The 135,793-nt window shown below is 38.5% G+C and overlaps 3 protein-coding genes, 1 long non-coding RNA gene and 1 pseudogene across 8 annotated transcripts; 2 read left to right on the top strand and 3 right to left on the bottom strand.

The window, feature by feature from the left end:
• Positions 1-16,972: 16,972 nt before the first annotated feature.
• On the bottom strand, positions 16,973-39,024 carry LOC122741011. Its single transcript, XR_006354802.1, has 2 exons — positions 37,959-39,024; positions 16,973-18,465 (listed from the first exon to the last, which is right to left on the bottom strand). It is a non-coding gene; the product is annotated as an uncharacterized LOC122741011 (long non-coding RNA).
• A 309-nt stretch (positions 39,025-39,333) lies between these two features.
• LSM14B (LSM family member 14B) lies at positions 39,334-53,272 on the top strand. 3 transcript variants are annotated; one of them, XM_043984011.1, is made up of 10 exons: positions 39,334-39,638; positions 43,144-43,307; positions 44,022-44,157; positions 45,066-45,182; positions 47,911-48,075; positions 48,272-48,349; positions 48,569-48,730; positions 49,834-49,984; positions 51,205-51,378; positions 51,946-53,272. In XM_043984011.1, the coding sequence occupies exons 1-9, from the start codon at positions 39,512-39,514 to the stop codon at positions 51,374-51,376; spliced, it is 1,272 nt and encodes a 423-aa protein (XP_043839946.1). In that variant the 5' UTR covers positions 39,334-39,511; the 3' UTR covers positions 51,377-51,378; positions 51,946-53,272. The 3 variants fall into 3 exon arrangements, with proteins under 3 accessions (XP_043839946.1, XP_043839945.1, XP_043839947.1); XM_043984010.1 differs by having other exon boundaries at positions 39,343-39,638; positions 51,205-51,392; XM_043984012.1 differs by having other exon boundaries at positions 39,480-39,638; positions 44,075-44,157; positions 51,205-51,392.
• Positions 53,273-56,365: 3,093 nt separating this feature from the next.
• Positions 56,366-69,229, bottom strand: PSMA7 (proteasome 20S subunit alpha 7). Of its 2 annotated transcripts, none has more exons than XM_043985082.1 (7): positions 69,132-69,229; positions 64,206-64,332; positions 61,956-62,080; positions 61,001-61,123; positions 58,677-58,796; positions 57,971-58,033; positions 56,366-56,817 (listed from the first exon to the last, which is right to left on the bottom strand). In XM_043985082.1, exons 1-7 carry the CDS (start codon positions 69,135-69,137, stop codon positions 56,725-56,727), a joined length of 657 nt encoding a protein of 218 aa, XP_043841017.1. In that variant the 5' UTR covers positions 69,138-69,229; the 3' UTR covers positions 56,366-56,724. The 2 variants fall into 2 exon arrangements, with proteins under 2 accessions (XP_043841017.1, XP_043841015.1); XM_043985080.1 differs by lacking the exon at positions 69,132-69,229 and adding an exon at positions 68,804-69,125.
• Positions 69,230-69,531: 302 nt separating this feature from the next.
• Positions 69,532-123,087, top strand: SS18L1 (SS18L1 subunit of BAF chromatin remodeling complex). Of its 2 annotated transcripts, XM_043984459.1 has the most exons (11): positions 69,532-69,685; positions 90,445-90,521; positions 92,296-92,380; positions 96,367-96,511; positions 99,045-99,242; positions 99,897-100,061; positions 100,887-100,988; positions 102,954-103,046; positions 108,282-108,401; positions 116,199-116,326; positions 119,125-123,087. In XM_043984459.1, exons 1-11 carry the CDS (start codon positions 69,617-69,619, stop codon positions 119,149-119,151), a joined length of 1,209 nt encoding a protein of 402 aa, XP_043840394.1. In that variant the 5' UTR covers positions 69,532-69,616; the 3' UTR covers positions 119,152-123,087. The 2 variants fall into 2 exon arrangements, with proteins under 2 accessions (XP_043840394.1, XP_043840395.1); XM_043984460.1 differs by lacking the exons at positions 90,445-90,521; positions 92,296-92,380.
• Positions 92,806-95,004, bottom strand: LOC122742307 (annotated as a pseudogene).
• Positions 123,088-135,793: the final 12,706 nt, after the last annotated feature.

Raw genomic sequence — 135,793 nt, 5'->3', positions numbered from 1 at the left:
CCCACCCCGTTCCTCCTCGCCCGCCCCCCAAACACACACACCCCTTTCCCTTCCTCGGAAGGGGAAACACCCTCAAGAGGTGGAGAGATTTGGGGGGAGGCGCGGGGAGTCCTTTTCGGAAGAGTCATCCCGGCTGCACCGCCTCCCGGCTTGTTTGTGTGGGGCTCCCCCGAGCCGGGCTGAGGAGGAGCCTAAGCCTGGAGCAGGTTGAAGGAAGGAGGGAGGAAAGAGGGAGAGATTGGGGGGGGGGGGGGGGCAACGAGCCTTCGCGCCAGCGCCTCAGCGGCCATGGGAGGCTTCGCTACGCTGGGGAGAAGACTCGGGGCAAGCAAGAATCCTTTACTCCCCCGTTCCAGGGGAAAGGGGGTGAGAGTGAGGTCTTCCTCCCCCCGCCCGGGAGAGCTGTTGTTCGCGGCCAGCCGGGGATCCCAGTCCTATAATTGTCACCAGAGTTGCGCATCCTTGGGACGGGAAGGATGCGGAATGAGGCTTTGAGAAGGCAATGTGTATTGCTCCCTTGGCCGCAGAAGGAAATGAATATACCTGACGGCGGAGCAGGCCAAACTTGAACTATCTTCGGGTTAACTTGATCGGAAGTGACATCTGAAGGGATCATAAAGCTTGACTTACTCGAACCCCAGGGGTTTACTGTAGGATTGGTTTTAAATCATTCTTTACACGTATGAAAACTGTAATTGTCCCACATGTGTGCCTCCTATGCATACCCATGCGGAAGTGATAATTCAGAGTGATTTCTTCACTTAAAAGACGCAGGTATTACTGAGTAGTGTAACCAGCCTACCACCTATTTATATCACTTAGTTACATACCAACTCACTCATATGTATTAATGGGGACATTTCATGGATAAAACCTTTTTAACCTTGGCTTGTCACCCTCTCCACCACAGACCTGTGCTAAAAAGAACGAGTTGTACTGTATTCCCTTACCTCTTGGTGGAGATGCGACTAGCAACCGGAAATGCAGGGGAGAAACTGGAGATGGAAAAATCGTCTCTAAAGTGAATAATCTAGTCAAATAATCACCTTGATTAATAATCTTTTAAAACGGGGGGGGGGATTTTAACGAACTGCAAAAGCATCAGATCTTTAGTTGTATGTCTTAGAAGAATGACAAAGTAGCTTAGAGGGAAACAATGGTAATTACATGGTAACTTCTAGTTTTATTAGACCACAATAGGAGGAATGTGTCCTGCTTCTAAAGGGGGGCTAAAAGGGGCTGTTGGGCAGGCAAGCTTTGTGGGTGGTGGTTTCTTTTTGTCTAAATATGGAAGGTCAAATAGTTGCTAAACGCTTCCCGTCTAGTTTTTAAATGATGGTGATAACATTAAAAAGTTTGTTGTGCATTTGTTCTTTTCTCAGTGTTACTGTAATATAGTTTCTCAAACTAGAATTATAAATCAATGTTTTAATGCTTTGTTGGGGGTGGAGAGGCGTTGGTAAAAAGTGTTATTTCCTTTATTTAAAATGTGGCAGTTTGCCACCCCCCCAAAACCCACCAAATACTTTATTCTAGACTGTGGTTTCTTTGCTAAAGCTGTTATTTGGAATAAACAATTTCAATGATCAGTAATTGTTTGAGTCTTATTTTTCTTATTTTGCTACTTTGCATGCATACATTTGAAGTATGATATATGATTCTGTTCTACATGTAGACATTTTACTGCACCGTGTTCACTCACAAAAGCAGCTGTTTGAATTTTCAGACATCTCCAAATGTTCATGGACATTCTAGATAAATTTCCTACCCTGTAGCCATTGTTCTTATTAATCCGTCTCATCTTCTAAGTATGTACTTGTACATATATTTCTAAAGTAAAATGGATTTCTCTAAATCCCCTGAACACTTTGAGTTAGTCCTACCTTTTGAAATGCCTTGGGGAAGGCCTTGGGAGGCCCTTCTTTTGATGAATTACTTATCTATCCTTTAAAGTCCAACTAAAATTTCACCACTTCCATGAAGATTTGTAACAATGTTTTTAAAATTACATAACATTTTATTTTACATTTCACTAATGCACTTGTGTAATAATGTGTATTATGGAGATTTCTGTCGGGTTCTTGTACTTCTGAGCTATAAGCTTCATTGGGGCTGAAATTTCCTATTTAAATTTATCTCCAATTACTGTCCTGGTGCAGAACACTGTGCTTTAATAAATATGGGTAAATTTAATTGAAAGGTCACTGGTGGGAATTGAAAACAGGTTTTTAAAGTACCTGTTGTATGGTCAAGGAGAGTCACTAACCCAGAGCATTTGGAAGTGTTTGTTGTTTTGTTTTGTTTTGAATGTATAGAAGGATATCTCCTGAGTTGTGGAGTGCTAAATTTAAAGCATTTTTTAAATGCTTTAACCTTTCAGTACCAGGAATGCTCAGTACTATGATCCTGCCAAGACACAGCCTTCTTATGCATACTAATTATATCTAATAATTTTCATCTGCCTAATAAAATGGGGAGTCGAGTACATCTTCACCCTTTCCCATAGTGTTTCAGTTAATAAAATTGATCCAATGAACCTTTATATAACATTTAGTCCTGATTGATAGTGTTTTTGTCAAACTTTCTTTACAATGTTCCAAATGTGACATCACTGGTCAACCTATGATAAATGGTAGATATTGCACATTTTAATATATTATCAGGCAAGAAATAAAATTTCAGATATAAGGAAAAAAACATTGGACTCCCAAGTTCACTCACAAGACAAATTATCTAAATTAACTTCCAATATATTCTAAGCACCTCCTGGCTATGCCCCATAAGAGGCCTTCATGGGGAAGATGGGAAAGTTGTTTCTTTGTTTTTACAAAAACTAGTGACATGGAATTACTGTCAATGGGAGATGGTACTTTTTTTTTCTTCAAGGAACACTAGTGGGGGCAGCTAGGTGGCCCAGTGGATGAAGCACTGGCCCTGGATTCAGGAGGACCTGAGTTCAAATCCAGCCCCAGACACTTGACACTTACTAGCTGTGTGACCCTGGGCAAGTCACTTAACCCCCATTGCCCCAGAAAAAAAAAAAAAAGAAAAGAAACACTAGTATTCTAGACCAAGTTTCTGTTTGGAAATTGCCTCAAGCTACATTTTTTGGCAATGTAATCTGCTCATATCTAAATCAGTCTCAGTAAATAAATAAATAGATGTGATGTAGAAAATTATTTTTAAATTGGTTTGCATAAGAAAAGGAACAGTTATCTACCCAAAATAGTATATTTTCTAGGTCTTAAATCTTATTCCTAAATTTAATAAGTAAAAAAAAACTAAAACAGCAAGGGAAAATATAAAGGACCTTTATCAGTATCCATGAACAGCTATAAACATTTGACACCACTAAGCAATTACTGTTGTTTGTCCATTTTTGAAGAGGACCAGTGACATCATGGGTGATAATTTGTTCACGAATAGGATTTAAATGATGCAGAGTTGCACAAAGTTATCAGCCTCTTTTTTCCTGGGTCATAGAAATCAAGTGACAAGACAAAGGTCAAGAAGACTGGTGATGGCCCGAGATATAGTGAATGAGCCACCTTCATGACCATTGGAAAAAAAATGTGTCCTCATCTATCCATTCCACTGGGGAAAGTCTTCACATGCTTGGAGTAGACATTCCCCAAATTCATCAATGGGCTTGAGGCCTGTCATTTACCCTCAATCTAGTTTAACCCTTCTATAGGGATAAGTGTGACTGCTGGGCACGTCATGGCTTCTCGGAGCCACAAGTGAGAGTTGAGTGAGTCAAGTGGACACCAAAGGTAGATGAGCAGCCCTGGAAAAGGCTTGGCAAGCCCTCACATCAGAGGTTCTAGTCGTCCCTGAACACCCCATGAAGTAAGGTAGGGAAGGACATGAGAATTTTTTTAAGAAATGAGGCAGCTATATTTAGAGACTTGAAGTAAATAAATTCCATGTGGAGAAAAAACTAATAAACCAAATTTAGGATAAATAAAATATTACATTAGAATGACTTTACATTGTGAAATAATAGACCAAGCCTGAAGTGCCTAAAGATAGGTCAGCTTCCTAAACAATCTGATATGATGGCATCAGTCCCTTACTCAAGAGACTTGTCAACTTTTTTGGATACTTCTCTACCTAACAGATAGGGTAGACCCTACCCTAACATACTTTACAAATAGAAATATCAGTCACAAACCTCTTGTTTCATAAAAATTTGGATTAAATTTGCCCTTCTTCTGTCTTACAGCATATCTCTCATTTTCCACGACCTTTCAAATATTATTGATATTGACTTGAAAAAAATTTTAATAAGACAAAAATAAGTAAAATTAAAACAAAAACAAACCAAACTGGATTCAGGCGGACCTGAGTTCAAATCCAGCCTCAGACACTTGACACTGGGCAAGTCACTACCCTCATTACCCTGGGAAAGAAAAAAAAAAGAAGACATTGACTTGGCAATCAAATCAGTCACATCTTTTAGTAGCTAAGGATATAGTTCATCTGGGCCCATTGATAATGAGCTCAAAAACAACTAGGTGCACTCTTACTCTCTTCTTACATATTTTAGATAACAACTTAGAACTTGGTCAGTTAGGAACTGAAGATGCCAAAGATCATCCATTGTATCCTGGGCTACAGCCAGGTCATCTTGACTTTTGTCAGCTGGACTGCTGATGACTTCATACCACTCTGCCTTACTTAAATCCAACATATACAAGTCAAGATATCGTCCCATGATGTCATTGGTCCTCTTTGAAAAGGATGAACAACAACATATATCAACTATTAATCATCTTTTCTGAATATTTTATTTTTTCCTGAGTATATGTAAAAACAATTTGCAACCCTAATTTTTTTTTTAATTTTGAGTTCCAAATTATTTTCCTTTTCACTCCCTGCCTTACACCTCCCAGAAATGGTAAGCAACTTGATATAGGTTATATACATGTGCAATCATACAAAACAGGGGCGGCTAGGTAGGGCAGTGGATAAAGCACCGGCCCTGGATTCAGGAGTACCTGAGTTCAAATCCGGCCTCAGACACTTAATACTTACTAGCTGTGTGACCCTGGGCAAGTCACTTAACCCCCGTTGCCCCACAAAAAAAAAAAAAAAGAGTAGACTATGTGCCAAGCACAAGGAATACAATTTTAAAAAAATCATACAAAACATATTTCCATATGTCATGTTGCGAAAGAAAACAAAGACAAAAAAACCATGAAAAAATAAAATGAAAAATAGTATGCTTTGATATGCATTCAGATTCCATCAGTTTTTTTGTTTGTTTGTTTGTTTTGGTGAGGCAATTGGGGTTAAGTGACTTGCCCAGGGTCACACAGCTAGTAAGTATCAAGTGTCTGAGGCCGGATTTGAACTCAGGTCCTTCTGAATCCAGGGCTGGTACTCTATCCACTGTGCCACCTAGCTGCCCCTCCATCAGTTATTTTTCTGGAGGTAAATAGCATTTTTCATCATGAGTTCTTTAGAATTCACTTGGATCATGGTAGTCTTGAGAATAGTATTAGCCATTTTTTGTTCCATTCTTTCCAGTTCAATGCCTTTCTCCTTGACAGAGAAAACAGAAATAAAATAAAAATTGAGAAATTCTGCCTTCTTTCTGTTGCAGGTACCATCAAACCATTCACTGAGAGCAGTAGTCTTTTTTCTCTCTTTGATAATTACCTTTTTCTCCTAATATAACATTTTTTTGAAATCTTTTTGTTGTCCTAACTTTCTTAGTCTTTAACTTCAACTCATCCTGAGTTTTACCACTCAACACTATTCTTATGGTACCCTGTCAATCAATTAATAAATCAATAGGCATTTATTAAGTGCCTACTATGTGCCAGGCACTGTGCTGAACAATGGGGATATGAAGCATAAAGCAAAAATACCCCCTACCATAAAGGGAGAAGAGGAAGAGAAGGAGAATTCTAATAGGGGACACAAAATGTATAAATCAGTAAATACAAAATAAGTTCATACTAGATAAAACTTAACCTTAGAGGAAATAGCACTAGCAACTGGGAAGAACTGGCGATGTCTTCTGCAAAAGGTGGTGCTTTTGAGGTCTTAAAAGAAGCTGGGCATTTCTATTAATCTTTCATGTATGTCTTTTTAAAATAAAAGTTGATTGATAAGTTCCTGTTGAATCTACATTGGTTTCTTCAAACAATGTCCCATTTTACTCTTCTTTCAAATTGTCTTTGTGTCTTTAGAATTTTAATCTTGAGATCTTCCCTTATCTCTTGGACTAAAGTTCTCTGTAGAATTGTAGCCCAAGAGATCTTACCTATCCTTCCTCTGAGTGCTTTAAAATCTTTTCTTCTGAAATCTAAGGGTATGATAGAACAACTACATTCTGTCTTTCCTCTCTTCTATCACAAACTCTTTGAAGGGAATAATCTCTTCCCCACAAGGTTCCCATCATTTCCACTCCAGCAATTAGTCCCTTCCTGTTAATAAGAACAAATCTAAATAGAATTTCTCTTGTTGGTTGTACAACCTTAGTGGTTCTCAAACATTCTGATCTTAGGACCCCTTTACACTCTTAAAAATTATTGTGGGTACCCAAAAGAGTTTTTACATAAGTTATATCTATTTATATTTACCATATAATAAATTAAAATGCCTTAGTAAAATTATGAAAATTATTTTGACCTTGTAGACTTCCTGAAAGCATCTCTGAGCCCCCGGAAGAGTACCTAGACTACATTTTTGAGAACATTTGAGAACCTTTTGAAGAATGAAATTATTAAGATGAATCAAGGAATAATTAGTTGTGCTTTTGGCAGAAGAGCTGAAGGCAATGTTGGGTCTGCAAGTCATAAAGAGGCCTCAGACATTTACTAGCTGTATGACCCTGGGCAAGTCACTTAACATCTATTTGCCTCAGTTTCATCAACTATAAAATAAGGATAATAACAGCACTTTACCTCCCAGGATTGTGAGGATCAAATGAGATAGCATCCATAAAAAGCTGCTTAACACAGTATTTGGCTTGAAGTAGGTGCTACATAAATGCTTATTTCCTTCCCTTAATAGATGTCCAGATAATTGAGGTCTCTGATTACTTATTATACTGCTATGCCAGGTTTTTTTCTAAACTCATATCTATTGCCTTTTTCTGTCTAGATGGTCTATAGGAAAAAACAGGCCCTGGGAAGTTACTTTTTAAAATGCTGATTAAAGGTTGACCAATATGACACAAAAAAAAAGGAAATTATAAATGTTGGAGAAGATGTGGGAAAATTGGAACACTAATGCACTCTTGGTGGAGTTGTGAACTGATCCAACCATTCTGGAGAGCAATTTGGAATTATGCCCAAAGGGCTATAAAACTGCATACCCTTTGATTCAGCAATACCACTACTAGGTCTGTATCCCAAAGAGATCATAAAAAAGGGAAAAGGACCCATATGTACTTCGATAAAATAATGGAATTTGGCAGATGCCCAGGGGCCCCACCTGATTGATTTAGTATTGTTTGAATTGGATGAGAATGAGAAACTAAGTACCTATTTAAGGTTAATTAGATTGTAACCACACCTGGCTAGTTCTTAAGAAGGTATTGTTCTGGGGTGGCTAGGTGGCGCAGTAGATAAAAGCACCGGCCCTGGATTCAGGAGTACCTGAGTTCAAATCCGGCCTCAGACACTTGACACTTACTAGCTGTATGACCCTGGGCAAGTCGCTTAACCCCCATTGCCCTGCAAAAAAAAAAAAAAAAAAAGAAGGTATTGTTCTCAGAAGCTAAGGACTTTGAACTTAACTTGAGACCACCTTCAAGTCCAGTGAACCAATGGATTTGGATGATGCCTAACAATCAGCTTGAAGCAATGTGTAAGGACCACCTCTGCTGCAGACCTATAAAAAGCTTCTGCACTCAGTTTGAGGAGAATTCCTGGTTGAAGTAGGCTCCTGGTGGAGGACTTGAGGAAGAACCAGACCAGGCTGGAACTCTAGGCTAGATAGGCCTTTTCTTAACTTTCTGAACTCCACGCATTCTCCTTTTACCAATACCTAGTATGCTTTAGTAAATGCTTAATGTCCAAAGACTGGTGCTTCTAATTTAAGGCAACTACACATTAGATTTTAGACATCATAGCTGGAATTTTAGGCCCTCACACTACAAAAATATTTATAGCTGCTCTTTTTGTGGTAGCAAAGAATTGGAAATTGAGAGGATGTCCATCAGTTGGGGAATGGCTGAACAAGTTGTGGTATATGAATGTAATGGAATACTATTGTGCTATAAGAATTATGAACAGGATTATTTCAGAAAAACATGGAAAGACAAATGGACTGATGCTGAGTGAATCTAACAGAAACTTGGAGAACATTGTACACAGTAACAGCAACATTGTGTGATGATCAGCTGTGGTAGACTTGGCTCTTCTCAGCAATATAATGATCCAAGACAATTCCAAAGGACTCATGATAGAAAATGCTCTCCACATCCAGAAAAAGAACTATGGAGTCTGAATGCAGATTGAACTATACTCTTTTCCACTTTGGTTTTTTTTTCTTGAGGTTTTTCCCTTTTGTTCTGATTCTTCTTTTACAACATGACTAATGTGGAAGTATGTTTAACATGACTGTACATATATAACCTATATCAGATTGGTTGCTCTCTTGTAGAGGAGGGAGGGGAGGGAAGGAAAAAAATTTGGAACTCAAAACCTTATAAAAATGAATGTTATGGGGGGCAACTAGGTGGTGCAGTGGATAAAGCACAGGCCTTGGATTCAGGAGGACCTGAGTTCAAATCTGGCCTCAGACACTTGACACTTACTAGCTGTGTGACCCTGGGTAGTCACTTAGCCCTCGTTGCCCCTCAAAACAAACAAACAAACAAACAAACAAACAAACAAACAAACCTGAATGTTGAGAACTATCTTTACATGTAACTGGAAAAAAATACTATTAAGATTGAAAAAATGCTGATGAAATACATAAGACAAATCCAGTTAATAGATTTATATGCTAGATAAGGAGAAGCTGAGAGGCAGTATGATGAATGTTTAGAGAGCTGGCCAGACAACAAGAGGTCAAGTCCTGTCTTTGCTCCATACTTACCCTCTCAGTGGTTCTCTAATTCTAAATTCTCCAGAAGCTGCTGATGTACTGAGGGAACTCCCTTCACCATCTAAACAAAATTTAAATACATTTGCATGGTGGTTGGGGGGGTGGGGTGAGGTGGCTGTGAAGATGAAGTTGATAGTAATCATTTCCCCTCTTTCAATGGGTTTGGACCATAAATCCTCACCGCTGCCTGGTTCCTTCACAACACCTCCCCTACTTACACCTGTTGCTTCAAGCAAAACACAGAAGCATAAGAGGATCCAAGCAAACTTTTTTTGTCATTGAGTGAGAAGCTAGATATAAAAAAATAGTTATTTCCATGTAGGTAGGAAAAACAAATAGAAGCACTAATGAATGATATTCCCCAGTTGTGTGCCATCACCCAACATTCATTCTGTCCCTTACCTTTATCCTTTTGTCCCTCTTCTCCCTAGCTTATAATATCTCAATTTGCTCCCTGGTCTTTTATCTTCTAGTTGTCTTGGAATCATTCCTTTCCTTCAACAGTCATCCATTTTCTTTTGGCTCTTCTACCCTCACCCTTGCTTTCAAGCATGCTCTTTCTAAAGGTAGGTGAGCTTCTAGGTGGACTAATGTTATTTATATTTGTGCCTTCATTAGCTATACTTCTTTCCTCTAAGGACTGGAACAACTTACAAAAAGGAGTAGAACACAATGTTACTTGTACTAGTGTTAAACATTCATCAATATACTTGTGAGAATACTCTGTCCATGTTTGGAAAGGATCCAAATTTGCCAATGATATCGTCTTTCCAATTTACTGAAAGCACAGGAAAAGTATCAGTTGGTTATGCCAAGAGAAATATTTAAAGTATGCTTTGTTGGATCAGAATTTCCCTTAACTTTACCTTGAAAATTTGTCAATCATCATTCAGTTTGCCAGACTTTTGTATTAGGCAAACAGCACCGTCATAGAAGATGAAGAAAGGATGTCTGCCTCGGTCCATGAGTGAGAACACTTAATTACTCCAAGGTTTGGATGCTATAGAAAAAAACACTGGCAGGAAAACATATTCTCCATAGGTCTGACTCCATGTTCATTATTCAAAGGTAATTATACATCCTTCTCTAAGTTTGAGGGGAAAAGATTTTGCTTAGTTTGGTAGGAAAACAGATTAATAAGGAAAATGAAAAACAAAATTGAGGCTACTGAGATACATTTTAAGTTCCTCTAATTCTCAGATCTGTTCTACATAGTTATGATTGCCAAATAATATAATAATAAATTATTATGTCTAGATTATATCCAGGGCAGCTAGGTGGCACAGTGGATAAAGCGCCAGCTCTGGATTCAGGAGGACCTGAGTTCAAATCTGGCCTCAGACACTTGACACTAGCTGTGTGAACCCGGCCAAGTCACTTAATCCTCATAGCCCCGCAAAAAATAATAATTTTTAAAATACAATATATCAAAATTTCATCAATCTTAATTATCTAAAACTTTTCCAAGAAACAGAAAGCTAAAATGTCACAAATTGCTAGTACTAAAGCTAATGTATTTTCCTCATGAGAGAGCCCCTTAGAACTTCACACACACAAAAGTTATTTCCTCTCATTTCAACCTTAACTCCAACAAGTTTGGTTATCTGGTTTATTAGACAAAAGCAGATTAAAAGCAGCTAAGTAAAAATGGAAATAGTAGCTGCTAGAATCAGGCGCATTGCCATCAGAGGAAGGTGACAGCCAAAAGCCCTTTGACTGAGAGGGAAATCTATAACAAACAGACACAAGTATTTAAAAAATTGTACATAGTACAATTTAGTATAAGAGCATACAACTCTACATACTCCAATAGCCCCTGATGGCTTTATACAACAAAATAATAATTAATGTTGTCTCCTTGCCCCTTATCAACTACAGTACACAATATATATTCCTCTCCTTTTTCCCTCCATCAAAAAGTCATTGTATCTGCCCATGACTACTCTTATTCTCTTTCAGGCCTATATCCTGTGACACACTATTTTAAGAGCTAGCTTGGTGAGTGGACTAAATAAATACTAGATTTAGAATCAGGAAGATCTGGGTTCAAATGCTACCTCTTACTAGCTCTATGACCATGGACATATCAATGCTTAGCACATAGGAAGCTCTTAACAAATGCTTGTTGACTGATTTAGCCTTTCTGAGGTTGATTTTCCTCATTAGTAATATGGGGACAATAATTCCTGCAGCACTAATTCCATAGAGTTGCTTTACAACTCAAATGAAATAACCTACATATTGTACTTTACAAACTAACTGTGATATTTGGGTAGGTGTGTGATCTCAGCTAGAAGGGAGTTTCCTCTAACAGTCCATATTGCAACCTGGCAACCTGGCCTTGCCTTCTCATCTGGTATAACTCTTGCCTATGCCTTCCTGTAAATCCTTCACAATGGGTCCCCTACCATGAGGGTTTTCCTTTATAACACTTTACAATCATTTTGTGGATTCCATTGAAGGATACCAGCTATCTTAATTTTTGATAAGTGACCAGCTATCTTCCTTTCTAGTTATGCATCTCTCTGTTGATGTGCATAATGTCAATTTTTCCTTAGTAATATATTACAGCCTACTCTTGATCACCACACACCTCAGCATTGCCCAGTGGGTAACCTAAAACTTTCAGCCTTTGAGGATTATGGAATTTCATGACTCATAGCCACACACTATGACCTGAAGAATATTGTCATCAAAATGATGGACCTAACTTTTTGTGGTAGCAAAATGCTAGAAGCAAAGTAGGTATCCATCATTTAGAGAATGACTAAACACATTTCAAAATATGAACAAAATATGACAGAATATTATAGCACTATAATAAATATTCTTTCATCTACTTGTTTTTCCTGGGTGGGTAGTTTAGTTGAACTCTTTTGATTATCTTTGGAGCTTACCTATCAGGCTCTATCTAGCTGTTCTGGGGTTTGAAGCTATTAACAAGATGTCAACTAAAAGCAGGAACACCTAGACTCTGCATTGATACTCTCTGATAATTGTGAATAATTCGATCACCTTTTTATGCTTCACTTGATATTAATAATTAGAGGGTTATAGAAGAGTTATTGCTATTATTTCTTTGAAAGAATCTTTAATATACTTGAGTCAAATACGACTTAGAGAAACACAAAAAGATTTGTATGAATTGATATAAATCATAGTAAGAAGAACCATATTTACAGTGACCACAGTAATATAAGTGAAAACAACACTAAAAGGAAGCCAAACTTAGAACTGCAATAACCAAATGTGGTCCCAGAGAACAGGGGCTAAAACACATTTCTGTCCTCTGAGTCAGGGAAAGCCATGCATATGGAATATTGCATATATACCCCGTAGGACTTGAGCCATTTTGTGGACCAGTTTTGCTTAATTGTTTCCTTTGTTACAAGGAAGAATTCAAAGGAGGAAAGAAATATATTGAGAAATGACTGTAATGTAAAAGACCAAAGCATCCAGAAAACTTGTAAAATAAAAATAAAGACGGTTCTTTGTTTCACAGAGAAACTAGAGGTCATTAAAAGCATTGTGTAATTTCCCTGAGGCAATCCAGTTACCTCTCCTCTTTTTCAACTTGTGGCCTACTTTGTTATCCATCTGGAGAATCTAAGATTCCAATCCAATCCAAGAGACATTTTAATAAGTGCCTACTATGTGACAGGCATGGTACTAAATACTAGAGATACAATTAATAAAAAGAAAGACAGTTCCTGCCCACAAGAAACTTATAGTCTAAGGGGGGACATGAAAGAACACACAAAAAGGAGTCAGGAAAGGGTGAGGGAGCACCAGTGGAGAGCCAGCATCTTGTTCCCTGGAGTTGAGACAAGACAGGGCAGCAGATGAAGAGTGGAGTGAGGCGAAAAGTTCAGTTTCTACCCTCTATGAAGGCAAAAATAGTCTTGACAATAGGCATTCTTTCACTTACTTGTTTTTGTTGAGTAGATGGCTCGGCCAAACTGTATATCAGAGCCTTGTAATAGATATTCTTTTACTTGTTTTTTCCTGGGTAGAAAGTTTAAACTTACCTAGGAGGCTCTAAAGTGTTCTGGGATTTGAAACAATTAGCAAGAAGTCAACTAAAAGCAGGAGAACTTGGCCTCTTCATTGGACACACTCCCTGATAATGACAATTTGCCTCTTTTATGCTTCACTAGATAGTAATTATTTGTTGTTGTTTGTCCTTTGTTCTCAAAGAGGACCATGACATCAGGGTGATGTCATGACTTACAGTGAATTGCATTTAAGTGAGGGAGGGCTGTGCAGTTACCAGCCTCACTCTCTCTTCCAGAGCCATTTGGGTCCAGTAGCAACATATATATCAGAATAATTAGAGATGGCCACAGATGTTTAAGGCAATTGGGGTTAAGTGACTTGCCCAGGGTCACACAGTATTTGAGGTGAAATTTGAACTCAGGTCCTCGACTCCAAGGCCAGTGCTCTATCCACTGCACCACCTAGCTAACTCATATTAATCATTACTGGGTCATAGAGGAGTTATTGCTGCTATTTCTTTGAAAGGATATTGAATGTACATGAGTCACTTTATTATAGGAGATCTTTTAAAGTGTATCATTTTGCTCTACCAAAACAAATGCTTTTTTCATAATGTATGATTAATACTGTAGGATTTTATATTATCTGTACTTCTGTCCAACATGTAACTGTAAAGATATGTTCTTTTGCAGAATATAATTTGTGAAAGCCTACCTGTCTTCTCAAGAAAGTCCTCAATGTGTGATGGTCTTGATTATTCTCATAATGATTTTGTGGAAAAAAGAAACTAGGTATATGGGCTAGCAACTATATTTTCTTGGTTGCTTTTTTCTTGGTAATAATAATGTCCATGACTTGTTAATAACTTGAGAATAAACCCCTTAAGAAACTCAAAATTATAACTTTCAATACCAAGCTCCCTATCTATCCTTGGTCTAGTCTAGCTATTTTATCTTTTATTTTCTTTGATGCCACTTCTTGTAATCACAATGGGGACTGATGTTAGAGTCCAAATGTGTTGGCTATTATTGATGGAAGAAAAATACTTTGTTTTAGAGATTTTTATAGGACTTTTCCATTTCCTTTTTCCATCTGTTGTCCTTCCAGTTTCTTCCTTAAATGCCTCTGGGATGATGTGACTTATTGTAAATTCTTTGAGGTCAGAGACTTTTTGTCTTTGTATTTGTATGCATTTAGCATGGAGCTTCACCTTTCAAAAATGCTTTACCAATGCTTACTGAATTTCATTCAATTAAATCTCAGAAAGCTCTCTGTAAACTTCTACTTCTTGTTACTGTTTCTTTCTGTTGTATGGATTAATACTGATCATAATCTTCTACCATTCTCCACCATTAAGATTTTACAAATGAATTTCTCTAACTACTGATGCTCTTACCTGCCATATATCTCCTTCTTGGCAAGGAAATCGAGTTTTTCTGTTACAGAAGGCTGTTTTGGTTTCCTTATTGTGGCAACTGATTTAGTTTAGCTAAACTTCCTTGAGATGGTCAGTGTAGATATCTGTTCTTTTGTCAATTTCCCATTTTTTGGTGTCAATTATTTTAAATGGTCAAGATGGAGTTGCCTCAGTCATGTGTCATATAATTTTGTTTTTATTTTTTCTCCCGATTTGAAATTAACACTACTTTTTTTGCTCTAATAAGTTGATAGGTGACTGTATACAGATAGCTGATACAGAAATGATTCCCAAATCAGTAACTAATCATTTCCTGCCTGTACATTAAAATTTAATCGGTTTCATTTTTATCTTGTTATTTTGAGTACAGTGCCTCTTGACCAACTTTTAACTTAATTTTTTTATTCTGAACTTAATGAACACAGAGAAGGAAGGGGCAGAGCAGGTCAAGACAATAATTATATGTACAAAGTAGAACAGGAAAAAAGTATATGTGAAATTGAGAATCTCTATTATATACAGCTTACTTTTTTTTTTTTTGCAGAGCAATGGGGGAGGGGGGGTGAGTGACTTGCCCAGGGTCACATAGCTAGTGTCAAGTGTCTGAGGCAGGATTTGAACTCAGGTACTCCTGAATCCAGGGCCAGTGCTTTATCCACTGCACCACCTAGCTGCCCCCTACAGCTTACTTTTTTTTTAAAAAGTACATAATAAATCTAATGTTACTTTCAAACTTGTCATTTTTCTCTATGAAATGACTAACTACTTGAAAAAAGTTTCATAAGAAAATCTTCATATATAATCAAAATATTTACAGCAGCACTTTTGGGGATAGCAAGAATTGGAAACAAATTAGACGTCCATCAACTTGGGAAAGGCTAAACAAATTGTGATATATAAATGTAATGGATTATTACTATGCTACAAGAAGTTATGTATGGAATGAAAATAGAGAAACATGAAGAGATCTATATCAATTGATGTAAAGAAAATGATATACACAATAACTACAACATAAGTGAAAAGAACCACATATAAAAATAATAAGTGAATGTGATAAAATTATATAGATTAGGCATGACTTAAATGTATAGATATGTGAAGACATTCCCCAAACTCAACTCTTTGTAGGGGTGGGAGGTCCGCAAATGTTACACAATTCAACAGGTTTTCAGACTTTTTCAATGTTGATCAGTTATGCTGATTATTTTTCCTCTTTCTCTCTTTTTTGTCTTTAAAAAATACTATTTGTTACATGGGGTAGCTCTCTGGGAAGGAGAGGAGGAAGGCAAGGTTTCTAGGGCTCACTGTAAAGATGTAAAAAAATAGAAAATATATTTTAAATGATAAATACTTATTTAAAATTTTTTTTCATGTTAAGATTTTTATATAATCTAGAAACCTATGGCTCCTTTCATTTCATACTGCTAAAACTTTTTTCAAAGTATCTCTCATGTGCATCTTCATTAGGGATTAAAGTATGTGTTGACTTAATCAGGGAAGTTTACCAAGTTTCTCATAATTTCTTTACCTCATTCCCTTCAATAAGTGTTGGTATATAAGCAGTAATTATCTTCATGACAGCCTTTTTATAAATGCTTATTATGAGATGGCCCAGTATACAATAAAATGATGGGTTTTGTCACCTTAAATCATGATGAAACCAACTCTGCTGACTTTTATCTCTATGAGCTATAAGCCATATTTCCATTTTGCTGCAACTTCCTATTTTCTTATAGTTTCATTTATATCAAGAATGTCAAGATTGAAATTATTCAGTTCCTACAGTAATAATAACCACTCACTGGTCACTGAACAGGGCTCTCACATTTAAAGTATGTGGGAAACAGAATTGCTTTGGTTGCTGGGGGAAAGTAGGGCAAAGGTCATCAGCTCCACCCATTCCTTTTCAGCATTGTTCCTGAGTTGTTTTGAATGGCAACTGGGGCATCAGGGAGGTGGAAAAGAATCTCCCTAGTTCCTTTACAAGTCTGCAAGATGATCTGAAAGGAACCTAGACTAATTGTATAGAGGTAGGGTAAGAATTAAAATTATTTTGGACCATAGCTTAAATAGGAGTTTGGACTAAGACACCCTGAGAACCAGTAGAGTTGTTTTTTGGGTTTTTTTTTGGTTTTTTTAGTGAGGCAATTGGGGTTAAGTGACTTGCCCAGGGTCACACAGCTAGTAAGTGTTAACTGTCTGAGGCCGTATTTGAACTCAGGTACTCCTGACTCCAGGGCTGGTGCTCTATCCACTGTGCCACCTAGCTGCCCCCATCCAGTAGAGTTTTAAAAGAAAGACTTTTTAAATGCCTAAGGGCTTCTCTAGCTAGCTGAATGGATGGCTAGGTGAAGCTGGCCAGGGTCACATCAGAAAAGAACAAAGGATAACACTAGCTAAAAACTACAAAGCTTTCTCCAATACAGTGGTTTCCGAACTGTGAAGCCACAGACCTCTTTTTTTACATGAAATAAATTATGCAAACAATTTTCTTAGATAATATTTTATTCAAGTAAAATTGGAATTTATTTCAATTTTATAACACCTAAATACAATAAAAACCAACATCTATTTATTGATAACATTCTTAACAATTTTCCCATTTTAATATATAAAATGATAACCATAATACTATTAATGTAATGTGAAGGCTTCTTTTAGATGTAAAATTTCTCAAAAATGTGCTCTCACTGATGATACTGCTGCTCCTAACTCTTCAAACATTGAAGTCAAATATTTTATCTTTATAGCAGCTACAACAGAAAACCCCATTTCATACAAATAGGCCATAATTTCAGCAAAATTTGTAAAACTGTGGTAAAGAAAAGCAATGTTTATTCACCCACAGCCAAAGCGTAAGTGTTTAAGTGATTGCCAATATATTATCATGTATCTATTAACCATTCTTGTTCAGATAGAATAAAACCAAATATATCATGTTTGTCCAAAACAAATTGTTTTCTTGTCCATTCATTTTAGAAATATCTATTTCCTTAGAGGAGTGAGAATTGCTTCTATAGAGTAGTCAGGTAATTAAAAAGCAGTTCTTAACTTTCTTCTATTTCATTTGCAGGGTAATTATATTTCAAATTGGGAAATATATCAAAAATATTTTTATAAATGTATTATACATAGCTCTAACTTTTACATTAATGCAATAACTTTATCTTTCTGTTTTAGAGTGTAAATGTTGAGGATCTTGCATTGATTTATTTTGTTTAGTCAGTTTTAAAAATATACACAAGATATAAATATTTTAGGAGGAGATTCTTATCATAAAATGAACTCACTTCATCTTTACAAGAATTATTCAGAAAAATGGCAATTTCTTCTTTTAGTTCAAATACTCTTCAAAGAACTGTGGCATAACAAAGTCAAAGTGTATGGCCATAGCATAGAATTTCTCGATGGGCTATAATCATATCATGATAAATGCCTGAAACAGTATTAACACTCAGATCCTCTTCAGAGCCCCACCTCTTTCTATTGTTTTATGCCACCTCTTCCTTTCTTTACCTTCTTTCAATTCACATTAATATTATGTGAAGGATGTATGGGGTGGTGAGGGAGGAATAGCACCTCTGGTATGAGGGCTTGTCAAGCCCTTTTCAGGGCTGAGTACCTACCTATGATTTTCATGTGTCACCCAACCCTGACCTGTAGCTCCAAAAATCTGTAGCATACCCAAAGGCCACACCACAGTAGACCATCACTGAAGATGGGCTAAACCAGGTTGAGAGGAATCGACAAGCCTCAGACTATCAGTGAGTCAGGGGAGTGTCTACTTCAAGCATATGAAGACTTTGCCTAGTGAAATGGGTAGATGAGAACAATCTGATTCAAAGGCCATGAAGGTGTCTGAAGCAGGTCCTGTGGAGCACCCAGAGCTTGGTCAGACATCAGATGCCAAGGTCATCCACTGCATCCTGGGCCATAGCTAGTCATCTTGACTTTTGTCTTGTCACTGGATATCTATGACTCTGAAAGAGAATGAGATGGATGACTTTATGCAACTCTGCCTTACTTAAATCCAAATCATTCACAAGTCAAGACATCACTCCATGATGTCATTGGTTCTTTTCAGAAACAAAGGAGAAAACAACAGTTCCATGCCTCTAATCCAATTTTTTTCCTCTTCCTGATCTCTCTCTTTTGTTTTTTGTATTTTTGCAGAGCAATGAGGGTTAAGTGACTTGCCCAGGGTCACACAGCTAGTAAGCATCAAGTGTCTGAGGCTGGATTTGAACTCAGGTCCTCCTGAATCCAGGGCTAGTGCTTTATGCACTGGGTCACCTAGCTGTCCCCTCTCTCTCTCTTGCTCACACACACACACACACACAGGCTTTACCTCCATGGCTACCTCTCAAAAGTGTTCCTCAAAAGCTATACAGTACATTCTTTATTACCCCTCCCTTCAAGACCTCCCTTTCCCAACACCCTGTAACTTCCTACATCTTCCTTCCATCTATTACCTTATTTTCCCTTCTTGATCAACTCTAATTCCAGTGTTCCTAGTTCCTTTCTTTTCTAGCTTGCTTGGAATCTTTACCTTCTGGACACCTCCCCCCACCCCTTTATGTCTATGGACTACTTCAATGCCTCTCTAATCTGATTTCCCTATGACCAATCCACCAACCTGTTTACATGTCCACCCACACTGTCCCCAGATGTACCAGGCTTGTAGGTAAAGCCCAATCCCCCTAGTTCCTGGGCATTCCCTGTCTCAAGGTCACAGAATTTTCAGCCTTCTATCACACCTGAAGACCTCCCTGTTTATGGTAATGAGAATAAGGAACATATATATACTTTTTGAAGTATAGTAGTTAGGCAAAGGTGAAGTTTGGCCACTTTAGCTTAGGTGACAGAGCCTTCCCCATGCAAGCCAAGAGATGCTAGACACAAAGATCTTGTAAAGCAGGAAGACACAGAGATTTTGCAGTAGGCTCAACAGTAAAATGAAGATTTCCTGTAAGAGGAACTCATCTCACAGGGAACCTCCATCACTACCTCCTCAGAAGCCATGGATGTTACTATTGGAAACATCCAATCATTTTGTCCATTGTTTTACACACCACGCAAAGCTCCACCCCAGGTGTCCCACAATTTGAAAAACTTTGTCCTTAGGGGAATAAGTGCCATTACAGTTAAAGACCAGCTGATAGAAACAGATAACAGTAGCATCTCAGTGAAAAAGCTACATTGCAGCTGAAGAGCAACACATGGTAAAAGAATAGCAGTCTATCAGAGATGCCATTGCATTAGCACAATGATAAAGAACAGCAGAAGGTCTAGAGTGTGGTAGATATAAGCAGCTCTGGCTTCACATGTTCTCTGGCCATGTGTGTTCTCTGGTTGTCAATAACCAACTTAATATTTTTCATTTTTTGTTTTTTGGTTGGGCAATGAGGGTTAAATGACTTGCCCAAGGTCACACAGGTAGGAAGTGTCAAGTGTCTGAGGCCAGATTTGAACTCAGGACCTCCTGACTCCAGGGCCGGTGCTCTATCCATTGCACCACCTAGCTGCCCTCCATGTGTGTTCTCTACACATGTATCTGGCCATTTGTGCTCCCTTACCACACCTATTCCCTATACATATACCCATATCTATGCATTCTTTGGTCACACAGGTTCCTTGTCCTTTCTCACCTTCCCTAGTGGTGGTGTGGTAACCTGTGGGAGACTGTATATGAGGTAAATTTCTGCCACTAATTTTCTATGCTTTCTAAAATTAAATCTCCTTTGCTTTAAACTATTGTGTCACTATAAAACACTTTTCATACACTTTTAATTTTCATAAATAAAGTAAGATCTAAACAACTGGGGGAGAAATTGCTCATGGGTAGGCCAAGTCAATATAATAAAAATTACAATCCTACATAAATAAATCTATTTATTTAGTGCCATACTGATCAAACTATCAAAACAATTTTTATAGAGCTAGAAAAAATAATAACAAAATTTATCTGGAAGAACAAAAGCTTAAGGACATAAAGTGAATCAATGAAAAGAAATGTAAAAGAAGGTAGTCTAACAGTACCAGATCTCAAACTGTATTACAAAGCAGTAATTATAAATGATTGTGTCCTCTGATTACCCTAGTAAAAGTAAAGTATCAGTAGGGGCTCATAAGCCATGGTTTTGAGTAGATTGTGACCTGCAACAGTCTCATGTTTAGGGTATATTTCTAGGAAAGTTCTGGTGGCTACCAACTTGAACAGCTACATTAATATCTATAGTCTAAAAATGTATAATTCTTGGAACTTGCTGTGAAAGGGAGAAGAAAGAAAAAATCAACAGGAGCAAGGATCATTTTGCATTTTTCTATCATAGGCTGCCATGAAACATTTCAGGTCATTCTATAAATGTCACTTGTTATTACTACTATTATTTTATAGTTTAACTTTTTTTTTTTAAGTGAGGCAATTGGGGTTAAGTGACTTGTCCAGGGTCACACAGCCTAGTAAGTGTTAAGTGTCTGAGGCCGAAATTTGAACTCAGGTACTCCTGACTCCAGGGCCAGTGCTCTATCCACTGCGCCACCTAGCTGCCCCATAGTTTAACTTCTTAATGAAGCTATAACAAACGTGACAAATTTACTATAGTTTAAACGCAAAATAGTTTCCAGACATAAGACAAAGTTACCATAATATAAAGCAAACACAAAATAGTTTTCTTTACACACATAATAGGAGGGAGAGGGGATGGTCAGGAAAGTCTTTAGGAAGGAAGTAGAATTTTAGCTCACTCTTGAGTTACTTTCTTCAGCAAACATGGAGTATGTATCTACCTTGTGCAGGACTCAGTGCTGGGCAATGGGGTCAATTTAAAAATTATATATTCCCCTGGTCATGGAACTTACAATTTAACTCAAATGGTCTTATTTGTGTCCTGGTTACCTTAAATAATGTTCACGGTCCCCTAAGATGCTTCACTTGAACATTTCTTATTTCAACGATCCCTGTTAAGATTCAGTTCTTTTAAGTAATGGAAATTATGTTTCTCAAGAGTAGTGGGTTTCTTAAAAGGTTACTAGCTACAACACATAGTAGTTGTACAATGAGAATTTGTTGATTAACTCACTTAAAAAGAATTTTCATTGTAGAAAGAGGTGAAAGGAAAGTCTTTCAATTCAATGAACATTTATTTGTCTGTATCCCTAATGCCTGGCACATAGTGTGCATACAAAGACAAAAGTACAGTGTAATGAAGGAGGCATGATTTACCCCCTACATGAGTGTTATATATGTTCCTTACTTATACATCCTTTCAAGAATGTGCAAAGACCATTTGTGTTCCCCATGTATGGTTTTCCCACATATCATTTATATAAAGATCCATTTTCCCCAATGGGTGTATATATAGTTGTCAGAGAATACATTTAAGGTCATTTGTGGGGGTGTAAGAGAGATATTCTGTGGTTACTTTATTTACATTTTTACTTAATTAAAATGTCTGTGCATCACCTGGTTGACTGGCAATAAGAAAACATTAATGGGGATACATGAGCTATGATTTGGAGGGCATTCTGACCCACAATACACTTTAGAACCTTACAATGGCTAACTAAGGGCTCAAAGTAAGGGGGAGAGGGAGGTTTACAATGCTACATGCAGTTGAACAAATTCTATAGACTGTCTATCTAGCTGCATATAATAGTCTAGATTACAGTTATTTTCCATCCACTGGGCTTTTCCTACTTCAAATAACAAAATGTACTATTCATATGAAAGAGGTTGATGCCACTCATAATTAAAAGGATATGTAGTTTGAGAGTTGATTTTTTTGTAGGCGTTTGGAGGCTCAAGCTGGAGCTGCTGACAAACAAGACCACCTTCCCATTCTCTGTCCCATAGCTCACCTCCAACCTTCATGCCCATGTCCTTCAATTCCTTGTTGTATCCTCCTGGCCAGATGCTGACCCTCCCCAACACTCCCCACTCCTGCTGAAGGAAAGCCAAAATCCCTTCTCCACAACGACCGTTGGGCCCACTTCTCTCCTACCAGTAGCGGTAGCCATTTGTGGGGTAGAACCTCCAATGCATCTTAATTCCTTGACTTTGCCACCCATCCTGCAGCTGCCCCTTGAAATCTACAGACCTCTCTATCTTCTTACATTTGCTGTCTTCCCCAGTTAGACTCTCAGCTCCTTAAGAGCAGAGACTGATTTTTTTTCTATTTGGATCCCCAGAACTTAGCACATAATAAGCACCTAAGAAATGCTGTTTCATAAATTTTTCATGGATTACACTGAACTACCCACATTCTTTCTCCCAATTCTCCTTGCAAAGAAGGACCAAACCTTAGCATTTAGGGTACAATCTATGCCTAGGAAACACACGGAAACTGAGGTAGGAGCCTGAACTTTGGGCCCCTTTCTTTCTTCCTTCCTTTCTCTTTACTGTTTGACCAACTGAAATGTAACAACAGGTAACAAACAAAAACATTAAAAACTTCTACTCCAACAATTTTTTTGTCAGAAAAGAAGGGTTAAATTGTTTTTCTTAGATAAATATTTAAATGTCTTTTCCTTAACTGATACCAGCAGAATGAAGTGGACATCTAGTTCTAATGCTTTCATCAGTTCATTGGGCCATAGAATTTAGTCACCCAAGGTTTTTGTACTTACTTGACATAAACTCCTGTGTGGAACTCTAACACCTAAAAGCCTGGCATAATTAAAACATGAATATACAGTACTCAGAGAAAAGAAACTGTTATAAATCAAAGGATTTTGATTAATTATTATCCAAGTCACTAAGTGTCCAAATATCTGAGCCCTGTGATTCATTTATACTCTACTGTGTAAAATTAATGCCATTTGTGAAAACATCAAAGAGAATAATTTGCTAAGTTAGACTCCTCAGACAAATCTGTTTTTTAATGTTCTAGGTACCTGGAAAAGATACAATTGTTATTTATGCCTAATTGCTTATCACTTCACTCCTTTAAAAATATTTATTGAGAACCTACTATGTGCCAGGACCAGGGTTTAGGTCTGCCCTAGATTAATTACACTTGTTGTTTAAGGTGCACATATCTCTACTCCTAAGTGCAAGACACCTCTAGAAAAGTTTGAAAATTACTAGATGGAAAAACTGTCTTCCTTTGTTCATGTTTTGTTCTTCTCAACAACTTTTGATCCCCAAGCATTTCATGTTCTTCCTTGTTGGGGAGGATTATATAAAAACACTGTATGTATGCTTGCTATGTATTATTTCTCATTACCCCAAGCTCTAAACTTCTCTTTTCTATTCAGAACAGTGAACTGAACTGATACAAGTACAGAGTTATGGGACTAAAAAAATCTGCATACTCAAAAAACAATGCCCAGGCATGTTGTTTTTCATCACAAAGCTTCAAACCACTTCACCAAGAAATATTAATATTTTTATTACAAAAATGTAAATATATTATATATAATTATATGGTATATAATGCAATTTGTATACAGCTTATTTTACAGAACTGTTTGCATGTTGCTCCTATATAATATTAGACTGTGAGCCCCTTAAGAACAAGGATTGTATTACTTTTCTTTGTATCCCTCATGCTTAACACAGGGCTTGGCACAGAGTGGTTGCTTAATGTTTACTGAGTGACTGTCATTGAACCTGTGTGGCCATAAATGAGACCTTAGTCACTTTTCTGAGCCTCAGTTTCCTCATCTGTAAAAGAGAAACAATATCATTTTGGCCCATGGCCCAGGGGACCTCCTCCCACAAGAGGCTCTAACCATTAGCTCACACAGACTGGGTTAGTCTTGGCGGGGGACTGACCAGAAGTAGAGTCCAGGCTGCCAAACCAGATTAAAATGTGATTGGGAAATATTTCACAAAATAAAAACACAATAAAACAGAGATAACATTGCTAAAGGGACTTTGTGGGGAGAAAAAGAAGTCAGGGAAGAACAAGAAAGCACCTCATAATTCAAGAGAGACAAAAGTCACATAAGAGAACCTGGGATAGCTTATTGATAGTGTTAGGAGTTAGTTGGGTAGAAAAAGCTTAAGCCAGTGGTTCTCAAAGTATGGTCTGTGGATACCTGGGAGTCTTTAAGATCCTTTCAGGGGTAGGGGAGGTCAAAACTATTTTATAATAATACTAATATGTTTTAATTTCTAAGGTGGTAAATATTGATACACACATATCCCATATAAACAAAGTCTCAGAGATTCTCAGTAACTGTTAAGAGTGTAAAGGGATGCTGGGGCAAAGAAGTTTAAGAACCACTATTTCTGTGCCAAAGGCTGGGGAAAGAAGGCAGTAAAAAACAGAACTTCCTATAAGAGGTTTATAGGAGTCCAATTAGAAAATTGAAGTGTTTCAATTCAACATTTCAAAACTACTGAATTTTAGAGTTGGGAGGGATATCAGCAGCTATCTTTTACAATCCATTATTTAATTGAGCAATTTATTATATGCAAGACACTATGCTGGCTTTGGGACATAAAGATAGATACCATACTGGCCCTGTTATCAAGGATCTGAGTCAATATCTCTGGCCCTCATTTTCCTCATCTTTAAAAGGACAGAGTTAGACTAATGACCTGAAAGTGCCCTTCGAGCTCACTATCTATGATCCTGCGATCTTATGATCTTAGTGGAGTGAATGACAAGTATAAAAAAGACTTCAATACATGAGAGAGTGACAAAAATACAAAGAATGGTTAAGAGAAAGTGCTATGAGAAACTGGATGAAAGGAAAGATCCCTTTTACAAGAGTGCAGGGTAAGGAGAAAGGGAGACTAGTCAGGAAAACTTCATGGAAAAGGTCGAATTTTAGCTGGTCCTTGAAGGAGGGACATCAACAAGTGGACGGGGTTGGGGGTGGGCGAGGAATTCATTACAGATGTGAAGTATGACAAGAGCAAAGGCACAGAGATACAGCAGGATAAAATAGGAGATGAAGAATGATCTAGTTAGGCTGAAATGTAGAAAACATGAAGAATACTGAAAAATAAAGGACAGGAAAGTTGGAGCCAGAATGTGGGGAATCTTGAATGCCTGAGTCAGGAGTTTATACTTCATTAGGAAATGGGAAGCCACTTGAAGGTTTCTGAGTAAAGAAGTGACATGGTGATAGTTGTTCATTAGGAAGATTACTTGGGAAATGGAATGGAGGACTTATTGAAGGAAGATAAACTATATATGGGAAAACCAGTTTGGAAACTGTTTAGGAAGGAAGAAATGAAGGCCTATTAAAAAACAAAACAAAACACGATGATTTAAACAAGAAGCCTCTAGGCTTCTAGGAAAGTAAATAACTGTTCAGGACACTTACCTAGGTGTATTATTTTAAGGAGCTTGACCTGGGACTGAATGGTGGAAGTGGGAGAGCAAGAAAAACCTTTACTGTAAGGGACTGAATCCAGAGGAATGAACCAATAAAATAAAGTATAACTAACCTGTGAAGAATGTACTAGAAATTTCCTCCTATCAGAGTCAAGTGTAATAGTGTACTTGACCTGTGCGTGCTAGTAATTCAGTGGACAGTATAGGAGAAAAGATACCTTGAAGAAATTAGAAAAGGAAGACAGACCAGAATTTCATTCTCTGATGAGGAATTCTTCCCACTTTGGACCCTTATGTAGTTACAGTAAAGTTAAAAATCATCAGTAGTAAGATGATACAATAAGGTTAAATGGAAAACTAGGTACTGATACTTGTACACATTAAAAAGTCCCTTTCAGACTCCTTTAATCCTGTTAACATTGGAGTGATGCATATATGAAAAGAAAGGGAGGAGACTCTCAAATCAATCCAGCTTCTCAGGCCCAAGGTATAAAAACTGAAGCCTTTAATGGAACATCCTGAGCAAATAATCATATAAAGAAAACTGAGTTATAGAAGTGATGGCAGGTGCTGATATTTTTAAATGACTGAGAAAGTTAATATATATTTCTCTTCCTTATGGAAACAGGCAGCCCTGACAGTTTCTAACACAAAGATAAGATCACCATTTTCATAAACAAGGAGACCAAGGATTTCAGAAACATAACTTTTACTCTTAGGCTAACCATGGCTGCTAAGAATGCCAGAATGACTTTCAATTTTTATATACACACACACACACACACACACACACACACACACACATATATATGTATGTATTTTTTTTTCCTTGAGAAAGAAATGTTAATCAGCCTCTTTCTTCTGCTTTTTATAATTACCACTGATGTTTTCTAAATATGTCATTTCCTTATTTTGGGGGTAAAAGGTTCAGAGCTGTGGGAATTTATTGTGATTTGGGGGCCCTGCCTTTGAGCTGAGATTAAAAAGCCTTAGGCCCTCAGGGGTTTTCTCTGTGTAAGAGGGGCTGGTGCCCTCAGTGGAGTGGAGAAACCCATGGGCCATAGAGAACTGGCTGGGTGGACAGTTGGGGAAAGCCCCAGCTCCCTCCGCCCTGAGAGGAGTGGCCCTGGAGATCCCAGGCTTGTCCTGACAGACCCCTCGAGCCCTGGGTGTGGTACCCATGGACACTCAAGCCCCCCCACAGCCCTAGTTTGGCCATCGGATTAGCTCCGCATGTGCGGGGGTGCAGGGAGCCTGAGGTATGAGGGGAGAGAAGGAAGATACACATACACATACACACCAGGGAGTTAGACAGAAGGACAGCTGGGAGGATACCAAAGGACTAAGAGAATGCAAAGAGGTCGGTGAGAGAAGGCTAGAGAGGCTGAGAGGTCGGTGAGAAAGGGACTCTAGAGACGCTGAGACGCTAAGTGGGGCAGACTGACGGAGCAAGTAGAGAAGACGCAGAGGGGGCGAAAAAGTGAAGGAGGCTTGGAGTTAGAAGAATGGAGCTGAGCAGTGAAAGGGAAGCAGGGGAGCTGGAGTGAAGGAGAAAAAGAGTGAAAGTTGGAGAGGATTGGAGGTAAACAGGTCCAAACAGCATACCCTCAGGCAAGAGGTGGCCCTTATTATTATTATTATTATTTTTTAAAGTGAGGTAATTGGGGTTAAGTGACTTGCCCAGGGTCACACAGCTAGTAAGTGTTAAGTGTCTGAGGCTGGATTCAAACTCAGGTACTCCTGATTCCAGGGCTGGTGCTCTATCCACTGCGCCACCTAGCTGCCCCTTGCGGCCCTTATATTAAAAGTAGTCAGGTTGTTTGCTTATCAATTTGGGAGCAGAGCAGTATGGGGGAATTTTTTAAAGGCCCTAACAGATTGGTTTAGGAAATTAATAGCAGTCAGATAGCCAGCCAGTCAAACATCTACAGATTAGGCCCCCCAGCTGGCTTAGCCTCAAGTAAGTTAAAATATTTTTACATCTGAAAGGCAACCACGAAGGGATTTATGGCCCAATTATAATTTTTCTAAACTTATAATTTTTCATATAAGTCCAGTTATATATTTTTTCAGATTAGTTATAGTTAAGTTAATTTTTTTGTTTGTTTGTTTGTTTTTTTGGGCAGGGCAATGGGGGTTAAGTGACTTGCCCAGGGTCGCACAGCTAGTAAGTGTCAAGTGTCTGAGGCCAGATTTGAACTCAGGTACTCCTGAATCCAGGGCTGGTGCTTTATCCACTGTGCCACCTAGCCGCCCCCAAGTTAATTTTTTTTTTAATAGAGCTTACCCTGATTAGATGTAACACAAGAAATTTACAGGACTTAAAGGGTACATTTTCTTCTCCATGATAGTTCACGACTCCCATTAGCTCTCAGGAGACAGAAGACAAGTGCACTTTAAAAGGTTAAGGCACTAGCAAGTTTCAAAATAATTTTAAAGGTTTCCTTTTGATTTTTAAAAATGTTTCATTATCACATGAAACTTAGCCTCTGAAATTCAAAGCTCCAACAATCCTAAAATTTCAGCTACTAGGGAGGCAGCAAAGATTCAGAAGGATAATGAAGAAAAAGAAGGTAGAAATAAAGAAGAAGAAGAGAAGCAAGGGAGGGATTAGGAAAAGTAGAAGAGATAACAAGAGAAGAAAAGGCTTCTCTATGACATTCATTGTTAGGAAGTAAGTGGCACAGTGGAAAGAACATTGGATTTGGAGACCAAAAATTCTGGATTAAAATTCCTGGTCTACCACTCATTGTAAACTGGAGTAAATCACATAATCTCTCTGGGTCACCATTTTCTCAACTATAGAAACAAGGTGGTTGTCCTAGACCATTTCCTAAATACCCTTTCAACTTTAAATCCTGTGATGCTAAAATTCTGAATTTCTGAATCCTGTGTAAGGTACAAAGTATGATAACCCAGGTAGTTAATTGTCCATAATGCCTCGGAACTGGAGGAAATGGTTTTTAATACAACAACAGGGAGTCAAGTTAGACATTAAGAAAACTTCTTGAAGGCCAGAGGGAATACACACTGGATATTCTTTTTCTCTTATGCTGCACCAGAGCCCAAAGAATGGGGTATGAGGGGAGGGGCAGAAAAAGACCCAAGGATTAACTCCTATTCTTTTTCCCTTCTGTTTTAGCATCTCCTCCTTCCCAGAAAGCCTTCTACTCTTCTCCAGTCTCATCAATGTTCATTACTATCATTAAAAGCTGTTACAAAACTCCTCTCCTCTGTTTTTTAAATATAAAGCATACCTAACTCTTCTACTGTGTTCCTTCATTACTTATATGAAGTACATCATACTCCACGTGGTACTTTGTGTTATTCTCATCCCATCATATGTCTTCAAAGAATTATAGGACTCCTCAAATCCCAGAGTTGGATGGAATGTCAAACAGCATCTAGTCTAACCCATACTTGAGTAGGAATCTCCTCTACAATATCCTCAGCAAGTAAATTATACAGTCCACTTGAAGACCTCCAGTTATCTGATCTGTAATATGAGGGGGCTGGCTAAGTGATATTTAAGGATACTCTAAGTTTTTACATCATGAAATCATGAAAACCTTTCTGGACCAGCCCATTTCACTTTGGAATTATTTAACACCAGCATTTTATATTTCCATACTTTATTTTTATACATTTCCATATCCAATATCTCAGGTGACTGTCACAAAAACAAAATGAGGTACGTAGGAGGCAGGTACTATCATCCCAATTTTGTAGGCAATATGGTATGATAGAGAGTGCACTGGGCCCAACATCAAGATGCTCTTATACTTACTAGCCATGTGATTCTGGACAAGTCATTTAACTGCTTTGTGCCTCAGTTTCCTCATCCTCAAAATGGGAATATTTGTTATAATAATCTCACAGTTATTGTGAACAAAGTGCTGTCCAGATCTTAAAGTGCACAAAAATGTTATAATCATGTTACATGTACATGTTATTTCAATTAAGGCTATAAGTTACAGAGCAGAAGCTGATCTGCACTGATAGAGAGAATGCCTTCTCTATAAGATTCTTTCCAATTTATCCTGTCTATTTCATTTGTATATGTTGTTTCCCCAATCAAAATGTGAGCTCCTTGAGAATAAGAACTGTTTTCTTTGTAATTATAGCTTAGCATACTTCCTGGAATACAGTAGGCACTTAATAAGAGATTGTTGACTTGACTTTCCTGAAGGGGAAGTTCCTTACATTAATGAAAAATTAAAGATGTCCAGTTTTTTTTAAGTATTACTATTATTTTACAGTTGAAGAACCTAAGGGACTTGCCCTGAGTTCTGTACTGCAGGTTACCTGTGGGTCTCCTGACACCTGGTCCAGAGCTCTTTTTACTAAACCAGTAATTCTGTGATTTTATGGTCTGCCTGTATTTTATCTCCAGACCAAATCTAGATTTTTCCAAATAGGATTTTCAGATTATACACTAGCTTGGTAAGCTAATTTGGTGTGGGGGTGGGGAGGTGGAAGGGCAGGAATTTGGTTAGTTCCCAGGGTAAGTATGCTTCCTGACCTGGAAAACAAAATCAAACCATCAAATCAAGTCTTGGAAAAGTCAGATTCAAGGCATCTCCACAACTCAGATTTCTCTTTAAAGTTTCCCAGCTGGCCTTAGATATAGATGGCCCTATCTTCTGGGCATTTCAACTTGTCTAAAATGTTGAATTACGATTGGTTTTGCCTTTGTTCATTTTGGGTCCTGAGAAAAGAGGAAGTGCTAAAAGGTCCTTTCTACCTGTGCAATCCTATGAAATGTGGGTTTAATATCTATGCTGTCTCTGTGTTTCTTCTTTTAGGATTGATGAGACCTAGAGAAGCAGTACAGTATACTGAAAAGAGCACTGATCTTCAGTCAGAAGATCTGAGTCCAGGTCCTGGATCCTAAACTTCCTATGTGACCCAGGTGAAGTCACTTAACTTCTCTGATCTTCAGCTTCTTCATCTGTAAAAAGGTATATCTTCCTCTTAAAATAAGGATACTTAACCTTTTTGTCTGTGTTATTGATCCTTTTAACGGTTTGGTGAAAGCTATGGACCCCTTCTGAGAATGTTTTTAAATGCATAAAATACATAGGACTACAAAGGGAAAAAATTATCTTGAAATAGTCTTTTGTGTGTGTGTGTGGTTCAATGGGGATTAAGTGACTTGCCCAGGGTCACACAGCTAGTAAGTGTCAAGTGTCTGAGGCCAGATTTGAACTCAGGTCTTCCTGAATCCAGGGCAGGTGCTTTATCCACTGCTCCACCTCAGATTTAGAACCCTTGCAAATCCTCCCTTTTATCAAGCTTTCTTACTTCTGTCAAGGTCCCACCAGTGTTCCAGTCTTCCATGTTTGGAACTTAGGCAGTAACCTCTACCACTCACTCTCCCTCGCCCTACATATTTAATCAGTGGCAAAATCCTGCCATTTCTATTTCCACCTTGTTCTCCAATCAGAGCTCTCTCTACTCATGGCATCCCCACAGTTCAGACACTCATCACCTCTCACCTAGACTACAGTAATGGAATAACTGATCTTCCTGCCTCAAGTCTCTTCCCACTCCAACCCATTCCCCACAAAGCTGCCAAAGTGATTTATTTTCCTTAAGTGCAAGTCTCATCATATTGTTCCCCAACTCCAGGGCCTCCCTATTGCCTCTAGAATAAAATATAAAATCCGATGCTTGGCTTTTAAAGCCCTTTACAACCTTTTCAGCCTTATTATACAGTATTCCGCTTTGCAAACTCTGCAATTCAACCAAATGGGGCCTTCTCTATTTCTCACAAGGCACTCCTTTTTGCCATCTTCATGTCTATAATGCATTCCTCACCTCTGCCTCACAGAATCCCTCACTTCCTTCAAGATGGAACTCAAATACTACTTTTCCACAAAGCCTTTCACAAACCCCACATGCTAATGCCTTTCTACCTAATATCTTGTATTTATTCTGTATATACTTTATTTTTATTTATATATATATATACACATACATACACACACACGCATGTTTGTCTCCCCAAATAGAATATAAGCTCCTTGAGAACAGGTATGTAAAAAATTAATTATTCACTAGCTAATCTAATCTGACAAAAAATTTATAATTGGAATTATGAAAAATTATAAGTTTATGAAAAATTATAATTGGGCTGTAAGTCCCTTCATGGTCACCATTCAAATGTATAACTATTTTTGATGACTGGGCCTAATTTGGGGCTAATCTGACTGGAGGACTAATTTGGGGACTTTTGACTATTTGGCTATCTGACTGCTATTAATTTAATGTGGGCCATTTATAAAGTTCCACCACACTGCTCCCAAATTGATAAGCAAAAGATTAAGAAGCCTCTTAACTAAATAATCAAAGCAGAGTTTATTTATGAGATACTATTTAAAATTAAGAATACAGGGAAATAAAATGTACAACCTGACTGCATTGTGGTGTGTCTCTTTCCTACCTGCTGGCCTCGCACTTTTTTAATACAATAAGGGCCTTAGCCGCCTCTTGCCTTAGGGCACTCAGGTCCTTTATTCTAACTCCAAGCCCCTTTCACTTTGTAAATCCCCCTGCTTCTAACTTCCCTCTCCTTACTGCCACCGCTGAATCCCTGTGTTTCTCTCTCACTGACCTTTTGTCTGTCTGCTCTGTCAGTCTGCCCTTCGGCCTCTCTTTTCTCTGCTCCTAGTCCTTCTTGTCTTCTCCTGCGTCCTTGTAGCCCTGTCTCTAGTCTGCCGAGCTCCAACCTTTCTAATCTTGTCAGCCAGCCTCCAGTCCTCTTCTCAGCCTCCCCCCTCCACCCCCCACCATCTCCTTGTCCGATCCCTTCCTGTCTAACTCCCAGGTCTATACCTTTTCTTCTCTCCACTCAAAACTCGGGGCTTCCTGTGCCCCCACAGACCAAGCTAATCTGCCAGCCAGGGCTGCAGCTGGTGGGGTGGGAGAGGGTGCACTCGAGCCTCACGTGCTACACCAGAGCCCAGCCTGGACAAGCCCAGGATCTCTCGGATACCTCCGCTCAGATCAGAGGGAGCTGGGGGCTTTTTCCCCCCAGCTGTCTAACCTGACATCTTGTACAGCCCACAGGACTTTTTGGCTCAGCTGAAGCAGAGGGGGAGGGGCACCAGCACCTCCCACACAGAAGAGACCCTGAGGGCCAAAGGCTTTCTAATCTCAGCCTAAAGGTAGGGTCCCCAAATCAAAATAAATTTCCACAGGTATTATTTCTTTTTTTGTACTTGGATACACAATGTATAGCAAAATACTTGGCACACTGATGCTTAATTGTTATTTATGGATTGATTACAGAATGGTAGCAAATATGTATATAAAACACTTTTATAAAGTTATATACAAACTTTTATAAAGTTATATACAAATACTACTAGTGACATAACTGGAAAAATAATATGAACATTAGGTTTATTATATATACACACAATCTAAGTAGGACTGTGGCAAGGAGCAAAGTATTTTTCCTCTGCTCTAGGTACATTGTTAAAAAGAATGAGCCCCTTCAGACAAATAAATGAGAGCTATCTAGTCATATGAAAAAATTACCTAGATCACTATTGATCAGAGAAATTCAAATTAAAACAACTCTGAGGTATCACCTCACACCTATCAGAGTGGCAACTATAACAAAAAGGGAAAATATTGGATGCTGGAGGGGATGTAGGAAAACTGGAACTAAATCTAATCCACTGTTGGTGGAATTGTGAAAAGATCCAAACATTCTGGAGAGCAATTTGGAACTATAACTAAAGGACTATAGAACCGTGCATACCCTTTGTTCCAGCAATTCTACTGCAAGGTTTATATCCCAAAGACATCCACAAAAAGAGAAAAAGACATATTTGTACAAAATATATAGCAGCTCCTTTTGTGCTGGCTAAGAATTAGAAATCAAAGGAATGCCCATCAATTGGGGAATGGCTAAACAAGCTGTGGTATATGATGGTGATGAAATATTATTTTTCTATAAGAAATGACAAGCAAGATTTCAGAAAGACCTGGAAAGCCTTGTGTGAACTGATGTATGGTGAAGTGAGTAGAACCAAGAGAATGTTGTGCAAGAGATAATACTGTTTGATGAAGAACTGTGAATGACTTGACTATTCAACAATAAAATGATCCAAGACAATCCCAAAGGACTAATGATGAAGCATACTATCCACCTCCAAAGAAAGAACTGATATTGATTGAACACAAACTGAAGCATGCTATTTTTCACTTTCATTTTTTGCTTTTATTCAAGTTTTCTTGTAAAAAATGACTAATGTGGTGATGTTTTACATAATTGCACATGTATAACCCACATCTGATTGCTTACCACCTCAGGAAGGGGGTAGAGGAGGCAGGAAGGAAAGGACAGATTGAATTTGGAACTCAAAACTTTAAATAAAAATGTTTATTATTTTAAAAAAGAATGGACCCTATCAATTGAGGTATAGCTAAAAAAAACTGCACTATATCAATAGCATGCAACATTACTGCATTATACATATAAGAAACAATGAATGTGATGAATTCAGAGAAGCATGAGAAGATATGTGAACTGATGCTAAGTATGCAGAACCTTGAGGCAGCTAGGAGACACTGGATAGAACACCAGGCTGGTAGTCATCTTTGTGAGTTCAAATCTAGCCTCAGACACTTACCCTGTTTCTCTCAGTTTCCTCATCTGTAAAATGAGCTGGAGAAGAAAATGTCAAACCAAAATGAATGAACAACATGCAGAACCTCGAAAACAATATACTCAAAATAAAAGGGAAACTGACAATTGTGTAGTTATGATCAAGTTCAGTCCAAGAGAATCTCTGGGAAAATTTATTTCCCTCCAGATGTTGCAGAGCTGGGGGATTATGGGTATAGTATATTATATATACTGTCAAACACAGTAGATGTACTAATTGATTTGGTGAATCACTTGCTTCTCTTTTTTTATTATTTCTAAAAAGGGATAGCTTTCTGGGAAGGGGAAATATATTCAAAATAAATGTAATGATGTACAAAAATATTTATAGCTGCTCTTTTTGTGATGGCAAGAAATTGGAAATTGAGGGGCTGCCCATCAATTGGGGAATGGCTGAACAAGTTGTGGTATATGAATGTAATGAAATTCTATTGTGCTGTAAGAAACGATGAGCAGAAGGAGTTCAGAGAAACCTGGAAGGACTTGCATGAACTGATGATGAGTGAGATGAGCAGAACCAGAAGAACATTGTACACAATATTATCAACATTGTGTGTTGATCAACTGTGATGGACTAGATTCTTGTCACCAATACAATGGTACAGGAGAGTTCCAGGGCACTCATGATGGAAGGGGATCTCCAAATCCAGAAAAAAAAAAAAAAAGAACTGTGGAGTATGGATGCTGATTGAACCATACTATTTCTTTTGTTTTTTGGTGCTGTTGTTTTTCTTTTTTGAGGTTTTTCCTTTTTGCTCTGATTCTTCTCTTATAACATGACTAATGCAGAAATATGTTTGATGCTATATTATATATATATAAAATCTATATCAGATTACCTGGTGTCTAGGGGAGGGGGGAGGGAGGGAGAAAAATTTGAAATTGGAAATCTTATAAAAACAAATGTTGAAAACTATCTCTACATGTAACTGGAAAATAATAAAATGCTTTTTATTTTAAAAAATGTGATGTAAAAACAAAAACCAATGTATATTTCTGAGGAATTTGGGGTCTCTCGCATTGGGTTCTCAATTGTATTGGATAAATGACTTACTAGAGAATAGAGACAGTTGTTTGCTATTCTCTTGCCCCAGATCCCTGTCTGCCCACTAAATGCACTAATTTATCTTGAAATAACTTTCTGAGAAAAGGGTGTGAGTTCCATTCCTCAGTGTGCCTGCAGGTGCTGTGCTCAAAACCTGATATTAAAAATATTTTCTACTATAATGGCTACACATCACTTTCAACCCTCTTTAGTTACAATTGCAAATATAAAACTACATTTGAATAACTGTAACTAAGATGCTCTCTTATCTATATGTAATGAAACCAAAGTCTACTGTATAACTCCACTAAGTCTAATAACAGAACCAAAAACAACCACTTTATAACTGCATAGGGAATAGATACAAAATTCTTTAGAACCCTTTCATTCCAATAAATTTATAAAAATGCTGAAATTTAGTAAAATAATTGGTTCTTTCAGATGTGACAAGTCAAATCAGAACCTGGACTATTCAGACGACTTTTAGATAATTCAATTAATTGACTTTTTATGGAATAATAGATAGAAAGGTGACACTGGAACCAGGATGATATGAGTTCAACTACTGCACTGCTTCTATGACTTTGGGCACATCACTTAACCTCTCAGTTTCTAAATAAGGACTATATGTAAAAGTCAAAGAGAAGATGCTGACTTGCATTAGCAGATTTTACTCATATGCAAGTTTCCTATATCAATGAAATGATAGGTCCAGTCCTTATCCCTAACAGGTGCAAAGCGCTGTGATAGCCACTGGCGAAAGCACCAAGACATCAGCAAAGATAATAATAGATAGTATTACAGGAAAAGTGTAGCTAGAAAACAAAGAACTATGTAAAGTTTTAGGGAAATCATTTTCCAGTTGGAGAGGAGATCAGGCAAAGTTTTCTAGAAGCAGGGACATTTTGTGGAGATTTCAAGGATGAGTTCAAAAGACAAAAATGCGGAAAGAGGCCATTCCACGCATAAGGAACAGTCTGAGCATAGGAAAACAATTCCTTAGACACAATCTGTCCCTGGCCAAAAGCCCATCATTCTTGAAATTGAAAGAGAAAAAAGGGAAATGATTGCATCAGTTTTCTAGCCAATTTCCAAAAGCTAAATCCACCTTTCAGTGGGGAAAAATTTGATTCAATGAGCATTTATCAAGTACCCAATATATACATATATATGGCTTATATTTTATTGGGTGGAGACAACATATACAAAGATAAGGCTAGAGCTAGGGAATGGACTTGCAATTTCTTCACATAGGCAATTCCTGGAAAACTCTTTTTACCAATTAAAGTTGGCACTTTCTTTTATATTCAAAGTCTCAGGGAATTACCTAGAGGACTTATAGGTTAAATGACTTAATCAGGGTCAAACAACCAGTACATGGGACAGACGAACTCAGGCCTTCCAGCTCCCACAGCCAGGAAACAAATGATAACTGGGGAGATTAGAAAAATCCTCTTTAAGAAGTGGTACTTGAGCTGAGCCTAGAAGTGAGCTGGGGATTCCAAGGGACAGAGGTGAGGAGGGAGAGCACTCTATGCATATGGAATGTCCTTTATGGGGGGAGGGAGGGTGAGAGAGAGAGATATTTTGTGTGTGTGTGTGTGTGTGTGTGTGTGTGTGTGTGTGTGTAAAATGTTAAATGAATCTGGAAGTAATTGAAAACAACTGAAGCTTCTTCACCAGTGGAGTGACAAGGTCAGACCCATACTTTAGGAAATCAGTTTTGCAGTTGTGCAGATGATAAATTGGAAAGGGGAGAGACCAGCCAAAGAGATCAATTAGGAAACTACTGCATAGTTAGTTAAGGGGAGAAGCATTGAAGAAGGTGTGAAGCAAGATGGTAGTCCTGTAATTACAGCCAAGGATAATTAGAAAAAATGTTAAGGTAGAATAGATAAGGCATCTCTTGATGGAAACCAGGGAAGGAAAAATGGAAGAATGGAAAATGACCGTGAGGTTCAGAACCGGAAGGAAGAGTGGTGGTATTCTCAACAGAATTAGGGGAGGAAGGAAAATGTAGAAATTAGATCTCTCTTTGAAAAAGAGGTAAAAAATGAAGGGCTTTTCGAATGATAAGGTGAATTTTTACCTCCACCTCAAAAGCTCCCTGTGCGAGTACTGTCTATCCATATTTTTCAGTCTCCATCTCTTCCCCTTTAATTCGACTTTTCAGGTTAACTCAGACAAAAGCAAAGTGATCTTTATTCAATATCTAGGCAAATTCTGCCCTCTAAACCTGGCAGACACTAAAAGTTAAATAAAAAATTATTACGTTACTGTGGTCAGTAAAATTTACATTTGCGGCCCGGAAAGCTGATCGGCCTAAAGAGCCCACAGCAGACGCCTCTCAGCGGACCGGTAATGTGATGTCACTCCCTCTCCTCCGCTTCCAACAGGTGGACCCGGGGCAGGTGCCAGAAGGCAGTTTCAATTTCCGAATCGTCTTCCCCTTACCTGTCACCGTCTCCCCAGCCACCAGGCGCATGCAATTAGTGCCTTCCTGCGGTATCTCGTCCTCTTTCTACCTGGTAGAAACTTCCTGGGCCGGAGCTTTGAGGTCTAGAGGGCCGAGGCCTGGAACGGATCCCCAGGGTGCGGGAAGAGCGTCGCGCGGCCCCACGCCGGCCTTTGTTTGTGTTTCAGACGTAGACGCCAGGGAAGGTGGAGCAGCCAGCAGGACACCAGGCCTGACTCATTTCCGGGGAAGACAAGTTCGGCCTCCTTGATCTACAACGCCCCAGCCTCTCCCCGCCCCCATCAGTCCCACCTCCTCTACCTACCACCCTTCATTGTCAAAGAAAGCAAACATCCAGGGAAAGCCCATCAAGAAAAGCGCTTCATCTATTGCTGTCGGTCCCAAAGCCTTTGGCTTTGAAATCCTCCGTCTCCGGCCCATGAATGTCAGAGCTGGAAGGGTCTGCCATTTACTCCATTCTTCTCGTTTCGAGAGGAAACTGAGGCCCAGAGACTAGGAAGGACTTGAGCGGATCCTACAGCCACTGCTTCAGTGGGGGCCGGAGCCCAAATCTCTGGACTCCCGGGTTAGGGCCGGAGGGAAGAAGCCGGTGGCCCGTGCTCAAACCCTACCTCCCTGATACCATCGGAGAGTGACTTACACAGCCACCCCCGCAGGCCTAGGAACAGGGAAGATGAAGGGAAGTGGCCTTCTCCCTGCCGCGCAGGCGGGCTCAGGCTCCCTCCAACGTTAGGAGGGAGAAATTAGGCGGGGAAAAGAAGACCGAGTGGGCGCTCACAGGAGCACTGCGAGGGAAGGAGAACCAGGCGGAAGACCAGGCCCCCTTTAGGGTGACCCCGCCCCGGCTACGACAGCCGCAAAAGCCTCGGCCCCAGGTGACCCCTTCCCTCCCCTCCCCTAGGGGGTGCGCAGTAATGCCAAGCCCCGCCTCCTAGCTCTCAGAATCAACAGCGACCCCAGGAAGCTAAGAGTTGGAGAATGAACTGCTCCTCCCCCTATCCCCACCCCCAGGCACGCGCCTCCTTGACTTCAGCTAAACTGCATCTACACACACCTCTTCTCTTAGTTTATTTCTCTCCGCCCACCTCCAGGACCACCATCTCGCGCGGACGCCGGGCACGTCGGGAAGGGAGGCGGAGGGTGGGTGGAGTGGAAGGCAGAAGTGTACGAACAACCAAAAGCCTTTGCTCATCGAGCCTCTCCTCGCACTCTCTGCGCAGGCGCAGGGCGTGGAGTCTCCCGATCCCACGGCCAGCCCCCGCCGCCATATTTAAAGGGCGGCCAGTGCTGCGGGTCGGTCCGCAGTGTGCGTGCGTGGGAGCGGAGCGGCGCAGCGCAGTCGGGGAGCACCCGGATGTGGCGCTCTTCTCCCTCCGCCCCCCCGCGTTCCCCCTCCCTCCCCTCCCCCCAGAGGCCCAGGCCCCACAGGCAGCGGCGGGAGGTTGAGGTAGCTGCGGCGGCTTCAGTGCTTGTGCAGTGAGGAAAGCCGAGCGGACCACGGGCCAGGCCCCGGCCCCGGCCGGCCGTGGCCATGAGTGGCTCGTCGGGTACCCCGTACCTGGGCAGTAAAATCAGCCTCATCTCCAAGGCGCAGATCCGCTATGAGGGCATCCTCTACACCATCGACACGGACAACTCCACCGTGGCCCTCGCCAAAGGTACCGGACCCAGGGCCCCCCCCCCTCCCCGAACCTCCTCCCGTCCCCGGTCCGGCCCGTGCTGGCTCTCGCCTCAGCTCGGCCTGCACCGTTCCCTTCCTGCACCCTCTCTTCCCCTCCCGGATCCTGGCCAGCGCCCCCTCCCCCAGCCCGGTCGTCGGGATCCTTCCCCCCCCCCCTCACCTCCGCCCCGAAGGGCCCATCCTACTTCAGGCCGCCGCCGCAGCTGACCCGCGTTCTCTCCGGCACCGACCCTCCTTCGAGGCCAAGAATCCACCTCTCGCCTGACCGCCCCCCCCCCGCCCCCAGCCGCAGTTCTCGCCCTTCCCCCTCCCTGCCTTTATGTGCCCCTGGGGCACAACCCTTAGCTCACTCCAAACCTTTTTTTCTCTGGAGCCTGGACGCCTCCCTTTCTGGCTGCTCTGAAGCCCCCACCCTCTCCTCCCCATCTCCCGTGTGCCTCCGATCCAGTGGGAGGTTGGGATTCAGTTCTCACTCCAGCTATCAGCTGCACCTTCAGGGGCAGGACAGACAGCCTTCCATTCCCTTTCCTCAGCTCTCACTCGGTTCTTTGATTCCCCTCTTCCTTCCCTCAGGCCCCAGATGTCTGCCCCCACCTTAGGCCCAAGCGAACTCGACCTCTATTCTTCCGTTCTAGGAGAACTACAGCTCCTCAGTTGGGTTGTACGTCTCGTAGTCGCCCCTGCTGCACCCTCTTAACCACCCTCCCACACATAGATCTACTTCGGAGGCTCTCCCCAAGGGCTCACCTGCTCTGGGATTGCACCCTTTCTCCCTCTCGCACACAGGCACATATGCCAACATAAAAGGTTTGCTGATTGTTCACGTGGGGCTTTTCTCTTCCCATCGCTTGGGGATATCTTTTTATGCTTTTCCAGCAGGCCCTCATGGCTCTGTGCCCAAAAGAGAAAGTGATGGTAGTTGGGAGAAGAACGTCTTTGTGTCTTTATCTTATTGCCTTTCCTAGCTAGCTTTCTTTTAAACCTCTGGTTTGGACCAAAAGTGCTTTGGAAGTGCTGGTTGACACCAGACCTTCCCATTACTCTCTTTGCTTCCCCCTTCTACATCCCCAGCCCACTTACTTAATTTGTGGATTTCCCTGTCCTGCTGCAGCAGTACGCTGGCACATACACACAATGGGCTCAGCACTTCCATGGACTGGAGCCTCATTGTAGTATATCTAGCCTTCTAGATCTCTGGCCTGCTGAGCCTAGACAATAAAAACCTAGGGGTCTTCGGGTAAGAGGGGTGGATGGGGGTGCTGGCCCAGCCTTCAGTTTCGGCATTAGTTCTTTAAATAGGAGTGTTGATACCTCCCCCCCCCCCCAAGCTTGTCTACGTTTTGTAGAGCTCTTTCTCCCAGAACAATGAAGTTGCTTAGTGGGGTGGTATGAAGGAAGCCTTTATATAGCTCTTTAGGTTTGTAAAAGGACATCTATAGGCCATCTCATTTTAGTCTAAGGAATGGGGGGGTGGAAGGGGGGGGTTTCTGCTACTCCCATTTTGCCTACATAAAAACTGTGGCTGAGAGAGGTTACGTGACTTGCTCTGGGTTGCCCATCTAGTTAAGGTCTGAGGCAGGTGTACACTAGAACCTACTCTTGGGAATGGGGGTGGGACATGTGGAGGGCTAGATTGCTTTAGGCTTCTGGAACCAATTAAAGTGCTTAGACCTTATGCCGGCACAAATTTTCAGGTTTTAAGATGCAGGGGTAGGAGGCTGTCTGCCTTTGAATAGGACTCTCTCTTATATTCATTTCACATTTATGAACTGCCCACTGAGTGTAAGACACTGTTATCTTCACAGTGTCTTCTCTTTCCCATTCCCCTCCCCGCAGCCTTCCAAATCTGTAAGCTAAAGTTGTGGTTTCTGTCCTTTTTTTAATGTGATAAACCCTACCAATCTGACTTGGACCCCGAAAAGAGGCATTGGTTTAAGTAACATTTTTAGTGAAAGGATTTCTTTTGTGGCTGTTGCTGTGGTATGTTTTTTATGTTGTATGAAGTTAAAAACAAAAGTTGACTTGTGGCCTCTACTCCATTGAAGGGCAGATGAAATAGGGTGGGTAAGTAATCTGACTAGATTCTGGAGTTGGCAATCCTTTTACAATTTGCTTAGTGCCTTCTGACCACCTTGTCTTGTGGAAATGGCAAAAAGGATCAGTCTGTCAAACTTGGTTTCTTGTATTAGGGGAAGTGACAGGTCTGCAGGGTGCAGTTAATGTGGCCTGTTATAATCTATATTTCTGTTCATGCTTGAGTATTTTAGTTGAATGAAGACATCCAATTCCATTTTTTAAAGAAAATGTATATTTAGACATCCTAAGTATATGTGCCTATACTTATGCTCCCAGCTCTTTGAATATAATGTCTGAATCTTGTAAAAGGGAAAAGCTGAAAGATAGCAGTTATGTTGTACCAGATCAATCTCTGAAGCATAAGGCATCCCTGAAGCCCTTACTTTATAGAGGGACCCTGATTCTTAGATCTTGACCCAGAGAAAACCTGGCATTAGTTGAATTGTGAAATTCTTAAGTACTATCTCAGGTGATGCCAGTTATAGGTGCCTAATATATCCCATTTGTTCTAGATTCATTCATCTTTACTATTGGCCCAGCTTCTGGATGCATTTTAAATATTCACTTCTGCCATCACAAGATTTGAATGGCATTGAAATTGTTGGGGAAAGTTCTCTCAACTAACTGGCACCTCTGTTTTGAAGGAAGCTGGCTGGCTTCTCAGAATAGAGTACTAAGACTCTATTCTTTTTAATATGATTGATGAGTAATAAAGAAAAAAATCGGGGCAGCTAGGTGGCGAAGTGGATAAAGCACCGGCCCTGGATTCAGGAAGACCTCAAAAATCCGGCCTCAAACACTTGACACTTACTAGCTGTGTGACCCTGGGCAAGTCACAACCCCAATTGCCTCACCGCCCCCCCCCCCCCAAAAAAAAGAAAAAATCTATACCCTGTTCCCTGTAGGCCTAGTTCTGTAGGGCTCTGTAGAACTCTTGCAGTTATTCTTTTCATAGAACCTCTAAAACTTTGCCTAGGGTCAAATAAACTACAAACAGGTATTGTATCCCTTTTGAAAAGAATATTATGTATTAAAATGAACAGAACTCCAGGGTTTTGTGTACAATGATAGCTATTGTTTATATTGGGCTTGAAGGTTTATAGATGTTTTACATACTCTTTTATTCTCACTACTGCCCTTCAAGTTAAGTGCTATTATTATCATCTCTGTTTTCCTTGTTGAGGAAATTGAGCAAAGGTAACTGACTTGCTCAAGGTCACATAGCTAGTAATTGAGGCAGGATTTGAATTCAGGGTCTCCTTGACTCCAAATCCAGTGTTTTAGCTTCTACTACTCATATACTTTCCCCCTCAAGAAGAAACTTGTCAGATAATAGGAAGGAGTTGAAATAGTTCAGATTTCAGTATAATCAGTCTAACATCCTATTTCTTCTCTCAATTCCTAAGTGAGATCCTTTGGTACAGAAGACCGCCCTACTGATAGGCCTGCTCCTCCAAGAGAGGAAATTTATGAGTACATCATTTTCCGGGGAAGTGATATCAAAGATATTACTGTATGTGAACCTCCAAAAGCTCAACACACACTCCCTCAGGATCCTGCTATTGTCCAAGTAAGTGTGTTACCTGGAGTTAATACTTTTCCTTGGTTTTTATAAGTTCAGGATAAATATGTATTTTTTGCTGTTCTGTTTTATTTAAGCATTAACATGAAGAGCAGACGTGAGTGGGAAGTGGGAAGGAAGGGTTTTTTTGTCCTCTTTAAGTTTGCTGACTTGCAGAAAGCTTGATGGTTTAGGCCTGGTCTCTTGGAGGTCCCAGGAAAAGAAAACTAGATAATGACTGGCTAGGGATCTTAGCTAGTTAAAGAAATTTTTAGATACTAAAATTGATGTAGTTTATATATGGCTAGCAGGCAGATAGCTTTATGGGGTATGCTACATGAAATCAGTAAGTTATCTTCTGTTTGTCCAGCAGTGTTTTTGAACTTGAAGGAACAACTACACAAATGGGTTTAATATTGAATTTGCAATGTCTTTTCCAATTTTCTCACTGTGTTCCTCCCTACGTTATTTTGCTCATGAGGAAGCAAAGAAGGGAAATTAGATGGAGTGAAAAATTACCAGTTTCAGTAAGACAGTTTGCACCGATAGTGTGGCTAGTCATAAGTGATACTTTAAATCAGCTCCTCTGCAGGGATGTAGGATAGATTTTTCTTTTCCTTCCTAAACAAATTCTGTGTGTTTTCAGTTATCGTCTAGGTTCTGGAAATGAATCTTGCATATCAGTAGGGTAACTGTTCCACTCTAACATATTGTTTTGTTTAGTCTTCCCTGGGCTCTGCCTCTACATCATCCTTCCAACCACATGTGCCTTACAGCCCCTTTAGAGGTATGCCACCCTACAACCAGCTTGCTGCCAGCTCCCTACTTAGCCAGCAGTATGCAGCTTCCTTAGGTTTAGGTGAGTAAAACTTCTGTACTTTGTTAAGCTTGACCCATATGATATTTTTATTATGGGTGGATACCAGCAACTAGGAAGCAAAAATAGATAGTCTAATTATCTTCAAACAGCATAGTTAGCAGTTGTATTTTGTGACCTTTTTATGTTTGCTTGTCTAAAAAGATGACCAGATTGCACAGTGCATTTACATAATAGTTAATGTGCATAATGTAAAATCTTTCAAACATCTTCGTAAAGTGAGTTATTCTGAATTTCAAGAGTTTTTTAAAGGAAATTAGTAACTTGAACTGTTAGTATTTCTCAGGTGGAGGTTCTGCCTTAATATTATAGTGAAATTCATCATTAACTATTGGGTGCATATTGCTAAAATTCTAGGTGTTAATATTTAGTAAACTATGCTCCTGTGATGTTTTTAAAATTTTGAGCCATGTAAGGATTTCCAAGGCCATTTAAGTGCAACTTTTTAGCTATGTTGAATTTTTCCAGAATTCAGAATGGATAAAGTTTTGCAAAGTAGCATGAATGAGTCTTTAGTGAAACTCTTCCATGCCATCACTTATTTTTTTGTTCACATAGCTTTGAATTCAAAATTCTTAGACAACCTAATCATGATTACTCACTGGTATCATAATAATGTCTGATGGCAGGGAGCAGTATAAGATTAAGTATAAGACTAGTGCTGTAGGTTACTTTCTATTAAAATTTCTGTTTGTCTTGACTATTTTCTAATAGGACAGGTTTACATGCCCACCCTGGCTTGCTGCTTTTCTTAAATATTGTTTGTATTAGCAACCTGGCCTACAAGAGTTACTTGGATCTCTTTCCAAGCTTGTTGTATGTTAGACTAGTATCTCATTACTTATTTGTATGCTTTTTCTTTTTGCCTTTTCTCCCTTATCTTATTTTAGAAAAGTTGGTAAGCCCTCCAGCCTCAGCCGCTGCTTCAAGCCCTAGTTCTTCTCCATCTCCACAGCCTGTTTCAGAGCTTGACATGTCCTCAGAGCCACATCAGCTCTCTTCTAAGGGTAACAGCAGTTTTGGAGAACTGCATCTGTCTTGCAAAGCCTGCTAAGAGCAAGGGGGTAAAACTGGTAGAACAGAATGACAGTAGCTATAGTAAATACTCATGTCAAACTAGTGATATGCTTAACTTCTGTTTGACCAAACATATAGCCCTTTTGTTATTAGCTTTTTAATAAAAGTATTGGAGATGACAAGAACCATCAGCACTCTCTTTATACACAGTGTTGCCTTTCATCAATCACTTCCATCATATACAGTAGAAGTGACTATTGAACATGAAGTAGAAAAGTCACTGTTAGAAGAAAGTGGCCTCTGGTTTTGACTAGATACTAAACAGAGTTTGGATGGGGGGTGGGGGGACATATCTAGATTGGGAACAACTCTAAAATCAGTATATTGGAGCTGGTAAGTTACATTCATGTACTGCTGCATGTGACCATTGTGAAGTGTAACTTTTCTGTCCTGTGTATTGAGACTTAAGAACCACAGGAGGGAAGTTAGAATTCAAAACGGGTCTCAAAGCTCTAAGAAATACAAGAATAATGTCTTGAAATGGATCAGAACATGTGCTATGACACTTGTCTTAATGCTAATGTAAATAATTTACATTTCATTCAGAGGTGGAATTTTATCCCACATCTTAATCTACTTGAAGTGCTAAAATTTACCTTGACAATTCTGTAGGGTATGTTAAACATAGATTCTATGTCTTTGACCTTTGAATGGATTTTTAAAAGTGAAATAATAATAGTAACTTTCATTATGTCATGCAACTACTGTCAATCTGTCTTACTTTGCATGTTTTGAATTTGAATGTGGCATTGAGCCCAGCATATTTTGGTTATAGAAGTAGTATATCATCTGCATTTTAAAACTATTCTATAGTTTCATGTTCTTAAGTTTAAAACCACTTAGGTACTATTTCTTGTTGAAAGATGGGAATTTTAGGGCAGCTAGGTTGCACAGTGGATAAAGCACTGGCCCTGAATTCAGGAGGACCTGAGTTCAAATCCGGCCTCAGACACTTGACACTTACTAGCTGTGTAACCCTGGGGAAGTCACTTAACCTTCATTGTCCCACCAAAAAAGAAAGAAAGAAAGGTGGGAATTAAAAAAAAAATTAAACCCATCTCATATCCCACCCAATTATATTCTACATGGGAATAGGCTTAAACAGTTAAAGTCTCTTGAGAGACTTTAGAGGAGTTAACATGGGTAAAAATGATGGACCAGAGAAACTTGTAAATTAGTTAAAATCCAATTATGATAAATATTTCGAATTCTTTAAGGTTGTAGAATCTAGACCTGAAAAGAAACCTTGGGTCTGATATCCCTTCATTTTATAAATCAGCAAACTAAAGAGTAAATGACTTGCTTGAGGTTACACAGATAATAAACAGCAGATCTAGAATCCTTCTGTTTAAGAGAGCTATTTTCTAGTCCATTTGGCATTTTTATCTGTTTATAGCAAATTTTCTAATCCCTATCTCCTCTAACAAAAACCTGTTTGCCCTGTACAAGAGGGAGAGAAGGCTATTGTTTGGCCAAAACAACCAAAAAACTTACCTTTAAGTTAGACTCATTCTCTGCCTGAAAAATTCCAACTTCTACATAACTTTCCAAACCACTCCATCAAAACACCAAGGTCCAAGAATTTGGAGGAAGCAAGTAGGGCAGGCAGAGACACATATCTGAAGATATGTGTCTAAACACAGAAGAAAGAAGTGTCTTTTGTCTTCATACCTATTTGTTTTGGAGAGATGAGGCTTAAGTTCTTTCATCTCCAAGTGCTTTGGACTGGAAATGTCTTCTAGCAAATCTACTCATGAGAATATTCTACTACAGAAGGCAGAATAGAGTAGTGTTCTTGAGTTTTTCATAACCGTATTTTACTTGTATTAAGGGAAACTTTGGAGATAAAAGATACCATTTAAGACTGTCGGGGCAGCTAGATGGCGCAGTGGATGGAGCACTGGCCCTGGAGTTGGGAAGACCTGAGTTCAAATCTGGCCTCAGACACTTAACATTTACTAGCTGTGTGACCCTGGGCAAGTCACTTAACCCCAATTGCCCCACTTTAAAAAAAAAAAAGACTGTTCCTCCTCCTTGGCTTTTTTTTTTTTTTTTTAGTGTGAGGCAGTTGAGGTTAAGTGACTTGCCCAGGGTCACACAGCTAGTAAGTGGTAAGTGTCTGAGGCTGCATTTGAACTCAGGTCCTCCTGAATCCAGGGCCAGTGCTCCATCCACTGCGCCACCTAGCTGCCCCTCTTCCTTGGCTTTGAGGCCTTCAGGCAAAACTAACATTCTCCTAAAATAACTTCTGAAATGACAGAAAACACTTGTGTTTTATGTCAAACTCTAGTTTGGGATAGCTGTTCTTGTCCAGTGTCCCCCAGGATAAAGATAACCTATATTGTCTGGTTTTACCAAAATTTCAATATTGTATCATATCTTTTAATGACCTTGGGAATCTGCTTTAGGATGTGCATTCTGGGATTTCAAAATTGAGATCAGCCTAGAGGTTAACTGGATGTTTCACTGGGCTATGAATACAGACCTGACATCTGCCTGCCTCTAGGAAGGGACTTCTTTCAGTGAATGAGTTGTACCTGGATTTTGGTAAAACCTTTACAGGTGTTTCACTTCTTCTGATGTGCCAACCATAAGGGAAAAGGTATAATGTTTTCTTTTTCCTCTGATTTTAAGCCCTGTTCTCTTCTCTTAATTCAGGAACTGGTTTTCCATCCATCCCGGTACGTAAGAGTCCCATGGTAGAACAGGCAGTCCAGACTGGTTCTGTTGATAACCTGAATGCCAAAAAACTCCTACCCACCAAGGCTCCCATAGGGATCCAACGCAGTGGTCGCCAGGTCCAACCAAACAACAAAACAAGTGGTACTTGAAACATTTCTCCCCACCTTTTTGCTTGATAATCAAAATGGCCAGGGTGGGGGGGAGGGAGGGAATTAGTATCTGTGGCTTTTTATAAGGCATTTGCTCAAAGCATAGTACCATACACAGCACATTCCATTATAAATTTGTAGGTCTTCTACCTCAGATCTTACCTCTCATATTCTTTTTTATGCCTTAGATGTAGTTCAGCCAGTACCTGTGCAAAATCAAGGTCAGGTGAATGATGAAAACAGAAGACCTCAAAGGAGAAGATCAGGTAATTTAGTTTTGGAGCAAAATGAATAACTACAGTTGAAAACCGATCTTTAAAAACCTAAGTCAGCAATAATTAAAGTTAAATGTCCAACTACCTACTCTTGCCATCATAGGGTGTGTATCCTTTTTGAAGGCCTTCAAAGATCTGGCTATTGTTTAGAGGTATTCATCTATGGAAGCTTGTTGACTTGTTCTAATCTTGGTTTTTCTGTTTCCATAGGAAACAGGCGAACAAGGAACCGTTCCAGAGGGCAGAACCGTCCAACAAATGCTAAGGAAAACACTATTAAGTTTGAAGGTGACTTTGATTTTGAGAGTGCAAATGCTCAGTTCAACAGAGAAGAGCTTGACAAGGAATTTAAGAAGAAACTGAATTTTAAAGGTCTGACTTAGCTGTGTTTGACTCTCTATGGGGGAATGTTTATAATACCTCAGGGTGTAGTTGGCACTTTTTTTTCTTTCTTTCTTTCTTTTTTTTTAAAGTGAGGTAATTGGGGTTAAGTGACTTGCCCAGGGTCACACAGCTAGTAAGTGTTAAGTGTCTGAGGCTGGATTTGAACTCAGGTACTCCTGACTCCAGGGCCGGTGCTCTATCCACTGCGCCACCTAGCTGCTCCTAGTTGGCGCTTTTAAGAGGAATATTGATGCATTGAGTGCTACCAGGACAGCGAGGGGAAGGGAAAACCATATCATGAAGATTGGTTAAAGGAACTGAGGATTCTGAACCTAAAGAAAAAGACTTGGATGAGACACATGGTGTGTGCTGTCTTTTAGATATTTGAAAGGCTGTCATTTGATTTGGAAGGGACAGGTAAGATTTGTGTTATTGAAGAGAGTTAAAAAAAAAATGAGTAGATCTTACCAGAGAGGCAGATTTAAGTTTTATAAAGATTTCAAACAAGTGACACTGCTCAATAGTAAAATGGGTTGTCTGCCTTAATATAGTCAAACCTTTAATATACTGAGCTCTTTTTATTTGGAGAGGTTTACATATAGTAGGAATTTAGGTGGTGTTTGAATTGGAGATCTCTCCTCATTTTGTAATATTGGGATTTGGCTTAGCATTGGGTATAAAAATTTTAGTACCCGTAAATTCTAAGAACCTATTCTGTTGACTTTTAAGCTATAAAAGGAAACAAGTGCCTGCTGACCCTGATTTCTTAATTTGGTTACAATAGTAAATATTTAAGTATCCAGGTTGGGATATGTATTGCCTTTGGTTTGGGGGTTAGGGGAGTCATATCTCTAATTGAAGTAAAATGTAACAAAGCACAATAAACAGTTATGTTGATTGACACTACATGGTAGTATATGGTAAACATTGGTTCTGGGTGCAATATGTGCTAGTATGTAGACTTTGCCAGCCTTAATCATGAACTGAGGAAGTTAATTTTTGGTCATGTTTCTATGCTAGGTAGAATTACACTTTCCTTTTAGTTGACTTGTCAACATATAGTTCATATACTTCCCTATCCCTGTTCTTAGATGACAAAACGGAGAAAGAAGAGAAAGGAGATCCAGCAGTAGTAACTCAGAACAATGACAGCACAACGGAGGAGGACCTCCTGGGACCTAACTGCTATTACGACAAATCCAAGTCGTTCTTTGACAACATATCTTCTGAACTAAAGTCCAGGTAAAGAAAGGTGTGAATGTAAGGAAGGAAAAGGATTCTTGGTTGGCTTCTTCCTAAAGACCTAAGTGCTTTTTAACTTGGATAAGTGCATTGAAGACTCAAACTAGAAACTTGATACAAATCAAATATCCCACTACAGTAAACATTTCTATACAACAGATGCATAAGTCCTAGATGATGAATTCTTAATTTGAGGAATTAGAATAAAGCAGATTCTTGCCCAGTTTTTAAGAATCAGGCAACTTTAAGTTAGTCCTAGAGTTTGCCCATGTGCACACCACTGGTATTTCTTATGTTTCTCCCCATAATCTTTGTTCATCTGTCAGCTGTTAAAGCTAGGGTGGCCTTTAAACAGAGTACATATACTCTGAACTGTCATTCATTTGCTCTGTCTTTCAGGCTTAGCTTAGCTTACATTTAGGATTTTAGAACTTTAGAATCATGCTCATATACACATGATCTTTTAATTCCTGAAGAGACTTTAGAGATCCTCTGACCCTCTCATTTACAGTTTAGGGAAGTAGGGCCTAGGGGAATGCAGTAAATTGTTCAGGGTTAAAGCCTTGGATAGTAGGAGAACTCAACCCAGGTTTTTTCATGTCTAGTGTGTTTTTCACTGTACTACATTACTGCTTAACCAACCACTGTACTACATCTTAGCACCATCTTTTATACCTCAGCCTTTGCTATCTTTATCTTCCCCTCTTCCCATCCTGCATATTCCTCTGTTTCCCTGATAGAAAATAGTTCCTTGAGCAACTACTGCTTTGTTGTTGTTGTTGTTGGTGGTGGTGGTTTGTTTGTTTGTCTAGCACATGGTAGGCATGAATACTGCTTGACTTGGGTAGTGAATTTGGGACCAAGTCTGCCTGGCCGGAATTGCCTCCAAAATGTTTTCTTGCTATACCAGGATATGTGGGATAGGCAAGGTACTACATGTGTTGGGAAATAACACAGAGCTGTTTAGTCCTTCAAATAGACTATCTTAATAGAAAAAGCATCAAATAATCCAGTGCCCTTATTTTATAAATGTGGAAACTGTGGTCCCTGAGACATTAGCTCTAAACTACTAAACAATTAAGCAGTCACCATGTCTGTTGTTTTTTTTTTAAGCACTTCATTAGATAACAGCAATAACATAGAGATGCAGATATTTCTCCTAATTCTTTGAGTAACTTAGTCTTATGATGTGTGTTAAATACATCTCAATTCTGGCTCAGTTCTAGGCGTACAACATGGGCTGAAGAAAGGAAGCTCAACACAGAGACCTTTGGAGTGTCGGGAAGATTTCTTCGAGGCCGTAGCTTCAGGGGTGGCTTTAGAGGTGGAAGAGGCACTGGAACAGCCCGGCGCAACCAAACTTCCCACAGAGCTGGTACTGGGAGAGTTTAAGAGTATGTAACTATTTGTAAGTATGGAGAAATAGCTATATCTTGTTTAGATATAAATTGGTCTGTTGGGGGATATTTTTGTGAAAAATTGGGGAGTATTTAGACTAGAAGCTTTCACAAAAGGTACTCAGCAATCGGTGTGTTAAATTTGGCTTATTCCTTTGTTCAACAAGAGGGAAACTGTTAGGCAAGGACTTCTTTGCCTGTAATTTGGAGGAACTTTTTTTTTTTGGCCTATTGATTTCAGTGGTGTAGGAAATTTGTTGATAAATGAATCATAAAGATAGACCTTCTATCATTGAAAGTCTAAGGTGCATCAAGTATGTTACTTAGAAATTAGCCCTGGTCACACAGCTGGTCTGTGTCAAAGGCAATACTTGAACCCAGGCCTTCTTGATCTAAGAGTAATCCTCCATTCACTATACCACAGTACTGGGGGTACTGCTCACTAGGTGACCCTCTTTTCTGTATCAGATATGACCAAATCTAGAGAGGGAGCTGTCAAGAAGATATAGCTGTCTCTCATGGAGCATAAATACCCAATCTTGGTCACTATCTTTTCTCTTGCAGGCTAAGTGGCACAAAGGTGATGCTGTGTATATAAGAAAACATTGAAAATGCTGCACTTAATGTGGGGAGAAAATGGGTCATTTTGTTTACTACTTTTTTGGAAAATCCCACAGTACTACTGCTTAGTTTGGACTTCAACGGAACTTGGACTTGGTCTGAGTGAAAACCACTTGTTTTTTGGAAGTGTTCATGGGTAACCTCCTTTGAGGTGTCTTGGTCTCTTTCTCCCCCCCTCCCCCTTTTTTTCTTAAAAGCACAGCCTAATTTTAAGTTTTTCTTTTGGTATTTTGCAGAAGGGTTTTCTGTGTTCTTTAGTGAGGGTTTAACTAAATCTTTTTTTTGAGACAATAATTGACTTTTTAAAAGTAGAACCAAATCTCATTAAAAACAAGCCAATTACATTTTTAGTAACCAAACTGACCCTTTGGTGCTGCTGGTCTGTCACTCCCACTTCTAAGAAGCAACATGTTTCAGTAACTCTTGGTGTCTAGAGACCTGGATGCCCAGTACTAAATGGGGTTTATGAGTACTTGGGGTGGTTTGGGGGTGGGCTGGGAGGGAATATAGGGGTTATTACATGGATCATGTATAAGCAAGCCACAGAGTACCCAGGGTAGGTGTCAGCCAGAACCCAGAGATGAGTTGTCAGAAGAGGAAGAGTTTAAAGGTGACTTCCAAGAGGCCCTGTTAATATTCAAAGCTAAGGGGTCAGGATAGACTTTCATCCCTATGGGAACTGATGGGGGATATAAAACTCAGGGCCAGCCTCCCTAGAAAACCTCTTCACCAGCCCTCCTTGTTACTGCCAACCTGTCTCTGGTACATGCTACTTACCAGTCATGTGTTGGATTTTGGCATAACACTCTTGAATGCTGTTCTCATCCACTTAGGAATGGGGGGGGGGGGCGGGGGGGGGGGCTAAGAAAAGAGGCAACCTGCTCTTAAGTGAAGTTGAGTTGGCAAAGGGCACGTTTCCTCCAAATTGTAAATAATTCCATTGGGGTTTTTTTGTTGTTGTTTGTTTTAAAGGTGGGGTGGAGGGAGGGTGGGGAACATAAACTTGTTGCATGAGTAAATGGGTTACATCTTTAGTATAGGCATGTGCCCCTCTCTGGTTGACAGGGCATTTTGTTGAAATAAGCACCTTGGTAAATGAAAATTCCCTTAAAATAGCTACAAAGGTTTTAGTTATGCATTGACTAAGTTACTGTAAAAGCTTGGGTTTATTTTTGTAGGAGTTAATTGCTAAGAATTAGAAATATAGCAATGGGGCTGCTCTGTTGGGAGTATTGTAAATTATAAATAAACATGCAAATGTTTAATACTTTTTCTTCGTGGCTTTATTTTACGTTCCCTGAGTGATTTAATTGCTGTGGGGCAGCTACTGATTTATGTGTGGCTTATCTCTTCTTTGTGCTTACAGGCTGTTTCACATTAGTCATTAGTGGTTAAACTGGAGAAAAGGAATGCTGTCAAGAAAGACAAGTTAATTCTGTCCCTCTTGCTACAAACTAAGATTTTTCAAGAGTTAAGTTAAAATTCAACCAAAAATGAGGCTTAGTTTCCTATTTATACTCCCTCTTTACCTAGTAGCATAGGTAACAAACCTTTATGGTTGAGGTAATTTCCTTTTTTTGAGGTATTTACTTTGACAGTGGTCTTTTGTGACTTGCCCAGGGTCACACAGCTAGGAAGTATCAAGTGTCTGAGGTAAAATTTGAACTCAGGAAATCCTGAATCCAGGGTCAGTGCTACCTAGCTGCCCCAACAGTGGTCTTTTAACTCTTAGGGAACTAATTACCTCCCTAAATATCCCATTCTATTTTAGTGATTAGCAACTTTTCCCTCATGTTAAGGCAAAGTATGTCACACTTTGTCTTTTACCCATTGCTCCACTATGGGCCTCGTGGAACCAAGAACAAACTTTTCCCGTGATAACTCTAAATTAGGGCATACTTGCAGAGTGATATCTACCTCCGTTTTCCTCATCCCTTTTATTCTTTTCAATGTGATTTTAAAATACTTGGTAACAAGCATTTTTGTCCACTCGATCCCTCAAAACAAAATCCCTGGTAACAAATAGGCATAGTTGAGTAAAATGGATGCCCAAATTGGCCATGTCCAAAAGTGACTCAATTCTGCATCGTGGCCATCACGTGTTAGGTGGACAACATCATGTCCCCTTCCTTCTTAAGGTTCCATGGTATATGTATGAAGTAAACTAAATTTGGGGTCAGCTAGATTCAAATCCAAGTTCTGCCATCTATTACTTGTGCGGCTTTGAGTAAGCCACTTTTCTTCTCCTGGCCCCAGGATTCCACATCTGTAAAATGAGGGGTTTTGATATTATCTTAAAGTCCTTTCTACTTTTAAATTCCATAAGGCTTAGCAATCCCTAGTTGTTTGGGTTAAAAAAACAAAACAAAACAAACACTTAATAGCCATAGTTTCAAGTTCCCTTCTCACACTGCTCCCACTCCAGGAGTAAAAACAGTATTCCAGACAAGGCCTAACAGCCTGTTTGAGTGAAGCCTGTTCATTCTGTACATTACACAATGTGCAACATTAAGGAAGCCTAAGCTGACTAGCTGCTTCTGCTGTCACAGTCACAGTTGTTTGCAATCTTCACCCCCAGGGCTTTTTCCGCATTAAATTTTATCTCAATAGCTCCATTTTTTTTTTTTTTTAGTGAGGCAATTGGGGTTAAGTGACTTGCCCAGGGTCACACAGCTAGTAAGTGTTAAGTGTCTGAGGCCAGGTTTGAACTCAGGTACTCCTGACTCCAAGGCCAGTGCTCTATCCACTGCGCCATCTAGCTGCCCCTTAATAGCTCCATTTTATTTTTTAAGCTTCCTAGTACACAAGCAAATCACTAACCTGAGATCTCTTAACTAGTCCCACTACTGAGATACAAAGTTCAAGCCTCTCAAAATTCTGGCTTTAAGGAAATAGTGAAGCAACTACTAGAACAGGAAGGCAACTCTGGACTTGGGCCTCCTTCTGTTGATTGGCTTCAAGAAGCCAACACTAGAAACCTAGTTGGACAGTTAAGCCCCAAGGTAAAGTACCTGACTGTTGGGCCTCACCAGGGGTCAATAAAATAACACATTATGTTAAAACCAGATAATCTTAGTATGATATAAAAATATTAGCTGTATTCCCTAGATATTATTGTGGAGGTGTTAGTTACTGCATAATTAGCATAGACCTGAAGCTATAAAGAACTAGACATGCTGTCTTCCCATTCCCATGGAACCGGGATACCCTTGTTAACTATTTTCTTAAAGATAGACCTCTGATCCTTCACTTACTCTAGAAGATCTCAATGAGGCGGCCAACAAAAACTCTAATTTGACAATTTGAATCTGTTTATTTGGTACTGTATCAAAACCAATGAAATCATGTAAATCACATTTCTAGACTTTTTTGAGGTGGGTTTTTAAAATTCTCCCTTCTGGGCTTTAAAAAAAAAATAACCGCTACATATTCTCTTTCAACCAAACATCACTGATTAGTAGGAAGATTTGGCTAAGCCTAATACTAATTTTCACGATGAACATCCTTGGTAATGAAATTACTACAAGTTGTAATTCTGTAGTAGTACTTAGGACTAACTGAATACAAATTCTGTAATAATTGACTTAATTTTTGATGCCTAATGGGCACTACTTTTCTCCAGTGCGGTCTAAATGTATTTAAGCTGGACAGCTTCTCACCTGTGACTAATTTTGGCTGTACCTATGTTGTGCAATCCAGCTATCAACTCTAACAATGAATAATTTGCTTGAGAAAGTGAGCCAAATTTGGGATATATTTAAGGTGGTGAGCAGTGGTAAAAGACTTAAAATTATTTTTTTCCTAAATGAGGAGTAGGGTGGGTGGGAGGGAAAGAAGCTAAGAACCCTTCAAAAGCAACTTAATGGATGAGAAAGGGGTAACAGATGAGCATTTTGGAAAAAGGACTCCAAATCTCCATGGGAGGACTAGAGAAGTGAACGAATGTGCCCTGGGGCTCAGAGAATATAAAACACTAGAATCATGCTCACTTGGTTCATTAGCCTCTGTTCTTTGCAAGATGCCTAACTGGAAACTCCTAGTTACCTTTAATAAGATGGGAGAAAACTGACAAGAATAGTTTTGAGGAATAGAAAGAAACAATCCAATAATATATAAAATGGAACATCTTCCAATAAGTATGTTCTCAATAAATTGGTCTGTTTTCTAATAAAGTGGTACCTATTCAAAGTAAGATTCATTGTTGAAAATGCATTGTTTTAAATGCTCAAAAATGGTAATTCTCTTAAGATTGCCCCTGGTGCTTCTGACATTCAAAGCAAGGAAGCTTTTTAACTGCTGTCCATGACTGCCCCCGCCCCCATGTTGTTCCACCCAAATGGGGACACATGAAGAACAGGTGGGATAATCTCAATGAAAATTTAATTTCAAGTTTGACTACTAGGCTAAGATTCGAAAAGTGCTAAAGAAGAGAACTGCTTAAATTTGATCTAGTATAAAGTCTGTCAAATTAATGGAAACTGCACCCAGATGTACAATTGCAGAGGTGGTAAAAATTGCATTTTTGTAAACACCTTTTTTATAGATACAAATAATAAACACTGTTTAGGGGGGAAAAGGGCTTAAAAAATACATAGGTTTATTGTAGGTCACTCAGAGGTACAATATGAATAAATGGACTGGAGCTGCCTACTTGTCATTTGTAGAATCACCATGATTTGAATGGATTAAAAACAAATAGCTAAAGCAACTGAATTTCATTCATCATGATGTTTTCTTTTGTTTCTTCTTTTCATTTTCTTCTTTTTCTTTTTCAATTTCAGCCACATACTTTTCAATTTCTTCAGGATTTAGAATCTAACAAAAGAAAGATTCCATTCATAATTATCAGCCTACTGAGTTCCTGAGTCCTAAGCCTTAGCCAGAAATCCCTTCCCACTATTCTCCATGGTGAAAACTATCAGACTCAAGCCAAATTAGAACATTTGTTCCCCTTTTTTGGAAATGGAAAACTGAGATCCTATGTTGCCCCTATTGTTGTTGATTTTGAAAGACAGAGATTTAAACTCTCAGCCTGTCCCCTTAGAAATAAACTAAATCGGGGCAGCTAGGTGGCGCACTGGATAGAGCACCGGCCCTGGAGTCAGGAGGACCTGAGTTAAAATCCAGCCTCAGACACGACACTAGCTGTGTGACCCTGGGCAAGTCACTTACCCAATTGCCTCACCAAAGAAAAAAGAAAGAAAGAAAGAAACTAAATCGGGGGAAATATTTTACATCATAGCTAAGATCATCAGATATAAACATTAAAGCCCAGACAGGTTAAGTAACTTGACTAAGGTCACAGAGATAGTAACAAAGCCTAGATTCAGACCTATATACACTAACTCCAAATATACTAACACTCTTCATGGTACCACCATGCCATACCCAACTAGCAAATATTCTTATGTTCTTGACAGCAATCAAATATTTTATGGTCATAGTATATTATGAAATTATCCACATTTCCTGACTACTTTTTTTTTTTTAAGTGAGGCAATTGGGGTTAAGTGACTTGCCCAGGGTCACACAGCTAGTATAAGTGTTAAGTGTCTGAGGCCGGATTTGAACTCAGGTACTCCTGACTCCAGGGCCGGTGCTCTATCCACTTCGCCACCTAGCTGCCCCTACTTATTACTTTTTAATTAAATCTGTGGAAGTCTCTGCCCAGCCCCAATAAAGCACTGCTGAGTAGGCAAAATTTCTTTTTCAGGCTTTTGTGGTCCCTCCCCCCCCCCCCAGCCATTTTGTGAAAGCAACTGGCATAGACAAGAACAGTCCATCTGTTTAGCCAACTAAGTAAACACAATGCCCAGAGGGAGGACTAACAAAGCCAAACGGACAAGGGAAAAAAAATCCACTTTAAAGCTAGGCAGCAACAACTTTTTAAATACTTCTAGGTCTTGGGGTTAGTAAGCAGAAGATTCTAAATGGATCATGGAAGAAAGAAGAAAACCATGGCATTTACCTTAAGAGGCTGATCTCTTCTCATGACAGCTAGTTCAATGTTTTTGCCCCCTGACTGAACCACCTGTAACAGGAATGGAAAGAATAGGGAACAAAGAACAAGAAAAGAGCGTAAGGACATTTTTGCTCCTGCCCACCTTCACAAACCCAAATCCTCACTTGTGTTCTCTTCATAAGAGCCTACATAATGCTTATTTAATATATGTGGGTGTTTTGGGGTTTTTTTAAGTGTATTTGAACTAAACACGTATTACCAAAACCCAAAGCAGGAGTTAGATGGATAACCAAAATGTTAATGCTTTCCAAAACATTGCTTAAATGTGTTTTGACTTCCTATACTAGACAATAAAAACTGACTAATACGGAATAAGTTTTTCCTACTCTTTCTTTTTCTGCTAGATGATAATTAACAAGAAAATGCTTCCCCAAAAGCAATAGCAGAAAGGCTGAGAAGGAAGTGTAAAGTTTCAAAAAGGAAATATTAATCCCAGCACCAATGGAGAATTGTCTATACTACATGTAAGATAGTAGAAAAGTATGTACAATCAAAGAATGGAATGTCAGTCTCATCCCTACAAATGCTCATATGATTGGTAGCTAACTATTAAATGATTTTTCTCCTGGGCTTAAAAGGAAGAATGGAATATGGGAGGCTAGTTTTCTGAAAAAAGTTAGAACAAAGAGAAACATTTCACTGTCAAACTCACTTCCAGAAGGGCCTTGATAACAAGTTTGATGGTCAAATCATCAGTTTCAATGGCTTCATCAGTATAGTTCTTCTCCAAAAATTCTCGGACTGACTTGGCTCCTCTACCAATAGCATTAGCCTGAAAGAGACACATCTCATTCACCATACTGAAATCAAATACAAAATCAAAGAATGAATAAAATAGCCAGTAAACACACCCAAAGTACAACTGGCTAAGGTTATGATCCTCATGTTCATCCTTGTGTGAATGAATCAGTTTCAGGGATACTTATTTGTACAGCAGGTGCAATAAATGGAAAACCACAATAGACTAGAAGTGAATAGATCTGTATTATTACTGTGTCATACAGGTGAAATCATTTGGTCACTAGCCTGGTTTCTTCATCTGTAGCTAATAAGCCACTAAACCACATTATCTCACAAAGACAACAAAACCCAGATCAAAACCGCTGGTTAACTTTATATTAACTTAAAGAGCACAAACTTGTTGAAAACGATTTCATGTTATCAGTCAACCTCACTCTTTAACTGTTTCATTTTGCTGTTTTCAGGGATGGTGTGCTGTGGGGAATTCAACTGGGCGTATAGTGGGGGTTTTAATTTTACTAATTGTCTAGCAGATTTCCTAACCTAACCTAAAATGAAATGTGAATTATGTTCTTGTGAGTTACAAAAGAAGCAAAGCAAAAATGCCAATGCAATTACACTCACTGGAGGTCTTCATATACAGAAACATTGTGTTGTTGAGCCCTTAGAAATAATCTAGTTTAATAGTGTCAAACTCAGGGCTACTACACTGTACCTCAGGATGCCTGCAAAGCTGCATACTGACTTATAAACCCACATATTAAGATCCTCTTGTATTTTTGTTTTGTTAAATATTTCTCAGTAACATTTTAAATCTGTTTTGGTCTGCATTTGGATCTAGGTCTTACCCCTGCCCTCCAACTCTTATTTTTACAAATAAGGAAACTAAGGCCCACCAAAGAATTCACAGAGAAAATTAGTGGCAAAGCTGTGACTCAAATTTAGATGTGATTCAGTCCAGGACTCTTTCTGATAATAGTCAATAAACGTTAAGTACCTACTATGTGCCCAAACTTTGCTAATAAGCCACTAAACCACATTATCTCACAAAGACAACAAAACCCAGATCAAAACCGCTGGTTAACTTTATATTAACTTAAAGAGCACAAACTTGTTGAAAACGATTTCATGTTATCAGTCAACCTCACTCTTTAACTGTTTCATTTTGCTGTTTTCAGGGATGGTGTGCTGTGGGGAATTCAACTGGGCGTACAGTGGGGGTTTTAATTTTACTAATGCAATTTTAAACATCTATGGCAAGCACTTCTAAAAAAGGAAGATTACATTTATGCTTATAAAAAAAAACGATTTAATATCAAATGAGTAAGAAAATACAAGACATCATTCTACCTTACAAATGACTATAATAAAAGCTAACATTTTAACTTTTCTAAGTAAAGTCACAGGGGCTAAAGATGTATTTCATTCTACCTGTCAAATGTACCAGACAGATAAAGAAGTGAGCAACATACATCAGGGGAAGAGTTTTGGAGAAATGGTTTTTCCACTCTAACCCAATCAATATTTTATGAAGCAACTGTTAACTTGTAGCAAAATCTGTTAACAGTGAAGGAACTTATAATAAAGGGCAACCACATGCCAGCACTTCCAGAATAACCTCCAACATTAGGAATCTCTTCAAGACCTGAAATTCTAACTTTTCCTGCAAATAATTGTTTAAACATTTAAACAGAAAGTTAGAGTTTTCTCTTGCCCAGAATGCAGTAACGCAGGTCTGTTATTGAAAAACAAGAAGAAATGAAATAGTAAAATCTTTACTTTATCTTCCTAGGTTTACTACTTTGTACTACTTTTGCCCTAAGTAACTCAGGGCAAGACACTCACCCTCTCTTTGCCAGTTTCCTCAGCTAGAAGATGAGAGTGTTGAATAGACTATCGCCTAAGCTCCCTTCCAGCTCTAAATCTGCCATAGGATCATATGAGCATTAATACAATGTTAACCGCATCACAGGAAACTACACTTTTTTTCACAAGTTTCACAGCCACATCCTTAAAAGTACTTTGGGCATACCATCCAGGTAGGTAGTTTTCATAATACAGGGAATAAAGTTAATGATAATTATGATAAAGTAGATCATTTTAGTTTTTAATCATTTACTGGTTCAGAAATGAAGGGACGACAGTTTAACATAGCACTGAGGAAAAAAGATATAATGGTTCTGATGAGGCTTGCAGGACGCTATACTGTATCTTTCCTTTCAGCTGATCACTCACCTTCCATGCATGGTATGTGCCAGAGGGGTCTGTCTGGTAAAGTCTGGGAGTTCCATCAAAGTCAAAGCCCACAATAAGAGCAGAGATGCCAAAAGGTCTTCGCCCATTACTCTGAGTGTAACGCTGGTTAAGAGGAAAAACAAAACACATTTGCTATGCCTTCCCTTCATCCCAAAATATATTTAACATAAAAGAACCCAACAAAGACCAGAAAGGGGGGAAAAAAAGAACCTAGGGTAAAGACTGACATTTCACACTCAGGTTCAGTTTACTACAAGAAGTCTAATGAAACAATGATTTTATGAATTGTCAAGGTCATCAGCAATAAGATGACAAACTGATTTGCTTTAGCTCTTATTCTTCCGTTTATTCATCTTTCAACTTCACTATAGTACATGGATTCCTATTAAAAAGACAAATCAGTTATCACAGTCACCCAAAAACTCAAGGTGATGGAATTTTAAAACTAATTTTCTATAATGACAATTGCGAAAAAGACTCTTGTGTAGAAGAAATAAACTTTAAGGACCAATCATATTTTGCTAAGAAGGTAAACAGGTTTCAAAGTTCCTGATTACCTCTGACTGGTAAAGCATCTGCATTAAGGTCATAAAAAAACATTTTTTCTTTCAGAAAAACTGGTTAAGTCTAGGAGTCAAAAAAAAAAAACAACCACATGACATTTTACCTACTTGTAAATGATTAGAATAAAAGTTTAAAATTTTACCTTTTCTAAGGCCAAAGATCAGAGGGTCCTTCAAGACCCTCTACACAAAAAGCAAATGAACTAGATATGTACATTAGAAAAGAAATGTTACACCTTTGTAACAAAAGGGCAAGAAAAAACCAGTAAACACTTCGTTTTCCTTTACAAATTAGTATAATCTGTGTTCAATATCCCCACACAAAGTGATTACTGAAGAAAACATTTTCAGTATAAAACTTGGAAACAAACCTGCTTCAGACTAGCGATGTAACGGGTTATATATTCCACTGTGACAGGATCCTCCACAGTGAGCCGATGACTCTGGCACTCCACACGAGCTCTATTTATAACTATTCTAGCATCAGCAGTGAGCCCTACAATCAGCAGAATGACTTTTTAGTTTGACCCGAATTTTTCATTTGGCTCAATAACAAGAAAATGGTTTTAGTTTTCACCTTTGTTTCAGTTTAATCTTTTGCAAAATTTAACGATTCCCTGTTATCCTGGTCCCAAACTAGTGCTGCTCAAATTTTGCATCGAAGTCACACAGAACTATTGAAACCTGTGCTAATCCCATCTCCTGTCCAACTGTGGTTGAAGCCCTATATTCGGTTGTGAAAAATTTGGCAGCAGTAAAATCCTATGTATATCTATTTTATATGCCTATATGCCTGGGGTTATGTCAACATTTCTCAGGTGAAAAGTAGTGGTGAGGGGAAAAAGTTTAAGAAGCCCTGCTCTAGAGGAATGTATGCAGATTAAGAAAGCACCCAGAAAGACTGATTAGAACTCAGCTACATACAGAAGCAGAGAAGTACTGCACATTAGAGGCAGTATACCTGAGTTCACAATCGGAAACATTCTTCTTTATGGTAGTAACAGGATGGTAGTATTAAGGGTACTAAGCACTTTATAAATATTATCTTATGTGATCCTCACAACAACCCTGGGAAATGGGTACTGTTCTTATGTTACAGTTGAGGAAATTGAAGCAAACAGGTTAAGTGACTTGCCCAGTGTCACTCAGCTAATAAGTTTCTGAGTCTGGATTCTACCAATCCATCAATAAACATTTATTTATTAAGTGCCTATGGTGTGCTAGGCACTGTACCACACAAATCTGAACTCAGGTCTTCCTGATTCCAGGCTTAGGGCCTATCCATTGTGCCACCCAGCTGCCTGTAACTGAAACCTGTTCAGTTGTGTCCAATTTTGCATAACTTCATTTGGAGTTTTCTTGGAAGAGATACTGGAGTGATCTGCTATTTCCTTTTGCAGCTCATTTTACATGTGAGGAAACTAAGGCAGAGTTTGGAAGATGAGTCTTCCTGCCTCCAGACCCAGTACTCTACCACTGTGCCATCTAGCTGCCTGCTTCTAATAATAATGACGCTAAAAAATGACGATAGTTTATGATGCTTTAAGGTTTACAAAGCACAAAATCATTAACTCATTTTATCCTTATAACTACCTTGGGAGGTAGATACTATCATTATCCCCATTTTAGAGGGAGACACTGAAGCACAGATTGGTTAAGAGACTTACCCATGGTCATCTAGCTACTAAGTGTTTTGAGATAGGTTTCAAACTCAGGCTCTAAGTACAATACTCTATCCACTGTGCAACTTAACCTAAAATCACACTTTGGTGCATCATGTCATACTTTAATGTACTCTATGGGTTTTCTAATTAAAGTAACCCTGTTGTGAATCAAACAATCCCAATCTAATTTCTATTTTGTGTATATTTGGATTCTTATCCATTATCTTTGTTTAAAGTAAGTTAAAACAAGCTCTATCACTAAGATGAAATCTAAATTCTCCCAATACGCATGCTCTGGAAAGACTGACCTGTTTAAGTAGTTTGATGACATAGTGGCCAAAAAAAGTGATTATTAAAAAGCTGAAAATAAAAGGCAAGGTACAGCATCCCTATATTGAGAGATGATCTCCATTTAGTACAAAGGAAACAGTTCTGCTTATGTATCAGTAAGGAAGGCAGCAGCTTTAGCTACTTATTAGACTGTGAACTCCTTTTGTATTCTACAGCACTTAACACAGGGCCTGCTATATAACAAGTGCATAATAAATGTTTACTAAGAATGAAAGCCACACTCTAATTAAAATATTGGCAAGATCTCCCCCTAACCTCTCCCTTCAGACCCACAGCTAGGTTTCTTTAGACATGTTATTTTACACAATGAGCAAATTTGCTTGTCCTACTGAAACAAGTCATCCCCAATTTAACCACTAAGCCTTCTTTTAAAAAATACAGGAACAGGGGCAGCTAGGTGGCGCAGTGTATCCACCAGCACTGGAGCACCAGCCCTGGAGTCAGGAGGACCTGAATTCAAATCCGGTCTCAGACACTTGACACTTACTAGCTGTGTGACTCTGGGCAAGTCACTTAACCCCAATTGCCTCCCCCCCAAAAAACAAAACAAAACCAAACAAGGAACACCACAGAACAAGAAAGTTTACTGTCTCATAAAAGCCATACCTGCAAATGCCATGCAGACATTGTCATCCAATGCACAGATCTTCCGCACAGTCCTTTCATCTTGTAGTTTGGCCACTGATTTCTTCTCTACACCAAGAACAACAATATCTTTTCCTCGTACACCAACCTTCAATAAATTTAACAAGTTTGATAAAAATGGTACCAGGTTTTATCATGTCTAATGCACATCTAAGGCTCAGATATCAACAAAGGGCATCCCTCAGATGGCTGCCCTCCACAAATACATCTGCAAGGCTCTCACTACTTTATTACCCCGTTGGCTATTTAGCTTCTTTCCCCAGCTTAGGCAAATGCAATATCTGCCACCAAGGTTGGCAATATTTGTTATATATGGTCTATTTGGGTTTTATTGTTGTTATTATTCTTTTTATTTACAAGTTGTAATTGTTTACATTATTTTTCTAGTTCCACTTACTTTACTTGGCATTGGTTTATGTGTCTTCCTATGCCTTGCTGTATCCTTCATATCCATTATTTCATATAACACAGTTTATTCTATTATATTAATATACCATCATTTATTTGGCTGCTCCCGAATCAATGTGCATTTGTTTGTTTCCAGTTCTTTGATACTACAAAACGTGTTGCTATAGATATTTTGGAGAATATTAGACCTTTCTATCTTTCACCTCCTAGGGGTATGTGTCTAGCACTGGAGTCAAAGGGCATGGACAATTTAGACGCTTTCTTCACATAACTCCAAATTTCATTACAGACTTTTTACACCAATTAACAGCTATACCAACTATAAATGAGTATGCCCATCTTTCTATAACCCTTCCAAAACTGAATATTCCCATCTTTTGTTATCTTTGCCAGTTTTTTGGGTGTAAGGTGAAACTTTAATTCTTTTGATTTGTATTTCTCTTTACAGTGATTTGAAGCAATCTTTTATACAGTTAAGTTTGCAATTCTTTTAAGAACTGCTTGTTCATCTTCTTTGAGAACTTATCCACTGAAAAACTGTTTTTGCTGTTATATATCTATGTTAATTCCATATGTATCTTGGGATATCAGACTTATACCAAAGATAATTGATGCAAAGATTTTCCCCCAATTAATGACTTCTCTTAGTTGAACTGACTTTGGATAGTGAAAAAGCTTTTCAATTTCACATAATCAAAATTAATTATTTTATCTTTTGTAATCACTTCTTGTTTGTATATAACTTTTCTCCCAATTTACAACTGTAAAAGATTTTTAAAGGGTGTGATCTGTAATATTCAGGTGGCAGATCTATTTGACTCTATTATGGTCAGCTGTTGATCTACACCTAATTTGTACCAAATTTCCTTCCAATTTCTCTAGCAGCTCCTGTCACATAGTGAGTCCTCCCCACTTTACCACTACTACCACCACATGTTATAAGGTTTATCAAACACAGGGTTGTTTAATTCAACTGCTTCTCATCCAAAGGGTCTACTTGTAAAACTTTACCAAATATTGATATCTTATATACTAATGACTGGAGCCATCTAATACTTAACTTACTAAGAGATAATTTTCTAAGTTTCTTCACATTTACAATTAAAGAAAGAAATTATCCTGAGATGCCTTACCTTATTTATACTAATTCAATTTTACTCTGCATTATTTTCTCCAAGGGAGCACCCTTAAGGTAAAAAGCTCTAATAAAAACAGTCTTGATGGCTACTCTATTTTAAATATTCTTAATATTATATTCAAATAAAAGATTTTTGTTTGTTTGTTTTGTTTTGAGTAAGGCAATTTGGGTTAAGTGACTTGCCCAGGGTCACACAGCTAGTATAAGTGTTAAGTGTCTGAGGCCGGATTTGAACTCAGGTACTCCTGAATCCAGGGCCAGTGCTCTATCCACTGCGCCATCTAGCTGCCCCCAAATAAAATATTTTTAATGTCATCCCACTGAATATAACCAAATAACCAAAGTCATGAAATTTTTAAAAATCATATTTTGTGCTGCACTGCCACATCCCAATACAAACTATGATATATGATGATTTATCAGATGATTGAGTTTATTTAGGGATCAAATATTTTAACATTTGTATCAGTAAAGAGGATGATTACTGGAGTTTTTACTAACACTTCTATCAACCACTGAAAACTCTGGGAAAATTACCCCAAATCCAAAACAGAAAGACAAAATTAAAATGGGTCCATTACCCAGGTAAATACTCAGGGAAAGGCAAAATTGAGTCCTGAAAGTTTATGTTTTAGAACAATTAACTATATTTTGCACAAAGATAAGTCTCACAAGTTGAAAATATTTTCAAAATTCCTACATCTCTCCACCCTCCTCTCATGAACTAGTACAAAACCCTAGTTGATGGAGAAAAGCATCAGACATTTTGAGGAAGACAGAAAACTGCCAAGTATGTTAGAATTTATGAATCTCATCACAAAAATGGTACTAATGTAGTTATAGAACAAAATTTCAGCAGGCAAAATGAGAGACACAAAATGAATTATGGATGATAGGCCAACCTGACACTAAGCACACAGCAGTTAAAGGCTTATTAATGGCAGAAAAGTCAGACTCAGGAATGAATAAATTATTAGTCCTAAAGCCTGTTCTGGGAACTCTATTAGTGGTAATGTCTAAATGCCACTCTTTGCTTTATGCTCATCTGTATCTTTGACTATAACTGCTTTCCCTGGCAAAGGGGAAATCAGTGAATTTCAAGGGCTGTCTATCTTCTGTCCATCTAACTCACCTGCTTAATAAAAGTCACAACTACATCAGAATGTTGGTCTTGAACTGTCCACTTAATTTCTAGATTGGGTCAATGCTAGCTTCTCTCTTTGTACCATCAAGTCTCAGCAACTTCCATATAACTGTTCATTTAGAATTTAGCTTTCCCAGTCTCAAGTGCAAAAGTGAAACCAACCAAGATAGCAAATTTAGCCAATCTCAGACTGATGCTTTGGAAAAGCTGTTAACTGGCCTTTGAGAATAATGAGATGAGATAGAAGGAAAGGTGATAACCTTAATATTTCACAATCATTTTTAATCTCTTTTAATTCTCTTTCTAAAGCACAACGTAAGGCAATTACCAGCAGGTTTTTAAACAAAGTTCACTGATCCTTAAACAGGACAATTGTAGTCTAGTTATCTAAGCCAAATGACTAGGAATGACCATAAAAATGAAAACAAATTTATTTGGTCTTCTTTTCCCAATTGCTCCCAATCATTCCATTTTCAATTAGAATGCCTTGTTTTATACTTCCAACTAAAACGAATTCAAATGTCAGTGGATTTTCCTAACAAGTCAGTAGGCCACATAACTGTCTTAGTTCTTTCTTTTCCTCAACAGACCAATATGAAAAAAATTTCCCCACATTCTAAAGCAATTCCATAGTGATATTTCGAAACAGAGCTTATGAAAATCCAACCTACAACAAAACAAACTCACTGACACAAAGGAGAGGACTCAGTTACTTTGGCAAAGGAACTATGTGCATTCGAATTAAGACAGAAACAAGATACGTCTATTCCCCTTCTTAAACAGCAAGCTGCTTCAGGGTAGCAGCTGTGACTTTTCATTGTATCTTCAGTGCCAGCTTGGCTACTTACGTGTTTGTTTTTAATGAAAATAAAATTCCTCACTTATTGGGAAAAATGGAATACAGCTTCCGTTATCAACCATTAAATAATGGAATATATAGCATTACTATTCCAAAGGGGTAGAAAATCAGGTATCCCAGAACTAATTAGTTGACAAAATTACACATTTCTACTAAGTTCAAATATCATCTCTTCCTGTGCCCTTAGGGAAACCACGTATCTATTTTCTCTTTCAGTTTCCATAAATCACGTGAACTCAAAACACAAAATTTTAAACACAAAAATTTTAAAACATTAAATGAGGGAGTCACAATTAGTTTCAAAGTTCATGTAAGGAGGAAACTCCAGTTAGGTAACTCACAAAACATACACAAATGCATCGAAATGGCTTTTAAAGGTATTTCTAAGGGCAATCCTGTGTTCGTGGGATTCTTTGTCTGTGGCAATATAGTCTGGGAATACTTCCATTACAAGAATCCACTTATCAAGAGCTATCACCATATTTCGGTGGGTTTTCCCCGCTCCAGGCGAGATTCTCACGATTGGCTCAGCAACAGCCTTCGGGGTCCCCAGCCTGCTTCCTCGGAGGCCGTGCCCAGTCCACCAGCCCGGGCCTACCTCACCTGCCGCGGCCAAACACAACCCAGTTGCCCAAGTACACCCTTAATCCCCAGGACACGTGCTTTTCTCCTTCAAGAAAAATGCCATTAAAAGCTCCGGTGGCGGAGGCCCCACTACAACCGGCCTCCTTCGGCCTAGATTCCAAAAGGCTCATCCAGCCTTGGGCCTGAGGCCTGAGGCCCGGGGCCCAGTCCCGCGAGCGGCCATGTGCAACGCTGTTCCCAGACACCAGATCCCCGGGCAAGCCACCGGACTGTCGCCGAGTGCTCTAGCCCGGGCTCGGCTCACATCCGCGGCCGCCGTCCCGCTTCCCTCGCAGCGGGCAGGCCTCCCGCCCGCTCTCCCCTCCCGTCCCCTCCTCCCCCGGCCCCCGGCGTCCCTGCGGCCCGGGCCTGCTCCAGCTCCTCACCGCGGTCGAACCCTTTTTCACCGCTTCCTGAGCGTATTCCACTTGGAAGAGGTGCCCGTCCGGGGAGAAGACCGTGATGGCCCGATCGTAACTCATCTCCCTGGGGGAGGTGGGCGCCGCCGGCTCCGGAGGATGAAGGGAAGGAGGGAAAGGAGGGAGGGAGGAAGGGAAGGGGAGGAAAGGGTCGCTGGGGCCTGGCTTGGGTTGGGGTGGGGGGGGGAGTGGTAAAAAGACTACCACAGACAGTCGACAGCCAACGGCCACCAACCGCCCTCCCTGCTCTGAGCTCCCAACCTAACGCCACCCGAAGAGACACTCAAAAGCGCACACTCATCGCCAGGAGCTGCGCTGCGGCTCTCACGATTCACAGCGGCGTCTGCGCCTGGCGCCCCCGCCGAGCCCTGCTTGCCCCAGCTGGCCTCTCCGTACGCACTTGGCGTAAGGCAGCCCGAGAGCGTAAGGGGCCGTGCGCGAGCGACGGGATCTGGAACGTACTACTGACCGCCCAGAGGGAGGGGAGCACCCTGTGGCTTTGGGGCCTTCAGGAGCAGTTCTTCCACTTCTTGCTCATGGTAACGGAGATCTTACGCAGTTGAATGAACTTCATGAGTGGGATCCGTAACGTTTGTTCTTGTTGGAGGGTGAGTCTGAGCCGGAGGATGGGCGAGTCCACTTCCTTATCTCCCCTTAATGTGCCCTCCCCCACCTCCCACCCCCCCCCCATTGACTGCGGAGAATGAGAAACCTTTGGACAGGGAGAGGAGCCAGATAATAAACCCCAATGATTAAAGATTGAGACCCGCGGAGAGAAACATGTCGGTGGCCTTTGCATCTGCCCGTCCTAGAGGCAAAGGGGAGGTCACTCAGCAAACTATCCAGAAGGTAAACGCCTGAAGGGGTAGGGGGAGCACCCCCCAAACCCTCGTAGCCCGGTGGGGGTGGGGGGGACTTAATTTCGAGGTGCTAATGAATGTACAATGGCAGGGGAGAGGGAGAACTAGTGAATTTCGAGGATTGAAAAGATGGACAACTAGAGGGAGGCGGTGAAACAAAGCAAGGTGTGCGGATCGGTGCAAACCGGCAAGCCACCCTGGGAACTATTGCAACCAGTCATTGTATCCTGGCAGGGGCTTGCTGCCGGGTCCTACATCCCCATTCTTGCTGCCGAGCAACTATTGCATCCGATTATTGCAGCTGGGCAACTATTGCAGTTATATGCAAGCAGGCGTCACGCATTGCAATGGGTAATGTGAACACACGCGCGCACGCACACACGCCTCTGTGGCAGTATCTGCACGGATACAACGTTGTTGCTATTCTTGTCATTTCTTTGTGGAAAAGAAGCAGAGCTGCCTCAATCCCCCGGCAAGTTTGTTTTCGTGCTTTCCCCCCCCTTTAAACTGAGGGAATGCATTGGAAACTCAGCCTTGTAAGGCGCTGTCAGTACTGGCAGGTGTGATTAATACTGTCAGAGGCAAATGCACTCTGGGGGGGTGGAAATCCCAGGCGGGGGGTGATGCTGGTCTGGGAATGGAAAGGGGAAGTGTTAAAAAAAAATTTTTTTTTAACATTGGGCAGGTCGTAGGTTTTTTGTTCTTGTTTTTAATTTTGGGTTAGGGTTCCTCCGAGAAGCCCCGAGCGAGCAATGCAGTGCAGTTGGGAAGTTGGCCGGAGGCAAAGACGGTCGCAGCTCTTGGTTCTCTTTCTTGCGAGAGCCATGTAAACGATGCAAGGTGATGAGCGCTTCTGGTCCACCGAGCTGTTTTCCTTAAATTAGATAATGCTAGTGGGTTCACTCTCTCATCTCCCCAGGGTGTCTGGGGTTCTACAATCCGGCCGCAGCCTTTCAGCCCTTGAAGAATAGGGTTGGGGACTCTGTCAGGGAAATAAAAACCTCGCTTCCGAACCGAGACCCCAAGCTGTTTGTCAGTTATAATGGCGAATACGAAAAGGTGTCTGTGTTAAGAGAGCAGTCAGTGAGCTGCTCCTCAGACAGTCTTCTAGCCAAGGCAAGTCAACCATCTCTGCAGCCTACAGACTGCCCGAGCAACGGATCCTTCCCTGCCATTGAGCGATTGGGACCCGGAGCTAAGCAGGCTGGTAGGCTGACTGACTGACTGACTCTTCAGCTCATTTACTACCTTGAAACAGATGGGTGGACGGGTAGACAGGTGGACGGACGGATGGACGGATGGATGCAATACCTTATCATTTTTACTTGTACCTTCTTCTCGGAGTACAATCAATTCAGGTGAGTGGGTAAAATTGAACTTTACCAACCCCAACCTCATCAATTCCATAAGGTGCTGAAATACTCAGCCACCAAGACTGAGGCTGAGGAAGGGATGTGAGCATTTTAAATCTTGGAGCTTCCTGTAAAGAAAACCTCTGATAAACGTAGCACATAACCTAGTGTTTGTAAATGTGTTTGTAAATGCATTATCAATGCTTATTCCTATTTTAAATTGTTTTATTACATTCAATTTCCTACCTCCTTATTTAACAAAAACTTTTTGGTTCCAAGTTTGGCACTATTTTTTTTGAGTGGATTTAAAATGGATTCTGTCATCCTTTAAAAAAATCTTTAAAATAAAACTTATTTCTCAAAATTGCAACTTCTTATTTTTATGGTTATTTGACAGGGTTTGCAATTCAGAAAAAAGATCATTCTATTTTTGAATGTATGTTGTCAGTGTGATATTGGGGCAAAAAATTGCAAAGAAAATGTTGCTTTGTCAATGCCAGTCTTCTTTGCATCACCACAATGGAAATGGTTGGTCTTGAAACAGAATGTGTGATTCATATCTGCTTACCTGTGGGGAGAAGGGAGAACTTTACAAAGGCTAGATTTAAGTAAAAAAATATGAGTCTAAGTCTATCTAGGCTCTGCTATTTTGTGGCCTTGGGGAAGTCACTTAATTTAGTTGAATTCAACAAACAATAATAATTACTGATTATAATGGGACATAAGTTTTATAAAGAATTTTGCATACTTTTATTTTATTTGTTCCTCACACCAACCTGATGAGATAGCTACAGTATCATCTCTTCTTACAGTTTTGAGGAAATAGAGGATAAGAGAAGTTCTAGATTTTCCCAGTGGCTTCCTTTAAGTCTTAGCTAAAGTCCCACCTTCAGCAAGAAGCCTTTCCTAGCCCCTTTTAATCTTGGTACCTTCCCCCTAAGTGTATATGTATATATGTATATACATACTTACATTCTTTGTATATAGTTGTCTATGTGTCTTCCCTGTTAGATTGTGGGTTCCTTGAGAGTAGGGAATATTTCTTTTCTTTTCTTTGTATCTTCAGTGATTAGTACAATGCCTGACATGTATTAGACACCTGATAAATAATGCTTGATTGATTAACTGTGGTTACACCAGTAATTATGTGCCAGAAATGGCACTGGAATCCAAGTCTCTCCTCATTCCTAGTCCACTCTCTAGAATAATGTGCCATAGGGTGGGAGACATAGAGTTTGGTTAAGACTTGGTCTCAGTCATCATGGAGTTTACTTGACTGACTCTATGAGCTACATCAAGTTCCTCAGCTGTCAAATGGGGAGAATAATTGTCCTGATTCTCAGGGTTATTTTGTCAACTCTAAAGAGCTATAAGGATAGAAGTAGTGATAATAGAATTGATTTTTAAAAACTGAACGTGTACAATATTTCTTACTGATTTGCCTTTTAAATTCGTGGAAACATTTAGCAATCCATCAATCACATAGACTGCTGGGACATGATAAGTCATTTACCTTTCTTACACTTTTTTTTTTTTGCAGGGCAATGAGGGTTAAGTGACTTGGCCGGGGTCACACAGCTAGTTAAGTGTCAAGTGTCTGAGGCTGGATTTGAACTCAGGTCCTCCTGAATCCAAGGCCAATGCTTTATCCACTGTGCCACCTAGCTGCCCCCCCTTTCTTACACTTAATAATTTGTTTTTATACCCTAGAGCCTCAGAGGACTTAGAAAACAAGAGACTGCAGAATTTGTCAAGTTTGATTGAGAAGACCCAAAAAGTGATGTGTTTAGAATAGCATATTGCTTAAAATGTTGGGAAAGCAGCTTCTCAACAGGACTTTTGTTAGGTCTTTGAAGAATTTGATTTTGTAGGAAAGTTAAAATGTAAACACAGGCACGTATAGGAAATATGAAAGGTACCCATATCTGGCATGGCAGTTGTGATGACATCATTGAATTCCTAATTCCTAGTTGTTGTTGTTTTTAACTTCCTGAGTGTAACAATCCACCTGAATCCACCTTGAATTTCATCATACAAACCCAAGCTTTCTATTTGCACTTCGTTCACAGACCATGCTAAAATCCACCGAGTGATCTGGCCTGAAAGATCTAGACACCTAAACATATGGGTGTGGTCTGAAGGAATCAGAGACAAACTGAATTACTCTGTGGGCTTCTATTAAAACAGCACTGGTTACTACAGAAAAGAAAAAAAAAATCTGAAGTGAAGTGAAGCTACTGAATAGCCTACACTGGCTTAACTTGATATTGACAGAAATCTCTTAGCTTCCTATAGCAGAAGCATGCTACTACAACAGTGAATGAATGAATGAATGAATGAATGAATGAATGAATGAATGAATGAGTGTGTGTGTGTATGTGTGTGCTGGGGAGGGAAGCATCTTGATCTCTGGGAAGAAAGGGGATAGTGGTATACACACTTCTCTAAAAGGGTCAGGCTCAAGAATGGAAAAGTGACCTGGCATGATGAAACTGGAGGAGGAATTCACTCTCTTTAGTGGCATATTTGTTGAACACGTGCTAGGTGAGGAATTTTCTCAATTCATCCTTTATGTCCCACATGTCATCAAAATTCAAGTTCTGGCAAAGTGGCCTAAAGCAAAATTTCTAGGCCTATTAACTGGGCTTCTTTGTATCATAAGAGCCAAGTATTTAGAGCTGAAAGAAGTCTTAAAGATCATCTGGTCTCACTCCATTATTTTAGAGATTAGGAAACTGAGGTCTCCAGAGGTTAAGTTGTACCTACCAACTAGGTGAAAAGGTAGAGTAGGTAGATAGGCTGGAATCAGGAAGGCCTATGTTCAAATTTGGCCATACATATTAACCTTGTGACCTGAGGAAATCTACTGTCTGCCTCAGTTTTTGGTTTTTGGGGGGTCAGGGCAGTGGGGGTTAAGTGACTTGCCCAGGGTCACACAGCTAGTAAGTGTCAAGTGTCTGAGACTGGATTTGAACTCAGGTCCTCCTGAATCCAGGGCCGGTACTTTATCCACTGTGCCACCTAGCTGCCCTCTCAGTTTTTTAAAGCATAAAATGAGGATCATAACAGTTCCTACCTTCCAGTGTGGTAGTGAGAATCAAATGAAAGAATTTTTGTAAAGCACTTAGCTTACTGCCTGGCATATTGTAGGTGCTTAGTAAATGCTTCTTTCTTTCTCCTTCCTATAAATGGCTTGTCCAATGCCACACAAGCTGCAAGCATCAAATGAGTTATGTGATGTGAATGTAATCATTTTTTTTTTTTAGTGAGGCAATTGGGGTTAAGTGACTTGTCTAGGGTCACACAGCTAGTAAGTATTAAATGTCTGAGGCCGGATTTGAACTCAGGTACTCCTGACTCCAGGGCCGGTGCTCTATCTACTGCATCACCCAGCTGCCCCTGTAAATGTAATCTTAAAGTGGAAAATGCTATACAAATATAAGGGGGGATTATTCTCTAGTGCTTACAATATGGAGATCACTAGATGGTATAGAAGTCTTTGGAGAAATAGAAAGATAGTATATGGTTCTTGTCCTCAGGTGAGGAGAGGAAAAAAGACCTTTGTATGAGGAAAGGTAACTAACATGCCAACATATAAGAAAACCTAGATGACTGTTGCAGATCACAGAAATTAGTGTAGATGGGAACAGTCAGGGACATTTCCACGGAGGGGTGAGATTTGAGTTTGGTCTTGAAAAAAATAGGTGAAATTTAGATAGGTGAGGCAAGAGGTTCTTTAGGGAGGAGGACAGCTAGATGGTGCAGTGTATAAAGCCCCGTTCCTGGATTCAGGAGGACCTGAGTTCAAATCTGACCTCAGACACTTGACACTTACTAGCTGTGTGACCCTGAGCAAGTCACTTAATCCCCACAGCCCCCCACAAAACAATGGACTAGTCAGGACCTGAGTCTTGACACCAAAATCTTGGGGGGGCAGCTAGGTGGCACAGTGGATAAAACACCAGCCCTGGATTCGGGAGGACCTGAGTTCAAATTCAGCCTCAGACACTTGACACTTACCCTGGGCAATTCACTTAACCTTCATTGCCCTGCCAAAAAAAAAAAAAAAGAGGTTATTTAGGGGACAAGGCACAAGTACCTGGCACATTTTGGGGAGGGGGAGAAACCTTTTATTTCATTGGTATGAAAAAATCCTTTCACCAATATAGATCTGCAGTTTATCTCTAATTTATTAGTCTGACAGGTTTTGTTGTAGTAGTCTTTCCTCCAAATAAATAATAAATGTTCAGTGAATGAATGCTTTACTTTATATATATTTTGTATATTGATTGCCATGTATATAGCATGGAATACAATGGTTGATAAAAGACTGTCATGAAGAAGCTAATGGAGAGTCACATGGTGGGTATGAGAATTGCTGCACCATATAAGGAACTCCCAAGAAGAATAAGTGTAAAAAATGTCATCAAGAAATTATACTACAGGAAGAGAAGATGGGCTGGTCTCATGGTAAGGGACAGGGAGGACAAGTGGTTAGCCAGAGCACTCCAGTGCTACTTTGATAGTATCAGGGGACAGTGAAGAAATCAACCCCCCTTCCCCACATTTGGTGGATACTCAGTGTCAAAGTTAAGAGAACGTGACTACAAGTCCCACAGGACAAGGAAAGCATCAGTGGTTTGGTGTCTGTTGTTGGAGGGAACTTCCAGATCTGTGAGACCTCATCCATTTGAATTGATGCATTTCATATAGGAACTTCATTTTTGCCTTTATATTCCCAGGATTCAGAACATGCATGGTGTTAAATGTTTGTTGTTTTATTGTTGATGGAAGTGACAGAAAAATATAGATCTACATGTGAGTAAAGGAAAGGTTCCAAGTCCAAAACAGAACAAAGAATCTTTCATCCCAATTCCACCCCTCTTCTAGTTTTCCCTCATACTGAATCACCACCATCCTTCTAGTCATCTAGGTTTGCAACCTGTCCTCGTGAGTTTTTAGTGACAAAAGGAATGTAGGTGTAGCACATGGGGGCATAGTAGGAAGTTTTATGAGATTGAGAAGAACTGCATAGTCAGGCTGCATAGTGAAGTGAAGTCAGGTGGTATGGGAATCCTGAGTTGTGGAAGTTAGCAGATGGGGAACCCACCCATGTCTGGTGAGTTATTTTCTCCTCAGATGCTGGGAACATACTACAGTGCTGTGTCTTGTGTTTTGGAACTAGGAAGGTATGTTCTATATAACCAACTCTTTATTGCCCATCCCACACATTGTTAATTACAATTATTTAAGTTTAGGCTGATTGTTATACATTCCTATGCTGAGTTTATCTCATGTGGTGAAGATGGGTTATTTTTAAGTATTTGAGGAGATGGGTCATTCGATTGTCATAGCAAATATTTGTTTTTTAATTATGGGAAATAACAGTTCCACAGTTCAAGGCAATAAATACTTATTAATTTAAAGTATTTGGGGGATTTTTAATAGAATTTCACGATACTCCTTAAGATAAATTGACAATATTCTAGCATGCCACTAGTGAGATGTGGTTTCTTCAAATCATTATCTCACTCCTTGACTCTCTTTCAAAACTAAACTCTCGGGGCAGCTAGGTGGTGCAGTGGATAGAGCACCAGCCCTGGATTCAGGAGTACCTGAGTTCAAATCCAGCCTCAGACACTTAACACTTACTAGCTGTGTGACCCTGGGCAAGTCACTTAACCCCAATTGCCTCACTTAAAAAACCAAAAAAACTAAACTCTTAGAAAAAGCTGTCTATACTCATTACCAGCATTTATTCATATCTTAATTACTTCTCAACTCCTTGTATTTTAGCTTCTCAACCCACCATTTAACTGAAACTACTCTCTCCGAGGTTACTAGCAATCTCTTAATTGCTAAACTCAATGGCTTTTTCTTAGTCTTGATCTTTCTTGATCTCTCTGCAGCATTTAAGACTCCTCCTGGATTCCCTCTCTTTCCTGGATTTTCATGACACTGTTCTCTTCTGGTTCTCCTTCTACCTGTCTGACTATTCCTTCCTTTGCTGAGTTATCATATTTATTTCCCTCTGGCTTTGTGGGTCCTCGTCTCTCTCTAAACTCTCTCTTAGTGATTAAGTATCATCTCTATGCAGATAACTCCTAGCTGTGAATAGCCAGCCCTTATCTCTGCCCTAAACTCTAGTCTTGTGGCAGCTATCTGTCATATATCTCCATCTAAATAACCCTCAAATTCAATACGTTCAAAATAAAGCATCATTTTCCCCAGTACTGCCTTCCGCTACCCCATCAATCTCTCTTCTGTTTGGTATTTAAGCTTCTTCACAATCTGATTTCAATTTATGCTTCTAGACAGATTTTATTTTGCTCTCTATAACATAACCAATGTCTGAACCACACTGGGTTTTTTTTTTTTTTAAGTGAGGCAATTGGGGTTAAGTGACTTGCCCAGGGTCACACAGCTAGTAAGTGTTAAGTGTCTGAGGCTGGATTTGAACTCAGGTACTCCTGACTCCAGGGCCGGTGCTCTATCCACTGCGCCACCTAGCCACCCCCCACACTGGCTTTTTTGATGTTCCTTCTTCGGAGCCTCATCTCCTTCATCCATGCCTTCATACAAATTATTCCTCATGCTTGAAATCCTCTCTCTCCTTACCTCTGTCTCTTAGAATCTTTTGGTTTTTTTAAGGCTCAGCTCAAGTGTTGCCTCCTAAAGGAAGTCTTGACAAATTTCATCCTGTTGTTAACCTTTACCCCACATACTTCGTGTTTGTTTTGTATATGTTTTATATTTAGTTCTCTGTGTACAGGTGGCTTCCATTCAATATAATGGAAAGTCCCTAAGTTTAATTTTTCTCCAGATCTTCCCAAAACTTGGCCACCAGGCCACTTCATAAATGCTTGTGGAATTTCACTAATGTGGGCAATTTCCCACTAACAGAGATCTTAAAGCCTCTGCAACCCATCCTGGACTATTCTTGGCCATGTTTTCTTATAAATTCTCTATAGGGGAACAACCCAATTAAATTAAAGTCTTCTTTTGGTTCTTTTACTTTCTGAAGGGTACCAATGAAGCTTCACAAATACTGTCTATTTGTTGACTTCCATTTTGGATACATGGCCAACCTACTTTTTTTCAGGTAATATTAATAGTCATATTTTTTACTCTTATAGCACTTAAGCAGATATTGCCTACCAACAGTGCTGTGCTGGGCTTACACTACTTGTCACTGAGTAAGTAGGCGGGAGTGTCATGAGATTTAAGACAGTTTCTATTCCCCAAGGAGTTTACAATTTGATTATGTGCAATAGGACATTTTGCTTTTTAAAGTATTTTTCTTCTTTTGATTATTTTCATAACAGTTTCTAAAATGGCATGGCAGGAATTCTTATTATCACTTCACAGATGAGGAAAGTTCAGTGCTTTGCTCAAGTATCAGAGTGAAGATTCTTGCTCCAACGTCCTATGTATCCCCCACAGCAACTATCATGTGGTTGGTGATCAATTATTGTTTGTTCAAGAGTCAGAGGATTTCCATACTAGAGGAGACCTTAGAGATCATCTAATTCAGCATGGTTTTTCCCCCATAACTAAAAAGAAAAGGTATTTTCTCTTCACTAAGTAGCAGAATGGTTCCTGTAGGGAAATAATGTGGATTGTCTTATACCTTTTCCCAGAAGAAGAGACACACCTTAAATATATCTCATTTTCATACTTCTTGGAGTGGCAGAGCTAGGGCCCAGGTGGCCAGAGCTAAATGGGACTGGAATAAGATTTGTTATAAGAGAAAGAGTAAAATCTACTCATGAGATGTTAACAAGGTGCTTACCTTCACATGGTAGGTAGAATCTCACATTTCTGAGGGAAAAGGTACAAGAAGAAAAAAGAATCACCATATAATGGAATAAATCCCATTCTAATATGTTTTAATGCTAAAGAAGATAGTTAAAATAATATCCAAAAGACAAACATATGATCCATTTGGGATTATTTTCTTACCAATGATAAAGCTGTGGGTGGTGAATTGGGGGTGTATTGGTACACACAAATTTAGACTGGCAAAGTACATAAATTATAACCTCGTATGATGCCTTTCTCATGAGTACACTCAATTGCTGATATTTATACTACTTATCAAAGTATCTAATATTCAGTTTGGGGTATTTCAAGTTGGGGGAGGAGTAACATGTTTATGTGAATCTATGTGTATACACAAATACACACATTTGCAGGTTTTGAATTGTGATTTCACTGATTTAAGGAACTGGTAGGAAACTCTCTCTTCCCATTTAGATCTGAGACTTTTCTGTAACTTAGTGTATTAAAGAGTTGCTTGATATCCTGGAAGGTTAAGTGACTTGCCCAGTGCCACATCTGTTATGTGTCACAAGTGGGACTTGGGCTCACTTGAAGTTCTGGCTTCAAGGCTAGCTTTCCATCCAGTATGCCATGCTGCTGCTCACCATCATCACCGTAATCTCATCATCATTATTAATAATGACTGATATTTATACAACATTTTAGAGTTTACAAAGCACTTTAAATAAAATATTTCATTGGAATCTTTGGGATAAAAAAGGATCTTAAAATATGACATAGTCTAGTGATACCCGAGCTCATTTGATTCAGTACATCTTAGTGTTTGATACGTGTTGATGATACAATGTTGAGCTATTATATGAAATAAATAGAAGACTGGGGCTCAGAAAACAGTGAGGGAGAAAGATGGATAGCGTTCTAGAGGGTCAGATGAGTATTAATATGCATTCTGTGGCCAACTTGGCTTGGACTTCAATATTGGCACTTATTATTGCTCTTAAGACAGTTGATCATTGGTTACAACTCATCCACTACTCTTTATCCCCAAACCTTTGAAGACTCTGAATGGACAGACTATCAGAAAAGGAATTATTCTTTTCATATGGCAGCAATGACCAAAGCAATCTCCCCTTGTGAGATAGCTAATGTTTAAGGATGCAGAGGTTAACCATTCTTGATTAACTGAGTACAAGGTATATACTCTAGCCCCATTTTTTTGTACTTAGTCCTTTCACACACACACCCCCAAAGTCCAAAATATTAGATTAATATGCCACCAAAGAAGCAGTGTAGTGTAATTTTTTTTAAATGGAGGAAGAGAAGAGGGGATATTTTGTAAGTCATTTATACTCTCAGTTTTCTTCAGTAAAATGAGATTATTGTGGGGCAGCAAGGTGGTGCAGTGGATAGAGCACTGGCCCTGGAATCAGGAGGACCTGAGTTCAAATGTGGCCCCAGACACTTAACACTTACTAGGCTGTGTGACCCTGGGTAAGTCACTTAACCCCAATTTCCTCACTAATAAAATAAAAAAAAAATTTTAATGAGATTATTGAGCTAGGTGGCTTCTAAGGTCTCTTTCCAGCTCTAATGATTCTAGGAATCTATGATATTAAACAACCTCGGAGCCTTCACCAATACTTCATTCTCCCTCTTCCCCACCACAGTATCAAGTCAGTCAATTCCATATCCATAATCTTTCAATATCCATGATCTTTCACATCATAAGATTTTAGAAAAAGATGAAAATGACCCAGGGAGTTGGGGGAGAGTGGAAAAGAAGTACTTTGCATGGGAGTTTTAATTCTTCTAGTTAGTTGGTATTATTTCATGAGGTTTTAATCTTGTATTGTCTTTCTACCATCTTATATCATAGATTTGACTTTAATTACACATCTGGCACATAATTGCTTTTTCACAGGGTTTCGTGCTACTGAAAGCAACTAGCTTCCACCAGAACTATCACAATGCAGTGAAAAGAGCACTGGATTTGGAGGCAGAGGACTTGGATTCAAATCTTGGCTCTATCTGTGTGACTGGAAAAGTCATTTAACTTTTTTTTTTTTTGGTGAGGTATTTGGGGTTAAGTGACTTGCCCAGGGTCACACAGCTAGTAAGTGTTAAGTGTCTGAATCCGGATTTGAACTCAGGTCCTCCTGAATCCAGGGCTGGTGCTCTATCCATTGCGCCACCTAGCTGCCCCCTCCAGCTTATTTTGCAGATGAAGAAACTGAGTCAAATTGGGTTAAGTGACTTGTCCAGGGTCGCACATCCAGGAAGTGTCTGAGGTCTAATTTAAACTCATGAAGATGAGTCTTCCTGACTCCTGGCTCAGTGCTCTTTTCACTGCTCCACCTAGCTGCTGGTCCACCATCATCCTCATAGCTGCCAAATTACTGTTCCCAAAGCTTAGGTCTGGCTATATTAGGACTCCCCTGCCCAAGAAACTTTACTGCCTCCCTGTTGCCTCTAGTATAAAATTCAGATTCTTTTGTTTGACCTTTAAAGTTCCATACAAACTGACTCTAATCTCCAGATTGGTTTCATTTTACTCCCCCTCCACTCAAACACATAAAGTTCATTATTTCATAAAGCATCATTGATCTAGAACCAGAAAGGACTTCAGAGGCCATTCAGTCCAATTTCTTCATTTTAAAGATGAGAAAACTGAGACCCAGGGATGTTAAGTGACTTGCCCAAAGTCCCATAGGTATTAAATATCAAAGGCAAGTTTTGAATCCACTTTCTCTGACTTAAGAGCCAATGTTCATTCCACTGTAAATTGTTACATTTCATTTCCCCGCATCTGTTCCTTTGCACAGGCTGTCTCCCATGTCTAAAAGGCTTTCCCTCCTCACCCCTGCCTCACTTGGAATTCTTACTACCCTTTTAAGGCTTAGCTCAGGGGCCCACCCCCACACAAGGCCCTTTCCTGATTGTCTTCCTCCCTCATCCCCATTGTTAGTGCCTTTCTCCTCCTGCTCCTGAAATTACTTTGTATTTACCTTGTATTTTCTTATCTGTTCATGTTGTTTCCATCCAGTAGAGTACAAGGCATTCAAGGGCAGAAGCGGATTCATTTTATCTTTATATCCCTAGCATCTAACAGAATGCCCGGCACATAGGCCCTTGATAAATATTTTTTAATTGAATTGAATTAAGCCCTGTTGGCCAGAGAGATTTCATGCTCCTTCTGTTATTTGGTCACAGATTGAGGCCCCTTCTGGCTCTTTTTGTGCCTTAGACAGCAGAACCTTTTCATTCACAACAAATTCCTCTTCTCTGCCATGCCTGAAAAGGGTCGGTCTCTCTCTCTCTCTCTCTCTCTCTCTCTCTCTCTCTCTCTCTCTCTCCCCCTCTCTCCTTGGTAGTGGAGTGATTATGTTCGGGATAGACTCAGGTAGCTCTGGGGACTTTCCCATTAAGACAGGTGACAATTAGTCATGGTGATGATTACAAACTCTCCATTCCCAGTTTCAATCAAAGGATATGCTATTTCTAGTTTAATTGCATCTAGATGCAAATTGAGAATTGTATCTCAGTGCTCCGTGCAAATTTTTTTCTTTTCTTTTTTTTTTCTTTGCTCCATGCAAATTTAACACAGGTTAACAGCCTTGCAAGAAAATGCTCTCACCATTCATCTGTATTTGCTGAGTATCTAATGCAGGATTTCTTGAACTTTGTCCACTTATAACCTCTTTTCATCAAAGAAATTTGTACTTGACCCCGGGCCTATGGGTATATAAAATAGTTATACAAATCAAGCATTTACTGCCAGGTATTGAGTATGAACTGAGCATGTATCTTTGTGTCTATTATTGCCCTAAGCTCCAAGGGCTCTCTTCTTTTGGACACAGTCATTAATGAAGACCATCTATTAAGGCATAAAAGGGGGTTGTGATCTGTACATGTAGACAGAGGCCCCATACTGTGTTTGAAGCACTCTAGTGAAAAAAATCACTTCTGTTTTCCAGTAATTGTCTGCAGAATGCTGAAAGATGGGTATTTCAAGATCAAAAGAATTGTATGTTTTAAAAAAGAATTTATTATTGAGGCATAGCTGTGCCTCAAAATACTAAGCTTCTGTTATCCACAATGCAAGCTTAAAGAGTCAGAATTTTCCCTCAACATCAAACAATGCCATTTGAGATTTATACTAATCTCCCTTCAGCATTCTGAGGTCCAGCACTCTGGCCATTCATTCATTATTCTTCCATTCCATTAGCCTTTATGAAACACCTACTTCATGCAAAGAACTAGGGACTAGAGATACAAAGAGGAAGGAAGGAGGGAGGGAGGAAGGAAGGAAGGAAGGAAGAAAGGAAGGAAAGAAAGAAAGAAACTGGAAACAGTTACCGTTTTCCTGGAGCTTACAGTGTACTAGAAGGACACAACATGCAAAACATATACAAAGTAGAAGGAGCCTCATGTAGGAGGTGAGCTCCTGAGCTCCTTTGAAAGGAGGTAGGTGGAAAAGAAAAAGAGAAAAGTGGAGGCAAAAGAGAGAGAGTGTTCTGGGTATGAAAAGCACAAGTGGGATAATTATCAAAGATTAAATTATATTCAGTATTGTTCTAGAGTCAACAATATTTTATTGTATTTTGATCTTTTAAGTTGGTCAAAAGAGTTTGTTACATACAAGGGTGGCCAAGCAAGGCAAGAATAGGTTCCAGGAATTTACCAGTCTTGTTGACAAAGATCCAAAAAGTTTTTTTCTTTAACTTTTTAATATCCAATTCATTTTATTATATTGACTATAGCACAGGTTGGTTAGATTGCCTATGTGTATCCCTATATTACAGAATTTTGAGCCTTTTATTGGCAAAATAATACTTTTAATTACACCATCAATATAGCTTATCATTTTTTCCCCTGTATTTGGTCCAGGAACTTCATACAAAGCTCTGAATTGCTGCCTTGCCACCTTCAAAGAATGAGTTGGCTACCTTTGTATATATATATATGGTAATTCCTAGTTAACCACAAGATTTAAGTAGCAAGAACCCTCCATTTTTCCAGCTACCCTGAATAAGCAGTTTGCTGTATTATTCTATCTTCCTTTTAAAAAAAATTTTGTATCATTTAAGCCCCATTGCCCGGCCAAAAAAAAAACTAAAAGAAAAAAATATTTTGTACAGCCAACTCTGCAGCAGATTACTAAGGTTGTAATGGCAACTTCCTTAAATCATCACCTGAATCCTAACCTTTCCTCAAGGGGTTTTATTATGGTTTAGCTATGCTATACTTTCTTATCCAGCCCTAATGTCTCTTCTAACCTTCAGGCTCATGTCTCCAACTCCCAATTAGACATCTCATGTCCATGAACATCTTAAACGCAAGATGTCCGAAATTGAAATCATTCTGTCTCCCTAAAGCCTTTCCGCTTTTGAACTTCCCTATTACTATTGAGGGCACCACCATCCTCCCAGTCATCTAGAATTGAAGCATAGTTTTCATCCTTGACTCCCCACTCTCACCTCCCATATCTAATATATTGCCAAGTCTTGTCAATTTGACTTTAATAACATTTCTCATATATGTGCCCCTCTCTTCTCTAACACTGTCACCACATTGGTGCAGGCATTCATCACCTCACACCTGGACTAATGCAAGCCTACTGGTGAGTTTCCCTGCCACAAGTCTCCCCTCATTCCAATCCATTTTCCACTCAGTCATTAAATTAACCTTCATAAAGCACAAATCTGACCATATCATGCCCTTTCACCTTCAATAAACTCCAGTTGCTCCCAGTCACCTCCAAGATAAAATATAAAAACCCTCTCTTTGCCATTCAAAGATCTTTACAACCTACTCTTTCCCATCTTTCCAGTCTTCTTACACCTTAAATACCCAACTCCCCCCCACCCCCCACTCCCCTATCATTCAGTGACACTGACTTCCCTGTGGTTCCTGGGACATTACACTCCATCTCCAGACTTTGGGCATTTTCATTGGCTCTTCCTCATTCCTGAAATACTCTCCTTCCTCACTCCCCTGGCTTCCTTTAAGTCCCAGCTAAATTCCCATCTTCTACAAAAAGCCTTTCCTGAGCCCCTTAATGCTAGTGCCTTCCTTTTATTAGTTACCTGCAATTTATTTTGCATATATTTTATTTGTATATAATTGTTTATATATTATCTTTCTCATTAGTTAGAGCTCTTTGAGATTAGGGACTATCTTTTGCCTTTCTTGGTGTCGCCAGCATTTAGCCCAGTTTCTGATCAAGTAGTAGGCCCCTAAAAAGTGCTTATTGACTGAATGACTTTCTGTCTTTAAGAGAACACCCCCCCCCCCAAAAGGAGCATGATGCTGTGTGTACACCTCTTGGAAATTCAGCTTTAATTCAATCAATAATGCAGATTTCACATTATACTTTAAGCGAGAGAACTTATAAATTTGGAGAAAAGCAAAGATGAAATTAGAAGCCCTTACATTGAAAAATGGAACTCACCATCTTCTCACACACACTCTTCTCTTCCTCAATCTCCTTCCCTTCCCAGCTTCCCTATTTCTGTGAGGCAATGTAAATATATTTACAGAGAAATATATTATCTCTTCATGCTATGTGGCATAGTGGGCCCTCTTAGATCCAGGGATATGTGGGTTCGTGTTCTGAGACCTCTGACATCTATTAGCTTTGTGACCAAGAACAAGTCACTTAACCTGTAAGTTCCAAATGAGTTAGTTGCTGATTTGCATCAGTGTACAGTTGCCTATAGATCTGCACACCACCACCACCACCAAAATATAGCCTCTATTGGTATTTATTGGACTTTTATATCTTACTGGAATGCCGGAGTAAAATGAAGAAATGGTGTCAGAGGTAGTTTTTCTTTTTTCTTACTTTCACTTCATGTTGGGAAAGCCCCTGAAAATGTGAGTTTTTATGGCAGTTTTGTTTTGTTCTTCATTGTGGTGGGGAATCCATATCCTTGTTGAACTTCCAACAGGCCACTCTTAAGAGTAGATACAGTAGCTCCCTCTAGCGGCTTACCTCCAACCTTGAAGCAGGGCCACCAACAATTACACTATGGGATGTTTGCAATTATAGAAAAGTTCAAAGAAGTGCTCTTATTGAAAGAAAGCTTTCAGATTTATAAAATATTTGTTTGGCTCTATTTTGCCATCAACTTAGAGATTTAAATCTGAACAAAACATTCCCTACTCCAATCCATTTTTCATATAACTGGCAGGATAATCTAATTTATTCAGAGATCTGTATGGTGATAACAGTATTACACTAAAAAAAATTTCCCTGTTTTCCTTTCTCTGGCATTCAAGCACCTCCATAAACTTAAGGTGCTCTTACTTTGTCTTATATTGTGATAAAATAAGATAATATAGCCATATTTAACATTGAGAAACAGCATGGTATAGTGGGCAGAGGTTCAGTCCTTAGAGGAAAAGCAGGGTTCAAGACCTGCTTCTGACATTACTAACTGTGTGATTGTGGACAAGTCATTTAATTTCTTACTGCTACCAGGCAAGTCTCTAAGACAATAAGTTACAGAAAAATTGCCCATCTGCATTAATAGAGGGAGTTTCCTCATCAGAAGTTGCTTAAACATAAAAAAAAATTACAGCTCTGAAAACAAAAATCTCATGTCTTTCTCCTTCATGCATTCTGTGGTCCAGCCCAGTTGATCTACTCTATGTTCCAGAGCCCATAATGTACTTTCTACAAGTTGGTGTCTTCTTTTACATTGTTCCCTATGAATACCGAAATAGGCAAAATATATACAAAGAAAACACAAAATAGCAACTGGATATCAGTCTTCCTGCAGGAAGCATTTTATGAGAGGGGGAAGAAACATATCCTAAGAATGGGGCATAACTGGGGCAAAGGCAATGGATGTAGAATATATGGGGAACAGCAAGGAGGCCAATTTGGTTCATAGTAGAGGCACTGGATCTCATTGAGTAGGGAGAGTAAGATGAATGGATATGTGTTTCAAGACTATCAGTTAGACAACTAAATGGAGGATGAATTGGAGAGAGGGACTGCCTTGAGTCAGGGAGATCAGTTAGGAGGCTATTGTAATAGTTGAGGTAAATGGTAATGCCCTGAGCTAAGGTTGTGGCTATGTGAGTGGAGAGAAGAGATAAATGAAATAGATGTTGTTAAGGTAGAGGGAACAAGACTTAAAAACTGATTGGATATGAGAAATGAAGGAGAAGAATGGTTGTGAAACGGTGAACTAGAAATATAGTAGCACCAGATATAGACAGTTAAGAAGGAGGGTTTTGGTGAAAAGATAAATAGTTCTATTTTGGACATGTTGAGTTTGAGATGCCTTGTGGGACTAATAGGTGGGAAAGTCTAATGGCAGTTGGTGATGTAGGACTGCAGTTTAAGAGAGAGACAAGGACTCCATATAGAGGTCTGGGAGTCTCCATGATAGAGTGGAAAGAGCGCTGACTTTAGAGTCAGAGGACCTGAGTTCATCTCTGATGAACTATCTCTGTGACCTTGCTTACATGGTTTTCAGAACTTCAGTTTCCTCATCTTTAAAATAAGGAAGTTGGATTAGATGGCTTCTTAGGTCCCTTCCAGCACTAAATATATGATCATTTGCATAGAGATGATAGTTGAACCAATGGGAAATGAGGGATAATCATGATGAGAGAAAATCTAGAAAGAGAAGGGCAAGAATGGCTTCATTTTTTGTCTTTATATTCCTAGTGCCAGGCATAATGCCTAGGCAGAACCCCAAGCTAAACACGCCCAGGATGAGGGTGGGACATGAAGGATCATCTAGCAAAGAAGACTAAGAAGGAAGGAGGAGAGAGGTAGAAGGAAAAATAGGAAAGAACAGTGCCATGAAAACCCAGAGAAGAGGAAATGTCATATAGAAGGGAGTGGCTAACAGTTTCAAATGCTATAGAGAGGTCAAGAAGGATGTGAATGGAGAAAAGGTTATTGGATTTTGCAGTTAAGAGGTTATTGGTAACCTTAGGAGAGCAGTTTTACTTGAGTGATAAAGTCAGAAGCCAGATTGCAAGTGGTTGAGAAGGGAGTGAAAAGTTCAAAAAGTGTCCACAATTTTTAGTGGAACTTGAAGTGAAGTTGTAGTATCTTATAATTTTTAAATCATCCAAATTTAGCCATCACCTACGCTGCCACCTAAATGAAATCAAATAAACAGCATTTCTTTCACAGAAGTGAAAACTCTTAGAGAAAACAGATATGCAGGTGTTGATGAACTATTGAAAATGGGCAATTAAAAATGCATTCTTATTCAGTAATATTGTGAGATGTTCTTCTGTGAATGGCTCATTTATATTCAGCAATGCAATGATCCAAGACAACTCAAAAGGTCTTATGAAAAATGCAATCCATCTACAGAGAGAGAACTGATGGTATTTGAATACAAATTGAAACATAATTATTTTTGTTAGTTACTTTATTGGAAACAAAAAAAAAATGATGAGCAGAATACTAGCAGAAAAACCTATATGAACTAATGCAGAGTGAAATGTACTGTATACAAAATAACAGCAATAGTGTAAGATGATCTTCTGTGAATGACTTGGTTATTTTCTGCAATGCAAAGATCCAAGATATCTCAGAAAGACTTGTGAAAATTGCAGTCCATCTACAAAGAAAGAACTGATGGTATCTGAAAATAGATTGAAGCATAATTTTTTTGATAGTTCCTTAATCTGAAGTTTTATTATTGTCTTTTTTCTTTTACAACCTGGCTAATGTGGAGATGTTTTGCATGACTACTCATATATAATTTATATTGAATTGCTTTAGTTCTTTGGGGGTGGGGTGGGGAGGTAGGGAGGAAGAGAAGTTGGAACACAAAGTTAAATTTTTTTTTTTTAGGGCGGCTAGGTGGCGCAGTGGATAGAGCACCAGCCCTGGAGTCAGGAGTACCTGAGTTCAAATCTGGCCTCAGACACTTAACACTTACTAGCTGTGTGACCCTGGGCAAGTCACTTAACCCCAATTGCCTCACTAAAAAAAAAAAATTTTTTTTTTGAAATGCATTCTTGTAATTAGAAACAAAATAGATGCCAACTAATTAGGGAATGGCTAAATACAGATAACTGGAGAAAATGTAAAGATATCAATTAATTTTTAAAAAATGCATTGTTAAGACAAACAACTTTTGAAAAATTTCAGGACCTCTGATCAATGCAATGAATGATTCCAGAGAACTGAAATATGCTACCTGCTTCCTGACAGAGATGGGATGGGCTCAGAGTACAGAATAATCTATGTGTTTTTGGATGTGGCCAATTTGGGAATTTGTTTAGCCTGACAATATGTACTTGTTATAAGGCACTTTTTTCTTTATTTCTTTTTTAAATTGAAGGGAAGGAGGAAAAATGTTTCTAATTTGTAAAATAATTTTTAAAAATTCATTGTTATAATTGTGCTATGTTTCTTAATTTTCACTCCTTTTGATGATATACAATGTATATCACGTTTCTGTTGTGTGCTTAGGTGGACATGTTCATAGTAATGATATTTTAGCTGTCAGACTGGGCATATTTTGTTTTAGGGTAATTTAAGATTTGAAGTGAAGAAATCTGTCACATTTCCCCCAAATATGAAATTCTGGGAATAAAAAAGATTTTATTTGTCCTTAATTCAACAGTTATTGAGCATGTACTATATGCAAGGCATCAAAACGGAAACATTAATAGTTAATAATGTTAATAGTTATAAATATAGTCTCCATGATTCCTATAAATATTTTTATCAAATAACTTTGATTATAAACTTCATGAGGGCTTCCCTTAGCACATATTCCTCAGCCCACATTACAGTCTTGTAGATTATTAGAACATGTCTTAATTCTCCATTTCTGTTTGGAGTTTCTGGTGTTCAAATAACAAGAAATAAATTATAACTTGAGTGCTTTATTAATATTTTAACAAATTCTGTTTTAGGAAAATGTCTTCCTGTATTTCTATTCTGATCATTCTGTCACTGTACACTTTCTTGAAACATTAGACCTACTTTTTTTTTTTTTTTTTTTGGCCGGGCAATGAGGGTTAAGTAACCTGCCCAGAGTGTTAAGTGTCTGAAGCCAGATTTGAACTCAGGTCTTCCTGAATCCAGGGCCAGTGCCTTATCCACTGTACTACCTAGCTGCCCTACCAGACCTAATTTTGATGGTACTAGAAGTGCCCTTCCTTCTCCTTTCTCTTGACTATTCTAAATTCAGTATCCAAACCTTACTCACAAACTACTTGCTAGCAATTGTCCTTACTTACAATACCACAGTGATACACCAGTGATACCTGGTGGTGTTAAAGATGTTTAATATTTAATATTAAATTAGTTTAATTTTAAATTTTAATAGTATTTGTATTTGTTCTCTGGATAATATCTTTTCTTTCCAAGTAGATCCCTAAGGGCAAAGACTATTTCTTGTATTTTTGTTGTCTTCTCTTTTGTGCCTAATATAATGCTGTGTACATATCATACCATGGATATAGTAGGCACTCAGTAAATATTTGTGATATGAATGAGTGAATGAATGAACTTGCACAAATGTTAAGAAATCCTAAAACAAAAATCTGGATGTTCTAGGATTGGAACCATGCAAAGATATTTTTGTGAGTGTTTTAACTTTGTTTATTTTTAAAAATTCAGATGCTAGATGAAAACCATCACCTAATTCAGTGTATTATGGACTACCAGAGTAAGGGGAAGACTGCAGAATGTACTCAGTAAGTAATACTGCTGAAAGACTTCCAGTGCCTTCCAATGCTGCTTTTCTTTAGTGGTAAAAGAAACATGTATGTGACAGAGTATATTTGACAATTAAAAAGGCTCTACAGAGCTATTAATTTGGCTATTACCAGACTCTAATCAGGACACATACTTCCTGCTTTCTCCTAGAAGTGGTACTATTCAGTAAAAATTTTAAATGGCCTATGGAATAGGTTCTTTGACTATTCATGTAAAAATTTTTTTATTAAATTTTAGGCAGCATGGCCTAGTAAAATGAGCACTAGACTTGGAAGAAAAGATTCTGGGTTCTAATCTCAGCTCTCCTTTTCACTACTTGTATGACTTTAGGCTAGTCACTTAACCCTTATGGGGGCTCATTTCTAAAATGAAAAGATTAGACTAAACCTTCCCAGCTCTTAAGCTATAGTTTATGTAAAAAATATTTTGCTACACTTAATATAAAAGTGAGTATTCAGGGGCAGCTGGGTGGCGCAGTGGATAAAGCACCAGCCCTGGAGTCAGGAGGACCTGAGTTCAAATCTGGCCTCAGACACTTAACACTTACTAGCTGTGTGACCCTGGGCAAGTCACTTAACCCCAATTGCCTCACTAAAAAAAAAAAAAAAAAACCCAAAAAAAAACAAAAAATAAATCATGATGATGAAGAAAAGGTGTTCTTTCTTATTTCTGAATAGAATTTTCTTTAATAGTAGAGAATGAATGATGATGATAACAATGCTAATAACAGATATTTACACATTTTACATGTTACCTCTTTAATCCTCACAAAAATCCTGCAAAGGAGGGACTGTAGGTATTATTTCTCTCCATTTTACACATCAGGAAACTGAATCTCAGAGAGATTTAAGTGACTTGCTCAAGGTCATGAAGCTAGTGACTTAGTATCCCTGAATAGGTTCCTCTTGACCTTGATAATTTTTATTTAAAGTGAAAGGTCTGGAAGGAATTTCGTAGATGAGGTCACTCCTAAGCTAGCCATTTAAGGCTGCCATTGGTCAGGCTATAGGCATTTATTATAGTCTGCTCCTTGGATATTCAGAACTGCACGTCCTAATTCTTTGAACATAAGCCCAACTATCTTCCCAGATCTTGTTTTGGACAGTTTTGAAGTTCACCAAGAAGTTAAGGCTAAAGAAAGTTAACAGAATTTGACAGATAGGATTGAGTTACTCTGCAAATTCACATTTTTCTTTCAGCTGAATTGCCACCATTACATTTGTGGTTTCCCAAAGTAGCATTTTCCTCATTAAAAGATAATCCTTTACCTGATTACTTTCTAAAGAAAGGTTGGCATCTTTCTATTATAACATGAGCTAGGATTTCTTTCTGAGGCCTAATAGTATCATATTTATTGTTTTCCACTTTTGGGGTGAGAGAACTTGTCACTTCATTATGGAGTATCCTTTCTATCGAATGTCACCATTTCAGATATATAACTAAAACGTACAAACTGAGTTGTGGTGGGTCTGATGCTTTCCTGAGTGGGGTGGCATTTAGATTCTGCCTAATTGGTTAATAGAACCAAAGGATTTTAATGGAAAAAAAAAACCAGTTTATTTGTTTGTTTGTACTTTTTATTTTATTTACTGGTGCCTTGGAGGTGCTTAATAAATACTTCTTGGTTGATTTATATTTATGTAATATCATAAGATATCAGTTAAATCACAGAAACTAGTCCACATTGCTTTATATGAGAATGTTTAATATTGGTCTCCAGATGCTGAATAATTTAACTTCTTTATCCCATAGATACCAACAAATACTACACAGAAATTTGGTTTACTTGGCAACAATAGCAGATTCTAACCAGAACATGCAGTCTTTGCTTCCTGCTGTAAGTACTTCCATCCAGTAGAATCTAAGATGCCCAGTGGAGGAAGGTCTTTGATTCTTTCCATTACTTCACTGGATCTCATGAGTAAGGGTACTCCCTCCTGCACAAATAACAACTTATTAATACCTTTGCACCCTGGCAGTTCTTGGCCCTGTCTTCTCATCTTCAAAGGTCTTACACTGATTTATCTTGGTATGGAGGTGATCATGGTAGCCCAAAGGGCTGGAGACATATAAAAGTATGATTTAAATTCTGCCTTCACAGATTCCCAAACTCTGGGACAGTAATTTATGTAAGCACTATCCCTCGAGAATTCAAAATTAGCTTCCAAAAGACTTCTCCTTATTACATCTTCCACTCTGTGTTGAATAGTATGATTCCATTGTACTGGTTTCCTTTGGAAATGGAGAGGCAAATAGAGAAGCTCAGAAAGGAGTTTCCCCGGAAGTGTGAGCAGCCATCAGGGCCCATTTCAGTTGCTTATAGGTGGCAAACATCACTACATTCCAGGAGTCCAAGTGGAAGAAGGAAGGCATGAACCTTTGTAGAAAGCTTGTAAAAGAACCCTCCTTCTGAAGCATGGTGAGGGCTCAGTGGCCAGCACTGTCATATTGGCTCACATCAGAGTTCATGTATCTAGTTTTGACCATGTCCACATGGCAGGCAATGATGGTGGTACAGAAGGCAGCCCCAAACATTGATGTGAAGTGACATGGAAGGTCTTAGTCATGAGGTGGGCCTTCAGGAGGGCATCTCATCTTTGATGAGATCATAGGTCACCAGTTCAGCACAGTTGACAATAGCATTGTGGGCAATATTGGGTGAAGTTCCTTTCCATAGGCCCCAAAGCCCCTTCTCTCAGGTCATAGTCTTATAGGCATCCTCTGTGCCTCTGGTATCTCTGGCTGCCACCTGCACAAGCCTGGGCCTGGAAACATACCTTCACTACATCTGTGGGTTGGGTTATGCCCACTGCCAGTGCCCCAGTGGCCTTCCAGGAGGTGGCTCCCAATGCCTGCATACTCAAATATCTTGGTATAGAACTTCTTGACAGAGTCATAGAGGCCAGTGTGGACAGAAGCAAAACTCGTCTGATACTACAGCCCAGCCACCAGCCCATTGTACCTAAGCTGCCAAGGCCCTGAGTCTTCACCATGATCTGAATGGTGCCCATGATACCCCAATACTGGACAGTGTTAGAGGAAGCTCAGGTGGCCCCCTGGCTCTCTCCTTGAATCTGCAGCCAAACTTTGTCTGTGTCCAGGGGGAGGGTAATGAGGTCAACAATGCAGTCAAAATGAAAACCTGCTGGACTTTGAAGTCAGAAAATCTGTATTAAAATTGTGATAGGAATTAAATTACTATGGCCAAGTCAGATAACCTCACTAAGCCTGTTTCCTCATCTGTAAAATAAAGATAAATAATACCTCTACTACCTACTTCATTGGGTTGGTGTGAAAAAAGAATGTCATAAACTTTCAAAAGGATTTGAAATGTGACATCATTCTTGCTCTTCCATTGGGAAAACAAGCATGGTTCCTCATGCTCTTGAGAATTCCTTCAACTAGAAAGTAATGTAGTTATATGATTCCTGGGTATATTTTACAAAACAAAATAGCTAAAGTTGTTTTGATTTTTAGATCAACTTTGGTGATGTTTAGGTCTGAGGTCCTTTGAGTCCTTGTTTGAAGTAACATTTTTTAAATGTCATTTTTGGTTTAAACCTCCCTGTATGATTAATGTTAGATATGAGGCAGTTAAGGAATAGGAAAGGGAATGAGAGAAATTGTATAAACCCAGATGGTGAGTCCAAAAGATTCAACACTGGTCTTATTCGAGTCTCCATTGTAAGAACATTTCTGCTATTGCCTAAGACAACTTAGGTCTGTAAAGTTTTTATTTTCTAGTTGATTGATGCAAGTCACTAATATAGAGGATCAACCCCCATGTAATAAAAAGCATGAGTTTTCCACATCATTCTCAGTATAGAAATTGAAATCCAATTACTCTTCTTGATTATTTTTTTAAAATGTGTACAAAAGAATGTTGAACTCTTTCAAAATTAGCTTATTTGTTCATTAATTCTAGAATATTTATTAAAGCTCTGTTATGTACAGGTACAGGTAGCTAGGTGGCTCAATGGCCTGGAGTCAAGAAGACTCATCTTGGTGAGTTAAAATCTGTCCTCAGACACTTACTAGCTGTGTAACCCTGGGCAAGTCACTTAACCTTTGTTTGCCTCAGTTTTCTCATCTATAAAATGAGCTGGAGAAGGAAATGGCAAACCATTCCAGTATTTTTGCCAAGAAAACCCCAAATGAAGTCATGAGAGTCTGATGTGACTTGAAAATGAGTGAAAGAACAACATGTACAAGCACAATGCTAGGTACTAAGGAAAAAAAGGTAAATAAGACTTGGCATTTGCCCTAAAAGAACTTACTAATGATGATGATGGTGAAATATCATTATGATCGTACATATACCTAAAGGATTTGTGATTTCATTAGTGTGGGTACTCCCTTCACTGATGCAACTCACAGCCCCTATATAACTTGGCAGATTTTTTTGGAGAGTTGCAGTTACCAACAAATTTCTAACTCTTCAATCAACCTGGTGATGAACATCATCCAAGTTTAGAAAGGCTGGCCCTTGGACAAAAAAGCATCCAGTTGTTTATTACTGGGTATATGCTCAAAGACTTTTTCGTTGAGGAGTACATACGACAAGCTTATACTGCTCTCCTGACATAACTAGAACCCAAGATCTTCTGTATTCTACAATAAGCCATAAGACTAGCACTTTAGTGGAGGCTCTATGATGAATATAATTATATGAAAATTACAAATTGTTATAATGCGACATGTAACGTACATTTAACAATCAATAATATAATAGTGTATAATAGTTTAATAGCATGATAATACTTATATTTTCTATAGCATAGTTGCTATTATTGTTGAGTCATTTTAATTTTATCCAACTCTTCATGAATCCATTTATGGTTTTCTTGGCAAAAATACCATAGTAATTTTCCATTTCCTTCTCCAGATCATTTTACAGGTGAGGAAACTGAGGCAAACAGGGTTAAGTGACTTAGCCAGGGTTATACAGCTAGTAAATGTTTGAGGCCAGATTTAAATTCACTAAGATGAGTCTTTTCCAAGCCCAGTGCTCTATCCACTGCACCACCTAGCTTCCCTGATAGTTGTTATAATAATATGTAATAATGTGATATATTATTAATAATAATGATGATAATAATAAAATTTCTTCTCATCTCATTTTTTTTTGTTGGAGTTCAGAGAGAAACAGTCCTGGAACAAGTCACTAGCCTCCTGCTGCTGCTCTTGTTGTCGATGCTATTGTTGTTGTTGATGATGATGATGCTAATTTGTTCTTAAAAATCTATTTGCCTCATCACCACAAGACTGGCCACCAGGTTCTGAATGGGGGGAGGGGGAGGGCACACCAACTCATGAAAAATGTCTTTTGATGGCTTGAGATCTTTGTTGGTAAAAGAAGGAATAACAGCATGGATTAAATCCTGGGTCTTTTGAAGTGCTGAAATATGGTCACATGTGCATTGAATATGTGTATGTATGTGTGTATCCAGAAAACAGGCTTGAATGCAATATCTTTTTCTAAATGTTAAAGTATCAAAATGCTCATAAACTTGATACATGGTTTTAGAACTTTCTATCTATGCTAGTTTCTACATATTTAATATTAAATGTATTATTTTTATATAATCTCTGGCAGATTGGAATTCCAAACTAAGTAGATTTTATACACACACACACACACCCCTTTTGTTTGGAACACATTTGTTCAACAATTACTCCTGTGTGGTAGAAGTTCATGAGGTTAAAAAATCAAAATGAAAGCAGTTACAAGTGTTATTTCTGGCACCATTGTGGTGGTGTTATTTTTTTTTTAAATAGCTTCTTTCTTCACAATAAATTTAAACTCCATTTGATTGTTTGTAGCCACCAACGCAAAACATGAATCTTGGGCCAGGAGGAATGCCTCAGAGTGGATCTAACCAATCTATCCATTCCCAGAGCAATCTCAGTGATGCCATTGGAACAGGCCTCCCACCTTCCTCTCTTATGCAGAGTCAGATTAGCAATGGTAAGCATTCGGAAAGCCTTTTGTGCCTTTTTAAAAAAATAGTTGCTTGGCAACAAAATCATTAATGCAAAGTATACTTGGAGGATGGAGGGGGTTTTTTAGACAATGTAACTCACCTTTTAGGCTTTGGGGAATTTATCAGTCACGTGCTGAAATAGTCACAAAATGCTACAGTCAGTTTAGAAACTGACTTCCAAAAGACTAAATACAGTTTGGAGATTTTATAAACATTTAACTGTTCACAGGCACATATTTATCTGGGATTTAATATGCAAAGAGTGGGTGGAAAGTTGTTACGTCAGATTAAATACTTTAAGTCATCATGAATTCTACAACTGCATCAAAAAAGCATAAATATGTGTCCTTTCCAAAATATAGAATGTATATTCTTTTTGTAAAGAACAAACAAGATAATCTTATCTATGATACAGAGAAACATTTGGTAACAGTTGAAGAAAGTACAATTCATTTCCTTGCAAGCAGTGTTAACGGTTTCTCATTTACTCAGAAACTTTCTGTAGTAATGCTCTTCCTCTCTGATACCTGAGGGAAACATAGAAACACAATGGGCTTTAAAACTGGAAGGGACCTTATATATTATCTGTTTGAACATCTCCTTTCCTTTTACAAATGGGGAAATTTAAAAGGCAACTTGACTAAAGTCACAGGTAAGAAATCAAGATTGGAGGGGCAGCTAGATGGCGCAGTGGTTAAAGCACCAGCCCTGGATTCAGGAGTACCTGAGTTCAAATCCGGCCTCAGACACTTAATACTTACTAGCTGTGTGACCCTGGGCAAGTCACTTAACCCCCATTGCCCCGCGCAAAAAAAAAAAAAAAAAAAAAGAAATCAAGATTGGCACCTAGTTCTTTAGACTCCAGATCATTTGTTATTCTCCTTCTCCTCCTCCTCCTCTTCCTCCCCCCCTCCTCCTCTTTTCCCTTCTCCTTCCTATGATTGTTCTAGAAAATCTCTGGTTTTAAAAAATTAATTCTACATTGTTTAAGCATTTAATTATTTTCCTAAAGCTGCATTAAACTGCTAACTGTATAAAGAAAGAAGAAAACTAGTGAAATAGGAACCTTGTGTCTAGGACTAGGGATTTTAGAAACTTATCCATGTCAGACTTAAAAAAAATAACCTAGAGTTTTTATATTAAGCCCTAACACCCAGACACAACTCCTGGCAGTGTTTCCCATATATATCAGTAAGCAACTTAATCTCCCTTCACTGCAGGTATTTAAGCACTTGGTTAGGGGAAAATCCCATTAGGAAAATTTTAATAAAAAGATGAAAGGAAGAAAGACAGTTTGTTAAGTTTCATTTGGGCTCAGTGCCTTATTTTTTTTTTTTTGCACCTTTAGAAACTTCCTTATTTATTTTAGCTCTTTCCTGCTTGATCATATACTCATTTGTATGGTGAAATTTGTCTGAATTTGGCATTTGTGTTTAGGAGAGTGGGATGATGATGATAATAGAATCATGAAAATTTTCTCCTCCACCAAATGAACCTTTGAGACTGGGTTCATACCAGATCAATGAAGTACAGAACAGGGAAATTAGCCTTTTAATATTTTGTCACTGAAAGTTTGTAATTGGGAAAATGTGAAAACTTCAGAAAACGTGGCTGAAATAAGTTAAAGAATATAGAGGGTGGGGCAGCTAGGTGGCGCAGTGGATAGAGCACCAGCCCTGGATTCAGGAGGACCTGAGTTCAAATCCAGCCTCAGACGCTTGACACTTCCTAGCTGTGTGACCCTGGGCAAGTCACTTAATCCCAATTGCCTCACCAAAAAAAAAAAAAAAAAAGAAAAGAATATAGAGGATGAGAAGTACATAGGGCAAAGGGGTAGTGGTAGTCATGAGGGTTGGCAAGGAACTTAGAGAGAATAATTGAATCCAAAGCATTCTGGAAAGGAAAATAGAAAATGGCTTATATGAATGAAGAAGTACTTTACAAATGATTTTTTCAAGAGTGACTAGAAGTCTAGAAATCTAACAGTTACTTTGGGAAATAAGCAATCTTGCTTTGGGTCTGAGAAGTTGATATATGAGTAAATCTCAAAGAAAATTAGAGATGAGAGTGTTTACTTAGCACTAATTCCTATGAATGGAAGGTACATCAGGCCTCTGTGAGACATAGTTTATTCCCTTTTTAGGGTTCTACTGAGTGTGGAGTAGAAGAGCACTAAACAGAGTAAGCCTTGGCTCTGCCATTTTCTCTGTGACTTTGGATAAGGGTGTTTATTTCACTAATGCTCAGTTTCTCGATCTCTAAAATGAGGGAAGTAATATTTAACCCACCTCAAATTGTTTTTTACAAATCTTAAATGAAATAATATATGCACTTACAACCATAAGGTATCATATATGTTTTATGTTGTGATTAGGTTAGTTTTTTAAACTTTATTCCAAGCATACATGCTATAATTAGATAATATTTATAAAAAGTACTTTGTAAACTACAAATCACTGTGTAAATATAGATTATTATTTGTATTACTTTCATTCTTGCTTTTTTCTTTTGAAATAGGTCCTAATCATGTGTCCATGCAGCAGTCAGGGCAAAACACAATGCCAACGACTTCTATGAGCATGACAGTCAGCAGCCATGGCACAGGGCCAGGGTATAGCCATACTGTGCCTGCTTCTCAAAATGTACCAATGCAGGGCCAAGGATCCATAGGGAATTATGTATCTAGAACCAATATCAACATGCAGTCTAACCCAGGTAACTCATCCTCTCCTTGCTTTACTTTGGGCTACCGGCAGTGCCTTAGTGTCCTTATATGGATGTGGCTTGAGACAATGAACATTCTTTTTGTGTGCAGAAGAGAAATTCTGTTCTGAAAAATGCCTATAAAATAACAGACCATGCACTTAAGAATTCTTCAGAAAAGCTAAGCAGTCAAAACACCTCAGTTTTCTTTTTTGTGAGATTCAGGCCTCCATATAAAGTAGGGCAAGGAAGAAAAAGAGGGGGTTTATTTGAAAGATGAATGTTAATGGCTTTAGTGCCTGGAGAATGGGAACTAGAATAGTGACATTTCTATATGCAGTGTAAGACCCCCTTTGGTAATCCTGCTACAACCATGCTTTCTGTTATTTTCTGGATGTAGGTACGTTTTAATATAGCTGACTGAAAAAGATGGGTGATCTGACCATGTAGTAGGATATTGGTTCAGGTTAGTATGCAGGAAATTGAATCTGGATATTGAGGGGGGAAACTAATAAATTTCATAGTCTTTTGTATGAAATAGTAGGAAGAGAGTGAAAGAATTCATTGTAACTAACAGATGTAGTCGTGGTTTTAAGGAATGTGTGTAGTATGGGAAGGAGATAACTGATGGCTCATTTAGGAAAGTGTTCTGTATGTGTTGTGTAGTCTCCATGATGCACCAGCAAGCGGCAACATCCCATTATAACTCTGCACAAGGTGGAAGCCAGCATTACCAAGGACAGTCCTCTATTGCAATGATGAGTCAAAGCAACCAAGGAAGCAGCATGATGGGTCAACGACCAATGGGTCCATACCGACCCTCACAGCAAGGTAAAATCTGAAGATATTCCTTAAAAAAAAAAAAGAGGTTTGGTTTTTCACACTGACCATACCTTGACCCCCCAGTTCTGCAAAAGGAATACAGATTGCACAAGAAAGAACATAAAAAAGTTAGGAGGGCTGAGTATTTAAATGGTATATCAATGCTTTATTTCTGTATTTCTCCATATCTAATTTTAGCAAAATAATGACGCTCAAGATCCATTTCACAGTTCTGTGTAACTAACAGTTAGAGCGGAGTCCATCTGTACTTTGGTCTAGTAAGATAACTGAAAAGCCTGGAAAATAAATTGAGAGTACAAAATGCCGAGAGGAGAAATGCAGAAAATGCTGGTTATTCAAGTTCATTGTTGAAGTAATGAGAATTTTTGAGAACTGCATGGCTAAATATTTGGGTGAGTTATTGGGAGTTCCCAGACAAAGCATTCCCTTGAGACAGATGTAAGTAAGACTTAGGTGGTTCTCCACAGGGGCAAGTTGGGGAATATTAATTATTGCTATCGTTTTAGGTTTCCCCTTCATGTTTTGTTACATTATTGTGGTGTCTATAAAAATCAACCTTAAAAAAAATTAAAAAATCAACCTTACCTTATTGTTAGTATGTTTTTATCAAAGCAGTGTTTTCTTTTATAGAGAGCAGAATGTCCTTGAGATCCAGCTCTTCTAGATTATGTATTATATGTGTATGTATGTATGTGTGTATATATATGTATGTATGTATGTATATCTGTATGTGGTATTTGGAAATACAAGACTAGTTGACATTTTCTTGGGCTTAGAGGCAAATGAACATTCTATTTTCTCTGGCTTTTGCAGGTTCTTCTCAGCAGTACATGGGGCAAGAAGAGTATTATAGTGAGCAATACAGCCATGGTCAAGGAGCTTCTGAGCCAATGAACCAGCAATATTATCCAGATGGTAACTCTCTTATGGAGTGGGGGGAAAGGGAGGGGGGCTAAAAACTTGTTGCAATTTAAAAATATATGAATAACTTATAACACACCTATAAAATCAGAGAGACTTCTAGTGTTAACTCCTTTAATCAAGAGCAAGACATTTGGTTATGCATCTGATAGTGTAGATTAGAATGAATCCATCAGCTTAGGGTATTTCTGTTGTAATTTGAATGTGAGCTGTCAAAGTGACAGAATTTAAATTGAATCCATTGGTGCTATCCCCTCACCTTTGGTTTCATCTGAGGGCTTTTAATTTTCTTTTTCATCCAAGGCACTGTATAGAATCCTCGAAATGTAGGGTTGGAAGGTGTAAGATGTCAGTTGTCTCACCCATCCCATCTCCAAGCATGGATACATATTCTTGAAAGATGTGTATAAATCTCGTTGTTAAAGAGCTCCAAGGCAGAAGATTCCAAAACCTTACCCGGTAACTTATGCCAGCATTTAACAAGAGTCCACTAATTGTTTTTTTCAAGTCCTTTTACTTCCTATTAAATTACCTCTTAGTCTTCTCTTCTTTAGGCTAAATAATCCAACGTCTTGTATTCTTGGGGCCTTCTTTCCACTCCTAACCATTCCCTTCTGCTTCTCTTAACTTGCATGTTATCCTCATCCCGTCCCTCTTAAATTGTGAAGTCCCAGACAGAAGAGGAATGTGGAAAATCATTATTGCATAAAATCTTTTTCACGAGTGGTAGAGTCACTCAATTAACATGAATTTATTGAACACCTGTTAAGGGCCAGACACTGTAGTAATAGTCCCTGCTCTCAAAGAGCTCACATTCTCTAGGGGGAGGCAACATGAATATATATGAGTATATAAAGAGTAAATATTAAAAATACAAATTAGGGAGAGATGATATTAGCATTTGAGGGGATCAGGAAAGGCTTCTTATAGAAGGTATGCTTGAAGGAATCTGTGAGGTAGAATTGAGGAGCGAGAACAATCCAGAACTCCCTTGTAACAAGGTCCATCTTTGTATTCATTTAGTAAGCATTAATTGAACACCTGCTGTGTGTAAGAGGGAAATGCAAAGATATGTAGGAATAATAATAGATGAGATTTAAGCATAGTCCTTATGTTTCAGGAATTTATAGCCTAGCCAGGAAGATAAGACACACATGAATATAAGCAAATACAAAGTATTATTAGATTGGTGGCACAAATCAAAGTTCTGTGGGGGTTCAAAAGAAGATTAGGTAGATGCTAGGGGGATTGGTAGATTCTGCTTCAAGGGGGAAACGGTTGATCTGGGCCTTGAAGGGTAGGTCTAAATTTCTTTTCCAGGGATGGAAGACTGAAGGCATTGAGAGGATATTTCAGGAGAATGGAATAGTATGAATAAAGATTTGGAGTCAGGAAGCCACAAGATACATTCAGGGTATGATAAGTAGACCAGTGGGCAGATTCAGATATATCATAGGTCAGATCTTATAGTCATACCTGTTATTTGGTCAGAAAAAAAGAAAGAAAGAGGAAGGGAAGAAAGAAAGAGAGAAAAGGGAAGAAGAAAGAAAGGAGGGAAGGAAAGAAGGAAGGCAGAGAAGAAGGAAACTTTGTTTTAGGCTAAGTGATGTTCTAGGGAATAGTTAGTTCCATAGGACCCATATCACAGTGGGGTTTATTTGTAATATGTTTATAATCCTACATCTCCTGGTTAATAGCTATATGATTTGGGCAAATTTGCTTAGCTTTTCTCTGCTTCAGTTTCCCTATCTATAAAACGATAGGGTTGAACTAGAAGTTCTCTGAGGACTTTTGTAGTTAAGAGTCCTATGACAGATCCTGTGGGTCGTTGGCCTTTCCAAATGGTATATTTGTCAGGACATGATGCAGGGCATGCCTCATTCTCCATTCCCCAAGACCACAGACATAATAAAAGTGTTTCATAGCTTTGATTTTGTCTCTGTGCTCCTTTGGTTGCAGGACATGGTGATTATGCATATCAGCAGTCATCTTACACTGAACAGAGCTATGACAGGTCATTTGAGGATTCTACCCAGCATTACTATGAAGGAGGTGAGGAAACCAATTGACTTTTTTTGACAAATGTGTAAATGTGTAATAGCTATATTTGGTAATCAATCAACATGCATATGGTAAGTGCTCACTATGTGCTAGGCACAAAGAAAAGTGATATTTGAACTTTTTGTGCTGGGTAATAAAGTTTGTGTTAAACAAAACCATTTATAAATTTCCTTTTATTTGCAGTAACATAAAGTCTAAAATTTCATGGCAGACAGCGAAATTCATAGCACGTTAGTATATATGCACATCTTTTGAGAACTACTGTGCTAGATCCTATAGAAGTTAGTAAAGAGTGAGGAGTGCTTTACATAATTTGGTAAATTATAATATTGCAGTTTAGGGAAATATCTGTCCAAAAGACAGTCATTACATAGTTTTATACTTATCTGGTAACTTTCTGAAACCCTGACATAAAGATTATTTATTAGGCTGTCACATTTACTTTATGTCTGATGAAAACAATATCTGCTACTTCACCATTAACCTTAAAGTGAAAGTAAAGAATCTTAGAATAAATAGTAAAAACAAAGGTTTGGCCCATTGCATTGACTTGAAAGTTGGAAACAAGTAATAAATGTGGAAAAGATGTTTCAGAATGAAAAATGGTATTTAAATTATGCAAAGAACCAGTTTTAGAAATTATAATTTGGCCTTTTAGTAATATTTCATTTAGAAATGTGCATTTCACAAATGTAAGTGATATACAAATATAAAATTATTATTGTTGTTATATCAAGGTATTATTTCCATTTTACATATGACAAACTGAGACACAATTGGCAGATGTTAGATTTGAGGCAGCATTGTATAGTAGATAGAAAGCTGGCTACCAAGTCAGGAAGACCAGGTTCAGATCCCGCCTCTAACACATATTGGCTATGTGTCCCAGTAGTTATTCTCAGTGCTCCAGTCAGCTGTCTAAGACTTTAAGTTGTAGTGGATTTAGGAGTTCATCACTGGGAGTTTGCCATAGTCACAGGAAATCACAGGAGTAGACTGACAAAACAAAACAAAACAAAAAACATTGAGGAGGGAGAGCTACCAGTGTAGTCAAAATAACAAATGTATTCTACAAGTGTGCATTCAAATATTACAGCATGAGCACTCAGATTTAGAGGGGATCCAGAGTCAAGAATTGATCTGAATGAAATAAATGATCAAAGGTTTCCAGGAGGCTTAGCAGCATTCATTCTTTCATTCGTTTATTCAACAGACATTTATTAAAAACCTCTCTCTGACATGAGCTCTCTTAAGCATTGGGGGAAATTAAAACATAAATAAGGCATAGTTCTCTCCCCACAGTGTTAAATTACCCTTTATCCTAGGTGGACGATGATGTCATAGAATAAGAATTTTTTTGCAGTTTTCACATTATTGCAACACAACTGGAAATTCTAAAAGCTCAATGTATTTAGAAGAAATTTGAAACTTAGTTGCTTTCCTGTGTGTATCTCAGTATGTTGCCAGACAATAACTGGTGGGCTTTTTTTTCTTTAGTAGAACATTCAGAACAATGCCTGTGGTTGTCATGGGAGGTTTTTAAATCTTAAGGGTCATAATAATTTACGTTGATATAGCATTTAAAGATTTACAAAGCATCATCCTCACAGTGACCCTAGGAGGTAGGTAGTGTAACATTTTCCCTATTTTATAGATGGAAAAATTGATGCTCAGGGAGGTTAAGGGATTGACCCAGGATCACATAGCTAATAAGGATATGGTGTTGAACTGAGTCTCTTCTAACTCCAAATCCAGTGCTTATTTCCACCGTACCAAACTGCTTCTTTTCCTTCTGAAACAATGACTGTTCATTGACATTTCAGATTTTCTTACTTTGGTAAATTTTGATTTGGATAAAGATTTTTGATATTTCTATAACCACATTCTACCTTTAATACTATTCTGGGGGCAGCTAGGTAGTGCAGTGGATAACGCTCCAGCCTTGGATTTGGTAGGACCTGAATTCAAATCCAACCTCAGACATTTGACATTTACTAGCTGTGTGACCCTGAGCAAGTCATTTAGCCCTCATTGCCCTGCAAAAAGAAAGAAAGAAAGAAAGAAAGAAAGGAAGGAAGGAAGGAAGGAAGGAAGGAAGGAAGGAAGGAAGGAAGAAAGAAAGAAAGAAAGAAAGAAAGAAAGAAAGAAAGAAAGAAAGAAAGAAAGAAAGAAAGAGAAAAGACAAGACTACTCTGGTTGTTTTTATGCCAGTTCTATAGAGCAGAAAATTGTCTAGAGAACACCATGATTTATCCAACATGAATGTTTTCACAAGTAACAAAACAATTTTACATTTCCTTGGATCCCACACTGTGTTGCCATATTCCTACAAAAATACCAGCAACAACAAAATGGTTGTTGATGAGTTTTCCATTAGAAGCACAGATTTTGCTGGCATTGAAGGGGTTGTCACTGATGGCACAGCTGTGGAAAGATACGAAAGTGCATTTTGTGCTGCTCCAGTTCTGCTGGTTGTGTGAGATATTCTCGATTGCTGTTGAAGGGGCAGTCAAGGGGACTGTACTTCAGATACCTATGTTTGGAAACCTCTCACTTTATTTTTTCCATATCCAAGGGCTATCTATTTTCTCCAGCTAAATGAGATTGTTTTCTGTTTGCTCAGGTAGTATGTATTACTTGACATCAGTGCATGAAAAATAAACATGGTACTGTACAACACAAAAGCATGTAAGGTAGCCAGAAATATCTACCTTAATATGTTTGGGAAAACTCATTTTGCCTCAGACTCCCAAAAAGGTCTAAAAGCAATTTTGAGAATCATCTCCTGCATTTAACAGTGTTGCTTCATTTACCACTCTATTGCTGGAACCAAAGTTGTATTTTTCAGAAAGGATTAGCAGAGGTTAATGGCTGCTGAAATATTCCAAGGATGCTTAATAATTGGAAAGACTTAAATTAGGTTACTGAAGTATCAAATGAAGAATACAACTTTTACTTAAGAGCTTCCATTTGTTTTGTTCTATGTAATTGCAAATTGAATTTCCCCCATAGTTTTTAAGTAGTTCCACTAAAAAAATCACTGTCTTAGTGAAATAAATAATTTTACTTAATTTTTTCCTTCTTAGGATAATGAATCAAATAACATTATCTATAAACTGTAAAGAAATATGGGGGATGTGAGGATGAGAGAGGGATTCTTTGGACACCAGCTGTTGTGTCCTGGCATTTTTGTTATCACAACTCCATTTCCTTACCTCTGGGACAGTTTTTGATTAGAAAAACTATCCATTTCAGGCCAGGCTGTTTATTTGCATTTTCAGTGCTGGAGATGAGTAAACAATTCCTTAGATCCCATCTGCCCCCACTGTGTGCTTCATAAGAACTGGAATTAATACAGATTTAGGATTCAACAAATTGCAAATTAAAAGCAATGTGTATTTTGCATGTTTTTTTTAAACAAAGCCCTACTGAAAAGAAAATTATTCAAATAGACAAATAGTCTATTTGTAAAGGATATTTTGAAAATTATTGAATGGAATTCAACCACCAAACTCAATCTGAAATGGCAGCTCTTTAGGATCATATTAGAAGGACTTTGTTGAAGTATTTTAAAATACAGTAATTGCTAATGTCACTCTTTAACTTTTCTATAATTGCTTGGTAATGCAGTCATTTTATAATAAATATTCTTTTTCCTGTTTAGCACAAAGGCTAGGTTCTGACAGTTTTTTTCAAAATGATACTTTCTTAATGAATGCTAGCTGGGACTGGCTAGTTTTTAAAAGTAAGAATTAAAGCTTTAATGAGAGGGAAAGAAAGGGAAAAGAAAAAGAACAACATGGATTTTCCCTAATATTTGTAATTGGTAAATTCATGTCAAATTTCCAATTCCTTTTGTCTCCAGATTGGCAAAAATCCCTATTTAAAAACCCTACTATAACCAGTATGTGCCAGTATTTGCAAATTCAGCCTATTTTATCCTACGTAAAATTAAGGAATTTCACAAATTCTGGGGTCCTTTTGAATTCTGGCACATTATATGAAATATGATAAAGAATTGTTTCATAAAAAATATGATTCATAGGATTATTGGTATTGGATCAGAAGAACTCTCAGAGCCTATCAGAAGGACTCTTAGAGTTCAACCCATTCATTTTAGAGAAGAGGAAAACAGACCCAGAGAGGTTAACCTGCCCATGGTGACATAGGTAGAAAGTGACTGAAATGAGATTTGAATCTAGGTCCTTTGACTCCATAGCCAGTATTCTTTCCTCTGTACCATACTGACTCTCCAAAAGGGATTCCCAGAGCAAGGAAGTATTTCTTTCACAGACTAAAGAGCATGTGTTAAGCAAATCCTTGCACCTGATAGGTTAGAATTCTGTGTAAGCTAGTGGTTGTCAGCTTCATTTTAAACACCAATAACCATTTTGGAGAGCCTATGGTCATAGCTACAATTATATATGAATATGTCGGCTTTTGGACTCCTTTTCCTTGGTCATATTTCTTCTCAGTGTTGAGCCCTCCCACTCAGTTGTAGCTCAGATACATAATTCCTTGGGAGGGCTGGCTTTCTTGACAGTGAAAAGATGTTCCTAAATGGGTAGATCCATTAGACCAGTACTTCCCAAACCCTGGTCCACAGATGACTAGTCTGTGCTCTTGTTACTAAAGGCCTTTAATTTTTTAAAATGACTTTTATTAATGACTTTTGTCTTTATATCATAGTTCTACTCTTTTCCAGTATGAACCCTCCCTTGTGACAAAGAAAAGTCTTAAGCAAAAACTTCTGATAATAAGCCCTGTCAGACAATAGATACAATATACCATCTTGGTAATCTTCCACATCTCTGCCAAGAGGGAGGAAATATGTTTTGTTCTGCTTTCTCTAGGACCCGAAAGGCCCTTAGTTCTTAAGACATGACTTGACAAACATCCAAAAAAATACTAATTCTACCTTCTCTGCTTTCTCTCTCCATTCTTTTCCTCCCAAACTGAGTTTTCAGCCTCTACCCCTTTAGCAACTGAAAGACTTGAGCAGTCTGCAGTAGAAGTGTTTGGATTGAGAAATAAGCTCTCTTTGAAGCAAACATTAAGGGCTAATTTTCTTTGAAGCAAATTTTCAAGTGTATATGAAACACAGAAGTATAGAAATCAAATATATTGAAGGAATAGACTCTAAAGATCCCAGAATATTTCAGTTATTGATTAGCTATTAAAATAGGTAATGATGCCATCTCAAATGAGCTGTCTTCCATGTTCTAGGAAATTCCCAGTATAGCCAGCAGCAAGCTGGATATCAGCAGGGAGCTGCCCAACAACAGACATATTCACAGCAGCAATACCCAAACCAACAGAGCTACCCAGGACAGCAACAAGGATACGGTGAGAAAAACATAATTGGCCTGTCTTCTGTGGGTTGGCTCCCTTAATAAAATGTCCATTCAGTACACTGGAACTTCTTTTTTTCCTTTTAGTATCTAAGGGAATATCCATTTTGGTTCAGTTTTATAGCTAAGAATACCTAGAGGCATACCTTTGTAAGGAGTTGCAATGTTTAGTTCATTTTACTTTGTCTAATGATGATGAAATATATGATAAGGTTTTATGATCTCGACTACTACTGTACACAGTGTTTGTATTGATTACTAAGATTGCTTTTAAAAGTTGAGATGATAGTTTCCTTTGCTATAGACTCAACAAAGGAAGCATACATTATGTAATAGTATTATCAATGTATATTTGGATTATGTTATTAATAACAGAGTTGGGTTGGTACACAAAGAATGAAGAATCACATTAACTTGTAAATAGGAAGAGAAAGAGAAATAGGATATACCTAGTGAATATGTCAAGGACTTATTAATTTTTCATGGTAAGTATTCCATATATTCATACACCTCACACAAGCCCCCTTTGTCTTAATAGACAGTCATCATGAGTGGCTGTGGCCAAACAAATTTATCATCTGATAGCTAACTTTGTTATGATGGGCCTTCAACTTTAGCTAGAATGGTCCTCAGGTAACACTGGGCCTGCACTAGAGGCCTTCCTAACTTGGTTGGATCTGCCAAAGCTTGTGCTCCATAGGCATTACATTCAAGAACTAAGGACCACTTTTGTATTATGATGAGGAAGAAAAGTAGGACTATAAGAATAAAAAGAAAAAAAATAGTTTCAGCCAGTTTATCTTTTCACCAGAATTATTTGGAGTAATACTTTAGGTTCTTAGACTCACAGAATCATTAGAACCAGAAGAGACCTCAGATGCCATCTAGTCTAACCCTGAGCTGAACAAAAGTTCCCTTTATGACACAGCTCTCAAGTGATCATTAATCCTTTGCGTAAAGATCTCAAGTGAGGAGAAAGCAACTATTTCCCAAGACAGCTGATTCCACTTTGGGACAGCTCAAATTGTTAGGAATATTTTACTACATTTGCTTCTTTGAACTCCCATTCATTGCTCTAAGTTCTGAGCTCTGGAGCCAAGCAGAACAAGTCTAATTACTATGCAACATAATAATCCTTCAAATACTAGAAAATAGCTATGAGGTTCCCCTTCCAGCAAATATTTCTTCTCCAAGCTAAACATCCTCATTACTTTCAACCAGTTTTTATATGTCTTGATCTCATGACCTTTTTCCATGATAGTTTCCCTTTACTTGATGCTCTTCAACTCCTAATGTCTCCTAAAATGTGGCATCCAGAATTGAACACTATATTCCAGATGTGGTCTGACCAGGGCAGACTACAAGGGGATTATCACCTCCTTAGTCCTGAGCTTCGTGCCTTTCTCAGTGTAGTCTAAAATCACATTAGCTTTTTTGGCTGCCATATTATTACACTTTTGAGCCATACTGATCTTTCAGTCCCTCAAAACATCAAAAATGTTTAAGACAAATTTCTCTTTGATGACACCTACCCCCATCTTACACTTATGAAGCTGACTTTTTAAATCCAAACTTTATATTTATCCCTATTACATTTCATCTAATTAGAGTCAGCCTATGTTCTAGGCTGTTAAGATATTTTTGGAACCTGACTTTTATCTAAGGTGTTATCTACTCCCTCTGGATTTTATTTTTTGTTCATTTGTCACTTGCAAATCTGTTATGCATACTATCTAGGCCTTTATTGATGTCATTGGTAAAAATGTTAAAAAGCACAAGGACAAGGTGTTTTGCTGCAGGCCTCTTTCCAAGTTAACAATGAAACATTAAAGACTACTTTTTTGTCCAGCCATGTAACCAATTCCATTTAATTGTATTATTGTTTAGCATACTTCTCTTCATCTTCTTCAGAAGAATAACATGAGAGAATGTCAACTGCTTTGCTAAAATCTAGGTAAACAATAGCTGCAACCTTCCCCAGATCTGCCACTCTAGGAAACATCCCCCCCCCAAAAAAGGGAAATAAGGCCTGTCTTGTCTGTAATGAAGCCATGCTGGCTCTTTGTGATTACTATTTCCTTCTCCACGTGTCGATTAATTATCCATTCATAAGAAATTCTACAGTTTTTACAGTATGTGAAATCAAGTTCATTAACCTTTAGTTTGCGGACTCTATTAGCTTCCCTTTTTTTTTTTTTTTTTGGTGGGGCAATGGGGGTTAAGTGACTTGCCCAGGGTCACACAGCTAGTATGTGTCAAGTGTCTGAGGCCAGATTTGAACTCAGGTACTCCTGACTCCAAGGCCGGTGCTTTATCCACTGTGCCACCTAGCTGCCCCCACTTCCCTTTTCTTAAAAAAATGGCACAATGTTTCTCTTTATTCATTCCTGTGGTGTTTTTCTCATTGTCCATAGTCTTTCACTATGGTGGTTCCACAGTTACATCTGTCACTTTTTTCAGCATCTTAGGATGTAGTTCATCTGGGTCTTGATAAATACTTATCAAGGGTAGCTCTCTTACTATCTACTTGAACTCATCATGGTATTCCCTTGCTATCTCCCTGCTTGTCTTGAAATCATAGATTCAGAGCTGGAAGGGACTTAGAAACTACTTAGTTTAGCCCCCTAATTTGACAGATGACCCACCTAATAAGTGTCTGATATAAGATTAGAACCCAAGTCTTCCTGACTCTGGGTACAGTGCCCTTTCTAGCACTCAGTATTGCCTCAGGAAAAGTCTGCCTTCTTTCCATCATCTGTTATCACTGAACTTATCCACCCAAACAGTAGTCCCATCCTCTCTTTAGCAATGCTCTTTTTCACAGTATAGGTGTTAAAAAACCACATACCATTTTTGTCATCCTTCTGATTTGTCGCAAGCTCAGCTCATTCTGACTTCAGCATGAGTAATCTGAATTGTTGCAGGACTATCCCATGTGTCTGTACTTATCCTTTATTACCTGCTCTTGTTCCCACTTTCTGTATATGTTTCTTTTTTTTTAATTTAAGTTGATTGATGAGTTTCTTAAACATCCACTTTTGTCTCTTTAGACCATTCCATCTTTTTCTCTGAATTGCAATTTTTCCCTTTGTGTTTCCAGAATTTTTTCTTTTACTTTTTTCTTTCATTGATGTCATTTCTGGATATACCCTTCCCAATACATATCCATAGTGAACCTTCCCCTATGACAGTGAAAAACAGTTAAGCAAAATCAACACGCACAGTAATCATATCTGATAGGGTGTGCTAAATTCCACATCCATGGGTCCTTTCCTCTCCAACAAAAGGAAGGAAGTGCACGCCCTTACCTCTTCTCTAGGGACAAGATTGGTCATTAGGATGATACAGCATTCATTCAATTTTGTTGAATATTGCTTTCATTTATATTACTTTAGCCATTGTGTATACTGTTTCCCAAGTTTTGCTTTCTCTCCTCTACATCCATTTATACAATGCCTTCCATTTTTCTATGAATTCCTCATATTTATAATTTCTTGTTAGCATAACAATATTCCATTGCATTCAAGTACCACAATTTGTTCAGCTATTCCCCAGCTGATGGGGATGCAGTTGTTTCCAGTTCTTTGCTACCACTAAAAGTGCTGCTATGTATATTTTGATATAGAAGAGTCATTTATTTTTGTCTTTGACTTCCTTTCAGTATATGCTCTTCAGTGAGATCTTTGGGTCAAAGGGTAGAGACAGTTTAATAATTTTTCCAAATAATTCCAAATTGTGCAGGTTTTATTCCTGAGAGCTTCTCATTCCTCTTGGACTGACATTCCCTGTAGAAATCTTAAGCCATGAGATCCTGCCCATCCTATCTCTGAAACCTTTCAGATCTCCTCTCCTAAAATCTAAAATACATGATGGACTATGCCTGGTTTTCTTCTCTATCATCAATTCTAAAGTGAAGTAGTCATTTTTCTGTAAAATTACTAACATTTCTAACCCATCAACCAGTTCTTCCTTGTAAGTGAGAATCAGATCCAGAAGAGTAGTTTCCTTTGTTTTTTCTTTCAACTTTTGAAGGGTTTGGTTATCATTAAGGCAAGTGAAGAAAGTATTAGCTCCCCAGCTTAGAGAGAAAGAGGAGAGAGAAGGGGAAGGATGGAGGGGGAAGAGACAGAGAGAAACACACACAGACAGAGAGACAGAGACAGAGAGATGCCCTGCCTACTTCATCCTCTAAAACTTATATTTTCTTACATGAGTATAATCTTAATAAACAGTAGGACTCTTACCCCTCCCAACTTTTTACCAGTCTCATTCCTTCTGGATAAAGTATACCATTCCAGAGCCATATTCCACTTATGGATCTCATCCTACCAAGTCTCAATAATATGATGAGGTCAAATATACCATCTTGTACTGGCACCTCTAATTGACCTGTTATGCATACTTTGTGCATTTGCTTACAGATATCTGATGGGTTTGTGTTTTATAACAGGCTTCTTTATTGGATTTTGTCTCCTGTGAATTTTTGGATATCACCTTTTTTCTTTTTGTGTTGTTGCTATGACAACCCTATGGCAGGGTTTTTTAATGAGGGATCCATGACCTTTTTTTTTGGCCGGGCAATGAGGGTTAAGTGACTTGCCCAGGGTCACACAGCTAGTAAGTGTCAAGTGTCTGAGGTCGGATTTGAACTCAGGTCCTCCTGAATCCAGGGACAGTGCTCTATCCACTGCACCACCTAGCTGCCCCCCATGACCCTTATTTTTAAAAAATATATTTTATAACCATATTTCAGTATGATTGGTTTCCCTTGTAAACCTAAGTATTTTATTTATGCATTCAAAAGTATCATCTGAGTGTGGCAAGTGAAAGATGGAATGACTGGAGAAATAAAGTTTTGAGCTTCTGAGCATATCAATTTATTAAGCAATGCATGCAAATTGCCTAAAAAATTGGGACCAGGCCCCTTAGCTTTGGCACTGGACCCTGAATACAGTGGGAGACAGATTTTTATACATTAAAAACAATCAAATAGCACCAGTTAATTTAAAGAAAACAATTAACCAGAATACAAAATTAGGTAATCTTATTTGTAATTGGAGACAAAATTGGGGACTTTCCAAATGGGGAGGGGTAGAATAAACTGGTGTAGCTCCCTGAAATTGGAAAAAGAGGTGTCCCACTCCTCCCAAGTGTCTCTATTCAGTCAAAGAAACATGGAAACAGTACCTGATTGACCAGTATGGGCCAGTTTTCAGATAAGATGTGGGCTGTTTGAGATGTATAATTGTAAGAAAAATTCCTGACTCAATCTTCAGATCTGACTGGGTTTCTGGTCCTTAATTAAGGGACTCTAAACATCAGGAAGAGGTGATCTAGCTTCCTAGCCATTCAGGGCTAGGTTCAAACAATGCAACAAAGTCCTCTCATAATTCCCACAATTGGTTTAAATTTTCTCACAAGACAGAAATTGGACTAGATTAATATTGTATAGAAAGAGAACTGATCTAGCTCCAGAATTGAGTCACAAGATGGAGTCAGTGTGGTTTACTCAATTCCCACCACCACTTGCTGTTCTGATTCTCTTATGAGAAAGATCCATGGGATTCACCAGACTTCCAAAGCAGTCCATGACACAAACACAGTTAAGAACTCCTGCTCTGTGACATATAGTTTGGTGGGTGTATGTAGGCAGTTTTCTCCTGTTCCCTTCTTTTTCAGCTTAAAGTCATTTTGATTAGATTTGTAAGACTCCAGGCAAATATATCCTTCAGAACCCTTGATTCCATTTACTTCTCTGACTGGGAACATGCCATTCCTATATTTTGTGCTGTGGTCCTAAAATCTAAATCCTATTCTCAAATTCCATCTCCTTTACCAGTTTTCCAAAGGGGCCTTACTCTTTTGAAGGCTTTGCCTTCCATCAGCAGCAGTGATAGAGGTACCAACTCCCTGTGCTTCTAAGGTCTTCGCTTTTCTTTGGCTTTCTTATCTTCAACAATACTTTTTATATTCTTTCTTATAGTATTATCCCTACACTAGTAGCATAAATTGATAGTAGTGAGCTGCTTTGACTAGTCCTGTGAGATTTTTTTTTACTAAGTCTGTCATTCCTTATGCCTAGAAAGACAACGGACCTCTCTGTTGTCATCAGTCTAAGAAATAGCTGTCTCAGCTTGGAGTTTTGCCTCATTAACCAATTCTCATCTCTTCTTTTTCTGACCTTTAATAGATGATCTGTCTGTCGACAACACCTGTGGATCTACATCACCATTCCTTGAAGGACAAGCAGCTGCTTCCCCTTCAGGGGGTTCAATTCCCCATACTTTATAAAGAGCATAATGTCTCTTACTTAATTCCTAGTGTTCATTGATCCTTTTTCATAGCATCACAGCTTTAGAACTGCAAGGATCCTTAGAAGAAATAAAGTTCAACCTTTACATTTTGCAGAAGAGGAAAACGATGCCCAGGGAAATTAAGAAACTTGCTCAGGGTCACACATTTAATACATATATGAGGCAGGATTTGGACTCAGAACTTCCTGATTTGGAGACCAGGACTTTACTGAGGCTGCTGGGCAATGCACTGGATAGAGTGCTAAGTCTGGAGTTAGGAAGAGCTGAGTTCAAATATGGTCTCTGACACTTACTAGTTGTATGTCCATGGGCAAGTCATTTAACCTCTCTGAGCTTCAGTTTCCTCAGATGTAAAATGGGATAATAACAGCACTTATCTTACAGGGTTGCTGTGAAGATCAAATGGGATATTTTTAAAGCACCTATTGTTGTTATCCAGTCATGTCTGACTCTTCATGGCCCCAGTTGGGGTTTTCTTGGCAAAGATACTGGAGTGGTTTGCCTCCAGCTTTTTTTACAGATGAGGAAACTGAGGCAAACAGGGTTAAGTGACTTGTTCAAGGTCACCCAGCTAGTTAGTATCTGAGGACAGATTTGAACTCAGGAAGATGAGATGAGTCTTCCTGATTCCAAGCTCAGTACTCTATCCACTGAACCACCTAGCTGCCCCCTTAGCACAGTGTCTAACATATATATCTTCTCCACCAGTTCGATTTGTCATCTTCTTGCTCTTCCTCAGATCTTTCTCCTCCTCTTTCAGCTTCTCCAAGTCTCCCCAAATTTCTTCACTTCAAGTTCAGTGTCTGGTGTTCTACAGAATTCCAAAATCATCCAAACATCCTTCAAAATTTCTTCTCCTTCTTCAACCCCAGTTCTTTTGCTCCCACGTTCCCTTTTCCTACCAAACATAGTAGTAAAATCCATTAATTGAATGATCACTGAGACCTATGTTTTGGAGGGTGCAAATTAAACAACTAAAAAAATAGAATCAAGGGCTCAATATATTTTCATATTTATGCCTTAAATATTATTTCAATATTGGCACATATTCTGTCTGAACTTTAATGATATGCATTACCTCAAATGCCAGAATAGTTTGAAATAATTTCTGGTACTGTGGGGATGAGGACAATTTTTAAAAATTGTGATATGTGATTTCAGCATAATTTGTAGGCTTTAAAAAATTAAGTATAGGGGGCAGCTAGATGGCGCAATGGATAAAGCACCAGCCCTGGATTCAGGAGTACCTGAGTTCAAATCCAGGCTCAGACACTTGACACTTACTAGCTGTGTGACCTTGGGCAAGTCACTTAACCCCCATTGCCCCACAAAATTAAAAAAATAAAACAAAAACAAAAACCAAAAAATTAAGTATAGATATTCTCTACAGAGAATAAAGTTAACTTGTATTTTATGAATGTATAAATTAATGATTTTTAATTTTTGTACTAATTCACCTTTCATGCTTGTTTTCTCAGGTCCTGCACAAGGAGCTTCTTCACAGTATTCTAGCTACCAACAGGGACAGGGACAACAGTATGGAAGCTATAGAGCATCTCAGACAGGACCATCTGCCCAACAACAGAGGCCTTATGGTTATGAACAGGCAAGCTTTTCGGAAATTTTGAATATCAGTGATCTCTTTTTGGCAATTCTCACTGCCCCCAGATAACCAGACCTTTAAAGCTACTAGAAATAAAGCCAGGAAGACTTGGGTTCAACCCCTAACTCTGGCCCACATTGGAGGCATGAATCTCAACAAATCATTTATCCTCTCAGTGCATTAGGCAGCTCTTTAAAGACCTTACTGTGCAGTGACTACAACTGAGAAATAGTCTAAAGCTGCCCTTTTGCCATTAATCAAGGGTAAGCACAAGTCCTTAACATTGAAAAGTTATCTAGGTTTGGTTTCTCAAATATACCAATAGTAGTTATGATGAAAGCATTGTTTTGGAATCTGAAAAGAACAGTGTGTTCTAACTCTGAGTTTTACCTTAAAATTTAAAACTAAGCACCTCTTGTAATAAGTTTTGCAAACCAGAAGAAATCTGCCATAGACTGGCAATAGGCAGACTAGTTATATTGAAAAAAACAGTCAAAATGGGGCAGCTAGGTGGCACAGTGGATAAAGCACTGGCCCTGGATTCAGGAGGACCTGAATCCAAATCTGGCCTCAGACACTTGACACTTACTAGCTGTGTGACCTTGGGCAAGTCACTTAATCCTCATTGCCCTGCAAAAAAAAAAAAAAAGTCTAAAGTATCCAAATGACTTATTTGCTTCTAATTATGGTAGAATGAATATACATGGGGCAGCTAGGTGGCGCAGTGGATAGAGCACCGGCCCTGGATTCAGGAGGACCTGAGTTCAAATGTGGCCTCAGACACTTAACACTTACTAGCTGTGTGACCCTGGGCAAGTCACTTAACCCCAATTGCCTCACCAAAAAAAAAAAAAATGAATATACATGATTCAATTCAATTCAACATTTATTAAACATCTATTTAGTGAGAACTGTGCTTGAAAATGGGGATGTGAAGCCCCAAAATAAAAGTTCCAGACTTCAAGGAACTTTTTTAAAAATTACATTTTATTATTTTAATTAACATGCATTTATTTTCTTTTTTTTGGTTGTTGTTGTTTTTTGGGTTTTTTTGAGGTTTTTTGCAGGCAATGGGGGTTAAGTGACTTGCCCACGGTCACACAGCTAGTAAGTGTCAAGTGTCTGAGGCCAGATTTGAACTCAGGTACTCCTGAATCCAGGGCCGGTGCTTTAACCACTGCACCATCTAGCTGCCCCTAAGCATTTATTTTCTTACCAAATGAAAAGAAAGAAAAATAAAGCCCTTGTAACAAATATACATCTTCAATTAAAACTATTATCCACATTGAGTTTGTATTCTTAAATCTTTTACAGAATTATTACTAACATTATATCAGAGTTCCAAAAGCTAATTTATTAACAAGAGGAGTAATAGAACTAAACAGATTTTAAGGTAACCAATACCTACATGACATCCTATAAATCTTTAGTCTGTGTTTAAGAATTATGATTTTACTCTTTAAAGGACAAGAAGATGCATAAGAAAAAGTCTAGAAAGCTGTTTTAAGCTTCAAAGACAGCTCTTATCTCTGTGTTCCAGTATCTAACATTCAATTTCAATTAGTCAGTCAAGTATTTAGTAAGTACCCTCTATGTGCCAGACATTGTGCTAAAGATACAAAGAAATGCAAAAGACAATCCCTGCTCTCAAAGAGCTCTTAGTCCAGAGGAGAAAACAACATGCTAATAATTATATACAAACAAGACACATGCAGGATTAATTGGAGAAGGAAGGAAGGACTAGCATTGAGGGAGATCAGGAAAGGCTTCTTGTATAATGTTAGATTTTAGTTGGGACTTGAAGGAAGCCAGGAAAGCTATGAGGTGAATGTGTGGAGGAAGAGAATTCCAGGCATCAGGGACAGTTTCATCATTTTTTTCCAAGGTATTCAGTCTCTAAAAGATTCACACCAGGGGCCAGATAGGTGGTGCAGTAGATAAAGCACCAGCCTTGGATTCAAGAGGACCTGAGTTCAAATGCAGCCTCAGACACTTGATACTTAATAGCTGTGTGACTCTGGGCAAGTCACTTAACCTTCATTTCCCCACCAAAAAAAAAAAAAAGAAAGAAAGAAAAAAGAAAAAAAAGATTCACACCAAACAAATCCCTAACATGATTTCTAAACCAGAATTTAGAAAAGGAAATTACAAACTCTTGATTCAGGCCAATCCATCAGAACATCCTTCCTTCTGGTACAAAATGCCTGGGAACCTGATTAATAATTAGAAGGTGGTTTGGTGAATATCCAATCTAGATAGGAGTTAAATGATCATAAGGGATATTTTCAGCAAGCTGTAATAGCCTGATAGTTATTCTTTTCTACTAACCAGATAAGGCAACTCACCAGAATATCATCTTGTTTCTAGCTTGCAGAAGATACACCAACAAATTCTTATTCTCCACCACTCCACCAAACTTTCTTTGTGTTCTTGCCTTTTCTCATTTCAGTATCTTTCCATAAGAAGCTACGGTTTCCGAGTTTGCAAAACACTTTGCAAATATAATATTTTAAGTTGTCAGCCTTCGGGTGATACCTTAATCTCACTGGTAACATGTCTCTAAACCACATTATTTTGGGGAAGTTTCTTTTAATAGCTAATCTCATGCATGTTGTGCACATTTTGGTTATCTTCAGTCAAATAGAATGTTTCCTGATTGACTTGGGTGTTCTTGCCCTAGATCTTGGAATCCATCTTAGTTAGGGACATATAAGCTTCTTTCCACAAAACATATAAACTTAGTAACAATAATATAACTTTTATTAAGTACAAAATATAACTTTATTAATATTCTCTTTTAGGGCCAGTACGGGAATTATCAGCAATAAGGGACAAGCTTCTTTGTTGGATTCATTTCAATACTATGTCTATCTTTGGAACTCGGTGTACAGAAAGTTTTGACTACTTGTAATATGTCAGTTACCCCTTAGCACAAAGCAGCGTCTGTATGTGAACAGTGTTCATTTCATGCCGGTTATGAAGCAGTGCACTCTACTGGTAAAAAGACAATGCTTTAATGGTCTGATATATTTGGTGCTGTGTATAGTATTGTATGTTGCTACAGCGCAACTTTTTTTTTCTTTTATCCTTCCTCTTCTTCCCATTCTTGATGTTTCTAAATAGCTTTAGGGGTCGTTTTATCATCAGTTTTTTGTGCCCAGTTATGGGAAACATCTAGGCTATCCTGCAATCCATGTATTCATACAAATAGACCTTAGGTCTAATTTCTCTGTTCATCCTAATGTAGGTTAGGAACTTCTGTTCAACTGAATGCAATGCAGCTTGTCCATGGTTTATGGTTGCCTCAGAAATATATGCCTCTTAACTATACTACTTTAGGGGCAGGGGCATTCTTTGTGGTATGTCAGTTTCCATGCTACACAATGAAAAAGAGAAATATTTCATTTACTGGGGATATTTTGAAAAATAGTTTCCAGTGCTTACTAATTATCCATATCTCATTCTGGTTCAGTCTATCTGAGAAAATCTACATTTTTGTATTAAAAGGTAAAGAGGGATCATTTATTCAAAATCTGAATCCATAGAGGTGTCTTAGTGAACAATATAAATCGAGGAGTATGGTGTGAAGGGAAAGAAAAGAGAATTCTTTGGGGATTGGTCCATTAGAAGTTAATATTGCTTTGTTCTGTTTTTATCTAATAAAACATTTCTGGCATTTGAATTTCTAATGTGCCAGATCTACATTTATAGATACTTTTAAATATTAATGCCAAATTTTCCTGTCAAGTGGTTAGTTGATTCTTTGTATGTTATTTCTTCCAGGGTAGTTCAGATCTTCGAGCAAATTTTGTAGTTATAACTGAAGATGTATTTCTGGGTTGTTCATTTTGCTGTCTCCCTTATCCTACAGGAACTTGACTTATTTGGAATACAGATCAGGCAAAAAAAAGAATAAATATTCCCCCTTTGGCAGTGCATATTGAAAAGTAAAAATTTCTGAAGGTTTATGGGATGAACTGTAGTTAGTTTAGTTTCTAAGTGAAGAGATCATGAAATCTGTGTAAACAATACAGAGTAACTCATTTTGAGCAATTTTATTAAAGGAAAAATTTGAATACATTTCTAATATCATATATGTTTGAGATGTGATCAAACTTTGCTTGGATAACAAAATTTATTTAACAGAAAAATAAAAAAGACTGGGGAAAAACATTTCAACTAAATACAAATCTTTATAGCAGAATAAAATACAACCTGAAGGAAATGTCATCTTTTTTTATATGTGTTAATTCTGGTGGAGGTAGTCTTTTTTATTATTGTTGTTACAGGGTTTTATATTTTGAAAACTCAAGAGTAGAAAAATAGATATAACCTATCGAGGCATATACATTTGCTTTCTTCCCTTAAAATAACAGTGGATTGAGATCACAGAATTTTAGAGGTAGAAGGAAACTTAGAGGTCACCTAATCTAGTTCCCTTATTTTACAAATGGAGAAACTAAGGCCCCAAAGAAGAGAAATAACTTGCATTAGATTACACATCTAGTTAGTGGCAGAACAGGAAGTATAAGCTAGGTCTTCTGACTATCAGGCCAGTGTTTTTACTCTTGTTACTTCACTGCCTCTCAACCAACCAACAAATACAATGTCAATTGATAAAATCAATCAACAAATAATATTTGATTGCTTGGAACCATGTCATGAAATAAGGAAAGGATTACTTTTTTTCTGTCCCAAATCTCATATCCTTGGCAAATCTAGGGGCAAAAAATAGTAGAGTTCTTAAAAGGCCACACTCTCATAGCCTCTTTTCATTATACTCGCCAGCTTTTCCAGTAGTACCTCCAGTTCTCCATTGTGTTAACTCTGCAGTTTAGGGAATATGCAGTTGTATACAACTTAAATTCGGTACAAGTTGAGGTAATTTGTAGGTATAGACTATTTATAACAAAGAGATATCATCAGCTTTGAGAACTCAAATCTTAAGATATTGGTTTACTCAGTTTATTTCATCACTCCTCTGGGGATAACATATTAGCAGATCAAGTTTAAAAGTACTTAGTTTTTTAGTATCATATGACTTAGAGCTGGAAGGGACTCCAGATCTGGTTTTCTTCCTCCTATACTATGCTTGCAGTCATTACAGCCCATAGCTGCTTCACAATACTGGGAGATCCTTTTGGGTTTGTGACAAAAGCCAGTACCTTGGATCTTTTTTCAGCCATACTTATCTATCTTAGCTGCCATTCCCTATCCCTTCCATATTACTTTTAAAGGCTTTCTACCACTGTACCCATTTCCTTCATGCTCATTAAATCTCAGAAAGGTAACAGGTCCCAGAGATTAACCTCTATCCAAAGCTGGGAACTTCTTTTCAACCTCCTTGTCAGATAGTTATCTGATACCTACCTGAATACCTCTTGTGATTGGGAACTCATCACCTCAGATTTCAACCTATTTCTATTTTTAGTCAACTCTATTTTCTAGAAAGCTGTTTCTTTATAGGTTTCTTTTCGTTTGCTTTAACAGTATTTGTATTAAATCTTACTTGAACTCTACCATTGCCGAATTAACCATTCTTAATTGCTAAAAATGATATGAACAATTGAATTTAAGGAATCTGTCCTTTGTAGTTTTGTCTTTTCTTTCCCTTCATTACAATCTAATACAACTAATTTGGAAATTCAGTTGAGAAATTAGAAAATTCCCATCGAAAATATTTAAAGATTTAGATAGCAAAAATGATTAAATTTATTTTGTTCCTTGCCAACATGGAAATATGCCTCTTATGTATGTTTTTAAGTGCTGAAATAATACTTTTGAAAGAAAAGGACATTTAAAAAACATATTACCACTACTGTACCAATCTGAAATGTCTTACATTAAGAATTTCTTGAATGTTGTGTATATATTTAAAAGAGCACTTTGGAAAATAGTTTGTACATTTATTTCCTAATTTATACATGATTTTTGGTGTTAATATTTCTAACTATTAATAACAAAATGTTTATTTAATGTGTTGTCCATTTTTATGTATTTTTGTGGGAAGGAAAAGTAATGCCAGCAATTCTGACTTTTTCATCAATTGTATCACAACTTCTGTAATATTGAATGTTTTAAAAAGGCTTAGGCTAAAATGACTTGATCGTGGAGTGTATTGATGGTACTTTTTTAATAAACCAATGAAAGACTTGATTAAAGACCAGTGAAGAAGCAGTTAGGGACTTTGGGAAATGGATGCACGTACTCACCCCTTATTGTCTGACATATCATAATGCATTTGAGAAATGGCGGTGACAGTTTTCAGAATTGTTGAAAAAAATGATACTGGTATGCAAAGGTCATCATGCATCATAGTTTTGTGTTGATCAGTGTCTTTTGATGATATAACTTTAGAGTACCACAAATTATACTAGGAACTCATTTCAAAAGCCATTGTTAAAGGTATCATGGTGGAAAAAGGCTTTCTCGAAATTCAAAGGAAGCCTTAATATGTCTATATGGATGGAGACTAAGTGAACCTCTGATTTTGTCAGATATTTTATAGAGACGAGTCTATAGCATCCATTCATTATTGTAAAAAGAAGAAAAGTGTTTTCATTTTCATTTTAAAATTTATAGCCATTACGACATTCCTGTTTATTGAACAAATTGGTTTAGTCTCTGTCAATTGTGGATACAGTACATTTTTCAACAATCATTTTGATTGTTAGTTTTTTTCCCCGTCAGATTTGAGTTTGGTGTATAAATGGAGTTTATGCTTTTGATGTAACCTATTAATAAACTGGTTCTTCTAAAAATCATATTTAATACTGTGTTATGGAGTTTCTACACATTTTGTTTATTTTTTTGGTGGGTTTTTTTGGTGGGGGGGAGGGGCAATGGGGGTTAAATGAATTGCCCAGGATCACACAGCCAGTAAGTGTCAAGTGTCTGAGGCTGGATTTGAACTCAGGTCCTCCTGAATCCAGGGCCGGTGCTTTATCCACTATGCCACCTAGCTCCCCTAGTTTCTACATATTTTGAAAACATATATTAGAGTTAATGCTTAACATGTTGTTCATCAAATCATGTTCAAGCATTCATTAGCTCCCCCTCTTTTTTTATTTCTCTGTATGTAGCAAGCAATAACATTTCAATATGCTTAGTAATTCACATTATAAAACAGTTCATCACAATATTCAAATCACTAGAAAACACTTTTAACAACTTAAATGTGGAAAATGCCTGTAACACAACTACTGGTAATAATTGCTAGTCTGTAAATGTTTAGATGCTAAAACAATGCCTGATATTGCCCTTATAGTTTAGACTTGCTAAGATTTGGTACACAAATATTTTTAAATATTGATTTAGATATAAGGTACAGAAACTACAATCTCAAGAGGACCATGTTTTCATAAAGTCTACATGCTATTTGTTTTTTAATTGGAGGTGTTTAATTCGTTCACTTTCCAATTATTTGATTTAATTCAATTTGATAAATATTAAGCATCCACTATGTACTTACCACTGTACTAAGTACTGGGGATATAAATAAGAAAAAAAAGACAGGACTTGCCCTCAAAGAGCTTACAATAAGGGAGAGGAAAGGAGGTACCCAATGAGAAGGCATCATGTTCCATGGAGTTCAATCCAAGCAGAGCTGCAGATGCTAAGTGGATAATTAGCTGTAAAGTCCAGATTACAAATTTCTTTAAAGAAAAGTTTTGGGAGTAATTTAGTGTTCCACTCACCCCTCCAGTCACAGGGGAGAGGAGGCTGCAGGAATTGGGAAAGTAGCTGTATGCCCAATTTGATCTGTTCTTTTTCTCTTTTAATGATAAAAGCATTTATGACACAGATTTTCCCCTAAGGACTACTTTGGCTAAATCCCTTAAGTTTTGATATTTTGTCTCATTGTTTTCATCTTAAATGAAATTTTTAGTTGTTTCTATGATTTGTTCTTTGACCTGCCCATCTTTTAGGAAATAAGTTAGTCTACAATTAATTTTGACTCTTTTCTTCAGCGGTCCTTTGTTGAATGTATTTTTATTGCAATGTGGTAAGTATAGGATATTTGTTATTTCTGTTTTGCATTTGTTTGTAACATTTTTATGCCCTACTACTTGATGAATTTTTTGAAGATGTTATAAACAGATGGGAAATGCGTACTTTCCATTCCTATTCAATAATCTCCAGAGATTTACTATATCTAAATTTTCTAAAATTCTATCCTAGTTCTTTATTTCTTTTTTTACTTTTTTTTTGGTTAAATTAATCTAGATCTGGGGCAGCTAGGTGGTGCAGTGGATAGAGCACCGGCCCTGGATTCAGGAGGACCTGAGTTGAAATCCGGCCTCAGACACTTAACAATTACTAGCTGTGTGACCCTGGGCAAGTCACTTAACCCCAATTGCCTCACCAAAAAAATAAAACAAACAAAAACATTTATCTAGATCTGAGAGGGTAAATTTAGATTCTCTACTATTATAGTTTCACTGTCTATGTCTCCCTATAACTAATTTAATTTTTCCATTAAGTATTTAAATATTATGTCATTTTTATGCATATATGTTTAGTGCTGATATGCATTATCTATGGTAGCTTCCAGCTAATTGCATTATCCTTGTTTATCTCTTTTAATTATTGTTTTTTTGCTGTTACTTTGGGACCATGATTGCCACCCCTGCCTGTTTTTTGTTTTTTTGTTTTGTTTTGTTTTGTTTTGTTTTGTTTGCAGGGCAATGGGGGTTAAGTGACTTGCCCAGGGTCACACAGCTAGTAAGTGTCAAGTGTCTGAGGCCAGATTTGAACTCAGGTCCTCCTGAATCCAGGGCTGATGTTTTATCCACTGCACCACCTAAGCTGCCCCCGCCACCCCTGCCTTTTATACTTTAGTTGAAGCATTACAAATTTTGTTCCAGCCCCTTATTTTAATTCTTTGTGTACCTTTCTGTTTTGGGTATTGTGAGAATATTATTACCAGGGGCCCCCTGCTGAGAGAGCATGGGTGGACCTTTCTAAGGTTCAGTGTCCCGAAGTTACCACACATCAACATGAGACCATTCTCAACCAATCAGCTTGAAGCAGTGTGGAAGGCTGTTCCTTTTGTCAGTTGGTGGTTGGAACCCTTGACAGGTGGAGCTCTGATTGCTCCTGGAGGGTAGTTAGGTTTTCCTATTCTTTCAGAGACACTTGTTCTCTCTTTGTTAACCTCTAATATATTTTAATAAATGTTTAATACCTAAACTGTTAAACTGTAGTCCTAGTTAGCTTTCTCCACACTGGGGACAGGTGACTACACACATTTAGTTTTACCCGTAACAGTATGTTTTTTGTAAATAACATGTTAGATTCTGCTTTCTAATCCATTCTGCTGACCTCTTTCATTTTATGGGTGGATTCCTCTCATTTACACTTGTAATTTTTAATTGCACATTTTCCCTTATCCTTTTCTCTTATACTCTTCTTTATCTTTGTTTCTTGACTACTCTTTATAAAGATGAAGAGGGTGATAAAAGAGGAGTGAGCTCAGCACCAGTTCTCTAGGTTTAGTGTAATCTGTTGCTACTTCCCTGTCCCTCTTCAGTTTCCTTCACTCAGATCCCAATAAATTATTATTTTTCTTTTTTTTCCATTAAATTCCTATCCTTTTTTCCTTTTATTTTAATCTTCTCTTCAAAATCTGCCCTCTTTACTTAGAGTTTGTTTTGATTAAGACTAACCCCTTCCAGGGGCAGCTAGGTGGCGCAGTGGGTAAAGCACCGGCCCTGGATTCAGGAGGACCTAAGTTCAAATCCGGCCTCAGACACTTGACACACTTACTGGCTGTGTGACCCTGGGCAAGTCACTTAACCCTCAGTGCCCTGCAAAAAAAAACCAAACGACTAACCCCTTCCTTAATTCTTATTCTACACTTTCTCTTAACTATGCCTTTGCTTTCTCTCTTCTCCTTCCTGTTTCCCTATTGAGTAAAATGTATTTATGTATGTGTGTATTCTTTCTTCCTTTGACCAGTTCAGATAAGAGTGAGGTCCCACTGTTGCCTTGTCCCCCACCCATTTCTCCTTGTTTATATGGACTTCCACTTATGCACCCCAGTTATGTGACATAATTTTTCCTATCCTTCCTTTCCCTCACTCTTGACCATTGTTAGAGTTGGAATGACGCCCCCTGCTGGGAGGAACATTGTGAGCTCTGGCCTGAGGGGAGACCAGGTGGCTTTAGCGTCTGGAAGTGACTTTTTCTGGGGTTTCGAAGGTCAGCCCAGCATCCAGAAGTTACTTCTGTAGAACCACCTATGGGACTTGTCAATCAGGGCTGCCAACCAATTAGCTTGGAGCTGTGTATTGTGTGGATGGCCCTGTTTCCTGTTGGAGAGGAGGCTTCTGGGAGGAGGAAGGAGGTGTTGGGTCTTTTGGGTTCCTGACCTCGGTTTGGAGAAGTCAGATGATGGGGTCTCTTAGAAATAGATCTATTACCTCTCTCTCCCTCCTCACCTACCTCTGATTGCTCTTTAATAAATTCTTAAAAGTCTAAACTCTTGCTAAAGCTTCTAATTTGGGGCAACCACTCATTAGATTTTAGACATCATAGCTAGAATTTTAGCCCCTTATACCATAGTGTGTTTTTCTCCCTGCAATTTTCATTCTTTTAAGATCATCAGAGAATTTGGAATACAAAGTTTTTAAAAATTGATGTAAAAATTTGTTTTTACATGTAATTTGGGAAAATAAAATTCTAAATAAATTATAAGAAAATGAAAACAAAAAAGATCATAAAATATAATAGAACCATACCCAGGACTCCTGTCTAATTACATTTCCTCTTTGGCCCCTGTCGATGATAGAATTATTATTTTTTTTTTTAATTTTTAGTGAGGCCATTGGGGTTAAGTGACTTGCCCAGGGTTACACAGCTAGTAAGTGTTAAGTGTCTGAGGTCGGATTTGAACTCAGGTACTCCTGACTCCAGGGCTGGTGCTCTATCCACTGTGCCACCTAGCTGCCCCGATGATAGAATTCTAATGGAATGTGTGTATTATTTCCACATATTCCACAAACAGTTTCTCCTTGTTTAGTTCCTTATGATTCTTTGCTCGTATTTACCTTTTTATGTTTCTCTTTATTCATGTCTTTGTATTTCAAAGTTTCTATTCAACTCTGATCTTTTCATTAGGATTGCATAAATGTCTTCTGTTTCATTAAAGATCCCTTTTCCCCCTGCAGGATTATACCCAGTTTTACTGCATATGTTATTTTGGTTGTAAATCTATATATGCTTTGCTTTCTGGAATACTGCATTCTAGAATCTCTCTTCTCCTTTATAAGAATGGCTGCTATATCATGTATGGTTTTGGGGGACTTAAATTCTTTGTCTCTGGTTGCTTGCAGTATTTTTTTTAACCTGGGAGCTGTGGGGTTTCGCTATAATGTTCCTGGGAGTTTTGGTTTTGAAGTCTGTTTCAGAATTTGAACAGTGGATAATTTCTATTTCCACTTTTCCCTCTGGTTATAAGAGATCTGGGAAATTTTTTTTTATCATTTCTTGAAACATGGTGCCTAAGTACTTTTTTGGCCATGATTTTCAGGTAGTCCAATGATTCTTAAAATATTTTCTTCAATCTGTTTTTTCCAGGTCCATTGTTTTTGCTGCGAGAAACCTTTCATTTTCTTGTGTTTTTTTCAGTCCTTTGAGTTTATCTTAATATTTTTTGTTGTCATCATTATTTTTTATTTGTTCTATCCTAATTTTCAGGGAGTTTGTTGCTTGAGCAAGGTTTTGTACCTCTTGAACTAGGCTGTTAATTCCCTTTATAATTCTTCCTTCCAAAACTCTCATTTCTTTTCCAATTTTTTTCCTCTGGGTTCTCATTTCATTTATAAAAACATTTTTAAACTTTTTAAAAAAAATCTTGCTTAATTTCTTCCAGGAATACAGGTTGAATTTGTTCCCAGGTTGTGGTTTTCTTTGAGGCTTTGTTTATGAATGTTTTGGTATCATTCTCTTCTGGGGTTGAGTATTGATTGTCCCTGTCATTCTAATAGTTCTTTATGGTGGAATTTTTTTATTATTCTTCCAACCTACTCTCTGACTTTGGATTTTATGTTAGAACCAGACTCTGAAGACTTCCTGTTCTGAGTTGAGATTTTGTCCTGTTGGATGCTTCTGCTGCTTTCTTGGGGGTATTGATGTAGTATTACTCCAGGCTTTCAGAGATAACTCAGTCTGGGGACCTATAAACTTTCTGTGTTTCCACAGTGTTCTGATCTAGGGCAAAGTCTAAACTCCACAAGTTCTTTACCTGGGTTTGGGTCTGCACAACATGCCTGTTAGCTTGCCCCTGGTTGGAAATTACAGAAGACTGCTGCTGGACTCAAAGAAAGGTCTACACATTTATTGTGAAAATTGCAGCCTCCCCTTTGATCTGGAATATCTGTCCAGGTTGTTCTGCTACATATTTCAGACTAGACTGGAGTCTGGAACTGAGACACTACTCAGGTCCTGGCTTCAGGTCCACACAAGCCACTGTTTACTACTAAACTTGTTCCTCACTATGCAACTAGGGGCCTGTACCCACCCATGCCCCACCCTGGATAGCACCCTTATGCATATGTCCCCACCTATACTGTCTACACTGGATCTGTGACCTAGAACTGGGTAATGAATCACAGAGATGCCAGCTGGTACCTATTCCCACATCCTGTACAAGTTTGAGGTCCCTCTGTATAGATCTTAGATCCCTTCTTTCCCTGGTGCACAACCTCAGTCCTCTTTTATTTCCTATAAACAGGAATGCTCCTCATGGCACACGCCAGAGCCTGTCTCCCAAATTCACCTCCCTCTGCTGATCTGGGCTAGAAATATGACTGATTTTTTTTCTTAGATTTCTTGATCAGGACTTTGATCTGGTACATTTTCTAGATCTTTGTTGGAGGTGACCCAAAGGGCAATAGAAAGCACAAAGTGAAGGCGTAGCATTTGCCAATAATGACTAGCATGTTATAAGGGACGTAAAAGATTTTATCAAGGACACATGTAACCAAAAAAGAAAATGGGGCAGCTAGGTGGCACAGAGGATAAAGCACTGACCCTGGATTCAGGAGGACCTGAGTTCAAATCCGGCCTCAGACACTTGACACTTACTAGCTGTGTGACCCTGTGTAAGTCACTTAACCCTCATTGCCAAAAAAAAAAAAGAAAGAAAAGAAAAAGAAAATAGCTAGTCATGTATTCAGAATAATGTATAACAGATTGGGTCCCAAGTTTTATATTTATATTCATAAAATATTTTAAAACCCAGAGGTATATAGTATTGTGACGAGAGAACTGGCCTCAAAATCAGGAAAAGCTGGGTTTAATTACTGCCTCTGACACAGACTGGCTATAACAACTCTAGGATTGTGTTGGGAGAGCTTGGCTATACTTTTTCCTGTTACTTTGACATCTTGGCTCTATTCCATGGTATTTTGTTCACACAAAACATAGAAACTACCTTAAACTTTTTTTTCTATGATCCATATATACTTCAATAAAAATCTGAGTGCTAAATATGTACTTCTATAAACATGAGTGCCAATAGAGGAAGAAATAAAACACATTGTTGAGAATAATACATAGGATTACATGATAAGTGTGTTAGATGGAGAACAAAGTACTATATAAATTCCAAGAAGGAAAGAACCTTACAAAGGGATAGCAGACATCAAGGATGTAGGAGGTGACACTTGAGTTGGGTTTTCAAAAATATACAGCTAGGTAGTACTAGAATTCTGGACTTGGAGTCAGGAAGACCCGAGTTCAAATAGTGCTTCAAAAATCAGTTATGAAGGGGGCAGCTAGGTGGTGCAGTGGATAAAGCACCAGCCCTGGATTCAGGAGTACTTGAGTTCAAATCGGACCTCAGACACTTGACACTTACTAGCTGTGTGACCCTGGGCAGGTCACTTAACCCCCATTGTCCCGCAAATAAATAAATAAATAAACAAACAAACAAACAAACAAATAAACAAACAAATAAATAAATAAATGAATAAATAAATAAAATCAGTTATGAGGTTCTAAGTAATTCATTTAGCCTCTCTCAACCTCAGTCATATCATCTCTAAAATGGGAATAATAACACCACCTATTTTATGTAAAGTATTTTACAGATATAGTATATAAATTTTAGCTATTATTATTAGACAAACATTTTATAAAGATGATAAAGTAGGCATATAAGTCAATAGTGACTGATGATCTTTCCACCACTTTGGGGGTAGGGTGGTAATAATGTTATCTATGAATTTTTCCTTTTATTTTTCCTTTTTGTTCTATGTACATATCAAATGTGTCTTTGATAAAAATATGAGAAGGTAACAGACAGACTTTCACAGACAATTCTTTATGGCAGACCACATCATCACAGTCAGAATTAACTAAGAATTTTAGAGAATATAAGGTTCTGCTGTTTGTCATTTTTAAAAAAAATTAATTTATTGAGCAAAATTCGACCTTAATGCCCTGCCTCCATTTATATATTAAGAACGAGGGATAGGGGGCAGCTAGGTGGTGCAGTGGATAAAGCACTAGTCCTGGATTCAGGAATACCTGAGTACTCCTCCTGAGTACTCTGGCCTCAGACACTTGGCACTTACTAGCTGTGTGACCCTGGGCAAGTCACTTAACCCCCATTGCCCCACAAAAACAAACAAACAAACAAAAATAATAAAGAACAAGGGACAGGGAGTGGACCTGACATCCCTGGCTTCCTTTAAATCCTACCTAAAACCCCATCTTCTATAGTAAACATTTTCTAACCCCTCTTAATTCCAATGTTCTCTCTCTTTTAATTATTTTCTATTTATCCTGTATATAGCTTGCTTTGTATATATTTGTTTGTCTCTTATCTCCCCCATTAGATTGTGAGCTCCTTGAGAGCAGAAACTGTCATTTGCCTCTCTGTAGCTCCAGCACTTAGCAGAGTGCCTGATGCATGGTAGGCACTTAATAAATGCATATTGAATGAATAAATGAATTTTATTGCTATAGGAAACTGATAGAGAAAACTTCCTTTACCAATGCAGATTGGCACCTGCTCAGGAGTATATAGTCTTAGAGAGTTGCTTGGAATACTGAAACATTTAGTGACTAGCCTAGGGTCACACAGCCAGTATCTGTCAGAGGTAAGAATTAAACCCAGATTCCTGGTTTGGTGGCCAGTTCTCTATCCATTGTACCATGCTGTCTTTCCTCAGATATATTAAGATTATACAAAATTCCTTGACAAATTAATTCAGAGATAACTGTTAAGTGCTACTCAGGCTATGCAAGACATAAATAGGAATATTATATGCTCACTGAAGTTGCTCACCAGTGTAATGGAGGATATTCTGCAAAAAATGTAAATAGATGAGGATTTCTCTATAGATGATTAGTTCTCCAGAATCTACCTTTTGTATAGACATTGCATCAAAAGCTATATAAATTGGGGGCAGCTAGATGGCGCAGTGGTTAAGCACCGGCCCTGGATTCAGGAGTACCTGAGTTCAAATCTGGCCTCAGACACTTGACACTTACTAGCTGTGTGACCCTGGGCAAGTCACTTAACCCCCGTTGCCTGCAAAAAAATAAATAAATAAATAAATAAAAGCTATATAAATTCAAGGATCAAAAGATCTCTCGAAGGAAATCTATAATCACTCAAAAACCAATTGGCCTAGTAATCCACGCAGAAAAAACCAAGTGGATGAAGAATATATACATATTGTTCAGGTTATGATATTCAGTCATTTAGGAAATCCACTGAGTTAGTCTACAAATTTAAATGTCTTTGATGGTTCTGCAAGATGGCTAATGACCTGGACCAAAATTACTTAGAAGAATGAAATCAGGGTGGAGTGGGAAATTGCTGAGCACTTTCAAAGGTGCCAAACAGCTACTTACTGCTAAGGACCAATTTTTTTTTAACTCTAGAAGGAACAGAATTTACAACTACCTGGAGGATCATGCTACATCAAATGACAGTGCATTTTTTAATCTATAAAAAAAAGAAATTAGAGATGGTAGGATAAAAATTGTTACTTCAAAGAAAAATTATAATAGTTTGCATCAGTTGATATGTTTGGTCCCTCTAGAATCAACATCAATATTCTCCAGGTAAGAAAGGCAGTATGGAATAAGTGGATAGAGAGCTGACCTTCGAGTCAGAAAGACAGGTTCAAACTCTACCTGTTACCTATTGTGTGACCCTGACCAAGTCACTCAGTCTCTCAGTGTGCTTAGGCAATTCTTTGATACTATAAGTTATAAGCTCATGACAGATCTGCATTGGTAGAGGAAATTTCCTAACTGGGAGTTCACTACACCAATAGTATAGACCCCCCCCCCAAAAAAAAAATTATCCCAGTGATATTGTATGGTTTTAAATTATGGAATGCCATAATTTTGGAAGAATCAAAGTCTTAGATGACCTGAAGGGCAATAGAAAGCACAGGGTGAAAGTACAACATTTACTAGTAATGTATAGTGTATCTTGCAATAAGGGATATAAAAAATTTTATCACAGACATGTATAATAAAAGAAAATGGTGTGGTCATGTAGTCAGAGGAATAGATTGGATTTTAAGGTCTGTTTTTATATTCACAAAATATTAAAAGACCCAGAAGTACATAGCATAGTGACTACATAATTGGTCTCAAAGGCAAGAAGATCTGGGTTCAAGACCCACCTCTGACTCATAGTGGGTGTGTGACCCTAGGCAAGTCACTTAACCTCTCAGTAGTCTAGACAACTCTCTTAAGTCTCAAAAAGTTTCAGAGAAGGTGATAACCCACAATGGTAAAGGGAGTCTCCTCATCCGAAGGGTCTCTATATCAATGAAATCATAGGTTCAGGGCCTATCCCTTTCTACTAAAAGACTCAGTGGAAGGCCGTCATCCAACTGGGTAGATCCTTCATGGAGGATTTATTAGAGTACATAGGTAAGGATTGTACAGAATGAGAATAGAAAAGTACTGACCTTGTGGGAAGAAGTAAAATGAAGAGGGTCTCTCTCTCTCTTTGATATCCCCTCAAAAGAGCGACAGAAATGACTATTTATAATATAATTATATACGTAACTTATTTAAAGCTACATCTATATCTAGAGCAGGACTTCTAGAATCTCTCAAAAGAAAGCTGGTTTTCAAGAGGTGGAGTCAAGGTGGGAGAGCAGCAAGAAGAAATACAGTGAACTGCCTACCCAAACTCCAAAGACATCTAGAAAACGCACCAGACCAAATCCTGATGGGGAAGTCAAAGGAAAAAAAATCACAGTCAACAATTTTTCCAGCCCAGGTTAAAAGAAGGAGAAAGAGGGGGGTCTGTGTATAAAGTCTGGCCAGGAGCTGTATAGCAGAACACTCCAGTGCAAGAAGAGGCTCTGAACCATGGTGAGAAGATCTCGTGTAGGGTATATAAAAAAATAACTGCCAACTGGCAGCTTTTTCATTCATTATGTAGTCCAGGATGGATTGGGGAAGAGACCTGTGCTCAGGCATGGCATTTCAGAGTAGGGAATAGACACAGGTTCTAAGCTGTGTACCAAAAGGACCAAGTTTCGAAGCAAGAAGCAAAAAGGCTTGAACCCTAGGCGTAAAGCAGGGTTTCAGTTCTAATTTCTATCTTAATCTGAAGCCTGCAGAAAAGTAACTAGGGCAGGAATCCCAAAACAAAGAGAAACTTGGAATTCTGACATTCACAATCAGAGATTTTCCCAGCTGCCTGACAGTGTCTGAGTCCAGCAGTAATCTATTGTTACTCAGACCTAAACCCACGTCAGGAATTTGCAGAACTCAGATCAGGCAGGGACAGGGGATGGGGAGAAGTAGTTAAACTTTGCCCTGGATAAGATCACTTTGGGAGCACTGAAAGCTTGCAGGTTCCTAGCCTGAACTATCCTTGAGAAAACAGAACAATATTATACTCAATACCCCCATGAAAGTAGCAATAGAACCAGCCCAGACCTTCCCTGCAGGAGTGTGCAAAGTGACCCTAATGAAGTCTGAAGTCAAGAAGTGGACAGAAAAAAATGATCAAACAAAAAATAATCCCATTATAAAATCACTATATATATATATATATATATATATATACACACACACATACATACATACATACATACACCCAATTTGACCACCAGCCTCAGGTAAGGGGAGACTAAAGGAAGATTTCAGTGTGATGATGATAACTAATGGCATTCAGATATATAGATCTGTCAAGGCTTTTCATCAAAGCCCCCAAAATGCTGAAATCACACTGAAAGGAATAGCACTAAGACTTAGGGTCACACAAATTCTCTAGCTACCTAAATGGGCAAAGAACAACATATTCTCTTGTCCTTAGAACTGTCTGCCCTATGTAACAACAGTTCAAGGTTCTTTTTAGTCATGGAATAGAATCAGATCCAAAGTAGACACCTTGGGGCAGCTAGGTGGCACAGTGGATAGAGCACCGGCCCTGGAGTCAGGAGTACCTGAGTTCAGATACTTAACACTTACTAGCTGAGTGACCCTGGGCAAGTCACTTAACCCCAATTGCCTCACTAAAAAACAAAAACAAAACCAAAGTAGACACCTGGATGCCCTTTCTCTTATTCATTCTGAACATGGAATCAGTTCTGAAGGTCCATTCTAAGCTTTCCTTTGACTCCCTCTGGACATGGAAATGGTTCCAAGGGTGTGCATTTATATCTTTCCTCCTTCATACTGCTTAAATAGCCACTGCAACCTAATGAACAATCCGTATTCCAATGTCTTAGCATATGATCATAACAAGGTTTTGTTGCTCTGAGCTGCCTCTTCTCTTCATGATTGTCTGACGTCCCCCTTGAGATTTTAACAAGATGATGATGAAATAGAATATATAAACAAGACAACAGATTCCCTAGAAAAACTTATTTTTGGCTGAACAACAGAATTTTAAAACCTGCAACAAACAGTGATATAAGTAATTGAGTAGTTACTACCCAATTTAAAGAATTATTAGATAGTTTGCAAACAAATGTGACACATTTGAAGAACATAGGTCAGAGAGATAACTTAAGAAGTATTAGGTTCTGAAAAAAAAAGTGAGGAGTTTTTAATAGCTATATTTCAGTAAATTAGATAAACAAATTTCAAAAAAATATTGGAAGAGATATATTTTAGTTTAACAGAATTTACAGGACACAAACAGGCATAAGTCCTAGATTCTACTTGCCCACATAATTCATTATCAGATGTCAAAACTAAAATGGCAGGGAGTTATTTTTATAATCTGCTAAGAAAAAAATCATACTAATCAGAAATACTAATTCCTAGCTATTGAGAAAATATAAATAATGGAGGACAAAATAATGTAATTATATAACAAAGGCCTTTTTAAATCATAAAAGTATTTTATTATTTTCCAGTTACATGTAAAGATGGTTTTCAACATTTGTTTTCATAAGATTTTTAGTTCCAAATTTTTCTCCCTCCCTCCCTTCCCTCTCCTTTCCCCAAGACAGAAAGCAACTTTATTGG

The sequence above is a fragment of the Dromiciops gliroides genome, chromosome 2, assembly GCF_019393635.1.
Source record: "Dromiciops gliroides isolate mDroGli1 chromosome 2, mDroGli1.pri, whole genome shotgun sequence".
In the NCBI taxonomy this organism is placed as follows: Eukaryota; Metazoa; Chordata; class Mammalia; order Microbiotheria; family Microbiotheriidae; genus Dromiciops; species Dromiciops gliroides.
The sequence above is the reverse complement of the archived record's forward strand: the minus strand, read 5'-3'. Positions and strand labels throughout refer to the sequence as shown.

Bases quoted from the DNA above. Each gene is read 5' to 3' on its own strand.
- LSM14B (XM_043984011.1), top strand. From the start codon at position 39,512: ATGAGTGGCTCGTCGGGTACCCCGTACCTGGGCAGTAAAATCAGCCTC. The intron at 44,158-45,065 runs GTGAGTAAAACT...ATCTTATTTTAG, and splicing joins TGCAGCTTCCTTAGGTTTAG to AAAAGTTGGTAAGCCCTCCA. The intron at 48,731-49,833 runs GTCTGACTTAGC...CCCTGTTCTTAG, and splicing joins GAAGAAACTGAATTTTAAAG to ATGACAAAACGGAGAAAGAA.
- PSMA7 (XM_043985080.1), bottom strand. From the start codon at position 68,899: ATGAGTTACGATCGGGCCATCACGGTCTTCTCCCCGGACGGGCACCTC. The intron at 62,081-64,205 runs GTATGGCTTTTA...TGCTGATTGTAG, and splicing joins TGTCTGCATGGCATTTGCAG to GGCTCACTGCTGATGCTAGA. The intron at 58,034-58,676 runs GTGAGTTTGACA...TTCCTGTTACAG, and splicing joins TTATCAAGGCCCTTCTGGAA to GTGGTTCAGTCAGGGGGCAA.
- SS18L1 (XM_043984459.1), top strand. From the start codon at position 69,617: ATGTCGGTGGCCTTTGCATCTGCCCGTCCTAGAGGCAAAGGGGAGGTC. The intron at 92,381-96,366 runs GTAAGTACTTCC...GATTGTTTGTAG, and splicing joins TGCAGTCTTTGCTTCCTGCT to CCACCAACGCAAAACATGAA. The intron at 100,989-102,953 runs GTAACTCTCTTA...CTTTGGTTGCAG, and splicing joins CCAGCAATATTATCCAGATG to GACATGGTGATTATGCATAT.